Here is a 144,179-nt window from a genome sequence, read left to right as displayed (position 1 = left end):
ACTGCATGCACTCTGCATAGTATAGCACATTGATTAATGTTGCAAAAAGTGTTCTTTTGGGTAGGAATGGATTCTTATTATTAAAGAAAACTCCCAACTGTGGTGTTTCTTTTTCAACTCTGAGTTTGTGCTTTTCCACACCAAGCACTCCTAATCTACACAGCCTACCAGTATCGATGACATGTGACTCCTACACTTTTAGTCCTTTCGCTTATGTAACATTTCTTATATACTGATTTACACAAGTAGGATTGATTGTCCATTTCCAAGCTTTATTTCGATCATAAAAGACCATAAAAGTAGAGATAAAATACAAATATCACAACATTTTTGGCATTACAACATGTTACCATTAACCGTAGGTTATAGAAATTCATAATTTTTTAAAAAAAATAGTAGGGTTTTAAAAACATAGAATTCATTATTTAAAAAAATCAAAGCAGTGGAAAACGGACTGAACATTTAACATATTCATGGTGAGCTTCAAAACTTACGACGCCTAAGCCACATGGAGTTTAGAAAGCGGGACACAGCGAAAACAGTCGGGGGTGGGTTGCAGTTCGCATAACTCTAATGGCCACCCGTATCTCTCTGAACCCCAAGTTCCTGCATAGTGGTAAAAGCCAGGACCTCCTGGGTGCATTGTAGCCAGGACAGAAAAAAAAGACATGCATAAGGGTTTCTTCCTGACTCTCGCAAACAGGACAACCCATTGGGGTGGCTTTGGTCCATTTGTTTGCAAATGAATGCACTGGCAAACAGCCCCACCTAAACTGGACATAAAGTTTCCTTGCCATGTGCGGGAGACCTCATTGTCTGTGTAATGTGTGTGTGATTTAAAGTGCTCTGACATACTTTACTGGTATGAGTGGCGCTATATAACAAATTCAATGCATCTGAGAGAGAGTGCTTATGGAGACTTGGTCACTATAAAAGAGAATCCGTGGTGGAGGTGGTCATTGGGGGCACCAACGAACATTGTCGCACTGTGCGCCACCGGTGCTAAAGCCAGCCCTGGATCTAAGCACGTTTGGCGCCTCCGCGCGGTGGATAACACACAAAAATCACCAATCGTCAAAGCGCAGACCTGGTCCATATGTTTAGCCTATGCCCCTACCTGAAAGTATTGAGCTCCAAAATTGCAGTTTTTGTAGGGCACCTCCTTAAGGTGAACAAACCCCTGTCCTGCAGCTTATGTTGCTGGGTGTTGATGAATTAAATATAAGTGTGGGGGGTCAAGATGATTTTTATTGCGATGACAGTTTTCAGGCTTTGTGTAGCCTCTGTCTGTCTGTCCCTTATCCCCACATTTCAGCAATGGAAGGGGCACTTTTTATATGTTTTCAATTTGGGAAAAAGCGCTTTCTGAGTGGAAGGGGAAGAAGGCGAAAGTATAAGGGAGGAGGATTTGGGGGCCTTTCTCGACCAGGGTATCAACTTGTCAGTGGATATGATCTTCTTGACTGGGAATGCGCCTGGAAAGAAAGCAGGGTAGGATTACTAGATGATTCAAATGTCTAATTTCATGTAGAGTAATTTTTGGTCAAGCTGTTTGTAATTAATTTTTCTGGGTTGACTTTGTGATACATTTATATTATGATCCAACTGCCGGATGTATTACTATTATTGTATTTATGTACTCTTGCTGCTAAAGATTTGTTAAATATATTTGGGGGGGGGGTTTGGATATAAGCTTATAAATTATTTTTTTTTAAATCGTCATATCGGAATAATCCACTGCGGGGAATAATGTACTTGGGACAGAATATTAAAACGTGGGTCTCTGTTTCACTAACTGATGGGAAAAAGGGAGTCCCCTGAGTTACCTTTGTCCCCTTCCATTTTGCAATCAGCGTATTAAGGGGAAGTGTGCCAAATCTGAGGCAGAAATAAAAGGTCTCGGCTGAGCAGGGAAGGGATCCAATCCATCAGGGTCTCGGCTGAGTGGGGAGGGGTCCAAACCAACAGGGTCTCGGCTGAGTAGGGAGTGATCCTATCCATCAGGTTCGAGGCTGAGTGGGGAGGGACCCTATCCATCAGGGTCTCGGCTGAACTGGGAGGGATCCTATCCATTAGGGTATCGGCTGAGTGTGGTGGGTCTCGGCTGAGTGGGGAGGGATCATATTCATCAGGGTCTCGGCTGAGTAGGGAGAGATCCTATCCATCAGGGTCTCGGCTGGATGGGGAGGGATCCAATCCATCAGTGTCTCGGCTAAATGAGGAGGGATCCAATCCATCAGGGTCTCGGCTGAGTAGGGAGTGATCCTATCCATCAGGGTCTCGGCTGAGTGGGGAAGGATCCTATCCATCAGGGTCTCGGCTGAGCGGCGAGGGATTCTATCCATCAGGGTATCGGCTGAGTGGGGAGGGATCCTATCCATCAGGGTATCGGCTGAGTGGGGAGGGATCCTATCCATCAGGGTCTCGGCTGAGTGGGGAGGGATCCTATCCATCAGGGTATTGGCTGAGTGGGGAGGGATCCTATCCATCAGGGTATCCGGCTGAGTGGGAAGGGATCCTATCCATCAGGGTATCGGCTGAGTGGGGAGGGATCCTATCCATCAGGGTCTCGGCTGAGCGAGGAGGGGTCCTATCCATCAGGGTCTCGGCTGAGTGGGGAGGGATCCTATCCTTCAGGGTCTCGGCTGAGTGGGGAGGGATCCTATCCATCAGGGTCTTGGCTGAGTGGGTAGGGATCCTGTCCATCAGGATCGCATACTCTGGCATACCCTTGGGAGCTAAGAACCTGTCTATCTATCAGTCTCTGTGGCATGGTGCACACCAGGCTTCCCCAAGGAGTGATCCAACTGTATTCTCAATAGTACACTCCCCACTCTCTTCCAAAAACCATCACACTCACTCCAGGTCTGTCATCTCACTCTCTTCTGCTCTATCATGTCACTCGCTTCTGGTCTATCACGTCACTTTCTCCTGATCTGCTTTCACACTTTCCCCTGCTCTATCATCTCACTTTCTCCTGATCTGCCTTCATACTTTCTCCTGCTCTATCACGTCACTTTCTCCTGGTCTGCCTTCATACTTTCTCCTGCTCTATCGTCTCACTTTCTCCTGATCTGCCTTCATACTTTCTCCTGCTCTATCACGTCACTTTCTCCTGATCTGCCTTCATACTTTCTCCTGCTCTATCATCTCACTTTCTCCTGATCTGCCTTCACACTTTCTCCTGCTCTATCACGTCACTTTCTCCTGATCTGCCTTCATACTTTCTCCTGCTCTGTCATCTCACTTTCTCCTGAGCTACTTTCACACTTTCCCCTGCTCTATCATCTCACTTTCTCCTGATCTGCCTTCATACTTTCTCCTGCTCTATCACGTCACTTTCTCCTGATCTGCCTTCAAACTTTCTCCTGCTCTATCATCTCACTTTCTCCTGATCTGCTTTCACACTTTCTCCTGCTCTATCATCTCACTTTCTCCTGATCTGCCTTCACACTTTCTCCTGCTCTATCATCTCACTTTCTCCTGATCTGCTTTCACACTTTCTCCTGCTCTATCATCTCACTTTCTCCTGATCTGCCTTCACATTTTCTCCAGCTCTATCATCTCACTTTCTCCTGATCTGCCTTCAAACTTTCTCCTGCTCTATCATCTCACTTTCTCCTGATCTGCCTTCACACTTTCTCCTGCTCTATCATCTCACTTTCTCCTGATCTGCCTTCACACTTTCTCCTGCTCTATCATCTCACTTTCTCCTGATCTGCCTTCACACTTTCTCCTGCTCTATCATCTCACTTTCTCCTGATCTGCCATCAAACTTTCTCCTGCTCTATCATCTCACTTTCTCCTGATCTGCCTTCACACTTTCTCCTGCTCTATCATCTCACTTTCTCCTGATCTGCCTTCACACTTTCTCCTGCTCTATCATCTCACTTTCTCCTGATCTGCCTTCACACTTTCTCTTGCTCTATCATCTCACTTTCTCCTGATCTGCTTTCACACTTTCTCCTGCTCTGTCATCTCACTTTCTCCTGATCTGCCTTCAAACTTTCTCCTGCTCTATCATCTCACTTTCTCCTGATCTGCCTTCACACTTTCTCCTGCTCTGCCTTCACACTTTCTCCTGTTCTATCATCTCACTTTCTCCTGATCTGCTTTCACACTTTCTCCTGCTCTATCATCTCACTTTCTCCTGATCTGCCTTCACACTTTCTCCTGCTCTATCATCTCACTTTCTCCTGATCTGCCTTCAAACTTTCTCCTGCTCTATCCTCTCACTTTCTCCTGATCTGCCTTCACACTTTCTCCTGCTCTATCATCTCACTTTCTCCTGATCTGCCTTCACACTTTCCCCTGCTCTATCATCTCACTTTCTCCTGATCTGCCTTCATACTTTCTCCTGCTCTATCACGTCGCTTTCTCCTGATCTGCCTTCAAACTTTCTCCTGCTCTATCATCTCACTTTCTCCTGATCTGCCTACACACTTTCTCCTGCTCTATCATCTCACTTTCTCCTGATCTGCTTTCACACTTTCTCCTGCTCTATCATCTCACTTTCTCCTGATCTGCTTTCACACTTTCTCCTGCTCTATCACGTCACTTTCTCCTGATCTGCCTTCATACTTTCTCCTGCTCTATCATCTCACTTTCTCCTGATCTGCCTTCACACTTTCTCCTGCTCTATCATCTCACTTTCTCCTGATCTGCCTTCACACTTTCTCCTGCTCTATCATCTCACTTTCTCCTGATCTGCTTTCACACTTTCTCCTGCTCTATCATCTCACTTTCTCCTGATCTGCTTTCACACTTTCTCCTGCTCTATCACGTCACTTTCTCCTGATCTGCCTTCATACTTTCTCCTACTCTATCATCTCACTTTCTCCTGATCTGCCTTCACACTTTCTCCTGCTCTATCATCTCACTTTCTCCTGATCTGCCTTCACACTTTCTCCTGCTCTATCATCTCACTTTCTCCTGATCTGCTTTCACACTTTCTCCTGCTCTATCATCTCACTTTCTCCTGATCTGCCTTCTTACTTTCTCCTGCTCTATCATCTCACTTTCTCCTGATCTGCTTTCTTACTTTCTCCTGCTCTATCATCTCACTTTCTCCTTATTTGCCTTCACACTTTCTCCTGCTCTATCACGTCACTTTCTCCTGATCTGCCTTCAAACTTTCTCCTGCTCTATCATCTCACTTTCTCCTGATCTGCTTTCACACTTTCTCCTGCTCTATCATCTCACTTTCTCCTGATCTGCCTTCACACTTTCTCCTGCTCTATCATCTCACTTTCTCCTGATCTGCTTTCACACTTTCTCCTGCTCTATCATCTCACTTTCTCCTGATCTGCCTTCACATTTTCTCCAGCTCTATCATCTCACTTTCTCCTGATCTGCCTTCAAACTTTCTCCTGCTCTATCATCTCACTTTCTCCTGATCTGCCTTCACACTTTCTCCTGCTCTATCATCTCACTTTCTCCTGATCTGCCTTCACACTTTCTCCTGCTCTATCATCTCACTTTCTCCTGATCTGCCTTCACACTTTCTCCTGCTCTATCATCTCACTTTCTCCTGATCTGCCATCAAACTTTCTCCTGCTCTATCATCTCACTTTCTCCTGATCTGCCTTCACACTTTCTCCTGCTCTATCATCTCACTTTCTCCTGATCTGCCTTCACACTTTCTCCTGCTCTATCATCTCACTTTCTCCTGATCTGCCTTCACACTTTCTCTTGCTCTATCATCTCACTTTCTCCTGATCTGCTTTCACACTTTCTCCTGCTCTGTCATCTCACTTTCTCCTGATCTGCCTTCAAACTTTCTCCTGCTCTATCATCTCACTTTCTCCTGATCTGCCTTCACACTTTCTCCTGCTCTGCCTTCACACTTTCTCCTGCTCTATCATCTCACTTTCTCCTGATCTGCTTTCACACTTTCTCCTGCTCTATCATCTCACTTTCTCCTGATCTGCCTTCACACTTTCTCCTGCTCTATCATCTCACTTTCTCCTGATCTGCCTTCAAACTTTCTCCTGCTCTATCATCTCACTTTCTCCTGATCTGCCTTCACACTTTCTCCTGCTCTATCATCTCACTTTCTCCTGATCTGCCTTCACACTTTCCCCTGCTCTATCATCTCACTTTCTCCTGATCTGCCTTCATACTTTCTCCTGCTCTATCACGTCACTTTCTCCTGATCTGCCTTCAAACTTTCTCCTGCTCTATCATCTCACTTTCTCCTGATCTGCCTTTACACTTTCTCCTGCTCTATCATCTCACTTTCTCCTGATCTGCTTTCACACTTTCTCCTGCTCTATCATCTCACTTTCTCCTGATCTGCTTTCACACTTTCTCCTGCTCTATCATGTCACTTTCTCCTGATCTGCCTTCACACTTTCTCCTGCTCTATCATCTCACTTTCTCCTGATCTGCCTTCACACTTTCTCCTGCTCTATCATCTCACTTTCTCCTGATCTGCCATCAAACTTTCTCCTGCTCTATCATCTCACTTTCTCCTGATCTGCCTTCACACTTTCTCCTGCTCTATCATCTCACTTTCTCCTGATCTGCCTTCACACTTTCTCCTGCTCTATCATCTCACTTTCTCCTGATCTGCCTTCACACTTTCTCTTGCTCTATCATCTCACTTTCTCCTGATCTGCTTTCACACTTTCTCCTGCTCTGTCATCTCACTTTCTCCTGATCTGCCTTCAAACTTTCTCCTGCTCTATCATCTCACTTTCTCCTGATCTGCCTTCACACTTTCTCCTGCTCTGCCTTCACACTTACTCCTGCTCTATCATCTCACTTTCTCCTGATCTGCTTTCACACTTTCTCCTGCTCTATCATCTCACTTTCTCCTGATCTGCCTTCACACTTTCTCCTGCTCTATCATCTCACTTTCTCCTGATCTGCCTTCAAACTTTCTCCTGCTCTATCATCTCACTTTCTCCTGATCTGCCTTCACACTTTCTCCTGCTCTATCATCTCACTTTCTCCTGATCTGCCTTCACACTTTCCCCTGCTCTATCATCTCACTTTCTCCTGATCTGCCTTCATACTTTCTCCTGCTCTATCACGTCACTTTCTCCTGATCTGCCTTCAAACTTTCTCCTGCTCTATCATCTCACTTTCTCCTGATCTGCCTTTACACTTTCTCCTGCTCTATCATCTCACTTTCTCCTGATCTGCTTTCACACTTTCTCCTGCTCTATCATCTCACTTTCTCCTGATCTGCTTTCACACTTTCTCCTGCTCTATCATGTCACTTTCTCCTGATCTGCCTTCATACTTTCTCCTGCTCTATCATCTCACTTTCTCCTGATCTGCCTTCACACTTTCTCCTGCTCTATCATCTCACTTTCTCCTGATCTGCCTTCACACTTTCTCCTGCTCTGTCATCTCACTTTCTCCTGATCTGCTTTCACACTTTCTCCTGCTCTATCATCTCACTTTCTCCTGATCTGCTTTCACACTTTCTCCTGCTCTATCACGTCACTTTCTCCTGATCTGCCTTCATACTTTCTCCTGCTCTATCATCTCACTTTCTCCTGATCTGCCTTCACACTTTCTCCTGCTCTATCATCTCACTTTCTCCTGATCTGCCTTCACACTTTCTCCTGCTCTATCATCTCACTTTCTCCTGATCTGCCTTCTTACTTTCTCCTGCTCTATCATCTCACTTTCTCCTGATCTGCTTTCTTACTTTCTCCTGCTCTATCATCTCACTTTCTCCTTATTTGCCTTCACACTTTCTCCTGCTCTATCACGTCACTTTCTCCTGCTCTATTGGTTCAGTTCAAAATCTTTATTCAGCAAGTTAAAATCAAAAGAGCAACATTAAAACATACTCGGTGATCAGTCGGTGCAAGCAGAAATGTAAAAGCATGTATGTGAGGTCTAATATTCGGTGCAACAAACATTGGGTGAAGGTAATAGCGCCTGTACTGAGAATACATTTTGCAAAACAACATAACATGCAGCGTGCTTTGTGTGCTTGTACCATTGCATGGACATAGGGTCAAGGTGTACGGGCAGAACCTCATAGTAGGGAAGGCCACCAAGTGATGCACAATTCCAAGCCTGGACCAGGGCAAAACAAAACGATGTTAGGTATTAGTGACGTGAGTCGGGAAATTCTGACAGCCCCCCTCAAACCCAAGGGACAAGTAAAATGCAACTGTCGGCTTTGTCTTCTCAATGCCCTCCCACCATTCAGTTATGTGTAATAAACAGTAGTCTTTAATGCCTTTCTTGGTAAGGGGTGGCACTTGGAGGGGGTCAGTCCACACTGACAGTGTAAATAAAGTGCTAAAAGAGGAATGTATGTATACTAACAAGAGGATACGCGAGACGCTATCCATTGCTAAACAGTCGGAGATGATGGATTTGATGAAACTGGTTTCTTCTCTTGACCATATAGAGAGGCAAAGTAATAGGTGTCTTACCAGGATCAAGACCTCCACATACTCTAAGCCCACCTCACGATGAGGAGTCTTGGTTGAGGCGGGAGCTGGTAAGCAAATGATGTTCCTCTACCTGCAGTGGTTTACAGGAAGCATAACCCAAAAGGCCAGCCCTGTGGGTGGCAGCGGTCAACCCCTGTCTTTATATATCTCCACAATCTCTTTAACGGGTCAACACTCCAATTAGAGGAGAACCTAAAAACCCTATGAGAGTTTCTGTTCATCTTTTCTTTAGCCTCTCACTGCCACTAGCTCTATCACTTCACTGTCACCAGCTCTGTCATCTAACTCTCACGGGTTTTACAATTTCACTCTTTCCAACTCAATCACCTCACTTTCTTCAGCAGTCTCATCTAACTCTCACAGCCATCATACATTGCCTCCAGCTCTTATTCACAATCTCACTGGCCCCAATATCCGACTTTTTCCATCTCTCTTATCTCATTTTCTCTAGCTCTCTCATCGTTCTCTCTCCTGCTCTCGTCTCATTCTCTCATCGCACCCTCTCCAGCTCTTTCATCTCACTCTCTTCAGCTCTCTTATCCCATTCTCTCATCTGACTCTCTCCAGCTCTGTCATCTCACTCTCTCCAGCACTCTCATCTGACTCTTTCCAAATCTCTCATCTCACTATCTTCAGCTCTCTGATCTCTCACTCTCTCAATCTCTCTCATCGCATTGTCTCTAGCACTCTCATTTTACTCTATCCAGCACTCTCATCTCACTGTCTCCAGCACTCTCATCTCACTCTCTCCAGCTCTCTCATCGCACTCACCAGCACTCTCATCGCACACTCTCCAGCACTCTCATCTCACTCTCTTCAGCTCTCTTATCTCTCTCCAGCACTCTTATCACACTCTCTCCAGCACTCTCATCTCACTCTCTCCAGCTCTCTCATCGCACTCTCACCAGCACTCTCATCGCACTCTCTCCAGTTCTCTCATCGCACTATCTCCAGAACTCCCATCTCACTCTCTTCAGCTCTCTTATCTCTCTCCAGCACTCTCATCACACTTTCTCCAGCACTCTCATCTCACTCTCTCCAGTACTCCCATCTCACTCTCTCCAGCACTCTTATCTCACTCGCTTCAGCTCTCTTATCTCTCACTCTCTCAATCTCTCTCATAACACTCTCTCCAGCACTCTCTTCTCACTCTCTCCAGTACTCTCATCTCACTCTCTTCAGCTCTCTTATCTCTCACTCTCTCATCTCACGCTCTCCAGTTCTCCCATCTCACTCTCTCCAGCACTCTTATCTCACTCGCTTCAGCTCTCTTATCTCTCACTCTCTCAATCTCTCTCATAACACTCTCTCCAGCACTCTCACCTCACTCTCTCCAGTACTCTCATCTCACTCTCTTCAGCTCTCTTATCTCTCACTCTCTCATCTCACGCTCTCCAGTTCTCCCATCTCACTCTCTCCAGTTTTCTCATCTCACTCTCTCCAGTACTCCCATCTCACTCTCTCCAGCACTCTTATCTCACTCTCTCCAGCACTCTTATCTCACTCGCTTCAGCTCTCTTATCTCTCACTCTCTCAATCTCTCTCATAACACTCTCTCCAGCACTCTCTTCTCACTCTCTCCAGTACTCTCATCTCACTCTCTTCAGCTCTCTTATCTCTCACTCTCTCATCTCACGCTCTCCAGTTCTCCCATCTCACTCTCTCCAGCACTCTTATCTCACTCGCTTCAGCTCTCTTATCTCTCACTCTCTCAATCTCTCTCATAACACTCTCTCCAGCACTCTCATCTCACTCTCTCCAGCACTCTTATCTCACTCGCTTCAGCTCTCTTATCTCTCACTCTCTCAATCTCTCTCATAACACTCTCTCCAGCACTCTCATCTCACTCTCTCCAGTACTCTCATCTCACTCTCTTCAGCTCTCTTATCTCTCACTCTCTCATCTCACTCTCTCCAGTTTTCTCATCTCACTCTCTCCAGTACTCCCATCTCACTCTCTCCAGCACTCTTATCTCACTCGCTTCAGCTCTCTTATCTCTCACTCTCTCAATCTCTCTCATAACACTCTCTCCAGCACTCTCATCTCACTCTCTCCAGTACTCTCATCTCACTCTCTTCAGCTCTCTTATCTCTCACTCTCTCATCTCACGCTCTCCAGTTCTCCCATCTCACTCTCTCCAGTTTTCTCATCTCACTCTCTCCAGCTCTCTCATCTCACTCTCACAGCACTCTCATCTCACTCTCTTAAGCTCTCATATCTCTCTCCAGCACTATCATCGCACTCTCTGCAGCACTCTCATCTCACTTTCTCCAGCACTCTCATCTCACTCTCTACAGCACTCTCGTCTCACTCTCTCCAGCACTCTCATCTCACTCTCTCCAGCACTCTCATCTCACTCTCTTCAGCTCTCTTATCTCTCTCTCTCATTGCACTCTCTCCATCTCTCTCATCTCACCCTCTCCAGCTCTCTCATCTCTCACTCTCTCATCTCATTCTTTCCAGCTCTTTCATCTCCCTCTATACTACTCTCTCCAGCACTCTTATCTATCACTCTCTCAATCTCTCTCATCTCACCCTCTCCAGCGCTTTCATCTCACTCTCTCCAGCTCTTGCATCTCACTCTCTCCAGCTCTCTCATCTCACTCTCTCCAGCTCTCTCATCACACTCTCTCCAGCTCTCTCATCTCACTCTCTCCAACTCTCTCATCTCACTCTCTCCAGCACTCTCTCCAGTGAGATAAGCTCACTCTCTCCAGCTCTCTCATCTCACTCTCTCCAGCTCTCTCATCTCACTCTCTCCAGCATTGTCATCTCACTCTCTCCAGCTCTCTCATCTCACTCTCTTATCTCTCACTCTCTCATCTCACTCTCTCCAGCACTCTCATCTCCCTGTCTCCAGCTCCCTCATCTCACTCTCTCCAGCACTCTCACCTCACTCTCTCCAATGCTTTCATCTCACTTTCTTCAGCTCTCCATCTCACTTTCTCTAGCTTTCACATATATCACCATTTCCAGCTCTATCCTCTTTTGATCTCTGTATCTCCATCTTCTAATCTTTTGCAGCTCTGTCATTTCACTTTTATCAGCTCTGTCACGGAACTCTCTTCAGCTCCATCATATCACTCGATCTCTCTCTGCCATCTCACTCTTTCCAGCATTATATTCGGACTCTCCAGGTCTTGAATCTCAGAGAAATAAGCTTTCTTGGGTAGCTCACTCCGTCACCATCACTCGTACTTTCAGCTCTATCACCCTCTCTTTCTAGGTCAATCATCTCTCGCCCTCCATTGCTATAACATCTCTTTCCTTTCAGTGCTATCCTCTCTCTTCCGTGTTGTAATGACCCTCTTTTCCGCTAAGGGATTCCCGCCCTTACACTTCATTTAGAGCAGTGGTTTCTAACCTTTTGACTTCTGTGAGCCCCCACTGAATTAATATTGGAATCAGAGGACCCCCACTGAATCAATATTGGTATCCGGGGACCTCTACTGAATCAATATTGGAATCCAAGGACCCCCACTGAATCAATATTGGAATCTGAGAACCCCCACTAAATCAATATTGGAATCAAAGGACCCCCAATGAATCAATATTGGAATCCGAGGACCCCACCTGAACCAATATTCAAATCCAAGGACCCCACTGAATCAATATTGCAATCCGACGACCCCCACTGAATCAATATTGGAATCTGAAAACCCCCACTGAATCAATATTGGAATCCTGGGACCCCTACTGAATCAATACTGGAATCCGAGGACCCCCACTGAATCGATATTTCGAATCCGAGGACCACCACTGAATCGATATTGGAATCCGAGGACCCCCACTGAATCGATATTGGAGTCCGAGGACCCTCACTGAATCAATATTGCAATCCATGGACTCCCACTAAATCAATATTGGAATCCAAGGATGCCAACTGAATCAATATTGGAATCCATGGACTCCCACTAAATCAATATTGGAATCCAAGGATGCCAACTGAATCAATATTGGAATCCGGGAACCCCCACTGAATCAATATTGGAATCCGATGTCCCCCACTGAATCAATATTGGAATCCGAGGACTGTCACTGAATCAATATTGGGATCCGTGGACCCCCAATGAATCAATATTGCAATCCGAAGACCTCCACTGAATCAGTATTGGAATCCGAGGACCCCCACTGAATCAATATTGCAATCCATGGACTCCCACTAAATCAATATTGGAATCTGGGGACCCCTACTGAATCAATATTGGAATCCAAGGACCCCCACTGAATCAATATTGGAATCCGAGAATCCCCACTGAATCAATATTGGAATCTGAGGACCCCCATTGAATCAATATTGGAATACGAGTACCCCCACTAAATCAATATTGCAATCTGGGGATCCCCAATGAATCAATATTGGAATCCGAGGAACCCCACTGAATCAATATTGGAACCCGAGGACGCCCACTGAATCAATATTGGAATCCGAGGAACCCCACTGAATCAATATTGGAATCAGGGGACCCCCACTGGATCAATACTGGAATCCGGGGACCTCCACTGAATCAATTTTGGAATCCAAGGACCCCCACTGAATCAATATTGGAATCCGGGGACCCCCACTGAATCAATATTGGAATCTGAGGACCCCCACTGAATTAATATTGGAATGGGAGGACCCCCACTGAATCAATATTGCAATCCAAGGACCCCCAATGAATCAATATTGGAATCCGAGGACTCCCACTGAATCAATATTGCAATCCGAGGACCCCAATGATTCAATATTGGAATCCAAGGTCCCCCACTGAATCAATATTGGAATCCAAGGACTCCCACTGAATCAATATTGGAATCCAAGGATTCCCACTGAATCAATATTGGAATCCAAGGACCCCTCACTGAATCAATATTGGGATCCAGGGACCCCCAAGGAATCAATATTGCAATCCGAAGACCCTTACTGAATCAGTATTGGAATCCGAGGACCGCCACTGAATCAATATTGCAATCTGGGAACCCCAATGAATCAATATTGGAATTCGAGGACCCCTACTGAAGTATTACTGGAAGCTGGGGACAGCAATTTTGTGATTTCGAATCTCAAAATAATACAGAAAAATTCAGAAACAAGCATTCGTCAAACAAATACACAAATGATGAAATGTTTTACTTAATTCACACAAAACAATCAATTTTTATTTTAGTGTGAAACTTGGTGTTTCTCTAAATTCAACTGAGGCCATTCATCGTCAATACTAAATTCTGTTTGATGCACTTGTGCTGCTTCCACTAATCAATGATGGGTTATCAACTGAATTTCTAGCCTCCAATTTCAAAATCTTTCACATTTCAGACTTTTAAAATGTTCAGTTTTACATCTTGCTTCTTTATTTATATATAATTTATTAATCTGGTAATATTAAGTTTTCAATGGAGTCATGGACCCCCCTAAGTAGGTGTCGCAGAGTCCTGAGGGGCCGCGGATCACAGGTTAAGGACTGCTGCTCTAGAGTGCTTCCGTCTTACTCCAGTGTAGGCATCTCTCTGGACAGCGATATCATCTCTGTGTTCAGTTATATAATCACTCTCTCTCCACTGCTAACATCTCTCCCCAGTGCTATCAACTCTCTCTCTCCCCCACCCTCGCCTGTGTGCTCTCTCTCTCGTCAGTGCTACCATATATCTCCTGTGCTATTATAACTCTCTCTCAAGTGTCATCATGCTTCTCTCCCTCTCCAGTGCTATCAATTGTGTCTCTCTCCGGTGCAACCATCTCTTTATCTAGTTCTCTGGTGCCGTCGTCCCTCTCTCCAGTAGTGTATTATCACCTCTCCCTCTAGGCAATCATATCTGTCTCCAGTGCTATAATCTCTTTCCCTCTCTGCTAACATCTTTCTTAGTCCAGTGCTATCATCTCTCTCACCTCAGTGCTATTATCTCTCTCTCAAGTGTTATAATCTCTTTCACCCTCTCCAGTGTTCTCACTTCTCCCTCCCCAGTGCTGCCATCTCCCTCTCTAGTGCTCTCGCCTCCTTTTACTGTATTATCATCTCTCCATCCAGTGCAGTCACATATCTCTCCAGTTCTGTCATCTCTCTCTGTGCTCACCATTAAATCCATTAACCTCACTCCCACCTCTTCTACATCTATCATACACACTCACACGCTAAATCTACTCTTAAACCCACACCTACTTCCAGACATGCGCGTCTTTCAATGACCCGAAACATGTAGCACACGCATCAGCATTATTTGTTAATTGGAAATCTGTTCAATATATTGGATATTTGCTTTTGAGAGAAACAGATTATCACATGGGTCATAAACCTCCTTTACGTGCTACTCTACTTACCATGAATTTGGATGCCCCAATTCATTGATTCACCCTCTCTTGCTGTCTGAAATGGTCATTATTTTGGATAATTTGAATGGAGACATCTTGGCAATAATTACGTTGCAGACTACGTGATTAGAAGAAACATTGATTTGGACTAGCTGGAGCTAAGCAGCGCTTATGATTTGTTTGTAGTCTTTATCTTATTGCAGTATCTCCCCATCCTGTTGTCACTTCCTTTGGGCTTCTGCTGTCACTTTAATCTTCTCTCTCTCTTTCTTGCCTTCATAATTTTCCTTTCTTCTACCACCCGCACACTCTAGTTCTTTCAGCCTATTTCCTTTTTTCAGGGCTTTAAGTGGAATAAAAAAACGAGGGGGTCCCTGTAGGGAAGGATGATCAGGATTCAAGTAGTTTCAAGTATGTATTTATTTTAAGTAGATGGTACAAGGTGGTGTGTCCATAGGTGGTAATCAAAGATAATAAATAAGAAAAAACCCCACCAGGAGCAGGCTCCTTTCAGCTCAGCCCCAAGCTCCCAACTGAATTCCCCAGAGCTAGGAACCCAGCATTCTAATGTGTCATCATGAATATGAACATTCCACATGGTGACAGCAGGTGATGAGCAAGACAGGATGAGTAGTAATCACTACAGTCTCTCAAAGGGGAGTGGCTGAGGTAATTAAGGGATTCGCTTAAATATATGCAAGCTACAATTCTGTGCTTAGCATAGTGTGCCGCCCAACTGGTATTTTCCTGCTTCTGTCATTGCATAGATATATAATATTGATGCAACAAGTGGCATTACACCTACAAAGGCAATTGGGTTTGCCAATGGTTGTTTGTCTAAGATAAATCAGCCACAACTATGGCTTTATTGTGTAGAATATTGAAAATGCTTCAGTTCTGAAATGATGAGAATGTGAAAGTACTATAGCGAGTTTCTTTGAAGTTGCCTCACAGACAATGAAGGGAGGCACTTCCTATTGGCAAAAAATGGAGGGCCCGATAGAGACCCAGTTCGGCACCTGCTTTATAGAACTGCCGGTGCTGAGCCCCGGCAAGACCCGGCACACTTAAAGCCCCGCCTATTTTTTTTTTTTTTACTAATATGTTGCCTTTCGCTATATTTATCGTTCGCTTCCCATCTCCTTATGTCCCTTTCCTCCGTGCTATCCTTCCTCTTCCAATATCTCTTCCCCTATTCCCTCTACTCTGCCGTCCTCTCCCTCACACTCACTCTTTGCCCCTCGTCCCTTCTACCTCTTGTCCTTGCTTGCCTCTGTCCCCTCTCTCCGCCCCGTTTCCTTGTCCCTCTTCTCTGTCGCTTGCCTGCTTCTCTCTTTCTCACCCCTCTCCATTCCCCTGGCTGTGGCTCCTCCCTCCGTCAGTTCTTCCATGTACCATGTCCCAGCAGCCCACAGGACACTGTTACATCGTCATCGTATTGTCAGGATCACACCGTGCAGGCAGGGCAGGCTTTTCCCTTTTCAAGTCCTTTCTGTCAGAGGTAGTCCAATTGGCCACTTGAAGTGAGCGAAAACCAGGGCACAAGTCCTAAAAAAAGAAGTGGGGGGACACTGACGTCACTACAGGAAGTGCCGTCACGAAAGGTGGCTTGCACCATCAGACTCATTGCCTTCCCTCTCTCACCCCTTAGCTGCGATTGCATCAGAGAAGCCAGCGAGTGAGCAGCGTTCTGAATGAGCTCCGATCTCGCCCCAGAGAGGCCAAAGAGTGAATGTGTGGCTCCATTTGCTCCAGTTATCGAGCTCCCGATAAAATAAGGGGGGGGGATGCCGCCCACCCGCGTGGTACCCCGACTTGAGCCCTGGCGAAAACGAACATATCAAGAACATACTGATGCCCCTATGGCCTTGGCACCCGATGCCAGTGCAGGTCCTGCCTTTTCCATCAGGACACCTCTGCCCTCGTTTCTAGTCCAGGAGGGGCGCTCGCCCACCCCAAGCCTGTTTCTCTCTACACAGATTCTGCTCCACTGAAGCCCCAGAGCTCTCACAGGAAGTCCCCTCTCATGTGGCTGACCCCGTGACCTTTGCTCGTCTTAGCTACGTCTCATCTTTCCTTTCTTTGGACGCTGTATTTTTTGTTGCAGTTTTATATAGCATTAGAGCACTTGACATCCGCACCAGATCGCATTACATGTTTTCTAAGGAATGGCAGATTGAGTGATTTTCCCAGAACCACAGGAAGTTGAGCCGAGGCCAGGACTCGAACCGGATTTCCCAGTTTCAAGGTCGACCTCGTTGGCCATTGGGCTACATTTCCTTTTCTCTTTTTGCAGTTTTATATAGCGCAACGCTTTACATTAGCACCAAATGACATTACACAAGATCAGATTCATGTTTTTTGAGGGACGGGGAGATTCTGGGCATGATTTAGATTTTGGCGGACAGGTTACTCCGTCACAACAGTCCGCTGAATCAAAAAATCCCATAATATCCTACGGGATTTATATTTTGGTGGACGGGATAGCCTATCCGTCACCGTTGTGGCAGTGTAACCATCTGCCGAAATATAAATCTAATATTTAATAAATACAAGTGCCTCTCCCACCCTCGCACACTGCTCCCCTCGCTATCTCCCCCTCGCTTCCCTTGATGTGCCTCAGACCAGCCACCTCCAACTTTCGCCATTTCCCTCTCTCTTTGTCTTGCCTCTCTCACTCTTGTCCCTGCTCCCTCCTCCACCTCAGGAAGTGAAGGCAATTCCCAATCTGTGCAAGTCTTGATTTTTCTCCCTCATTCATTAAGTTTTCTTTTGATCTGGCTGTTAATGAGTTTTTTCCTTGCATTCAGCATAAAAAGCAGGAAAAAAGTCAATCCGCTGCGAGGGATTTAACGGGGATGCTGGAGGGGGGAGTTTTTGAGGGTATGGGGAGGTAGCAGGATGGGACACATCTTCAGATGGTGCCTGGAAAGACCCACTGTCCGGTAGTACATGGTGCTGCGGCATGTGGATTTATCATTCACAGACAGACGGACTAGCCTAGTGGGAGGAGGGAGATTACCTATAAGCAGAGTGGTAGGGACGAGAGTGAATTGTGGCTGACACGTCCCCAGCCCTACAGATGCAAGCACCTGTCTGAAAATCATCCTTTTGTAACACCCACTGAGTGGTACTCGTTGTATCAACCCCAGAAGGATACTTAGCTTAGGTTTTGCACTGGAAGGGTACCTTTCCAATACAAAGTGTGTGTCATGTCTGACACAGTTGTGCACTGGACAGGCCCCCTTCCTATATCAAATACATACTATGCCTAGACACACTCTAAAACGTTTCACAAGTTGGATGAATGCTGCATAGAAATAAAACAAATTCTGAAACATAATGCCTGCTTTGCGTAGGAGTGATTTTTGCTTTATGCCTTAAAGTTCATTAGTGGATAGGCTTTTATGTGAGAATGCTCATGTACCACCCTATTTGTTTGGGCGCGGGGAGAGGAGTTTTATTTAGTGTGATCTCGATCCGAAGGTATCAGAGTGCTTTACATGAGCATTAGTTGCGTTACAGACGGACCCTGTCGACGCAAAGCGCTATTTGCATTGCTTTACAAGCTACTTTCAAAGGATTGATAAAGCTACCCTTTTGTATCTGGTTTTACCTGACAAAACTTTTCTGCACAAACACCTGCAGGTGTGTAATTAGTCTCCAACTCGTTATTCCTATGTGGTCTCAAACGGAAGTGTAGTAGTCTTCCTATTCTCTCCTTGGATTACTTCTATCTTTCTATGATGTCACTGCCATGATGAAGTAATGTGTATGTTTGAATACTAGGGGGCAGTTATTGTCCCTGGAAGCTGTGGAGATGAACAGACAGTAAACCTAGTGTTTCCACACTTACCTGCCTCAGTGTGATCACTACAGGAAGCTTGCGTCTAAATCTGATTTTTGCATGGTCCTCAGAATGAGGCTCTTGTGACCAGCCCTGTTTGCTATTATTCTTTTAATAATTTTGTGCTTTGCAACCACATTTGAATAATGTTACTAATTTTGACTCTACCTGCTGGACTCGGATCATATGAGCATCTCCACTTAATCCAGATGCCAGGCTTGGCTCAGGTCATATCAACAGCTTCATTGAGGCCAGATGCTATGTGTGTCCAAGGCATGTGAGAAGCTCCACTGAGTCAAGATGGCGTTATATTTGCCAATGTGTCTGATACCAAGTGCCACTGGCATTGTTCTTACCAATGTGCCTGATGTCAAGTGCCGCTGGCATGGTACTTACCAATGTGTCTGATACCAAGTGCCGCCGGCATTGTTCTTACCAATGTGCCTGATGTCAAGTGCCGCCGGCATGGTACTTACCAATGTACCTGATGTCAAGAGCCGCCGGCATGGTACTTACCAATGTACCTGATGTCAAGAGCCGCCAGCATGGTACTTACCAATGTACCTGATGTCAAGAGCGCCGGCATGATACTTACCAATGTACCTGATGTCAAGAGCCACCGGCATGGTACTTACCAATGTGCCTGATGTCAAGTGCCGCCGGCATTGTACTTACCAATGTGCCTGATGCCAAGTGCCGCCGGCATGGTACTTACCAATGTGCCTGTTGTCAAGTGCCGCCGGCATGGTACTTACCAATGTGCCTGATGTCAAGTGCCGCCGGCATTGTACTTACCAATGTGCCTGTTGTCAAGTGCCGCTGGCATGGTACTTACCAATGTGCCTGATGTCAAGTGCCGCCAGCATGGTACTTACCAATGTACCTGATGTCAAGAGCCGCCGGCATGGTACTTACCAATGTACCTGATGTCAAGAGCCACCGGCATGGTACTTACCAATGTGCCTGATGTCAAGTGCCGCCGGCATTGTACTTACCAATGTGCCTGATGTCAAGTGCCGCCGGCATGGTACTTACCAATGTCCCTGTTGTCAAGTGCCGCCAGCATGGTACTTACCAATGTGCCTGATGTCAAGTGCCGCCGGCATTGTACTTACCAATGTGCCTGTTGTCAAGTGCCGCTGGCATTGTACTTACCAATGTGCCTGTTGTCAAGTGCCGCTGGCATGGTACTTACCAATGTGCCTGATGTCAAGTGCCGCCGGCATGGTACTTACCAATGTGCCTGATGTCAAGTGCCGCCGGCATGGTACTTACCAATGTGCCTGATGCCAAGAGCAGCTGGCGTGGTTCTTATCAATGTGTCTGATGCCAAGCGCGGCCAGCATGGTATTTACCAACGTGTCAGATGCCCCCAAAGACAAGGACTTGGGTATGATCACATGCCCTCATCCTCCTGAACCCTGTTTAAACCACGCATATATTAACAGTGTACATCACCATCCATTAGCATAAGCAATGCACAATGATGTCGTTTTATCAGAAGGAGTGGTGCACCCAAGGGGACCATCTTTCATCTCCTGCCTTACTCTATAATCAAAGTCGGATCCAAACTTTGCTACGTGGTACTACATATAAATGCAATATATATGCTTACAATGTTTGTATGAATGGCTTGTTTTGTCACTGCAAATCTTTCGAAGTTTGAAAAGATACCCGAGCCTACACTCAAGAAAGAGTTCATCCATTCCTGCCCTTCATTAAAATCAGAATACGGAATGGAAGTGCGTTTTAATGAGCCGCGCGCTCATCTGCTCGTCTCCACTGTATCTGAACCCATGATGATACCACTGGTGATGATGGAGGAAGCCAAGGCACTTATTGATGGATGTTAACAAGCCATCCTAGGGAAAAGTGCGCGTTTTCACCCAGTTATCTCTGGAGATAACAAGCTTGTAATTGTCATGTAAGGTCTCTTGTTAGCCAAGGCTCTTTGATTCTCATACAAATACTGATATTCTGAATACTTCCAGGGGCTTTCAGCTTGCTCTCTTCATCCAGTGGTCTGCTGTAGTGTCATTCACATTATGCCTTTGCCCACAGCATGGGGCATGGGGTACATGGTCAGCCCTCTTCAGCAGCGGTGGCCGCCATACACAAAGGGTGGTGTGGCGGGTGAAATTGTGCGGAGGCTTTACGTCGGGGGGGGGGGGGGGATTTAGTATAAAAAATAAATAAACGTACCATTTTCCGCCGGGCCCTCCAGCATTGCGTCTCCTCGCACCACCGCTCCTCTTCCTAGATCCCATCAGCCCCTGGGACAGACTCCCTGTCCAATCTGCGCACTGGAGAGCAGCGCAGAGATTGGTCTGTGCAGGCAGAAAAGATGCCTTGCTCAGACCAGGGAGTCAGTGTGGTTTCTCCAGCCCGGCAACTCAATGCAGCTGGGCTGGAGAAAAGCTAAGTGCGCATGTGTGTTTTGGTTGGCCAGAGACGGCCGGCAAAACACATGTGAGCACTTAGGGAGTGGAGTGCACCAGCACTCCTCTCCCCTCCCATACCTCGGCCCCACCCCTCCCAACAGCACGGGCTAAGAGCCGGCATATAGTAATTAAAACTATGCAAGAACATCGTTTTCATTTACATTTGCTGGATCTGAGTCAGGCAGTGGGGCAACGCTCCTCCGCCATTGCGGAGGGGCCGCCACTGCTCTTCAGGCGTTGGCTGATGTGAGCGTAAGGGGTGGCATCCTGTTCTTGCACAACGTGCACACCCGTAATAAGTAGTCCTCATCAGTACCAGGGACTACCAGTGCAATGTCTGCTTTTATATTAAACCATATATCTTTTGGCTTTTATATAATGCTTGTTTTACTCAGAAGAGAGACCGACTGCTTCACCGACCCCGCTACCAAGCTGCTTCAGTGCTTTAATACAAAAACTATTTACAAACAAAATAAGCACTGGCAAAGACGAAATGTCGACAAACAATGCCAGACCTATTAGCTTTGGCAGTGTTTGTTATCTATTGTTCTGAAGCAGCCTCCTGATACACTGAGCACTGAATAAAAATGACAAATTAAAACTTTTTCGCTCACAAAAAATGTGAAACGAACAATTAAAAATAAAATAAAAAGACCACTTTTGTAAATTCGATATACCATGTAGGCCGATTAAGAGATAGCTTATAAATGAAACAAATGGGAATCTTTTAAAACGAAGGGAAATAAGTTTGGATAATTCATTTAAAAATAAAGTTTACTGGTTTTATTAAGTAAATCAATGTTCTGGGTGTATTTTTAAAGGTGCAAGGGTTTGGGGTTAACCTTCGGATAAGAGTGAAATAACTCTCAGGTGCAGCAATGTAGATATCTCTAGCATCATTTATTAACCACCCCATGCATTTAAAGAAAGGAGGCTCCCTGTTGATAATCCTACAGGGTATTAATAACAGAATTAAGAAGGTGAAAGATTTGTTAGTAGCTCTGGTCTGCGATAAAAAAACCCAAACATACTTTTTTAGCTGGGGCTTGAGCTGTGGGGGCCAATACAACCAGGAAATATGTAACTAGGAGGAAGAGGAGAAGCAGGAAATCGGAGCGGGAGGGGTTGTGGTCAGGGCCGGATTGGCCGTAGCGGGCATCAGGCGTTTCCCCGGTGGGCCGCCAGGGCAGGGGCTGGTTTTGGACCCCTGGGGGCAGTGTTTGCATCTGCCCCCTGCAACAAAAGCACCTTTACCCCCGCGGCCAGTCCTAATCGATTGCCAGAGCTGGTTTGCGTTACCAGTCCGGCTCTGGTTGTGGCAGGAGAAAACCAGAGGGAATAGGGCAGGGAAAGAAGTTAAAGTCAGGGGGGACTGGTGATGTGAGAGGAATCAGGGCCTGAGTGCAAGTTTGAGATGATGATACTCTTCATACTCCAGAGAATATCAGAGGGGGTCCTGCTGAGATGTTTTCCAGGACTAGACACTGTGCCCCAACTAAGGTCTCCAGGCCTGATCATCGGGCGCCGGCTGACCTTGCTAGTACTGGACACTGTACCACGGCCCTCATTGCAAGTGGCCACTCAATTCCAACGCAGGCAGTCCCAGGTTACCAATCCCCACTGAGTAATGAGCTCTGCAGGGGGAGCAGGGGTCTGTTAACTGTGACCCAGAGATTTTAACTGCTGAAATATTTGGGTGAAAGGGCGGGGCAAAATGAGGAATTACTGAAGGAATCAGATCCGCAATTATGGATTACCTCTGGTTTTTCTTGATTTCTAAATGGATCAGGCAGTGTTCAGGTAGGTCTACTGACGATCTCGCGGTGAGAGCACGACACTTTAATTACCAGGTGTCTCTACCTGCCGGGAGTCGATGGTGTGAGTTACCAACCTACCTAGGGTTGGCTCAGTGTGAGTTACCAACCTAACTAGGGTTGGCTCACCAACTTACAGGTACCACATTTAGGGTGCTGCTTGTGGTCTATCACTGTTATTTAACTAGACAACCACAACTAGTGTAGATAGACTGGTTTTAGGTCCTGATGAATTGCTGTTAAATTGTATGACAATATGGCAAGAAACATGTCGACCACAATGTAGAGCACGGTATCCTGACGAGAAACATGTCGACCACAATGTAGAGCACGGTATCCTGACGAGAAACATGTCAACCACAATGTACAGCACGGTATCCTGACGCATCATATCAGGAGTGCGCCACATCTATTTTTAATCAGGTTGGAAGCCTTATTCATTTAAATTGTTTGGGTTGGACTTCCAATCCCTGTTTTAATCCATGCACGGTCAAGTGACCCACACTTCACACAGCTACACCTTTAGGTCCCTCACACCCATGGCACCAAACGACATGGAATAAAAGATCTCCGCCAAAGAGCCCCTCATAGGGTGCCCGTCAGGTATTTCAGTGCTGACCTGACGAGGATCATGCCCTATGATGAAGCATGACACCTAGCTGGCTGGTGTTCCGAAAGGAGGAATCCCCTTTATCCTCCCGCCACTAAGTGAGGACTTTCTCACACTGAGCCAACCGCTTTCCCCTTGCCTGTCAGGAACTGCATACCTATTCTGTTGGATTTTCTTTGGGCATGTATGCCGGACCTCTAAAAGTCCCTCTATTTCTGGTGTATTGTGATCACTGGAGGAATCAGACCCGCAATTATGGATTTCCTCTGGTTATTCTTTATTTCTAAGTGGACACATCAGTTCCAACTTGTAATGAGCGGGACTTTCTCCACCCTGGGAGTTCATCTGTACCCTTAGCATTGATAACTCCAGGGGTGATGAAATACCGACCCGTTTTCTGGGCCACTCTGTAATGAGGTATACAAAAAAGTGAAACAAAAAAGTGATGGATGAAACCCTCAAATTATTGTCAGCCACTGATAATTACTTGGGCCGCATCCCAATCCATTGTAATTTTGCACAACATGTCACCTCAGTTTGGAGCCACCTATATGCAAATCAGTCTTGACCCTGCTCGAATTGGAACAGTCCAGCCCGAACTGCCAGGCCAGGTCCTTCCAGAACCGGAACACAAGCAACCTAGAGCCGTTTTTGCCCTAGTTATGGGCTCATCAGCTGGGTACTAGCTTGGTTCCAGTGACACAGTGTGCATGGGACCCGCGATTGGGCATAACCGTCCCCCCGGCGACACACTAAAATATACAAACAAAATGGATGCAATGCTTGAATTAATCTCCGACTACGCTAAAAAATCTTCCAGTGGAGCTTATGGACCTGTTATCAAGAAAAATACCCCCCTCGTGCCCAGACATAAATGTGTGACGATCGACCAATAATAAGGCAGCAACTAGATACCACATAAAAGGGGCAAATAACTTGCAATAAAATATGTCAGAAATGCATTTCAAGATAAGAACTAATATGTGCATTTCAGAAAATAAAATATTTTCAAGCAATAAAACATCTATTCAAAGACCCCAACCTATGCTAAACGGATTAAAACTCTTTGCCTTTCTTCTTTCTAATTAAATACACAATGTAAGCGTAGGCCAAAGACAAGAAGAGGCGACATATCAGTTAAAAATAAACAAAGTGCTGGTTAGAAAGTGCAGAAACCCAGGGTAAGACACAAAGGTCTAATCCATTTACGCCTGGGTTTGACATAAGCTGTACAGAAAAGTAGGACAAGTTCAATGTTTTCAACAGCATTATTGATGCACAGCTCGCATAAAGTCACGTTATCAGAGCCATTATCCCACTTCGCTGTATGCGTATTGATTTTAAGGACTCCAAACCGCACCTTGAACAGGGACCTCGCCAACAGTGATTGAATACAGTCTGGAAATGCTTCATACCTAGAAAATGACTGATGAAGAATAAACCTATTAGTGGAGTTGCTGAGAGAAAATGCGTCTGTGCGGGACAAGATGGGTATATTGCCAAAATGCAGCTTTAACAACTGGCATTCTAGGTGATTGTACAGGGGTCGTCCCATGGATTGTCAAGGCCCAATTTCCAGAATCATTGGCAAATATGATGGAACCAAGGAAGGTTGCTGCTACCAGCCACTGACAGAATCTCCTTTAACACTATCGCTGCTTGAGTTATTCTTCTTCTGTGCTGGGCCATAATGGAAATGGGTGTGGTCATGACGAGCTCAGCTCGTCCTGAGCACAGGAGCACTATGCCTCATGAGCTCGTCATGCGCACGGAAGGGGTTAGGGCTTCCCTAGATAGGTGCAATTCCTCAGTAGCCCACAGCCTAGTCCAAAATAAAAGAGGTCGCATGGCTGTACATTTGAGGGGGATGTCCATAAACATGGGAATTGTGGGGGAAGGGGGGTTCTGTGAGAGAGATTACACAATGATCTTATAAAGTTGTTTTCTTCAACCGATAGATGGGTTACAGATGAGTACCCCTAGATTTCAGCCCCATACAGTGCTGCAGATTGGCCTGTGGCCTGATAGACCTCACCAGCTGGTAAAATGGACTAGTAGCTGCCCTGTGGGTGAGAGTGGTCTTACCCTTCTCTAGCTGTGGCTGCCGACAAAGTCTTATCACAAGTTTGATCCCCAGATACTCTGAACTAGCGACTCTATCTATCTAGCACTTTATTTCTCAGTTTAATGTTTCCCTTACAGCCTTTATGTCTGTTTACTTCCAGACCCTTAAGAGTACAATAGTATTGAAAGGAGGCTAGCAAATTGTCCATGCCCTTGGCGGTCTGGGAGATCGAGAATAATCCTCAGAGAATAATGACGGTGGAACGGTTGCCCCTTTTAACTTGGGAGAGTCATTGACATAGTCATTGAGGTGGTCAATTACATCTTTACTATATAATGAAAAAAGCGTAGGGGCCAGAACACACCCTTGTCTCACCCCCTCCTAGCCGGAATGCGTTCTGGCCGTTCACCATTACTTCCCCATCTGATTTGGGCGCAAGTCCCCCTCTTGGAGCCGCGCAATGATGTTGAGAAGGGAAGGTGGACCTCCCATGGATCGAAGTGTTCCCCATAGGAGAGATCTTGGAACAGATCAAATGCAGCTCTTAGGTCCACAATGGCTATATATAGATGAGCATTGATTACTTTGGTGTACTTCCGTAAGATTTGTGTTATGTAGAAGGCCTGATGGACTGTCCCTATTCTTGCACCGAAACATGCTTGGAAGGGTGACAAGATGTTGTTTTGCAGCATACAATCCTCCAGTTTATTAAAGACCTGGCGAGCGAAAACCTTTTGTAGATTATCCAAAAGGCCAATAGGCCTATAGTTGAAGGGATGTCCTTTGTCCTTCTCATAAACTGGTATTATTTCACTGCCTAGTCATGTGGATGGAACTTGGGCTCCTGCAACAATAGAGTTGGGCAGTGTGTTCATGTAAGGTGCTCAAATTGTTGGTTCCATTTGGAATAGATCACCCGGCATCAGGCCCAGGGGCCTTGACTGGTTTTAATCTCTCTGTGGCAGCTAAGGTTTCAGTCATGGAAATAAAATCAGTGTGCAAAAGATGTGAAGGGTTATCACCCGCTACTGCGCGGACAATGCCTTGGAGTGCAGTAACCAACGATGATTCTAACACAGAATATATTCGTGCAAAATGGTGCTCCCTCTTGGACGGTTCAATGTGGTGATTAGCAGTGGTAAAAACCCTTAGTGCTCCCATTGGCAATAATACGGCAAAATAAAATGGTATCCCTGCGCTAAGAGACCTCAAGTGAGTCTGGCCACTTCTCTCCTCTCAATTAGTATTAAAAGTATGCAGGGTCTACTGATAGTTGGCTCTTGCAAATTGAACTCCTGCAGGACTGCTTTGCTTAACAGCTAAAATGAATGTGGATTTGGTCAACAACACACCTGGCTGAACCAAGGAGAAGAGCCAATGTTTCTGGAGGTCTTGAGCAGACTAATTACCAGAAGTGGTCCTTTAATTCAGTAAAAAAAAAATCTTGCGAAGCTTAATTAAAGGAATCTGGTCGACTGTACAATTAATGTAAAGTTTTTAAAAATTGCAAAGTCCTGATACATTTAAGCTACTAAGTTATTTTTTTTACTAATATGGGCCACTTGATGAACTTGTGATTTTTTCCTACCAGTATTGCCGGTAACAAGCCTACATGGTTAATCATATCCCCCAAAACATGGAGGTCAACTATGGGCTTTGGAATGTTTGTTTGGGGCAGCTTTGAGCCTGAGTGACACATCTACAGCAACTCTGTTTTGAAGTGGTGGCAGGAGCTGGTGTGATGCCACCCTGCGCCGTCACTGACAGAGACCCCTTCAGACCATGCGCAATCACCCCAATGTATTGAAGTGGCCACAGTAGCAGATGCCGGCACACACCCATCGAAGCATGTTGAATCAATGACTTGCACCACATTGAAACCATGTGCCTTCATCTCTGTGTATCAGTAATAAATTTGTGCTGGTGGTTTCCGGTGCTCGGCACCAGCACTTAATTGTCAGCACTTGCTGTAGTGACAGTCTACCAAATGGTGACGCTGTTTTGAGATGAACACAACAGCCACAACAGCCATTAAGTCAATATACATTTAAAATGAATAATACCAGCTCATGCCCTTATTATAGCTTTGTGCGGCCTGAAATGGTGTGAATCGTCACACTTGTAAGAGTGCGATGGTTAGGGGTTATGTTGGTGGTGCCATTGGCAGCGCTGGCAGGGTATGGGTGGTGTAGGCTGGAATAGCCTTCTGGGAAAGGCCCTGGCACTTAATTGTTTACAAATTAAGCATTGATGTGTATTGTACTCTACTGTAGCATTTATATAGTGCATATTACTTCTTTCTGGGCTGCTGAAGGGTTTAAGTGAAGTGCATGGGAACAGAAACTGTTGTTCACCCCTTTAAAGTGCAGTCGATTGCTGGCAGCCCCTTTAAACCATGAGCCGCCCCTCTATGTATTGAACTGATCACACGAGTAGACGCTGACACACAGCTGTTTAAACTAAGCTCAGCCAATGGCTGCAGCCCTTCATGTCATGTGCTGTCAGTAGCTCCACCCCATTACATCATGTGTCTTCAGTTTCTGCACCCACTCACTTCTTTGGCGGTCAGTCACTGCACCCCTCACTTCATGCATAGTCAGTGTCCGACTCCATCACTTCCTGCACAGGTAATACCTGCACCCCCTCACTTCCGGCACACCCAATGGCTCCACCTCCTCGCCTCATGCTGAGTCTATGGCTGCACTCCTTCACCCCTTCAGTGTCTGCACTCCCGCACTTCATCATTTCATGGCGGTCAGTCACTGCACCGCCCACTTCATACCCAGGCGACAGCTGTACTACCTTACTTAACGCATAGTGGATGGCAGAACCCGCCTACTTCATGCGCAGGCAATGGTTGTACTACTCATACTTTGCACCTCCCACTTCACATGCAGTCATTGCCTGCACCCTTTGCATCATGCACAGTTAGTGGAGGCATCGCTCTCTTCATGCGCAGTCAGTGGCTGCACCCCCCACTTCATCTGTGTCCATCACTATGTATTAGTGTCTTCTGGGGCCACCCGTAAGGATGTTTGGGCTTCTGCAGTCCTCCAGGCTCATGACTCCCGGATTGGAGCTGCCATTTTGCTTCCATTATAATGTGCTTGGGGGTGGTGAAGTGTGGAGAACCACTGGCCCACGCCTGGACCCACCATGTTGTGGCATGTCGAGTCACCCCTTCTTGTTGCTGTGTTTAATGGGAACATAGTACATGGTGAAACCCAGCTCGTTTACAAGCAGTCTGCATCGCCTACATCAAAGGCTTCTCCTGGGTGGAGTCTCCAACTCAATCCTTGCACTGACCATTTGATGGTCAGATTATTCACTTTCTTTACACGAGGGGCCCATCTCCTTCTAAATATTCCATTGCTAAGCATTCGTTTTTTATAAGGATATTGGGCGCTAGCTGGATTAGGACATTTGATTCAGGCAAACAGTCATGATGTTCAGGAGCATATCAACAACCAGAAGCATTAGGAGGGCGTGACTGTAAAGTGCTGGTGTGAGCAAGGGCTAAAGTAGCCAGGCTATCCCTAACCAGGGGAGAAAGGAGTGGATGGGAAAGGCTCTTCATGCAGAGGAGGACTGACATGGATGGAAACATACATACATGTAGTATTCAAGTCCACACACGGTAGATGAAGTTAAAGATGTTTATTAGAAGATAAGTGGATAAGATGGATCAGCCCCACCAGGAGCAGCCAGCGTGATGCTCAGCCCAATGACAACTGAAGGCCTCAGCCCACAGATTAGTGGTGGCGAAAGCATGTATGTAATATAAACAAGGTGCAAGAATACTACAATATGCCACAGCATCACGTGAACACTGATAATGGCGTCAATTGTGTTTCTCATAATGTAATTGCCAGGGTGTTTCAACTTGCAATGCTTGCAATGCTTTCCTCAGAAACATAACTGAAGCTTTCTTCACAGAACCTATTTAGATTAAGAATGCGCCTCCCATAACCCCTTCCAATCTCTTCCTTGAATGACGCTACGTAAGAATCCTGCCTTCTACAGGACGTTGGGTACCTATGTAAGAAGGCACCGCACTCTAGTCAACCAGCTGTACACGTCCTTTAGTTGTCATTTATCAGGGTGATTTCCTGGATACCTACAGGTTACGTCTGAAACACTTCACTGGTGCTCTCTGTTGTCAGAACTTCGGCTGCAAGTGCTGCAACTTGTTGTAAATGTTACTGTTGAGGAGATGATAGGGAGTTTGCGTCACCGGTTAAAGACAGAGGTATGAAACCCATGCTCCACGAGAAACAGGACCTATAATTCAGAATGGTTTTAGGACCGTAGGTCTTCTTATATGTTTACAAATCCTGACATTTGTACAAAACCACATTTGAAGTAACAGTAAAGATAATCATATCAAAATGACTGAAACGGAATACATGGTCTTATTTCTTTGGTTTGTAACTCTAATCCTATATTTCGGAAATTTTCCGAAATATTCAGGAATGTATGTCATGGAAAATGATTCACAGTTATACTTTTTTTCTGTGAATTATGAACTTTCAAATTACTACCAAGCGTTCAATATGAAGGCTTACCCAGGCACATATAAATCTATCCTACTGGCAGTCACCCGTAGGTAGTTATAATTAGTTTCCATTGGAAAAGTGTTTTTTGACTTGCCTACATCTTTGGCGCCGTTTGATGAATCTTCAGAACTTTTCCATAAAAAGTGCCCTAGTGAATCTTGTTGCGGTTGGAAAGTTTTGGGGCGATCCGGCAAGCAGGGGCCAAGGAAAAAGGGAGGAGGGGTAAAAAAAAAAAGAAAAGTGTGTTTTCCTTGGTAATTCCCATAGACTCTTTAGACACGCCTGCAGCCCGTGTCACAGGACGGAATTACACCGAATTTGGAAGAAAGCTAGATTTTGGTCTGCAGATTGTGCTTTTTGTTATTTGATGTAAATCAGTTCAGTAGTTGTCGAGAAATTCAAAGCAATTCAAATTCGTTTATGTACGATTGCGAAGTCTTCGCGAATAATGACAAGCTTGTCCAGAGATCAACAGAGCTCTGATTGGCTGCCAACACTTCAACCAGGAAGTGTTGACCGCCATTTTAGGAATCGGCTTCAGTCAAGTTCCACAGAAAAACGGAAAAGAAAAGGGGCAAGGTAGGAATACCCTAAGGCTCCAAACTTGGTCATGGGCAAAAAATAACCACAAGCGTGGGTTCCCAAACTAGTCATGAAAAGGGCTCCTTGGTGGGCCAGGTCCCGGGGGCATTTTATTAAATAAGGAGGGGGTGCACGAGCCTCGGTCTATGGGCTCAAATGAGCCCCTGGGACCATTACCTCCAGGGGCTAAAACTAATAATGAAGGGGGAGCACAAACCGCCCTCCTGGGTTGTTTCAAGCCCTGGGGACCACCACCTCCATGAGGCTAATACAATAATAGTGCGAAGGGTCACACAGACCTCCCACTCCCGGGGACCACCACCTCCTTGTGGCAAAAAACATTAAATAATATAGGGGAGTGTGTGGACCCCCATGTCCTGGGGATCACCACTTCCCCATGGCTTATGTATGTATAGTGTGGGGGCCACACAGACCCACACCCCAGAGACCACCACCGCCCAGGGCTAAAAACTGATTTTGAAGTGGAAGGGGAACCCTGCACACCCCCTCCTGGGCCATATGTGGCCCCAGGGACCACCACCTCCCAGGGCCAGCACCTTAACAAAAGAGGGGGGCCACACAGCCTCCCTCTTGGAGACATATATGGCCCTGGGGACCGCCACCCCCAGTGCTGGCTCCTGCTATGTCCTGGGGTGCTCACCCCAGGGACATACCTGTTTGCTTTTTCTCCACCAAGCAAAAGCACACACTCCGGTTCCAGCAAGCAATAGCTGTCATAGTGCCCCCGCCCGCTGGAATTGGAGGTTATATCTCTTTCTATGTCCACCGACATGCGAACAGGGAAAGAGATGAAACTATTGCTCCTGCACACAGGGAGCTGCATTTCCAGCAGCTCCCTTCATGCAGCAGCAATGCTGGTTCCCGCAGGAGGTAGGGAGCCGGCTGAGACTGTGGGGACCCACAGTCCCTATGGTGCACACTGTAACATGAATTAAACCTACGACCAGGCCCTGTAGCCAAACCATCTCTGAAGGCCGTGGGAGGAGTTGGACAACTCCTCTCTACACAACGCTGTGCACTGCGTGGTGTTGGGTGCAGGGCCAAGTAATTTTTTTATATTTTTTTCCATTCCATCTTGACTTTAACGGCGGTTCCCACAAAAATACAGTGTCGACGGCAGGCCCCCCCAAAAATTGACCTCCCATAATGACAGTCTTTAGGGCACATGGACCAAGTCCAGTGTTGGGTTGGCAAACCGGACAGTTGTGCATTGGGCCATAGGCTGGTGTCTTTTTCATTCCTATTACCACAGAGGGCACTGGATGGGAAAACGAAAGCAGCCTCTCTGGGGGGCCAGATGATGTTTTGGCAGTTGAGCCATGAGCGGCTGTGGCCTTTTCGTAACCCCCTTCCCTGCGATGTGGTCACCATGAGGCAATGGTGGGCTGGGAAGGGGGTGAGTAAGAGAAGGGGCTTTGCTGGGGGTCAGGTGTTGCTATGGCTGTTGGGCCATTGGCACTTTTTCCCCAGTATCTTTCCCAGAACCATCGCCTCCCACATTTAAGCCTTGATGGAGGGTGGTGTGCATTGTGCACATAGAAAGTGGCAGGGTGGTCAGAGTTGCCGAGGATATGGGGAATAAGATTTGAGTCCAGTGTTGACTCGACATTCTGTGATTCTGGGCAAATCACTTCATCTCCCAGACACTAAAATAAAATTGAATCTGCTCTTGTTAAATTTAACTCATGCTCATGAATAGCACTCCAATGCCCTAGGGCCAAGAACACACTATATAAAATGGTTTACAAAAAAGTAACAATAAAAAATAACCATCTGCTCATATTTTATGATTCTGCAAATGCCGGAGCATGATACTTAAATGATTCTTTACATAAAAACGTCAATATTTTTAACCCAGCTTTTCTGCCTTTGTTTAATTTAACTATCAGCAGAAACACTGGAGTTATGGGGCAAAGGAGGCTCAAATTATGGGGTAGGCTAGAGTAAATTAGGCAAATTATGTGGCATAGCATGGTACATTTTGTGATAGTATTATTTCAATATGTTGTCATTTTTAGGTCTCGCCTAGCATGCATTGCCTCTCGAGTCATGCTATATCTACTGTATGGGCTATCAGCACACCCATCTGTTTCGATTCGTTCCTTCAGGTGCCTTTCTAAATTTCTTTGTTTTTGTTGGTAAATGGTTTGCATTTATTCCTCCTCTTGCTGTTCTGGTGACGCTCTGGAGACTGGCCCTGTTACACGGATCACTTCACTATCGGCTATATTAGTTAGTTTTTGGCGAACTACCTTTTTTTTGTCTGGGCTTGTTTTGGCTTTCCAAATGCACTCAGCTTAGGGCTGCAAATCATGTCTGTATCTTGTTTTACACTGTTGTTGGTTTCACAAGCACTTTTTTAGCCAGAGGTTATGACTTTTTTCATTCTATAACATTTTTTGGTTTCATTAGCTCAACTGTCCAAACATTAAATAATGTACTTAATTAATGGAAGTGTAGTTTAAGAAGATGGCCAAAAGTAGGCTAAAACTATTTACATTGTGCTTTGAAAACTGGATTATGTGGATACGATTAAGGAGGTAAACTTTCTGTTATTGCTCCATTTTATGAAAATGAAAGCAGCTTTGGGTTGCGTACTTTCACTTTATATGCTTTCTTTAATGTTTCAATCGTTAGTGAAGTAAAATCAATATCAAGGATGCTTCCTCGTGCTCTCAAAACGGGGCATGTAATGTGAGGATGTTTAACAATACATCCTGCAAGTAGATAGTGCAACACCACCTCAGAACCACCCCAGCACCACCTCAGCATCAGCACAGCACCACTTCAGCACCAGTCAGCATCACTCAGCACCACTTCAGCACCAGTCAGCATCACTCAGCACCACTTCAGCAGAACCACCGCAGCAGCACCTGAGCGCCACTGCAACATCAGCGCAGCACCAATGCAGCACTACTTCAGCATTACCACATTAACAATGCAGTATCACCTCAGCACCAACTCAGCACCACCTGAGCCCAGCAGAGCACCACTTGAACACCACCGAAACATCACTCAGCACCACCTGAGCACCACCTCCGCACAAGCCCACCACCTCAGTATCAGCACAGCACCTCAGCACAGCATCGCCTGAGCCCCACCCTAGCACCCTCTCAGCATCAGTACAGCCCCACTTCCTCCTCATTGCAGCACCAACTCAGCATCAGCACAGCACTACCTCAGCACCAGCACAGCACCACTTCTGCACAGCACCATCTCTGCATCAGCACAGCACCACCTCCGCATCAGTGTAGCACCACCAGCGCAGCCCCACCTCAGCACAGCGCAACTTCACCTCAGCTGCAACGCAGCACCACTTCAGCATCAGTGCATCATCACCTCAGCATCAGAGCATCGTCATCTAAGCACAGAACCACCTCATCACCAGTGCAGCACCACATCAACTTCAGTGTAGCCCCATCTCAGCATCAGCACAGCACCATCTCTGCATCACTTCACCACTACTAGTGCAGCCCCACCTCAGCATCATGCAGAACCACTTCAGCATCAGAACAGCATCTCTTGAGCACCACCTCTGCAGAAGCCAACCACCACCTCAGTATCACTCAGCATCACCTCAGCACCAGTTAAGCACCACCTGAGCCTCAGCACAGCCCCATCTCAGCATCAGCACAGCGTCACCTCAGCATCAACATAGCACCATCTCAGCAACAGCACCACCTCATCTGTGCAGCATCAACTCAGCATCAGCACAGCACCATCTCAGCACCAGCGCAGCACCATTTCAGCACCATTTCAGCACCACTTCAGCACCAGCACAGCATCACCACAACATCAGCACAGTACCGGCACAACACTACCTCCTCATCAATGCACCACCACCAGTGCAGCACCAACTCAGCACCACCTCAGCACCATTGCATCACCACCTCAACATCAGCACAGCACCATTTCAGCATCAGGACAGCACCACCAGTGCAGCACCAACTCAGCATCAGAGCAGCACCACATCAGCACATACGCAGCACCACCCGGACATCAACACAGCACTATCTCAGCATCAGTACAGCACCACCTCTGTATTGGTGACCCACCGCCCACGCAGCCCCCTTCAACAGCACCTCTTCAGCATCAGCACCAACTCCGCATCCCTCAGCCCCACCAGACCACCAGTGCAGCATCACCACCTCAGCGTGACTGAGCACCACAGCATGACTCAGCACCACCTCTGGCACCACCTCAGTCTGCCCTCGTAATCTGGCATCTGTTGATTCGCCCCTAGTGTCCATCTGCTGTTTGTGTTGTAATTCAGGTACTATTTCCCAAGCTCCAGCATCACGTTGTTTATGTCCGCCCCCCCCCCCCCCCCCCTCCCACCCCATAACAAAAAAAGCTTTAACAAATAAGCATTAGAACAGGCAGGAAGAAGTTACCAGCATTGCAAGGACAAAAAACTAGAAAACATTTTTTAGGTTAATTCTTTATTTAATAGGGTCATTCAGTTGTACAAAATGTCTTCTTGGTTATTTATAAGGTAACAAAAATGCTTATAACACTTTTTTATGATAACTTCTCAACATGCTGCACAGCAGACACACTGCTCTACAACATAGCTTAAAGACATTGACAAAGTCAGTAGCTCTGACTAAACACTTGTATGGTCCCTAAGGCGAGACCTACTGGTTATGCCAATGCTAGTTAAACTTGTTAACACTGTCTGGGCATAGGTTGTGCCTCATTAGTACCCATTTATCATGCAAATATAGCAATAAGAAACAGAAAGGTGATCAGTCAACCTTTTGCAAAGGGCCTTCCGCCGCGTGGCTACGTGTTGCTGCATTTTTAGTAACCTTTGAACCATTTGAGGTAGGAACAAACATTTTTTTTTTGTTAAAAGATGCAGATTTTGCAGCAGGATTATGTGGCAAATGTGGCAAATCTAGAACGATGTGAAAATCGCTGCAGCCCCAAAATTGAATATTTACAGCGGCCTTGACTGCCAGTCATGAATCATTAAGGCAGCTTCAGAACACATTTTAAAGTGCTTTCCATTATGTTCACTGTTCAAAGCACTTGCTGATAAGAGGAGAAAAAAAGATTGGATTTGGGTGATTTTGTTCATTTTCGTACCGGACAGGAGATGAAAATACTGGCAATGCCAATAACAAACCGTCCAGGTGAAAAACCTAGCCAGATCAGACATTGTTGCAATTTCAAAGAACTGGGTCAAGCGTGCACCATCCTAAGCAACAGTAGTGAGAAGAAGGGATCTAATAATCACAAAAAAACATCATGCTGTTTAGTCTGAATTTTGGGATTACAATGAATTGTACGAGACAGGAAAAATCAGTCCATGTCCTTAAGGTTTGAAAATCTTCATTCCATTTTAATCTTTAATTCATCACAATGAAAACAGCTGACACATGTTTCGTTAGTACTGTATAAGTACCATAACTTCCTCAAGGCTGACAAAAATTCTGAAGTGAAGGCAAGATGAAGAAATGAGGAATATATAGCGTCTTATTCCAATGTGGCTGTTACGTATAGTCGTTCAAAGTTCACAGAAAATCCTCCATAATTGCACCATATGTAGAGGCGTCGTAAAAAATGTGGTTACAGGGAACTATCCACAAGGTCCAAACGGTTTCTAATATAATGTAGAGACCATCCACTCGTGTCAGTATGCCCAGAATAGTAAAACGGTCAAGATGAGTAGCTGTAACTCCAAAAAAGTTCCATGTATATATGATCAATATCAGGGAACTGACGTCAAGGAGATCGGGTCCGGCAGAGAAAATGTGTAAAGTTTGTTGCAATTTCACCTCGCCCACCTGGCCAAAATGTAATTAATGTCCCATGTTTAGAGAGAGAAAAATTAAGTGTTCCAGTTAACTCTGATGCAAAAGTGCAAACGGTCCATTTAATTCCTCTTAGTGCCTCTTTGTCTGGGTTTTTATGTTGCAGAGGCTGCACTCGGACACTTAACTTATGCTGTGCCACTTGTTGGATGCACAATTCTGCTTCTATGTTCTTTTTGTTATTCATTGAGGACCTAGGCTTGTGCTAGGATAACAACATTTTATTGGGTACCTATTTTCCAGTGACTTCCTTCTCGGCCTGTAATGGGGACCTTGTTGGGTGATCTTTGTGGCTTTTCTTTCTGTCCCCAGCAGAAAGGAACATTCACATTTCCTGCCTCATCTCCATATGGCTACACCCCTCCCTCACTCTGTTGACTGTATGAGTGGGAAAACAGCAGCCCTGTGGGTTTCTGTCTCGCGCTCTGACCACACACCCTTTCTTAGTCAGGCAGTATAGCACACTTCCTAAACTGAGGTGGGGGGGAGAATTTATAGATTTCCATCCCGCCTTCTGATTACCATGCCCACATTAGCCAGGTGAAGGACATAAAAGCAGATGGCCGGCAGCTTGCATCAGAGAACTTTAAGTTGGACTCCACAGTGCCCACCACTAGGAGGATCCTATCCAGAAGTTGCATCGGGAGGTCAAAGAGAAGACCTGACCAGCCAGCCCTCAGGCGCACCGACGACCTGCTTGGACAAGCTGTTGGGCCTTAATCTTTTCCTACCTTGCCAAGGAGGAAGAAATCCCTGCTTAGGCCTTCAGTGGCCCGGTCCAACTCCTGAGGCTTAGACAGAAGTCAGGACAAACCCTCCCACACAGAACTACAGAGTGTTCTCCTAGCCTTTTCTGTTCAGCTACTTTTCTAAGACAGAACCACCACAGGGCGAACTTCCAACTCTGCATGGTAAAAAGTAAACTTACTCTCTTTATTCTTTGTTGTTGAACATTCTGTTCCCCAAAGCCCCTCCATTTTGTGACTTGGCTGAGAAGAACCGATGAGAGTTTAAGTCCTGATCTTCTTGGTCATTGTAGGTTCTGTTCCCAGATATCCTGACCTAACCCTTTCCCACTTGACTATGTGTGAGATTTCTGGTTTGTTTAATGATCAATGTCTAGCATAAATTTAGTTGAGAATGGGAATCTTTACACCTTGTGCAAAATGTTTAGTCTTCAAGTAAGTAAACAAAGGTATTCATTTTCCAGCTCCAGTCATAGAGGTGTGCCAGAGAATACTTTGGGACAAATCTACATAAATTCAGGTTAAAGCCATACTTTTGACAGCACTAGATTTGATAAATTTAGGGGAACTTTAGATGTTGTTTCCCATAGGTGACTTGTAGACATTTCTTCTCTCTGCTTGTTATTACAAGTTTGATTCTCACAGGCCCAACCAAGTGGATCATAGTGGAGCTAGCACAGTCCTGTCTTGGAGCAAAAAGTACTTACTTTCGGGGGAAAAAGTGCAAAATGTTTGAGGGAGCTAGTTTTATTCTTTCTTCTCTCCTCCATGTCAGACCGGACAGGAAGCACCCAGTCTCCCCTGAGCCAATCACAATGCTGCACTCCTCCCCCTGCTCCTCTGTCATCAGAGCAGCCCCGCCCCGCCCGCAAAGCTGCTGCAGCAAGAAAAAATAAAATCATAATAACCTTGAATTATCATTTAATTGTCCTTTATTTCATTGCTGCAAAGCACTGGGGCGACATGGAGGAGCTACCACTGGGCATGTTGGTGCTGTTGCAGGATAGTACACCAAGGCTTAGATGTATCTACCTCTCAAACAATGCAGCACAGAACCCACAGCCGCTTTACGGCACTACGTGATGGGAGAGAGCAGGAAAGCGCCATATGTACAGAGATATGAGCCTCGACTCTCAGTTATGCTGGGGCACAATCCAACGGTCGAGAGCCTTGCACATACCTTCGCAACTTGTTGCAATGAGGTTTGCGTGAGTCTAGCGCGGTTTTCTATCCGAAGGGTACCCTTCCAGTACAACACACTGTGCCTAGACAAGCTCTAAACATCCCCCCACCTTGTGTGTGTGCTGTATACAGTGCAGCACACATGCAAAGTCGGAAAAGAAAGGAGAAATAAAAGCATTTCTCCTTCCACTTCCTGCTCTCAAGTGTCATTATGTTTTGGGCCAAACCCTGTCTACTGTTGTTAGTAAATGGGGTTTTGCCTAAAAAACCATGGCTGGTTGTCCATTTACCACCCATGGGACGCCCCCTTGACGCAAAGTAACGGAAGCGCCCTGGCTTGCGTTACTTTTTTTTCCAAATACTAATTTGTGTTGTTTGTAATGCCAACATCGATTTTTCTTTGAGTCTGCATTAAAAAAGTAATGAAAACCCGATGAAAACCTTGGTACATCTAGGCCTAAGCAATGGCAGTGCCTGGAGCAGCTTAATGTATGCCTGATATAAGCATATCTCAGTGTCATCAATGCCCAGCGGGCAGAGTCCCTCTCTGGCGCCTTTCCTATGCATGGTTATTTTCTGTTACACCGCCTTGCTCTTGAAATTATAAATGCCAGTATGGGATTAATTAATTAATGATTTTATTTTATTTTGACTTATTTATGCAGATTTTGCAGGCACGCTGCTAATTAAACTGCCACCGGGCTGGGAGGCCTGTGCTGCTCTGGGTGACATGAAAGGAAGGGTCTTCGGGGCTTTCCTGGAGAACAGCAGGCTGGGGGGGGGGGGGGGGGGGGCTCCACTTTAAACTGGAAGTTGGTTATAAAGTTTGACTATTGGGATACAAAGTTCCAGTACCTGCAACTCGCTCTTCGGGTAGTGTCATGACATGGCAAACATGAGCCCACACCAACCAGATGGTGCTAGTGCCGTTTTGGGGGCGGGTTTGTGGTCTGGATACGACGGGGTGGCCCCCAAAGGGCACATACAGGTTAGTCAGAGAGCCTTTTCTTCAGGATGAACCTCGAGCTAGTGGGAGGGGAGTCCAACTGAGACGTGTGAGGGTGGCCCTTACATCGCCTATCGCGTGGTATCTGGATAGAATCCAGTGCCAGGAAGCTAGCAGAGAGGCCCTTGCACAATGAATGGGCATAGTCCAACTTTGAAGGTCCGTCTTTTAGCATGCAAGGATGCATCTGTACTTCGCGGGAAGAATAGGCCTTCTTTCGCACGTGCATCCCTACGCTGCCGGGGCGTGACTTCTATTGGTGCAGCAGGTACAGTGGCACCGGGACACCGAGGCCTGAGGAGCCAAAAGAACCCCGATTGTTGCTGGATTTTAAAATGCAAGCACCAACCACGGCAGCCATTCATTTCCTTCCTTGCACTGGGGCCCGTGACGCACTGGCTACGTCACTGCTAGGCTGATGCCCCGATGCCTGGAGACCGCTCAGGCCCGGCCTGATGTGGAGAGAGCCTACTGGTGTCTGATGTAGGACGCCTGCCCACTCTACTAATGTGGAATGGGGGGATTCCTCGTGGGGAAGCCCCCAGGGGCAGCACGTTGTGCGCAACAAAGCTAAGCACAACGGTGGTCGGATGGGGCCGAGTTAGGGTGACCAATTGTCATGGGTGCAAATTCAGGAGAGTGAGTGTAAAAATTCAGGACAAAGGGTCAAAATTCAGGACCAAAATTCAGGACAGGGGGTCAAAATTCAGGACAACATTTTGGGACAAAAGGTAGGTTTTACAGGCACATCAAAGGAGGTCGTGCATAGTATATAAGTAATCCCATTTATATCCTAACATATTCATACATTTGCAAACCTATCCATTGTGTATCCTTCCAGCCATCATTTCACTCATCCATCCCTCCATCCACACTTTAACTCATCCATTCACCCACCTTTTCACCCTATCCATCCGTACACTAATCCATCCACTCTTCCATCCAGCCATTTATCCTTTCACCCATCCAGCTATCCTTTCATTTACTCACCCAGTCACTCATCCTTCCACCCATTTACCTTTTCAGCCATCCACCCATCCTCCCTTTCTCTCTCCATTGACCCTTTCACTTAGCCATCCATCCTTCCATCCATCCACCCATCCCTCTACTCATCCACTCATGAATCCATCCATTGACCCTATCACTCATCCATCCTTTCACTCATCCATCCATCCATTCACTCACCGATCATCCACCCTTCCACTCATCTATCCATCCTTTTGCTAATTATCCATCTCTTCACCCTTTCTATCATCCATTCAGCAATCCATCCAGCCATCCATCCATCCCTTCACTTACTCACTCGCCCACGTTTTCATATTAATTATGAGCTGAGCCTTTGTCTGCAGAGTTCAAAGCAGAAGAGGCCCATCAAGAATGTCACCCTCCCTGTAGTTCCTAAAACAAGGGGTGGGGTGGGGAAGTGTTTACTATGCCCCTGCACATAGGCAATCTGAAAAAGTGGAAGTCATGAGTCATGCATGATGCACAGTGCTTTGAAGTGGGGCGACTGACATGGTGTTGTTTCCAGAGCTTTAAGTGGTATGAAAAAAGGGAGAGGGTCTCTCAAAAGGGGGTGTTCGATGTAATTAAGAGCGTGGCTTAAAACACCTAAGCTATAAATCTGTGTTTAGCATAGTGTGCCGCCAGACTGGTATTTTGCCTCTTCTGTCATTGTATCCAGATAAATAACAAGTAATGTTACACCTACAACAAGCCAGAACTATTGGTTTTGTCAATGGCTGTTAGATGCATAAAATAAAAATGCAACCATGGCTTTGTTGAAAATAATATTTAAACTATACTTTTCTAAAATGATGAGACTGAAAGCACTCTAGCATGAGCCTCTTCTTTTCAACTTGTTTCACCAGCTTCTTTGAATGAACTGGATTCTGTAGCAGCATTTATTTGCGTGTTTGCACATTCCTATCATCTAACAAAATACGCTGCCCTAGACCAAGGCAGGAGGAGGCCCACCGCATGCAGTAACACCTCAGACGGCCATTGTCATTCTGTATGTGGCCATCATCAGCCCATACAGAATGAGAATGGGGGGGTGGGGCTGCTCTTGTGCTCCGAGGTGGAGTGCGAGGCGCCCCATCAGGGAGCAGAGGCCTCTCACAGGGTACAGCTCTGTTCCCTGCAAGGCCAAAATTACGGACAAAAGGCGTCCGTAAAAAGGATCCTCACGGACAACGGACGTGAGGTCCAATTTACGGACGGTCCGTGAAATTTACGGACGGTTGGTCACCCTAGGCCGAGTGAGAATAATCAGCTGAGTCCACAGCTGCGCGCGAAAAGAGGCATAGCATCCCTGACAAGGATGAAGGGATGGATTGGGGCGCGCGGCCTGTTCGTGACTGGAAGCGCCCTGTTCATGTGCGCGAGAGGCAGGACAGTGCGTTGCGCCCCGAATTCAAACAAAAAGGACTTTTTTCAGCGAATGAGCTAATCCCACGAGGTAGCACAGAAACACGGAGTGGAGCGGCAGTCCTATGCTGGAGTGAGGGTGCCTCCTATAAGTTCTTGAGCAGTGCTGTGAAGCAAGGACGTCACCCAGGGCATTGCGCGCAGGAGGACCACAACCCTGCAATGTGTCATATATGAGAGAGTCGGGGCGCACTCATCGCATCCGGCATGTAAATGTAAATGTAAATGTAAATGTATTTGAGCTTATATAGCGCACAGCTACCCGCAGTGGGTTTCCCGGAGCTTGCTTAGAGAACCCGTCCTGGTATTCCCCTGTGAGATAACCCCGGCAGGGTATCCACAAGGTGAAAGCCAGGCATCCCGCCGCGAGGGGCCGTTGTGGAGATTAAGCAAGCTATTGCCCAGAGTCGCAGAGTGTGAACCCGTGAGTCGAGAAGGCTCCGGAGCGAGAATTATCGAGTCCGTGGAATTTTTTTTTTTTTTTAGCCCAAGACCCGCCGAGGCGGGGAATTGAACCCTGGTCCAGGGCCGATCTCAGCTTCCGGGTCTGCCGCCTCTAACCCCTGAGCCACACTTCTCCACATGGGGACTTGTTTTGTGTCACGCCACTGGCGTGAGGGTCCCCTCAGAGGGTCATTACAGCCATAAGCTCTCGTGAGGGTACCCTCAGAGAGTCATTACAGCCATAAGCTCTTTTGAGCCTTCAGGGTACTGTCCAGGCCAGGGGTGCTGAATGTTCGAAAACAGACCCTGACCGCGTCACCTGTCAGCGCGGTCAGGGTCTGCACTGGAGGCCTCTCAAGCCCGAATCCCCGCTCTTTTACTGCACGGGGGGCTGTAGAAGGGGTCCGGATGGATCCAGGGGCCTGTGATCTTCATTGAGTGTGCCTTGTCTCTATGGTGGTGTACAATTACAATATCTAAAAGGATCTTTGTACCAATGCGGATACTGCAAATGTTTTTGTGAACGGCCCAAAAGGTTCCTGCATTTGCATGGGCCATGCAGGGCTCTCAGTGGGCCGGGTCTCACCGGTGCTGAGCACCTGCAGTTTTTTATAGGGTGCCCCGAAATGGGTCTCTATCGGGCTCTGTTTTGTGCCCTGCAGGCACATCGATGTGCGCGTGCTCACACTGTTCACTTCTCACTAGTGAAGAAGTTACGGCATGTAGTCATGCCAGGTGAGGTTGTAGGTGGAAGGGAAATCCTTTAAAGAGTCATTTTCTCTCTGGATTTTCCTTCTCTTTTTCTCTTTTTGAATCTCAGGAGCAGCAACATTGTTGTGGTGTCACTAGGGCTTTAAGTGGAAGCTTTTTCAATATTATATACAACGAGCCACAGCTGCTGCTTATTTATCCTTTGCAACTAACAACCATTGACAAAGCCAATAGTCCTGACTTGTTGTAGGTATAATGTTACTTGTTGTATCATATATCTGGATGCAATGACAGAAATAGCAAAATACAAGTCGGAGGGCACACTGTGGCAAGCACAGATTCTTAGCTTACGTGTTTTTGAGCCACACCTTTAATTACATTGGCCACACCCCTCTGGGAGACCCCCCAGTATTTCATCCCACTTAAATCCCTGGCGACATGGCTTTTTACAAATCATTGCAAATGAGGGCACACCCACTTGGCAATGAGCAGATACTGACTGTGTACCCTTGCAGTGCCTGTCTTAGAAGTGGTCAATCAACTGCAGCAGCTCCTTCGGCTGAAGTGACTGAGAAATAGGAGCAAACTTTGGTTTCAATCCTGAGCAATTTGTCTAAAAATGGCTACGTTTCAGATTCCTACAGCATCTAGTGAGGAATCCAGGAAGCCTAACTGGTGGACTTTCAGGATGAGGGGCACTTTATGAACTCAGAGTTGGGAGCAGACCATCTAGTCAAGTGAGCAGGGGTGAAGCTATCATTAGCTTGGATAAACGCCGAGGATTTGAAGACTCTGGTTTACTTCCGAATATTGGGGTTGTTTAGATCTCCATGCGAATGCAGGTAATTGGATTACCTTGATGGAGATCCTCACGAGAGTTGGATAGACACAGGTTGCTCATTTAAAAGGATTTGTTCCTGGCCTTAACCTGTTAACTCCGGAATTACATCGACAGCCTCTGACCATCATAGCCGAAATCTATTTGAGAATTATCTTTTGGATTACTTGTATGATGTTTGTGTTGCCCTTTGTCCTCATGAGGCCTGCAACTGTTTGACAGGCCGAAACGCGTCGACAGTTAACACTAATTTTGACACCTTTCTTGACTTGGATATCGCTTGGATATAATCCTCAGGAGCATTATATTGATTTGAGGCCTTTAAAACATTTTTTTCGCTTCATATGCTCTTTGTTATTTTGATGCTCGAAAAGGAAATTAGGCCTAGAAAAGACATTGCCAGTATTTTCCTTGAAACAAACTATTGGGCTGCTTACATACCCTTGGATTAAGGGTCCACAATAACATGATATTTTACTTCGTGGATCTTGAAGTAAATAATTTGTCTTCTGAATTTTGATAAGTATTTTCACACAAGATTAAATATTGCGTTTCTTACTGATTTGTATTTATGATGTATAAAATGAAGAAGGATCTTTAAGAACAAATTACGAATCAATTTGCTTGTTGTTTCTGTATTTTTTTGTTAAGTTGTTGGTAATAACCAGTAGATGAACGTTACATTTGATGACAGATAGATATCATACAACTTATGTTGTGATAAGACAGATAATTAGTAGTGTTTGTCTTTATAAATAAGTTTTCTGAAGTAAATACCGTGGCATCCTCTTTTCTATAATTAGCTATATTCACCCAGATGCCGCTTGGTTTACCGGGTACCCCCTGTTGTTAATAATGCTATCAATAGTGCAGCAGGTGCAGTGGCACTGGACCCAGGATGCTAGGAGCACCCTTCACCCAAATTAGTTCCTGTTTTTTACTTTTTTCTTGAACATTGGTTACAAAATCGAGCCCCTCCAACAGTCTGGGACGTCCTCCTAGAGCCTGCACTCCGTGCACAGTAGTGAGAGATTTGAAGTCCAAAAATGTGTGTCCTCCCTAAAGAGAGAGCCAGGCAGGCTTTTGGGACCTGGGGCTCCCTTTATTCGAATCCTTTTTAAGGCAGTGCGTACTGCTGCTTTGCTTGGGACTGCAAGATCCACAGGATACCGCGGGAGCTCGAGGCTCATGGTTTCCGATTTGCTCTGCGGGGCATGTCATTTAGGCAGGTGAGTTTCTGGCCACTAGAGTATAGGGGCTTCATGTGCACGGCCAACGTCTCTGCTGGGGCAGAGTTCCCTCTATTTGATGCTCCATATATTAGGTTGTTTAGGTACTTCCAGAATTGTTGAGTCTTGTTAGGGGCCAACAGTTCAAAGATCTCAATCCATTTCTCCTCTGTGGCTTTGCATTTTAATTTCCACACAAGTTGCGGATGTGATTTTGCTGCTGATTTAATTCGAAACAAGGGGTCCCTTACGAGTCCAGTCCATCTGAGTTGTACCAACACGTGAGTGATTTTTACTATTAAAACTCTCATCCTTCAGGAAATCCAGAAGGTATGCTCATCATAGAGTTTTCACAACGGAGTCTAATATTTCCACCGCGGGCTTCAACCTGATCTTTTTCAGGGCGCACTTATAGATATTTCAAGGGAGCCCAGCAGTAAATGGTTAAAAGGCTGTCTGAGGCATACCTGCAGCAAACTTTATTAACAGAATATTGCCTTGGCAGCGAACCACCCGGCAAGGAGGGAGGATGCTTAATCAATTAAGTCCAACGTTTCTTTGAAGAAAGTGTGACTATAAGAACGTTGACTCTCACTTGTTGATAGAAAATGAGTGACGAGCTAAATATATCAATACAGCCTAAAGTCTATGCATGGTATGAATGGAAGTATGATGAGAGAGTAGGGGCAATTCCCCACTTGTTATACCCAGAAAGGATTAGGCAATCCACAGGGATCCTTGAAATATGGATCCTGAAGAAGGCCTCAGAATTTTCTAGGAAGGCTGAAACATGTAGGCTGCAAGATAGGATACTTGGGTAAATAGACCCCACAAAGTGTCCTCATTTGTTTTTAACACTGCCAAGCCAATATTCTGATAGTAAAGTTTGTCAAAGGTATGCCTCAGGCAGCCGTTTAACCATTTACTACTGGGATCCCTTGAAATATCTATAAGTGCGCCCTGAAAGAGATCCGGTTGGAGCCAGAAGTAGAAGTATTGGACTCCATTGTGACAACTCTATGATGAGCCTGCTTTCAGGATTTCCTGAAGGGTGAGAATTTTATAGTAAAAATCACTCATTTGCCAGTACAGCCTAGACTGACTGGACTTGTAGGGGAACCCTTGTTTTGATTTATATACAGCCATTTCAGGGAAGTTGGGGGATTCCAACTGATCATCTCTCGTCCTCTTCTCGATTATTTTTGATTATGCACATGTAGTGGTCCTTTCAATGGAAGATGTGCTGTCTGTAAGTGACCACACCATAGTTTAGTAATATAGTTGTAACCACGTGCTCCTAAATGCAACACCAGCTACATACTACACCCTCACCACATACTACACCCTCAACACTCTCCAGCTGAGTGGGTGTGGCTCAATTGCCACACTTGTTCTTTGTGTCAAGCTTGGGGTTTTCAGAATCCCTTTAGCTCAGCGATGTAACATTGATGGCAGCACCCCAAGTCTGAACACTCGATTGGTATCTATAGCCAGGTCTTCTGTCTTAGTGGATGGACTAATACGTCCATTCCAGGGATGAAAGTTTGAACCTATGGTCACGGTTAAACTCCCGGCAGGCCATTCTGACGTTCATCCTTCTGAGGTCAGCAAATGAGCATGTTTGTGTAATGCTGAACAAAACACGCCTTCTGTTATGTTACTCGATCTGGGGAAGGCGTTTGATTATAGGTCAGTTGCATTTGAGCAGTTCCAATTTCAATGCTTTGCCTGTGGCTAAAGATCAATAAATTGTTTAGGAATCATTTGGTCATTATAAGGGAATAGATGAGGGTGTTACATGTCACCCCGACTATCTGTGGTCTCACAAAGTAGCTGAGTGCATACGTTAAGGCAGAGGATCCTGTCAGGAGTCGTATTAAGGGCATTAATGGATTAAAGAAAAATGTATCAATGCTCTGCAGGTGAACATGAACAATGGGGTAGATAAAGTTACAAGTGTCTTAGCTGAGAATGTAAACAGCTGGACATGGCTCTGTGTACAATTCTAGGCCTGATGTGGCTCGTTAGAAGGAGAAATGAAAGCTGTTCGACTGCTAATGTACAACTGGTTGATGCTGGTTTGCAAGGGAACTACATGATTTATTTCAGCCTTGTCAAAATCACTGCACAGATACAAGTGCAATCGAAATCATAACATGTATTTGTGGGGAATTCGCTTTGTTTCGTTGTTACCGGTGTTTTATGCCATGAAAGCGAAGGTTTTGCTGCGTTACCTGGCTTTTCTTGGTTTGCTTCTTCCTCCACAAAAACAAACATTGTTCTGCACCTGGATTCTGTTGCAAGTGGCAGGAAAATAGTTTGCCATCCAATGAAAGCCAGCGGTTGAACCTTCCTAGACGTGTCTTGTTCCATTGCATTAATACAAGGAACCATTTTAGAAACGTTATACATTTCAACACATATGTCGGCTGCTGTGCGCGCTCTGTTGCTCTCCGTGTGTTAGGAGCATGCCAAGCTCCATCCCACCAGTCGGGTATTGTGTCTGGCATGGGAATAAATGTGCACATTGGCAAAGATCGATCACTCGAAGTCCACCGCGGCCAATAACCGCCAGATGAAGGGTTGGGTTGCATGGGGAGACACGTCATGCTTAAATCTGGCAGCCTCACTCTTTGTAGAGTTTTTTAAATCATTATTTTTGTATTGCTATTGTTTTTCCCTAAACACAGAGCACTCTACAGTACAGTGTGTGGGAAACATTACAATGTATGGCAGGCTGCCGGACAAAATAGTCCAATGTTGCATATGGACCCTGGGTCGGCCCCTGTAACATCCAGGCAGCCCCTGTCCCAATCGGCTCTGCCAAGGGCACGCAGGCCCTGGAACTAACATAAAAGTGGCGCCATTAACGAATCAGATATCTTGTTTTCTAGGGGCAGATTTACAATAAGTGGCGCATCCCTGCATATCAGCAGGGATGCGCCAGTTATTGTGCGTCACGGGACCATGGATGCGCTTCATTTACAATGTAAAAACCACAGGTGATGGACAGAATGCGGAACAATGTCATACATTCACCCCAGTACAGAGATCTGGGCCCAAATCCATCGTTTTTTTGCACTCCACACCACCCCAGTTCAGACATGGCCATATGCAAATCAGTCTGACCATGTGCCTCATGGGAACAGTCCAGCCCGAACTGCCAAGCCATGCCTTCCCTGGAAAGGAAACAAGCTTCCGAGGACCAGTTTCTGGCATTCCAGCGGTCTTTAGCCCGGCTTGCTTGAAGCCGGGCTAAAGTTCCCATGAGGCACAGGGTCAGACTGATTTGCATATGACCATGTCTGAACTGGGGTGGTGTGGAGTGCAAAAAAAACGATGGATTTGGGCCCAGATCTCTGTACTGGGGTGAATGTATGACATTGTTCTGCATTCTGCCCATCACCTCCCTTTCTCTCGCTGGGGCCGGCCCATTTACATGAGCGGAGGCAAAAGTGGCCTCACTTGTATTCATGTGTTTCACCAGTGCAAGCCAATCTGTGCATTTTTTTACCCCCCCCCCCCTTTTTTAATAAAACTTTGCAGAAGCAGTGTTTTGCAAAGGCAATATGCAAATGTGGGCCACTTTTTTCTATCGTGCATGGGCCGATTTTTAATCCCAATCCAACCCTGTCCACATATAGAGCCGCTGTTGATTTTTTAGTTTAGTGCAGTGCAGGGATTTCAGCATTGGATTTGCTTGTGAATTTACTCACTGATGAATTGAGAGAGAGCCAGCATTGGCGTGTGTTTCTTGTATTTCCCATTGTCGTTTTCCCTATGTCAGCCTATTTATGCACATATTTGGCCGCTTTTGTTTTTCACCCGTTACTAAATATCATGCCTGCTTTTGTGACACATTGTATTTTCACACAGAATCAGCACATGTTTCGCATTTTATTATTTTCCTGTGATTTAGTCTGAACAGCCTAGGCAAGGTCAAAGAACATTGTCCCTTGTTATTCTCCCTGGTCAGACACTAGCACATAGACATACGTCCTGAGACAAGAGTGCTGCATCAGTTTTTTTGTGTGAAGTTTTATATAGTGCGAACTAGACCCGAAGGTATCAGAATGCTTTACATGAGCACCAGTTATGTTACAGACAGAAACATTCATTTTTAGGCACGGGAGATTAAGTGATTTGTCCAGAATCACAGAATGTTGAGCGTCCCTGCTGAGGCTCGAACCCAGTTCCCCAGCTCCGAGGGGAACTGCCATAGCTGTTAGGACACATTCTCCCAATGTAGAAAATTCATCTCTGTATGCTAAGGTACGGGGTACGCCACTGAAGCCAGGGATCTATAATTTCTATCACTTAGATTTAGTAGTACAGGAGGATTTAGGCAGATCTGTCAGCTAACATGGCTGGGCTCTTTATAACATATGGTTTATCAACCATGTCAATGACATTATAGACATGTATTTGTTTTCTGATTGTGGCACAATTATTGTATTTTAGAGCACGATAGTTTAAATAAACATTGTAACCTTCCCTCGTGTCTCTTTTCTATTTTATTGTGGAGAAATACAAGTGAGATAACGAAAGGATGTGTCCAGATATTGCAATGCCTGAAAGGGTCGGTAGTGTTGTGTTCTGGGGTGCCTTATCACTTGTCTTTCTGGAAAGGTTAGGCGGGAAGTGAGGCACTATAGCTAGTTGGACCAAGGCTCATGGATACTGACGTGGTATGGTGACTCAGTCCCTACATGCTGATGTTCTACGGTCCCAAGCATAGTTCTGTTCCTGTGCAGAATCCCTGCAACGGCCAAATTATATTTTCTTTTCAGCTAAGCAAACACTGTTTTTTGTCTAAAGATATTTACTCCTTTCAAACATTTCTTATGCATGTGGGAATCCATGGTTCTGCCTATTTTACTGCTGTTTCATAATCATTAACTCATTATAAAGTTTTATTAATTGATCTACGAAGCTGGGCCCATTGGGCACCCTGTTTTTTTCCCCAGGTCTTCTTGCAAATATCTTTGTTCAGGTGAGTTAGTCGAATATTTTAAAGCCTCATTTTTCTTCTGTAGCACTCATCACTTTGGACTTGTCATACAAAAAAGTATGCCATTCAGTGAAAGGCCTTGGGCAAGAGTAGGACACAACATTCTCTGTAGGCCTGTGGTCCAGTGTAACTCTTGTTGATTTGAACCGTTCCACTTCCTAGCTCAGTGGTTCTGAACTTGTGACCCGAGGACCCCTGGAGGTCTGCTAGGCCTACTCAGGGGGTCTGTGACTGTTTTAAAAATTGTATAAGGTAAAAATTAATTCATATTGATAAAGAATATACAAAATTGAAAATGTGATTTTTTTCTTCATTATTTGGTTGTGAATTAAACAAACGATTTCAATATTTAAGCATTTGTATTGTGTATGCTTCTTTTTATGTTTAGGGTTTGTTTTGAGGTTCAAGTGACAGAATTAGCTTAGGCTGAGGGTCCCCGGCTTCCGATATTAACTCAGTGGGTATCTGCAGATTCCATTACCCCCAGGTCCCTACGTCCTCGACACCTTCCTTACAATATGAGATTATCCTATCTCTGACAGAAAAAAGAAAAAGAAGGAATGCTGGACCTACCCTCCCCCTCCCGCCGGGAGTACAAAAGGGTACATGTCCCAGCATTCCCTCTGTTTCTTTTTTCTGTCATTCTGACAGGGATTGCTGTGGCGCGTGGAGCATGGATTCGGCTCCTGCGCCGAACTTACCTTCCGCTGGGGCTTCGGTGTCCTCGGCGGCGTGGATGGCCTCTCCCTCCCTGCCGGGCTTGGGGGGAGTGGCGCGGGCTTCCTTTTGGCGCTCCTGGGGGTCGCGCTGTGCTGTGGGAACGCGTGGACCTCGCGTCTGCCCGATGGCCGCCCCTCCTTCCTGCCGGGCTTGTTAGGGGGCGCGGCCGACTTCGCGTCTGGGATTGGCTGGTTGGATGTTGCCTTCCTGTGACGTCGATGCCTGACTTCCGGTTTGGGACAGGGTCAGGCGCTTCTGCCCGGTCGTTTTTCCTGATTATTTAAACGGGGGCAGCTGGTGAGTACCGCGTAGCGGTGTTTCTTTCCTGTGCATTTTTTGCTGATTGCTACTGCCTCCTGGGTTGTTCCTTGCTTCAGGATGGGGAAGAGTTCGAGGAAGAGGCGTCATAGGGGGAGGTCCTCCTCTTCTTCTTCTTCTGCCAGTGGGTCACGTTCTCCTTCTCCTGCCCGGTCCAGACGCCGTGGTGGGGGTGGGGATGCGCGCTTGAAGCGCTTGATCAGGGAGACCCTTACTGAAATGGGTTCTGGTGGTGCCGGTCGCAAGGTGACTGCTGCGGCTTCCGGTGATTCTGCTTCTTCAGCTGACGAGTCGGCTGGGGCTGGTGACTCTGAGCTGAAGGGGAAGTATATTGAAAAGGACGCACTTCCAGGTATCCTGATGCACGTGAAGCGGAATATGGGCTTTGCTGATGACGCTGTTCCCAGTACTTCTGGGGGTTCTTTGCTCCGCCAATTCCAGAGTTCTGCAGCGGTGGATGTTCCTGTTCATCCCTTTATTAGGGATGTCCTGAAAAGGGAGTGGGCGGATCCGGATCGCATTATGGTTCCGCGTTTTATGGCCCGTCTTTACCCACTCCGGGATATGGCTACGGATCTTCCTGATTCCATCCCCATTGACTCGTTTGTTGCGAGTTTGGTGGGTCGCACTTCCTTATCTGAGGACGCTGTGCTGAAGGACCCTGTGGATAAGAAGGCTGACGGAGCACTGAGGAAGGTTTATTCTGGATCTCATCTGGCCTTGAGGGCCGGTGTTTATGGTACTTATTTGTCGCAGTCGCTGCTGTCTGACATTAAGTCTCTGTACCAGTCAATGGACGATGCCACGGACTGTTCTGGGCTTCTTGAACACATTGAGCGGCAGGTTGAACTTCTGTCCGATGTGTCTTTTGATGTAGTTCGAGCTGCTGCGCTTTCTGGTGGGGCCTGTGTGGCGGCTCGGCGCAGTCTTGTTCTTAAAGACTGGAAGACTGACTCTGCGCAGAAGGCTTGTGCCTTGCGTTTGCCTTTTCAGGGTTCTATGCTGTTTGGGGGGGAGTTGGAGACCAAACTGCACAAACTGTTTAAGGAAAAGAAACATTCGTCTTCTTTTAAAGGGTCTGCTTCTGCTCCTGCTTCTTCTGCCCCCTCTAAGTCTAGATCTTTCTTTCGGCCTTCCTTTCGTGGCAAGTTTGGGAAGGGCCGTGGAAGGTTCTCTGCTGGCGGGGGTCGGGACCGTAAGGCTAGGTCTCCCCCTCCCCCGAAGCCTCGCTCCTGACTCTTTGGCTGTGGTTCCCGGGTTGTTGGTAGGAGGGCGGCTGCGCTTCTTCCTAGATGCCTGGGTTCAGTCATGTTCAGACGCTTGGGTGTTGGATGTTCTGCGGGAGGGTTACGAGGTGGAGTTTTCTGTTCCCCCTCCCGATTCCGGCCTCCGCCCGACACCCTGGCCTGCTTGCCGGTCCAGGAGGGACCACCTGGTTCAGGGGGTGGAGGATCTTCTTCGGAAAGGGGCCATTCAGGCGGTTCCTCCTTCGGAGGTGGGGTCGGGCTTTTATTCCCTGATTTTTCTAGTGCCCAAGAATACCGGGGGGTTTCGCCTGGTCCTGGATTTGCGGCTCATGAACCGAGGGGTGTTGCGTATTCCCTTCCGCATGGAGACCTTGCAGCGGATCATTCCGTTGGTTCTGCCGGGCCACTTCATGTGTACCCTGGATCTGCAGGACGCCTATTATCATGTTCCGGTGCATCCAAGGTCCCGTCGGTTCCTGAGATTTTGTGTTCAGGGGTGCCACTTTCAGTTCCAGGTTCTGCCCTTCGGCCTTCGCTCTGCCCCGAGGGTGTTTACGAAGGTTGTCGCCCCCTTGGTTGCCTGGCTTCATCTCCGGGGGGTGATGGTGTATCCATATTTGGACGATTGGTTAATCCATGCTCCCTCTCGGGCCCTGCTGTTGGAGGCGAGAGAGTTGGTATGCTCGGAGTTGAGGCGGCACGGTTTTCTGATCAATCTGCCGAAGTGCCACCTGACCCCTTCGCAGGATCTGGTGTTCATTGGGGCTCGGTTTCGCACGGACCTCAACAGGGTGTTCCTACCAGAGCCTCGGGTGGTGACCCTGTTGTCCCTTGCTCGCAGATTCCAGGCGGGAGGTTCCTTTCGGGTGCGCCTCTGGTTGCGTCTTATGGGTCTGATGGCGGCGACGGTCTTTACGGTGGCTTGGGCTCGGTTTCACCTCCGCCCCCTGTGGTGTTACCTTCTGTCTCTCTGGGATCCATTGTCCCGCGATTGGGAGTGTCTGGTGCCGGTGTCTCCTGTGGTTCTGCCTGCACTGCTTTGGTGGTCGGATCCGGGCCATCTGTCTCAGGGGCTCCCCTTGCAGCCCTCTCCGTCGCTGGTGTTGACAACGGATGCCAGCGCTTTGGGGTGGGGGGCGACCTTGGGTTCTCAGTCCCTTCAGGGTCGCTGGTCCCTGCTGGAGAGTCGCAGGTCTTCCAACTGGCGGGAGTTGACTGCTGTGTCCCGTGCCGTGATGGGGTTTCGGGTGTGTTTGATGGGCAGGAACGTCCTGGTGCGGTCGGACAATATGGTGTCGGTGGCCTATCTCAACCATCAAGGGGGGATTCGTTCGGCTTCCTTGAACGCAGTGGTGATTCCGTTGTTTTGTTGGGCGGAGGGTCACCTGCTGTCTCTGACTGTGATTCATATCAAGGGGGTGGACAATTGTGCGGCGGATGTCCTGAGTCGCTGCTTTCCGGCTCCTCTGGAGTTGTCTCTCACCCGGGTTGCGTTTCGGCTTGTGTGCGGGAGGTTTGGGCGTCCCTTTCTGGACCTCTTTGCCTCCCGGCTGAATGCGCAGCTTCCTCGCTTCTGCTCCAGGTTTCGGCAGGAGGGTTGTTGGGGAGTGGATGCCCTGTCGGTTCCCTGGCCGTCCCGCCTCCTCTATGCCTTCCCCCCCCTGGCGCTGATCCCCAGGTTTCTGTCCCGACTGTGTCTGGAGGATCGGGAGGTGGTGGTGGTTCTGCCCTTTTGGCCTCGGAGGTCTTGGTTTCCGACAGTGCGTCTTCTGGCGGTTCGGGGCCCGTGGTTCCTCCCTCTGTCCCCGTCTCCCCTGCGGTCCTCACCGCCACTGTCTCTTCTCCGCTTGCGGCTGTCGGTGTGGAGGTTGAGAGGCAGGGGTGGCGGCGGCGCGGATTCCCGGAACATTTAGCTGCTGCCATCCAGAGTTCCCGTAGGCCTTCCACTCTCCTGTCCTATGATCGCCACTGGGGTAACTTCAGTCGTTGGTGTGCGGCCTTGGACCTTTCCCCTTTGCACTGTTCTTTGCAGGCGGTGCTTCAGTTTTTGTGGGAAGGTTTTGAGAAGGGTTTGGCTGTGTCCACCTTGCGTGCCCAGTGGGCGGCTGTCCGGGCTTTTTCGTTCCCCGTGGGGTAATCTGTCTGATGATGAGGATTTGGTCTCCAGACTGCTCCGTGGTTTTTCTCTGTCTCGTCCGGTTTCCCGGCCTTCCTTTCCCCTGTGGGATTTGCCCTTGGTCCTTCGGGCCTTGATTAGTCCTCCATTTGAACCTTTGTCGGAGGTGGATTTGAAATTTGTGACCTTGAAGGTTGTGTTCTTGGTGGCCATCATGTCTGCCCGACGCCTGGGCGAGTTGGGGGCCTTGATGTCACGGGAACCTTTCCTGTCCTTTTCGGAGGGCGGGGTGGTGCTCCGCCTTGATTCCTCCTTCGTGCCTAAGGTCGCTTCTCAATTTCACCGGTCCCAGGAGTTGGTCTTGCCTGAGTTGAGTTCTGTTCTGGATTCCCCGGGTGGTCCTTGTTGGTCCTTGTTGGATGTGTGCCGGGCTTTGCGTATTTATCTTGAGCGCACGGCGGCTGTCAGGTTGACTGACTCCCTGTTTGTATCTTTTGGGGCTGCTCGCCGTGGACGTAAGGCTTCGTCTGTGTCCATTGGTCGATGGCTGAAGCAGGTCATTTCCTTGGCCTATTCTCTTTCTGGGTCCCCTCCTCCTGTGGGTGTTCAGGGTCGATCTACAAGGGGGGTGGCGGCCTCCTGGGCTGAGGTCCGGGGTGTCCCTCTTTCGGAGATTTGTAGGGCGGCCACTTGGGCGTCTTCTAATACGTTCATCAGGCATTACCGTCTCCTCAATTTGCTGGGTGATGAGGGCGGTTTTGCTTTGGGGGTGTTGGGTTGTGTTCGCCCATGATTTATGTTCTGTGCTCAATAAATGCCTGGTTTTTGCTGTACTGGTTGTTTGTTGTGTTTTGTGGGATGAATGCCGGGGTTTTGCTTTGGTATGTCTCATATTGTAAGGAAGGTGTCGAGGACGTAGGGACCTGGGGGTAATGTCCTATTACTTACGGTAATCTTCATTACTCCGGGTCCCGTAGTCCTCGACACCTTCCTGGCTTCCCTCCCTCCCGCCCTGTTTGCCGGCCTTCATCCTTTGGCTTGGTATTTCAGAGGGAATGCTGGGACATGTACCCTTTTGTACTCCCGGCGGGAGGGGGAGGGTAGGTCCAGCATTCCTTCTTTTTCTTTTTTCTGTCAGAGATAGGATAATCTCATATTGTAAGGAAGGTGTCGAGGACTACGGGACCCGGAGTAATGAAGATTACCGTAAGTAATAGGACATTAATGAATCAATGGGGGTCCACACAAGTCGAAAGGTTAACAGCCGATGATCTATCTTTTGAAACTATGTCTTGCTATTCTCACCACCTTTAGGGGGACCACGTGGGCTTTGTATAACCTGTGTTTTGCTTCCTCTTAAAATTCTTCCAGTTCCTGTCTACTTCCTGGCCTGTTCCCGCTTCAAGACTTGATTTGCTTTGGTTAAAGGTGTAATAGAATGGCCATTGCATCTTGCAGACCTGCCTGCGTGACCGCTTCAAGTTTCAGGGTAGATGTATGTCTAACCAGGGTGTCCTAAAGTCAGATAATAACAGTGTGGCTACTGCAGTGAAATACTGAGTTGTGAATCCCACTGCATTCCCTAAAGGTCTTGTTTCTAGAGTACTTTTTATTTAGTTTATCTTGTTATGTCTGCATCCAGGGACTTGAACCCAGTGTTGTGAGTTACATGCTCAATTTAAAGCAACAGCACCTTCCTTGTGGCACATGGACTCCCTTCATATCTCTCCCAGTCAAGGCACTGAACTTGGTGTTCATCATCTTAAATGGGGACAGTCAGGTTACAATGTACAAATGAAACTTGAGGGTTGTGACCTCTGAGATTTACTTGCATTTTAAGACTGGCGTGTTGCATCTCAGGTGATGTCTTACGTGCAAAAGCAAATGAGAACGTCGAAGTGTCAGATTGGGTCTTTTGTTTGATGGCATCCAAGACTATGTGGTGAATCTACAAAGTATGTTTACGTACATCATGAGGGTGAAGTTTTTACATTTCATATGGGATGCCCAGTAGTGTCATGGGGATGGGGCGTAATATTCTGTGGTGGAGTCCTGCGTACGTCCTAAGAGTTACCTGCTGTAGTGTCAGACTGACTCCCATATACATCTTGTGTTGTTGGGTCTTTCTGCCTCAAATAGAGTGTATTAACATTACTATATTACTTTGTGGCTACATTCGCACTACAAATTTCCCAAGAAAAATCATATTGGGGACTTTTTTAATCTTCTGGTAGCTTCAGTGATATTCTGAGGGGCGGGTGTGCCAATCTCTGATGGAGTCTCATGTGGTGCCTACAAATTACATATTGTGATTTCTGACGGACTCTGTAATGAGTATTCGGTGCTGTGGTCCCAGTTTGCAAAAGACATACAATTGATGGACGGAATGCAGAACAAATCAGAGCATTCATCCCCAGTCAAGAGATCTGGGTTAAATCCATCATTCTTTTGCTCCCCATCCCACCCCAGTTTAGACCTGGCCATATACAATTCAGTCTTGATCCTGTGCCTCATGGGTGACCTGCCAAGCCAGGTCCTCTCTGGACCAGAAACAAGCACCCTAGGACCGGTTTCACACACAATTGATGGATGGAATGCAGAACAAATCGGAACATTCACCCCCAGTCAGGAGATCTGGGTTAAATCCGTCATTCTTTTGCTCCCCATCCCACCCCAGTTTAGACCTGGCCATATACAATTCAGTCTTGATCCTGTGCCTCATGTGTGAACTACCAAACCAGGTCCTCCCTGGACGGAAACAAGCACCCTAGGACCGGTTTCACACACAATTGATGGATGGAATGCAGAACAAATCGGAACATTCACCCCCAGTCAGGAGATCTCGGTTAAATCCATCATTCTTTTGCTCACCATGCCACCCCAGATTGGGCCTCATACTTTATGGGGGTGGGGTTTTATTACCTTGAATGGCGTTTGCAGGTACAGCTTGAAGTTGGGGATTTGCTGCCTCAAATGAGGTCACATGCACATCACTGGGGTGGGGCTGTGGTACCTCGGGTGCGGTTCCTGTGCCTCTTGAAGGCAGGGTTTTATTAACTCTGATGTGGTCAAGGGCGCATCAAAAAAGTAGAGGATCGTCACCTGAGGTCAAGTTTCATGTCCACTATTGCATGGCGTCATGCGCTTCATGAGGCGGGGTTTGTCTTCAGTAGTTTGTTAAATGGCAGCAGCCAATGAATGACTTGGTGCGCACAGTCTAGCTAAGAGGAGGCTCTCCATCTGCCGTCTCCAATGGAGCGGGTTCTCTTGTGTGTGTGGATTGGTAGCAGCACCTGTCAGTCCTTCACAAGCATGTAACTTCAGGTAAGAGGGAGATCAGTGCTTTAAATGGGCCGGTACTCACAGGAACTGAGTACCGGCACTTCTGATTTTTATCACTCTAAGTACCAGCACTTCTCTGCTGCCACTGGTACTCATGGAATGGTAGGCGCATTGGCTGGTAGTGCTGGTGACCTGTCATACAGACAAGGCACTACTGTAGCCGTGACTGGTGAGCTGAGCCCCCGCTGAACTATTCAACGTGGACTCATTTGCATAACGTCTGGTGTTCACCATCAGGCTGTGTTGCAAACACAGGAATCGAGGCAGCCCGGTGACAGCGCAATTAAGAAAGCCAAAGAAGGTAACGAGGTTAAAATAGCTTCAATCTTACCTGATTATTTTGCGTGAGTGTCTGCTTATGTTTGTCTGTTTGCCTGTGGGCGTTTTTGTGTGAGGAAAAAAGTGAGAGAAGGGGGGGAGAATCGAGAAACTCTTGTGAGGTATATTAAAGGAAATGTCTGGAATGCTTTATGTGTGCAGGTCTGCTTGTTTCTTTATGTGTGTGTGCACACTCGAAAATATATAGTATGTGCCAAGCAACAGCAAATAAAAGGATGGAAACTTCAAATATTATAAAACTAGGAAATGTTAAAACATCACCGCGTTTGGCTTTCGTTTTATGTTAGGAGTTAACCTGTTTTGTTTATAGAAACGCATTTCTCGTGTGTTTTGGTACGTGCTGCAATCAGTACTGACGTCAATAAGTATCAGATTCAGCATGTCTTGCTTTTGGCCCCGCCCAATCGCCCCATTACCTGCTCTATTTGTTCCCATATAAAGCACCGAGGGAGGTAACGGCAAAGGCGCTACTAGGCACACAGAAGAGCGATAGGAATGACTGGTGTTTAAAACAGCTCCTCTCCTGTAGCTCCTGGGCACACCTCTTATGGGAGCGGGCGAGCGACAAGGCCACGCCACGCAAAACACGCTTACGGTGGGTTCAGATACACGGAGCAGGAACACTTCAATGGTCCAAACGTAATCGAGGTTAAAACGCACGAAGTAACTTGAAAACAAATAGCATCGTTTTAATTTTGTAATCATAACGCAGTAGAAAAAGATTACACTTCAGGTCAAAACCGGTGATTTCTACGATTTACTGTTCACGAGGCGGGATGCTGAATCGTTTAAGGTTGAAAGCGAGAAACTCCGGAGTTAATATCAAACGGAGAGCTGTATTATCGTAGGGAGTTCTTTCGAAGTCTATTTGTGTCGGAAACAGAGCCTCGCCTCTTGTCCAGGGTGTTGATCATGTGCGTTTAGCCAGTGGGGCTATCCGAGGTGGCCGCGCCCTGCAGCTGCTGTCCATGGTGCTGCCTGCAGCTGCCGTCCATGGTGCTGCCTGCAGCTGCCGGTGCTGCCTGCAGCTGCTGTCCATGGTGCTGCCTGCAGCTGCTGTCCATGGTGCTGCCTGCAGCTGCTGTCCATGGTGCTGCCTGCAGCTGCTGTCCATTGTGCTGCCTGCAGCTGCTGTCCATGGTGCTGCCTGCAGCTGCTGTCCATGGTGCTGCCTGCAGCTGCTGGTGCTGCCTGCAGCTGCTGTCCATGGTGCTGCCTGCAGCTGCTGTCAATGGTGCCGCCTGCAGCTGCTGTCCATGGTGCCGGTGCTGCCTGCAGCTGCTGTCCATGGTGCTGCCTGCAGCTGCTGTCCATGGTGCTGCCTGCAGCTGCTGTCCATGGTGCTGCCTGCAGCTGCTGTCCATGGTGCTGCCTGCAGCTGCTGTCCATGGTGCTGCCTGCAGCTGCTGTCCATGGTGCTGCCTGCAGCTGCTGGTGCTGCCTGCAGCTGCTGTCCATGGTGCTGCCTGCAGCTGCTGTCCATGGTGCCGCCTGCAGCTGCTGTCCATGGTGCCGGTGCTGCCTGCAGCTGCTGTCCATGGTGCTGCCTGCAGCCTCGCTAAGTTTTCTGAGCCCTGAGTTATCAGGGGTGTGGTGTTGTTTATGTACCGTGGCCCACTCTTCAGAGATGCTCGGGGCGCTGCCTCTCGACCACACAGTGTACGACAGTTCGAGCCATCACCACCCATCCATCCACCTGCATTCACGAGACCGGCAGTCATCGCATTCCGTTCAGACTTCAGTTGTGAGAGACTGAGAGGCAATGTGTTCTCGGTACTCGTGTCGCCTTCCATATATGGCGTGTGTGTCCTGTCAGCGCGCAGGATTATGAGAGACTCGTGTGTTATGAGTTGCACATTAATGATCACGTGTCTGATGGTTGAGGTGGTGGCAGGTCAGTCTGCTGCCCAAGTGGTAGTTTGCTGTTTTATTGCATCGAGATATATAATATAGCAAGTACAATTACACCTGCAACAAGCCGGGACTATTGGCTTGGTCAATGGTTGTTAGTTGCATGAGAAAAGTAAGAAACAATGATGGCTTGTATATAATATTGGCAATGCTTCAGTTCTGAAATGATGAGACTGTGAAAGAACTAGGACGAGTACGAGAGGGAACTAGGACGAGTACGAGAGGGACCCGTCTCAGCGCCTGCTTTTTAGAACTGACGGTGCTGAGCACCAGCAGGACCCGGCTCACTTAAAGCCCTGATTGCATATTAAATCGGCAGGGGCGTAGCTTCAGGGGCGCTGCATGGGGTGACTCACATACCCCCCCCCCCCCCCACACACACACACCTCGGATATCCTCATAGTCGGATCTGACGCCTGCTGTAGTAGGTAGAAGCAGGACTGCTGGCTGCTTGAAGGTGTTGTGTCCCTACCTCTGGGGTCGCGCAGGGGTCCAATTAGAATTCGGTGATGACCCGGCCTTCCTCCAGTTATACAACTACCACCCTGATCCTGTGACCTCATTGTTGGTTATAGAAGCATCACGCGAGCAAGGGATCCCTTTATCGAACCCGTCCTCAGTATCCAGTGCCAGGTTGTTCAGGCACGACCCTGATTAGGGGAGACCTTATGATAGGAACCTCACCTGACGCAGTGCTAAGCAACAAGGAGATACCACCAGGTTTAGTCAAGTGAGACCAGACGCCATGTTAGATAGTCTATGGTTTAACCCAAGAAGTATTTGATGAGGTAGATGCAGTATTTGGCTGATGTGTCATTTAGTAGTGTCTGTTGGAGTAATGTGTGAGGTTGAGTGAAGAGAAAGCGAGGTAGTAAGAGGAGAATGGGCGGGAGTAAGACCAACAGGGTAGTTGAGGCTATAGCTTAATGGCCAGCATGTAAATTGCTTTCCCAAGAGTTGGCAGTGGCAAGCAGATTTCTAACTTTGCTTGCCAGGGTCCTCCCAAGAGCTGCGCTGGTCACAGGGTGCTTGTTGGGAATCCTCAGACTCACACACCCCCTAAACAGCTGTGACCTGTCGGTATGGGCTGAGAGCCCCCCTTTTTCCAGGCAAGAAGAGTGTCTGTCAGGCTGAACAAAGGTCAGCCTGACAGACACTCTTCTTGTTCAGGTCAGGCAAACAGGAGCAAGACATGTCCTGAATGTGCAGGCTCCTGGCTGCCTGAGCTGAACTTTGCCCGACTGAGAATTTCACATCCCTGTGGGTGTGACCTCCACAGCCTGCCAAAAATGCCTTAAGGCCCTCCCCCTAGGCACAAGGGGGAGGGCACTGCTTGCCTCGGACCTGGGCGCTTAAGTTTTAAGCCCTGAAGTGCACAGGGCTGAGTGTCAACCAGTGAGTGACACCTTGTCACAGAGTGGGGTGAGGTCAGCAGTCTCACTGACGCCATCACACTCTGTGACGAGTGAGGGACTCTAACCTTCCCTCGAGGGAAGGCAGCAGTTCCACCCTCCTGGGACTCCCAACGATTCCTCTCTACAGTGAAGGTAAGTTGTATGTGTTTTTTGTTTGCTGCGTGTGTGGATGCATGAATGTATGCGTATTTGTGAGTGTGTATGAATGGGTGTCTGTGTGTGTGTGTGCGGGCGTGTGAATACATGAGTGTGAGTAGGTGTGTATGTGTGCCCCCCCCCCCCCCCCCCCCGGTAAAATTACCGGCCACCACTGACCCTAATATTATTGCCTAAGCTACGCTCCTGAAACTCGACCCACAGCAATCCTTTAATCTCCATTTTTTCCGATAGACTATTTTGGTATCTCCTTCCATCTTCATTGGAAAGCATCAGCAAATATTTTACATCTCAAATTAGTGACAAGCCCTGAAGCACTGGAGAGATAGTGTTAACAGTGATCTGAAAATGGGTGCTTAGAAACTAAAGAAACTCTTTTTAGGTCTGGCTTGAGAGCGCAGCTGTCCTCCAGTCATATTGTTACAATTTCTTTAAATAAACCTAGAGTGGGCTTTGGCTCCACTCAGAGGAGTGTTATTCTTTCAGCTCATGCTATTGGCTGATCAGTGTTTTATTCAACGTCAAGGGCACACATGACAACTTTTTAGACTAGGAAAGTGGGACATTTTGGATTTTAAAAAAAACGGGGGCATGCATTCTCCCCGTAGACTACTATTGAAGGCAGAGGCAATGCCACTGGGAGATGACTAAAACAAAGGCATTTTTGGCTTGCCAAATCTGGATTCTCCCGACTGAATCGGGTATGTTGGCATATGTGCAATGGAGTGAGTGCTTTGCAATGCATGCAGGACTATTTTATGTCTGAAAGTAGACTCCATCGTTGAACATTCAGTTCGTTTTCTCTTAAATACATTTAATACAGAAAGCACACCGTTTAAAATATTTTTACTGCAAAAGGGCATTTTTTAAAAAAAAAAAGTATTCTTTTTAGGGCTCGCATGGGAGCCATTATCACAGCCATCTTTAAGATCTCCACCTTTGAACCACCACAAATGCATTTGTACATGCCAGTGTTTGCATGCCTTACATAAAAGCCAGATCTGTGGCGTTGTCAATGTTTGTTTTTTGTGGTGTCAATATTTCAGATGCTTTTGTCCCGGATTTAGATTTGCTATTTATAGGGTGTGTTCACGCCTGCTCCCCATTCGATACGAACGTCAAACCTCTTGCCTTTGCCAGTGTTTGTTGTGCTGGTATCACTATGCATATTACTGTCTTCATCAGGAACACGTACCGCTGTGCGTCTCTTTTAGTATTTTGTATTTTCCGCCCCAGTATGTTTCACGAGCCGGTTTTGGAGCAGTTGCGCCAGAGCGCGGAGGCTCGAGGGGGGCATCCACCCTGCTTGTTGCTGGATTTCACTTTCAAACAGCTGCCCCGGGCGCACCTCCGTCCTTGCACCAGGGCCCACGGAGCACTGACCACGTCACTGCTGGATTCCATTGCGTCATTGACTCTAAACAAGCCTTCCTTGTATATGGGGAGATGTGCTCTGCAGACTACTGGCTTCGCTTTTTCCGCGCATGGTGTGATCCCCGGCACATTGCTTCATCTGGCCTCAGTTCACTTTTTTTTCTTTATGAACTCGATAACGAGCTCCACCATTTTTTTTTTTTTTAGCATTTTATAGTTCACAAAGCGTGCCAATTCTGCTGTTTCCACTCATTTGTATGCCTTTTGGCAGGCCTCGCTTGTTCCCTAGAACAGCATCCACCCAGAGATAGACCGACTTCCCACCAAAGCCCGACTTCTCTTCAGAGCGAGCTGGAGAAGGCCCGCCAATCCCTTTCACGAGCCGCACAGCAGGGAAGAGAGAGCTCCGCGGACATCATGGCGGAGCGCCACCTGTCTCTGAGAGCGCCTTGTGGCGCTAGGCCGCCGCCAAAGACTCATGCGTTTGATCTGAGCTGGGCTGGACACAGCTTCAAACCCGAGGTGGCCAGGAGCCGGCGGGCTGGTGCCCAGGGTGGAGTGGGCGACCCCGGAGCTTTGATCAGCTGTGCGCAGGTGTTTGAATTACGATTCAGCTGGCCGCAGGGGTAGAGGGTGGAGCCTAACACAATGGCAAATTAAGAATATTTTATGCTATTCAAGGATTAGGGGCCAGATGTATGGACCTTTTTTAAGCTCGCAAACGAATCGGGCCGTTTGTGACCTGAAAAAAGTATTTTTAAATCAATAAAGCACTATTTGTGATTCAGAAAGCTATTACTGAATCGCAAATTGGGTTTGCGAGTCGCTATTAGTAAGGGGCATGCCAAGGACGTCCTGCAGTGGTATGTAGGAATATTTTGTGACTGTGAATGCGGTGGTCATAAAACATTTGCAGTTACCACCAACTTCAAGTTGGTTGAAACCCATTCACAAACGGGAAGGGGTTCCCAAGAAACCCCTTCCCCTTTGTGAATGTGGGTACCGACATTTTTTAAGAGCAGGCAGTAGCGCCACAAACCCCTGACTACTCTTAAAAAATGAAAAGAAAACTTTTTCTTCTTTAAATGCGTCCTGTTTTCCTTAAAGCAAAACGGGCGGCATTTCAAAATAAAAAATTGCTCTATTTAAAAAGAAGTCATAGACATGGTGGTATGATGACCCCAGCAGGCCACCATCCCTGTGAGTGCGAGCCATTCCCAATGGGGTCGCAAATTGCGACCTGCCTCATGAATATTAACGAGGCAAGTCCCTTGCGACCCATTGGGAATCGCAAACAGTGTAAAACACACTGTTGTAAATAGCTGTTTGCAATTTCCTGATAGCAAATTGCAAAAATTTCCTAGGAGGAAATCGCAAACGGAAGATATGTACCCCATGCCCTATGAGACTCGGAAAGTAGGCGTATTTGTGCGAGGGAAATGGAACGTAAGAAGATTTCTTTTATGGCTTAGTCTAGGTATACTGGGGTGGTACAGAGAACATGGGTAAAGGTGCCCGCAAGTGGGTGGGCTCAGTGGCAGCAGCGTAGCAAGGATGCCATGGGCCATGGTTCAAGCACTGACACAGGCCCCTTTGACTGCTGTTGGGGTAGCCAAATACATCAATTATCAGGGTTCCATTGGCCCCTCAGGGCTCTGGAACTCGGTGCCACTGCACGTGCTGCACCAACAATAGCTGAGGCCCAGCTCAGTGGTATGAGCAAAGGCGAAAGACCATTTCAATATTGCGTAAGGGAGGCAAAGCAAGAAAAAGTCTTCATTTAAGTTGTGCAATATAATGACAACCTCAATCCAAGCAATAAAGGAAACCTCCTCCAGTCCTGACCTGTTCCCCTACAAAGCATTGTTTTGGGGCGCGTTAATTGGTACAGTGGAAGCAAAGCAAGACTACAATATCCAGAATTCATTAGGTGATCATATGACAGATTAGGACTGGAAACAGTATCCGTAATGACCTGGAAGGAGATGATCAGCAGATATGAAGAGGAGGTGTGACACGTCAAATGAGCATACACGCAGAGGTGCAGAATCCCTACTTATGACATGCAATTAGTTGTAGAGGGCATTTTTAGAATCAAGAGCACCTGATATGGCTGGCAGAGATTCGTGGTGCCATGAAGCAACAATGTTTCATGTAGCACCTGCGAGGTTAACCTACCCAGCAATAAAGCTACCACATCCATGCATTAGCCTTAGAGACAGACATCCAGCATTGTTGGATATTATGTGGGTCCAACCGGATCATGGATCCAACCGCTATTAGGGGATTATCTGGTATTTGGTCTGGCCTCCGTGAAACTGTTGAATGTGTCTGTGTCCGAGTGCAATTTGCAGACACTTGGACCTGCACCATACTTTGCTTGCTTTGTGTCCAGAGCAGCAACCTGAAGGGGAAGAAGGAGGTCTCTTCTTTTGAGTTTCCCTGGGCCCAACACAAATGCCTCACTTAAAAGGCCATCAGCACTCCTTTTGTTCCAGTCTCATCCGTACCGGGGCTAACTGGAGCATAATACATTGATGGGAATGCCATCAAAACAACATAGACATTCAGCTTTTCACTTCATAAGGGCTTGCGTTATTTATTTTATTTAGAGAGTTTCATAAAGTGCAAACATGACCCAAGGATATAAGAGCACTTTACGCGGAGAACCCACATCCCTTTACATAACATATATCACCACAGAAGGTATAATCAACGGAAACATATGAGTACTCTAGCCAAGACCACCCTAAGTGAGGAATTGGCAACTATTGTTAATTATAGAAGCATCACGGCGAGCAAGGGATCCCTGTATCGAACCCGTCCTCAGTATCCAGTGCAGGTTGTTCAGGCACGACCCTGATTAGGAGACCTTATGATAGAAACCTCACCTGACGAAGTGCTAAGCAACAAGGAGATACTACTAGGTTTAGTGATGTGAGACGCAAACACCATGTTAGATAGTCTATGGTTTAACCCAAGAAGTATTTGATTAGGTAGATGCAGTATTTGACTGATGTGTCTTCCAGTAGTGTCTGTAGGAGTAATGTGTGAGGTTGAGTGAAGAGAAAATGAGGTAGTAATAGGGGAATGGGCGGGAGTAGGAACAACAGGGTAGTTGAGGCTATAGCTTAATGCCCAGCATGTAAATTGCTTTCCCAAGAGTTGGCAGTGGCAAGCAGATTGCAAACTTTGCTTGCCAGGGTCCTCCCAGGAGCTGCACTGGTCACATGGAGCCAGAACAATTGTCGAATACAGTCTCCAGAGAGACGCATGCGTAGCAGGTAGTGTGCATTTGTTTGTAGGCACACAGAAAAATGAAAATTGTGTCTGCCACAGAGTGACAGAGGAACTATTGGCCAAGAAACAGATGTGTGGCAGGTATGTTTATTGTTCAGAAGGTTGTAATCTACCAGGCTGTTGATGGCAGCAAATGAGGATAGTGCCTTATAGCTCTTGAAGATAGGGGATCTTCTGCACTCTTGATTGGAGTGATAGGAAGTGATATTGCAGGACGGGGGTTCTGGCCCGAAGCCCTTCTATGCCATATTAGGCGAAAACAGGGGAGTCGCTTCAGGTGAGGCGACAGCAGTCACACCACCACTGTGGAAGATGCTACACTCTGAGCATGCCCTCATACCAGCTGAGTCTAGTAGTTCACAAGCAGAGCAACAAAACTGAATTTGAGCTTCCTCCGGTGGCCATGGGTTGTGGCCACTGGGTATAAAGATCACTGTGCAGGCCACTGAACCAAGAGAGACTCACTCCAGCGTCACTGTAGTGAATAAAGTATATTTCGGTCCAGTCTATATCACTACATGGAGAGAAGAGCGATCCCTCGTGTCTTCCCTTTCTACCATGAGTGGAATAAAGAACATTACCTCCTCGTCCGTCTTCCTCTCACAGTCCTTACGTAATGCGTTTACCTCCTTCACGCAGCAAACAAGACTGAAACCAGTGGGACACAGGGAGAGGCGGGTCGGAACTCAGTACTGTGACAAGGAAGATCTGGACTTGGAGTAATGAATATTACCGGTGAGTAACCGGGCATTCCAAGACACTCGCATCCTTCTCCCTCACTGCATCGCAGCTTGTGCTAAGGAGCAGCGACAGGCAATATAGCCCTGATTCTCTGCGTATCACTGCAAGGAATACGGACCTCCCCTTGTATCTTGCTCTTCGTCTCTTGGACCGAGAGTTATCCCTCCTTCTGCTATACTTAACCTAATCCATATGTTTCCAACCTGTCTGCCAGAGGTCTGTGACGTTAACACTTCAGCGGAGGGAGATGTTTAATGTTCTCTGCCCATTAAAATCTGCCGCCTCGCTGAGCTGCACATAGCAGCTTTACGGCCTCCAGCATGGGCAGCAGTATGTCACCAGGCAGCTGTGGGCTGTAGGTTGTGGTGCTTTTTATTGGGCCAACAAAAGAGCACACCGTGGAGCTCTGCATTAGCTTTCAAGACAACGCGTGTCGTTGTAGCATCTCCAGATGGTGTCGCGAGGTAATGTGCTGTGGTTGCATGATTTTTAGATCTGGCTTCATCGCCGAGCTGTATGTGTGATCAATGGTTACCGTTCTTTAAAATATGGAGAGAAGGTTTTGACCCCGCCCACAGGAGTTTTAGTCTCTCACCACATGCAATTGGTTGTATTTTGTGTCACTCCACCTGGTATGGGAGCTTGCATTTGCCATGCATGAGGGACTATTTTACATCTCAAAAGTACACTGAATGATCTCACAGTACATGCTTTCGCCCATGGGTACACTGTTTACAAAAAGCCACTATTTGTTTTTATTTTTCACTGATGCAGGATTTTTTAGATGTTTAGTGATGATTCACAATGCCAGACTCTAGCTTTGCCAATTATTATTTGGACTGAGCGGCTCAGAGAAACATATCACTGGACCTGGAATAGGAGAGGAGGGGGGTCTTGGAGCCTATGCTGATAAAGGGATAGGCACCACCATTTTGGCACCCTGCGCCAGGGGAAACTGGGGTGCCATGCCAAGAAACCGTGGCGCATCTGGGCACCTACCCTGGCCAAAAATTGAAGCTGCTTGATATGCAAAGCATCCTCCATGAAATATTTATGTTTGGTGCTGAGACTCAGACAAATAAAGAAATATTTTCAACTAAATAAATACACTCTAAGAACTCGAGGGGGGGTCGGTGGGGCTGTAGGACAAGCGAGAGGAGACACACAATATTCGGATGGAGGAAACATACCATGAGATTGCTGAGCTGAGAGGGGGAACCTTCAGCATTATGTGAAGTGTAAGAAGGAAGAGCTCTTTAGGGTGAGAGACTGGTGGTGTGACGGGAAACACAACCGTAACACAACAAAAGATCCTTCCACGACTCTGTCAGGAACGAGGAGACACACTGAGAGCCCGGCGAGGGGAGAAGAGACATGCCAGAGTGCAAGAGCAGGGCCACAGTTTGCATATACTAGGCCGCTCTGTGTTCGGTGAGTGGGAAGTGGGAAGTAGAATAGGGGGTCACATACAACCAATTGTAGCCTCTCACTATGTTAAAAGCACAGAATCATCCTGGGGGTGCATTGGAGGTAGAGGCAGCATATGACCTGCTTGGGTGGGACAAATGAAATGACAAGGACAGTAAAAGTCAAGCTACGCATGAATAATGCGGAGGGGTTTGCAAATAAAGCCTGACTAAAGTCCACAATAGGATTAAGAGTGGGCATCCAATATGGAGTCTGTGCCTCCAGCAGAGCCACCATGATGGAGACCCTGTTGAAGACACAGATCTCCTGCGTCAGCGTTGAGCCAGACGAGTACATCCCTCCGCTGCTCTGCTGGACGTACAGGCCAGCCGCCATACTCTACACGTCGGCCAAAGGGTTCAAATGGAGATAGGACCACAGATAGATTAAAGATGGAACTGGGGACAGAGTAGAGATCACAGTTACATCAAAAACTGAATGAAGATTGCAGGTCTGTAGGTAAAGAAGTGCAACATAGGAGATACCGTTGAGTTTTTAGTTAAACCAAGGATTACGTGTGAGTAAATTGGGGGCAATGATAGAGATTCAGTAGGGTGTACAGTAAGATTTTGGGCAAAACTGAAATTGAGTGGGACCTACGGGGAGTATAATGATAACGTTGAAGACTGAGAAGGGTCTATACTTAGATCAAGGATTAGCGTGTAACTGGAGGTTCAGTGCGGGCTGCGGATGGTATAGAAATGGAGAAACAATATGACCTTCAGCTATTCTTTTTCACCTTCACTTCGTATGTGTATGTTATAGTTGTCATGTCTTCAACTCCGCCTTTAGTGTACGCGATTTCATTAAAGTATTATTTTACCACCTTCATTCAGATATGATCCCTTTTTTTCTATGCATGCCCGTACAATATGTCTCTGTTAATGTTGATGTTAAGGGAGATGTCAATGTTATGCCTTATTAGTTGAGTGCAACATACAGGCCCAGGCGGGGCTCCTGGCTCCCCATACATGAGACTTCTTTCTGTTGGATGTTGAAGTCCAGGACAGTGAAGGACTCTGACTGGCTCTAATCATATAAGTGTGCGAAGCTGCTAAGGGGGGTGACCCGCAGCTTCACGTACATTTAGTGTGTGGGATTTCCTTGTCTGGTAGTAGGTGTCTTTGCAAACATATTTGTCCCTATTCAAAGAGAGTGAAGTTTCTCGAGGTTGCCCAAGTTTGACCCGCACTTCATGGTCTCCTCCAATCTTTGATTGCGCTTCTCTAACATTGGTTGGTATGATGTACCTCTCAGGCATCCTGAGAAGTCTTTCGGGTAGAAAGATACATACAGTGTTCTGACAGAGAATGAGTAAGGTTTTTTTGTACATAGGCCGCATAAGCGGTTACCTATGGTGCCTGCAGATGGTGTCTTCACTCTTGTTTGAAGGGGAGTGTAGCTAGATGCATTCCAAACAGGAGAGGGCACAAACAACTTACCCACCTAGGGTACCACATTTCCTTGAGTGGGTTTATATAGCACTGCACTGAAAGCTGAATTACCTCTAGCTGGTTCCTTGTTCGAGACTTGCTCGGACAACCTTTGAGAACACCATTATGTATACGCGCCTCTCCATGAACGGAGCAGCATGTTGAAGGAAGGGGCTTATGAATGCTGTGGAAGCAGAAACTCTCAGTGGTGGTTCATTGGAGTGCTGTACACAGCAATAAACAGAGCAATAGATAATATGTGGGTAGAAGTAGTTATTCGAGTAGTTAGAAACGGACATTGCACATGATACAAAGATGGTGGCAATACCCGGTTGTGTTTGGCTTACAAATTCTCCTTTATGTACATGGTTACACTTCCTGAGGTGGTGCAGGAGGAGGGGTTGGTTTTTCACTGCTCTCTCTTCCCAGTTTAGCGAATGGAAGGCTGTGAATTGGTGAAGGATATTTCCTGGTGATTGCGCTAAAGATGTCAGGAAGGAATTACTTTGATTTGGAAGCAGCATCCCGGGTCTGGAGTTGTCGGTTTCAGGAAGTTACAAAGCCATCTACTTTTATGTGATTCTATGCAGCATTCTAGGGTCTGGCATTCCCTATGTTTGTATGAGGGCATAAGGAAGTTCTCTAGAGCGGATACCTAACCATATTTAGGCACCTAATGCCACATCACAGCAAGTGCCCTGCAGGCTCAAAGGTCATTTGCACCCACTGCTCGGGTCCCCATTGCACTTTACTATTGCTAGGGGCAGCAGATGCTTCTGTGGCCCCTTCTATAATATGGATCACAGGTCATATATGGATATGGATCATGGGACTCCGTATTGGATATGCATGGGTGCATTCCCTAATTTGCTTTGGGGCATGGTGCCATGCAAATGTGGAAACATTTTGCCTCTGAGCCAGAACAGTATTACTGACGTGAGTGCAGAGGCAAAGTTCCTGTTGGCAGGTGCACTGACTGACCAAGGGCACTCCTTGCGTGGGTAATAGGGGTCGCAGACATCCTCCACATACCACAGTTAGTGGGGGGACCACTCATCATATATAATGTTGTCACGAGAAGTGATGTCACAAGAAGTGACACCACACCTCTCTATTATCCCTCATTACTTGCTGTTTCTTCTTTTCTACATTTGCACCTCTCTATGCCAAGATAGAGTTAATAGGGTTCCTTAGGAGATTTAAAGATATTCTGGGGACTCTTCCCACCCACATCCACCTCGACAGTGGTGTCCTGCACATAGAGCTCTCTGCAAGAAGCACTGAATCCACTGAGCTAGTTAGCAGTCTGCAGACTGTCTATCTTGCATGTGTGTTTGCCTCCTGGGGCGAAGAGGGAAACAATGTCCTTGCGGCTTGGAGGAGAGGGACAAATAAGTCTTATGTGACAAGCAGGGAGTGATTTTAAAATCTCCTCTTCTAGATCTCCCTGAAGACAGGGCACGCACTGTTTCTTGCAGGAAAACATTGTTAGTTCACAGTGGGCTTAGAGCCCGCCCATTGCTTACCATTGGTTGGCTTCCTTTTCACTCTCATTTCCTTGTTTTTAATTACTTGTTTGCTTGTGTGGGCTTTTCTTCTGCCTGTTGTCTTTGTCCCTCTCCTGGAGCATGGAGGTATTCCTTGGATCCTTCCACTGCTTCCTTTTCAGGCACTACTTTTTTTTATCTTTGGTTAAGCACTCAACAAGAGTGCATGTGTTTTCCAGCAGTCCACCTCGTGTCACTGATGTTGCTCTCAGGTGTCTGCCCCACCTACCTCTATCTGCCCCATGTTGCTTTTTTGCCTGTGTTGTTCTCCCCCCAGCTTGACGTTGCGCACGCTCTCTCATCCCTTTTTATTTCCCATACCGATGCCTACCCCATACGCCAATGTTTAATAGGTTTCGCCAGCACAGCTTGTGGAATCTACTGTTTTTAATATAACCTTAAATGGGACTTGTATCCCGCCTCCTCTCTTTCCTGGCTTCTCATTGGTTACTGTGTGTGTCACTTACCTTTCCTCCATTTCTACTGCTGTTGTAGCATATTTTGCTGCCTTTACCAATGCTTGCTCCTCGTCTGCTTCTCTTATCAGTTTCCTGCCCCGAAATACTAATAACATCTGCTTTGGTGGAACTATATTTCCATAAAGTTTTGCCTTTTACTCTTGCTGAATATTTATATAACAATGTATCACCTGGAGATATTACGTGATTTGCATAGAATCACAGGGTGTTGCAAGGCGGCGCCTCCAAGACTCGAAACAGTATCCCCAGCTCTTGAACCCGCCGCTCTGGCCGCTTCCTCTCCACTCCCCTTGCTCTCCGCCAGGGAGCTCTTTCCTCCTCCCAGATTATAAATAATGAAAACAGCTCTTTATTCATTACATAGGCGAAACCGTTGCATTACCACTGCTTGTTTCTTTTTGGTTTTCCGCTCCAGCTCGGCCTGAGTTTTCTCCCCTCCGTTTTGCACACCAGCCGCTGTGGCCAGGGGGGCAGGCGAGGGCACAGCGGAGAGGGCACCTCGCCCAGGCACAGCTGGGAGGGAGCCTGGCGGGCCCTGCTGCCAGGCCGAGGTTTTAGTTGATTATAAAGTGAGGGATATTGGGAGGGGGGGCTTACGCATCTCTGCGCCCGAACCATATGGCAGGGGCTCGGGAGCAGCAGTAATCAAAGCTTTTAGTCTTACAGATTAAAAACCCGGGGTTTTCGTTATTTTTTTATTTTTAGAAACGTTCTCGGTCCTAATGCAGAAAAAAATGAGGTGAAATTAAGGCGATGTATGGCATCCATGGTCATTTCATACGAAGAATAAAAAGCGGGGGATTACCAGTCCGGGAGGCCCCGCTCTTTCCACTATTTCAGTGTCCACATGACCTCGCCTGCCACGGCTATGTTTGACCCCTGCGCGTCAACAGAGGTCACTGGTGGACTAGGCCAAGACACCCGTCTCATCGTGACAGTTTCATCGGATGTTATTTCATCTGAAAGGGCGCTACGTTTTACCGAGCCAAATCCATAGCTCCGTTCAGCTCAATCAACGTCATCAAGAGCGCTACATATAACCCAAATTCATTTATTAATTAATTTACCACTCAACATTTGCAAAAACAGTTTGGCCTTCATTTAAATAATCGAACTGAGTGTATATACTCCTATGGGATGTCGTCATTACCTAATTAAGTTGGGATTTGGACATATTAAGCCTCACCCGACAGTACACGGTGCTCCAAACCCTTCACAAAGTCATGAAGCGCCTCGAGTTGCTTTTGGTTTTTGGGCACCCTATCAGAGTAGTGAGTGCAAGATGGCTGTCAGTAGTAACTGGTTCTGCGCGGGAGGCTCCGGGTGAGAATGTATGAAGTCTGGTGATGTGCTCCGAAGATGGCGCTGCCACGTCACTGGGAACACTCATGACGTTTTGTGGGGAGTTTGAGGACAGACCGAATCATGTATGTGGGTGCCTACCTCCTAGAGGAGAGGCCTGCAGCGTAATGAACCCACCAAAAATGTGGATCCCTGGCTCTCCAGTGAAATACGGTATGGGTTTATATTAGAGATAGGGGGCCCTGCCCTGTTGTGCGCCACGGTGCCCCTTTAAGTGCATGCATGGGTCAGTGCCCCGTCACACTGAATGCACTGCCCCCTGCACCTCCACACCTTGAGTCTGTCCTCAGGGAAAGGTAGGACTGGATGTTAGAAGCAACCATTCCACCTGTCAGCGAGGGCGGATGACCTTGCATCTCATTTGAAGGGCGAGTGATTGCATCCACCTGCAAGAGAATGGCTGGATGGATCCAAGAGGGCGCCCTCGGATGATGGGTGCGCTGACTGTTTCCTTGCCTCTGTGCCAGCGTCTGTAATGCAGTGTGGGAGCAGAATGTATGCGTTTCCTAATTTGCATGGGGCCACACCCCCATGCAAATGAAGGCACACCCCGTGAGAGCGTGCTGGCGCTACATGTGCACCGGTATGATCTGTTTCGCAGAAGGAGCAGTGCAAGCATCCGCTGCCCCCTCTGTAATACAAAAGTGCCCCGGGGGCACAGAAAGAGGGCACAAATGCCTGTTGCTCAACAGGGCAACTTTGAGCAACTGAACCCCTTCGGGTAGGTTTAAATAAGTAAGGTATACTATGGAGTCCAAGCGCGAACTACAGATGCTAGGGATGCCCACTTTTTTCGCTGGTCTCCATAGAAACACACTGGTCAGGCTGGTAAAAAGAGGCCAAGCTGGCAACCCTACAGAAGCCTATCTCTGAAAACACCATGACCCAGCCAGCAATGTACCCTGTAAGGAGTCACACAGCGGCCACAGAGGCCCAACACCTGCAGGCACTAGTATTAAATACCCAGGGTACACCGCCACTGTAAATATCACAAGTATACCTCTTCAAAATATAGCCATCAATATATAGAGAGAACACCCATCCCCCAAACACCAGTGTCCACAGTTTTCTACATACCTTGTATCCTATACTGCTCTAATTTTATCATCAAAATCTTAAATGTTTTGAAATGTTAGTCTCTCAAATTGTTGCGCTGCCAAAATATACTTACTGATATGTAGGATTTCCGCCGCCCCCTCACCTACCGCAGGCATACGTTTCTGCACAGTTTACTCAACGTCTTTTTTGTTTGTGGTATACACTGTACTTTTTGTAAACTATATTTTTAAGCATATAGCTGATTTTGTTCACAGATGAATTTGCAGGAATGAAATTGCATTTACACGTTTTTTTCTGCAGTTAATTTGTTTTGAATAACGGGGTTAATCACTAATATTCCAAGCAGCATCTAATCAGTGGCATTGGCATGTCAGGAAACCCACCAATTTCGCTGCTATCAAATCCGCCTTGGCTACGATGCTTTCTCCTCACAGTTCAGAGGCTTCCTTGGCCTGGGGGTCTGGTGATGGAAAGGACAGGGTGGATATAGGAATGGTTCGAGGCCAGCCACTTCCAAACTTCTCCTCTGCCATGCTAGGCAGACTGATGCCAGCCTCAGAGGCCTTTGACATTTTGAAAGTTTGTGCACATCTATGTTTTAATGACACACATTAACTTAAGTGATTGTCAGCTGTAAATAAGTCCTCCAACACTTGCTCACCAATAAGCTAAATGCTGAAAACAGAGACTCAATTTTAAAAAAAGGAGGTTGCTTGAGGAGCCCGGCCCCCACCCTGCTCCAGCCTTGATTAACAGGGAGGGCGGGTGGGAGCAGATAAGGGAAAGGAGGGGGATTTGAAAGGCAATTTAGGACAATCATAGCTGCTAACTCATAAGCAATTCTTTCTGATTGCTTGTATGAGAGAGTGTGTTGTGTCTTCAGCTCCTGTGCTTAAATCTTCTTACTGATGTTCCAGCTTGCCAATCTTGTTTTTTCCCCCACCCATGGAGCATTGCCTCTTTACCATCGCTTTGATTGGCAGCTATTGTTAATCCCAGTGCTTGCTTTTCAAGTACTAGTTTTTTCTTTTTTGTGAAGCACTCCATGAGAGTGCATCTGTTTTCAAACTTGTTGCCTTAATGCTATTCCCTGTTGCCCTCTTGCATGCCCCATGTTTATTTCATGTTCCTTCCTACTTCCCCCACGTTGCTTAGGCTTTCCAGTCCCTTCCCCCTGTTGCTTAGGCTTCCCATCCCTCCCTCCACATGTTGCTTAGACTTTCCCAACTCCCTCCCGCCCTAAGTATGTTACTATGGCTTCTCCTGTTGTTTCTGTTCCTGTACATCCATCGTGAATGCTGTGCAGCATATCTAAAAACACTGGTTTTGCCAATGCTTATTTAGTGAAGTCTTTAATGTCCCTAAATGTTGTAAACGGGGTTGAGAAATTCAGCATAATACTCTGATAGCCTAAACAAGACTATTGTTCTAAATTCACTGGTCAATGGGGCATTTATTGCCTCAACCAATTAATTTACTATAATCCTCAAGCTCTTTACATCTTGATTTACAAACGTAACCTTTGATAGTACGAACATGCCTTTATACCCTGTGGTAGTCAACAGTGGCATCCCAAGTTTTTCTAGAACTTTCCATAATCTACAACCATGTTACTCCTAGGTCTGCTCATCACAAACAATATTATGTTGGGAGCAGTGACTTTCGGCCAACTTCATTGAAGCCATTACTGACTTTCTTCTGACAACCTGTTGCTGCATTGGGTCAAGATAGCTGTTTTGCAGCATTCCATCTGGTCTTTAGTTTTAGAAAGTAGAAAGACTATAATGAGATTCTGGCCCTGAAAACATGGCCCTGTGATAGCTAAATGAAATATTATATATAAATGAGTGCTTCATTTGTAATCACAAAATCAAGAAACCCAGTAGGGGGGAGAGAGCGTCAAAGCATGTACTCCATTGTAATTTAACGGTTTAGAAAAACATAGTTTTTCTTAGAGAACCCTCACCCACCAGGGTTGCCCCTCGGTGGCATGCTCCATCGTCGGGATTCATCCTGATCTGCTGCGGATTGAGGCGTATTGCGACCAGACAAATACGGGGGAGCAATTAAAAAATATTTCTATAATAAAGACAGTGTAGGTCGCCATCAGGACCTATAGGAAACCAGTTCCTATTGGTGCCACTCCTTACTGTTCCTATTGGTGCCACTCCTTACTGTACCCTAATAGAAACACAATAAATGGAATGCCATGCGTGATTCCCATAACATACATACGATTCATGATAAAGTAACCTGTAACGTCAATCCGTATATTAATGACGCTGTGCTATTGCGTCATGGTCTTGCCGGGGAGGAGGGGGCCTGTAGTCACACCTTCGTAAAGGCTGTCCTCGGCTTTTGTGCCTGATTAGATACCAGGAGCCCGCATCTTCAAGATGGTTTCCTATAGGTCCTGATGAAGAGCCAGTAGGGGAAAGGCTTGAAACATGTTTGTAGGAGAGTAGGGTCTGCTTCCTATGGTTACACCCACTTTTTGCTGTGATTCTCTAGTTTTTCGACCTTAGTCTGGCTGTGGCCTGCTAATCAGGCCCACAGCGTAGCTGTTCTCTCTCTAAATGAATACCATGTACTTTAGGTACATACCAGATTGGTTACTTGGTCACCCTTGTGAGCCCCTGTATAGTGTACCCTTGGTACCCAGGGCATAGGTGCATCCTAGGCCTACCAGGGGCTGCAGCATGTATTGTGCCACCCCTGGTTTGCCTTCCAAACTGACACCACTGGTCTGTTCACACAGCCTGGGTAAGGTGGTGTAATCACCCCTTACTTAGATATAGTATACCTATATCTATATACCTATATATACACATATACACCTATAAGCCACTCCTAAGGCAGACCGCGACAATCCTGGAGGTAGAGTGCTTGGTTTTATGTGAGAGGGTGCCCTAGCATGAGCAGAGCCCCTCTGCAGCTTTCGGAACCATCTCCTTATAGCTGTTCTATGATATAGCCATGCCATAAACTCTTAAGTGCATTATAATCCTCGCGGTTAATGCTAACTTTGGTTTGGCTTTATCAAAACATGTTGAGTAAGGTGTCAAACACTTTGGAATACTACTCCCCCCCCCCTCCCCCTGCCAGTCCTGGCGGCAGGGGTAGCATTCCACCCTTCTAGAGGGAGAAGACATGTAGTTACTGGTAAACCCGGTTAAAGTTAAACAGAGCCTTAGCGTCACAAAATGGATGCTGCTGCCACAGACACAAGTCTGCCATCCTGCTGCTGGACGAAACTCCGGCAGGGGAGGCCTGGACAATAGGTTTCCTGTCCAGGGAGGTGCTAGCACCTCCCCAGACAGGCTTTAGTGTATTGGGGCAGGGAGGGCTGCATTCAGTGTATGCTTTCCAGACACTGCCTGGGGCACACTAGATGCTCCATGCATTTCCCAGTTCAAACCGGTTGCTAGAGGGCACTCTGACCCAGCTCTGGAGCAAAACTGGACAAAGGGAAAGGGGTGTAACCACCCCCTTCCCGGGACCTTAAAGGTAGTCCAGCCCCTAAACTTTGTATAAGTATAGGAACCCAGTCCCTTGAACTTTAGATTACCCTGAACGAAACTCTGAAACATATATCCTGGACCTTCGACATTCCATTTCGACTGGAAGACGGAAGACATCTCCCTTGTGGTCAAGGAGTGACCACCCTGTTCAAACAGGCACCAACAGCAACTTTGCCGGTCTACATTTCTGAGGTTCCCGCCGGATCCCGAAGAATCTGCGACACAGGACACAGACTTCCAGACATCTCTGACCCGACCTTCGCTCACAGCAAAGCTGAGACCCATGGCAGACACGAGAGACGTGGGACTGGAACTCCTGGACATCCTGCATTTTGCAAGCTGCACCTACTTCACAAGGTATCTCGAAGTTGTGCATTGGGGTGCTTGAAGCCCCAGCCCTGAGCACCATTTGCACTGAAGCTCAGAGGCCCCCACTCCACGAGTGTCCCGTGGGCCTCGTTTCTGCATTTCAGCTTGACGCGTCTTCGCGGTTCCTAGTCCGTTGGCTAGTGAGCCCCCCGAAAACTTTCCTTTGAATCTAACTTGTTTTCCTGGTTGCTCCAGGCTTGATCCAACTTCTCACCAAAAGAGAAGTTCCTCAGACCTTGCTGGTCTGCACCGAAGCCGATCTCGACATCTTGCGTGGATTGCGTTTGCCAAGGCTTGTTTGGTCCAATCCAGATACCGACACCGCAGTCAACTAGATCCTTTGTGGGACAGCTTGAATCCAGCTCCTGGTCATCTTCAACGCCTCCTGGACCTCATGGCTGAAAAGACAAACTTTACCTTTTTACCTGAAATCCCCAACATTGGCTGGCAGCTTTCTATCGCCATCCTGGTCACTGGCAAGTGACCCAGACTCTGTCCCTTCTGCTTTCAGGTTCTTCACATCTTCGATCCACCCGGACACTTTTCCTCTGGTCGCCTGCAGCGCATCTTTGCAGATCTCCATTGAAATCGATGACAAAACCAGACACCAAAAGACACCTATGCACCCGGCTTCCGTGGGTGAGGTAACACGAGTACTCTGGTAGTGTTGAGGGTATTGGCCCTCCTAGTGTCTAAGTCTAAAAGGGTTCCATCGTAGTCCATTCGGAAGTATCCTTAAATTGTAAAATTGTAACTTTTTTGTTTCCCATAGAAAGTCAATGGTAACCCGCGGCTGTGTTTAGACACTGCACGCGTCTCCCGTGGGCCTCCTACTTCCTAACCTTTGGTTGTTTTGAGTAACCCCAGCAATTCCACAGGCCCCAGGTCTGCTTTCTAATTCTCACGTGGTTCTTATACCACTATTTTAGTATATGGTTTGTGAGGCCCCTAGGGCAAAACATATACTGTGCAACATATCGTATGCTAATTGAGATTCTTGTATTGTACTTTTACCTCTGAACTCATAAAGAGTGCCGAGGGGTTGTGTTTAGAATAAATACATATAAATTTGATATATACCTTGTGTGGTGTGCTTTCATTTGGTACTCAAGGGATTATAACTGGTAAAACAACTTGCTTAATGCGCTCTTTGAAGTCTTAGCCTGATGACTGCTGGTCCATGCTACCAGTAGGATAGCTTTCTATAAGGTTGACTTTACAACCACCATCAATAAGGGTCGATTAGACTGGTGCAAGGTGCACACTAAAACAAGTGGACCTCATATGCCAGGCTAATTTCTCACAATGTTGACCAGTTTGAAGAAGTAGATTCCTTATAGGCCTTTTCTTCAACACCACCCCCTGGTTTTAAATATAACAACTAGAGGAAGGAATACATAGAAAAGTCCTTCTAGTTAGGTAATTTTAATCCTGATAGCACTCACTACTCACGCCCCTCACCTACACCGCCTTTGTTATTGACATGTTGTCTAAGTGCTCCTGCGTAGCCGTCTGGTCGCAGCACACCTCGAACCTCAGCGGATCGAGATGAACCCTAACGATGAAGCATGCCATCAAGGGGCAATACGCCTCAATCCGCAGCAGATCGGAATGAATCCCGACCATGAAGCATGCCACCGAGGGGCAACCCTGGTGGGTGAGGGTTCTCCAAGAAAAACTATGTTTTTCTAAACCGTTAAATTACAGTAGAGTACATGCTTTGACACTCTTTCTCCCCACCGCAGGGTTTCTTGATTTTGTTGAGTACAAATTAATGAGAAGGATGAACCCAGATTTTTCTTTTCTCTTTCTCCTCCTTCTTTTGATAAATGCCTCATTTGTAAAACAATGAGTGCCAGTGCCAGCATCTGGCACTATTAACTGTCAGCGCTCCTAATACCAAGGCTGCACAGTCTTGAATCCACCTCAGACCTCTTTATTCTACTGCCTGCCCCCTTATCTCACTCTTGCAGGATCCTGCTTCCTCCCTTTGTGACAGGTTTTTCGTCTTTCTCTCCCTTCTTCTTTCCCGTTCGTATTTTCCCTCTTGCTCTCGGGAAAAGTCCCCAAAAACGAGTGCTGGTTGCCCCCACTGGCAACCACCGGCTTAAATCAAGCACTGCTATAATTGTGTTAAATCACTTGTGATAATATAAAAACAGAATTAGAAGCTTATGTTGTGCATGTGGTGCAGCGTGTGGGGAGCAGATTCAACTGGATCCGTTTATAGAGAAATCACCGGGCAAGTGTGTATCTGCAATGTGCTATGGAAGTATTAGCTATAGAACGTACAAATGGCGTAGCTGGCGGGAAAATGTAAGTTAAGTACTTAGGGGCAGATTTATGTTAACTGGCGCATCCCGAGAGATGCGCCAGTTAACGTGCGCCACAGCTACGACACCCATGGTGCGCCGCATTTGTAATGCGGCGCACCATGGTGCAAAAACGGCACAGATGCGTGACGCATCTGTGCCGGAAATGTGGCGCATTGCTGAAGTTGCATCGCAAGCGCGACGCAGCTCCAGCAAGGCTCGGGGTGCCCCATCTACACAATGCTGCATCAAGACCTACGCCTGCTTCAAGCAGGCGCAGGGTTTTGATGCAGCATTGGCCAGAAAGTGACTGAGTGAAATCTCATAGATTTCACTCAGCCACTTTCAGGAGGCGTTCCTGCGCAGGAACGCCCCCCCCTGCGCAGGAACGCCTCCATATGGCGCAGGGCTTTACAACGTGACGCGTCACGTTGTAAATAGGGCGCATTGTTTGCGCCGCAGTTGCGTCACATAAAGTGACGCAATTGCGGCGCAAGGGCATCATAAATCTGCCCTTTAATACGTCCGGACTGGCTGTTTGCCTGGGAGGCTGCAAGGGTAAGGGCTGGTTCATGAGCGTTGGGGGCTGTTTTGTTACTAGGGGCCGATTTTGCAGCAATGCTGCAGTATCGGCTACCAGTACCAACAGCAGCAGTGCTGGGGGCCGGTTTTGTTAAGCAGCAATGCTTTGTGCTTGCCCCTGCCTCCCCCGGTCTGACAAAATTGCCAGCGCTGCTTTAGAATCCCAGTCTGGCCCAGGCGCTAGGTCTGGGCTATCACTGCTGGGACACCAGTCGAATAAATGGTGCGAGCACAGCAGCTGTCAAGGAAAGCCTCCTGGCATCGAAATTGACTGCTGCTAATACCAACACGACCCCGCTAACTGCTATTTTGAGCGTTGCACCCATAGTCATACCACATATCTAGATCTGCTACAGCTGGAACAGCAATGACCTTTATGCATAAAGGTCAAGTGAGGAGCACTTCCACCTAGAGTGTACCATTCCAAATGGGTGGCACGCTTGTCGTAAGATTGCACGTGCACTTTAGGGGGGCAAGGATACAATATTACATTTTTTGCTTTTCTGCACAAAAACTACCGGCCCAAGGCAGAATTGACTAGCCATAAGTTTGGAATAAGGTCTTATCATGATGCCTTATTGTTGTGTTATAGGACAGATTACACTGATATAGTTTGCACTGTTGCCTCCTGTATATGGCCTGCCTGACTCATCCTGAGAAAAGAACAAATTGAGGATTGATACCAAGTACTTATTTGGTAGGCTGATTTTTTTCTTATTTGTAGAACTGATTCATGAAGTATTTTTTGCCCCTAGAAAATAATGAATAACTTGGGTGGTTTGTTTTTATTGGGATTTTAACATAGATGCATTTTTTTTTGCTAGATCCCATTTTTTCTCCTGCATGCTGTCAATGGTTGTACTTTTTATGTCTGATTGTAATTCTGAGTATATTAAGGCTATAAACTGAAACATTTAAAATTAAACTAAAGTAAGGTTCAAGGGACAGATTGAAGCCTCCACATAATCATCCTCGCTCGGCTTCCTCTCTTCCTTTACAGAGAGAGAACAGCGCAGCTTATTGCGCAAAGGACGAGAGGTCATTGGGTAGGATAAGGGCACATACAGCAGAAGATTATTAGATGCACATTAAAAAAATCTTAGGGCCTGAGTTAGTGCTCAGCGGACTGGTACTCTATCACAAACGTGATGGATTACAAAAGCATTAGGATATAATGTACTTGTAATAAGGCAGACAGGATATCCATCAGTACCCGCCCACCAGACTCAAAAATCAAGTCCTTGGTCTCGTTAACTGATTCAAATACAGTGATAGCGAGGGATGTGGTCTGTTCGCCATCTTTCTCTCTCTGTTTCGTCCGAAGCTGAAAAAAGGCAACAGTTGTTTTTTGATGGGTTGCCCCTAGCTATTTCACTGTTGGCTTGTCCTTGAAAAGACCCTCTCTTTTATCTCTGAACTTCAGATAGCTGTAGCTGTCCCATCTGCTGTATGTTTTCTAATAAAAATACAATAAAAATAGACACACACACACACACACGCTTTCAGTCATATCTTCACAACCAATGGTCTGTTCTAGGGTCATTCACACATTTCATCGATCCACCACATCCTACAGAATGGGACAATCGGTGAGCCCACTTCAGCCTTTGGTTTTATGAACCGTGGTTGATGGCATTTTGCTATTGCACATGTACCCCACTCCCAAGAAAGTAGGCCACTTCATTATTAGGGCAGGTAGGCCAAGCTTTGCTTTGATTTTTGTTTTCATTTCATGTTTTATTACTTTTTTTGCAATGTATCATTTTTAATCCTACTTTTTTGGAGGAAAATATTTGTATGCCACATTTAGACGGCAGCTTGTTTATTTATTGACAATGTTACAGTCTGAGGACCCGAATACAAGACAGACAGAATAAAAGTGGCACATGCTTTTTTGCATTCGTTTTGCTCCACCTGATTTACTACTGCTTAAGGTTTTTTTCACTTAGCTTCACTAGTTATGGGAGAAACTTGATCCGATTTTTCTGACTGGTAAAACCGGATGCGGCAGTAGTAAAATTCTCATCTCGTTTACTTTTTCTTGCAGAGGAGAAATTGCAATGCTTCTCCTGCAAAAAAAAAAAAAAACATTTCCCGACTCCCCCCCCCCCGTTACTACACAATCCCCTTACTAACCCTACCCCATGCACTGGACGATGCATACATTTAGCACCAGCTCAAAGCAGATGGTAAATGTATTCTGGAAAACCCAATAGAATGCCTGGTTACTTACTTACCTGTAATTTTCATTAATCCTAGTCCATGTCTTTCTCGTCACAGTCCTTATGTATGTGTTTATCTCTCAACCATGCAGATAATGATTATTAAACTTGAATCTACTTCCCCAATCGAATGTGGCCCCCATCAAAGGGAGTGTATATATTTTTCATATCCTGCCCAGGACTTCCTGTGATAAATAAGCCCATAAAGAAACCAGTTGCAAATCCAGGAAAGGTGGGGGTAAACTCAGGACTGTGGCGGGAAAGCCATGGCCTTGGAGAAATTAAAATTACCGCTAAGTAACTTGGCATTACCTCCTCGTCCATCTTCCTCTCACAGTCCTTACGTATGTGTATGTACCCAAGCAAAATAAATGATTGTAACAAAAACAAACACATCATCAGGACAATCCATAAGTGTATTTAACACCTTTGCTGCGGCGGCTATTTCGCCGCAGCGCTAAGGGGGCGGGGGGGGGGGCGCCCGGCGCGCACATGCTGGTGACAGAACCGCTCCGTCACCAGCCGCGGTTGAGCTGTGCTCATGACGGAGCGGTTCCGTCATGGCCCCGCCCGCTCAATGGAACGTCCAGGGCAGGTGCTGAATCCCCGCCGCGCAGGCGCGGTGAGCGGGCCATGACGGAACCGCTCCGTCATCAGCACAGCGCCACCGCGGCTGATTACGGAGCGGTTCCGTCATCAGCACGGAAAGAGTTAATACAATGACCCAAATAAATCATACTGAAGGAGGAAAAACAGAACGCAAAACAGCAGAGCCAAAACCAGGGGATACATCTCTACTAACCAGTTGGAAATAAGAATGGGTCATTAAAGTGTGAGGGAGAGGCCAAAAGGAAGCTAAGCAAATGTCATGCACCAATGCACCATTAAATGCTGCCCACGAAGCAGATACACCTGTAGGGACCCTCCTGGGATGAACGCTGGGACAGAATGGCCAGTTAAAGGATAGGAATGAAAACATGGCCAACTTAATTTAACATGATATGATGGAAAGAGAAGGTTTAAGACCTCTGTTGGATAAACTATGGGTAACAATAAAGCATCAAACGTGCGAAACAAAGCAGTACTCTGCAAATAAATTAAGGCCAAGAGAGTTAAGAAATCCACACCCTCCTGTACTTTCTCTGCCAAAGAATGGAAGACCTTTAGGGGGGACTGCATGGCATAGGTGGAGTAGGCATTAGCTCGCAGCACAAAGTTGGAAGCCACATAGGCCTGTTTCACCGCCCCTTCAACCTCTTTGTCCACCGCAGCAGATGGCATGGCATCCTCTGATGCCACATTACTCTGGGTGGACAAACCAGCCATGATGTATGGATTTTTACGGAGACTGGAAACTCCTCCTCAAACTTGTCCAGACGATAGCATTTCAAAAGGAAGCGAGGAAAAGACTGCTTCTCGACATCCTTGCATTCATTAGGTAACAACCAACAAATTGAAGCGTGCAAGGGCAAAGACAATGTTCTGCACGCTGCTATTGTGAAAAAATCACCAGCAGGAGCCTGAGCAGAGGAAGCAAATTCCAGATTATCAGGCACATGAAGTATGATTTGAGCTATATCTGAGAGCTGCAAAAAACCTCCTTTTGTGTCATCATCATCACCCTCAACAGAAGAATCCATCCTGGGGACTTTAGAAGGAGCAGCCCCTTCCCAGGCCGGGAATGCAGCCGTCACAGGTGCCGTCTTTCTAGCAGCCTCCCATCCTTTCTTCTGTCACTGTCTTCACATTGCTGGCCTCCTACCCCGTGTTCTGTCACACTCTTTGGACCATTCCCCCCATCTTTTCTTCTGTTACTGTCTTCACATGGCTGACCTCTGGTCACTTTCTTTAGGCACTCTGTTCACATCAAATGCCTTATTGTTATCACCACAAAGAGAGTGAAAGGGGAAAACACCTGTCACGCAGCCTGCCTATTAAAGTTATAAATCACATCAAATGTGACAAAGTCAACAAGCATTGGAAATGCAATAGGTCTCGCATTAGGAAAGTTTGAGCTATTGGTATTGTAAATGACACTTTTTTTTAATTATGTGTAGGTTTTGAAAGTAGCAAAATTAATAGCTTTGTCAGTTACAATGTCAATAGTTTTAACTTTTGCAAATGTGACACCTATAGCATTTGTAATGCAATGTGTGTTGTATTTACGTGACTTAGATGTATTGATATTACAAATAACAATGGCTTTTAATTTTGTAAATAATTAATACTTAAATAAAAGTTATTGTAATTTATAATGGCAATAGCTTAAACGTTTGTAAATAACTTTTGTGAAGATTATGTTCAGTGTATTTTATTGTGACGACAATCCAAGAACATTGCATTTGCACCTACACACACAGAGCCACACACATGTAGATGTGGTGGTGGTGGATCTGGGGGATATGGTGGTGGTGGATGTGGTGGTGGATGTGGTGGTGGTGGTGGATGTGGTGGTGGATGTGGTGGTGGTGGTGGATGTGGTGGTGATGGCAGTGGATGTGGGGGTGGATGTGGTGGTGGATGTGGGGGTGGTGGTGGATGTGGTGGTGGTGGTGGTGATGGTGGAGGTGGTGGTGGTGGAGGTGGTGATGGTGGAGGTGGTGGTGGTGGAGGTGGTGGTGGTGGTGGTGGTGGTGGAGGTGGTGGTGGAGGTGGTCGATGTGGTGTTGATGTGGTGAATGTGGTGGTGGTGGATGTGGTGGTTGTGGATGTGGTGAAAGTGGTGGTGGAAGTGGTGGTGGAAGTGATAGTGGTGGGTGTGGTGGATGCGGTGATGGATGCGGTGGTGGATGTGGTGGTGGTGGATGCGGTGGTGGTGGATGTGGTGGTGGTGGATGTGGTGGTGGTGGATGCGGTGGTGGTGGATGAGGTGGTGGTGGATGCGGTGATGGATGTGGTGGTGGTGGTGGATGTGGTGGTGGTGGTGGATGTGGTGGTGGTGGATGTGGTGGTGGTGGATGTGGTGGTGGTGGTGGTGGTGGATGCGGTGGAAGTGTTGGATGTGGTGGTGGATGTCATGGTGGATGTGAAGGTGATGGATGTGATGGTGGATGTGGTGGTGGATGTGATGGTGGATGTGGTGGGTATGGTGGATGTGGTGGTGTTGTGGTGGATGTGGTGTTGGTGGATGTGGTGGTTGTGGATGTGGTGGTTGTGGTGGATGCGTTGGTGGATGAGGTGGTGGATGAGGTGGTGGATGAGGTGGTGGATGTGGTGGTGGTGGATGCAGTGGTGGTGGATGTGGTGGTGGTGGATGTGGTGGTGGTGGATGTGGTGGTGGATGCGGTGGTGGTGGTGGATGTGGTGGTGGTGGATGCGATGGTGAAGTGGTGGTGGATGTGGTGGTGGTGGTGGATGTGGTGGTGGTGGATGTGGTGGTGGATGTGGTGGTGGATGTGGCGGTGGATGTCATGGTGGATGTGATGGTGGTGGTGGTGGATGTGGTGGTGGATGTGGTGGTGGTGGATGTGGTGGATGCGGCAGTGGTGGTGGATGCGGTGGTGTTGGTAGTGGTGGATGGGGTGGTGGTTGTAGTGGATGTGGTGGTGGGTGTGTTGGTGGTGGGTGTGGTGGTGGTGGTGATGGTGGATGCGAAAACAGCGAAAAGTTACTAACACCCTTCTTCAATGACTGAGTCAACCTTCCACTTTTGATGTATTAGCTTGTAGGTGATTTAAAGGTAAAACAAACCCTCGAAACATAGCTAGGAAGGAGTAGATGCTCCCACAGTATCTGCAATGCAATGGTTTTGGATAATGTACACAGATGAAGAGATCGTGAAGGGTTGGGGGTGGGGGAGAAGTTTTTGGGCTTAGCCCTACTGACCGGAGGAACTGAATATCCGGAGGATGCAACTGACTGTTTAACTATAAGCGTTTTATACTAATGCTGTCCATGGTTTGTGATAAACCAAATAAATCTTGTAATAATAAAAATAAAAATAAAAATAATACTATAAATACAAATAAAACAGTAGCTATAAGAAAAACGTGCACGTTCTAGTGAGTTGCTGTCCTGTTTCCTGTGCTGCAGATCACCATCGTACACCCTGAACTCGAACGCAGAGCATCTAACAAAGGGTAACGCAGGTCGGCGAAGTTCCTCGTTCAGCAAAGTGCGCGAAAATTGCCGTACAATTCCATTTGCAAACATGTTTACCACCGCATTATATGTATTATATATTTCACGAATGCGTGCAAATAGGTTCTCCCTTTGGTACAACAAGCACCAGGTGTATGCATACGTTTATAAACAGTAGACGCATCACTACATCAACAGCTCCCTGAGTTACAGATTAATATTTTGAAATGTAAGCCAGGCGTACATAGCCGTAGGGGGCGAGACCTGTTGATATATAAAACTATTGGTACAATCATCACAACAACGGCACCCTGACGGGTAGAAAGGGTGTAGCTGGGTAGAACGAGATGCCCATCTAAGCGCTAGGCCCCGCACCCCCTCGCTCCCCGTCTACCAGCGGGTCCACGTGCCCCACATTTCAAAGGTGAAAGCCGGGCCCGGAAAAAAAACACGTTGTGTGCTAGATAGCGCCGAGACAGTAACAAGTGGGAGGGAATAGCTCTCGGCATTGCTGGGTGGGCGGGGGAGCAGGAGTCTGTGGTGTGAGAGACAAATGTTGGTGTGTGAGGCTGCCTTTCAAGTCGGGTGGGGGAGCAGGTAGTCTAAATGCGACAAATGGTAGTCTGGTGCGAGGCGGGGGAGGGGGAGCAGGGTAGCAAGCGGGAGTGGGAGAAATAAGTAGGATCGGGGAGTTTGTTTGCATATTCGCAAAGGAAACTGCAATAATATATTTTCAGTAGTTTAATGTGTCACTTTGAAAACTGAAATTTAAAATATGCTGTACGACACAGATACATTCCTTATTGATTGTATGAAACTCCAACTGTGCAATAAATAAACCCTTTCCTAAAAATGTCTCCGTGTTGCTACCTTGCGTGTCAAAGCCATTTAAAGATCAACTAATTATTATCGTGAGGTGCGGAGGATGTGTCGTTCTTTCACCACACCCGTTTCATTTTAAATAAAAGTAGTTTAAAACAAAACACAGAGGAGCTCGACCAGAGAGAGAGAGATGCCGAGACATTTCGAATGCATACAATCGAAAGGTGTCAGTTAATGGATGGAACATACTGAGCAAACATAAGATCTTGAAGAATGAATATACAGACGACCTCTGCCTCCTGCACCCAGCACCGTAGCTAGGAAAGCTCCTGTATCCCCGACTGCACAGCTATTAAGATAGGTGGCTGCGTGTATGTGTTAAAGCTCCTCCTCCCAGAAGCACACTTTCGGGCTTGGGACAAATTGCTTGCAATTTGCATTGTATCTGTTGAAACAGCAGGGTCAAATAGCCGCAATTGAAAACATAAGGGCAAATACAAATATTGGTTCCTAAACAGAACCACAAAGCGCGTTTACACGGTCTTTTGAGTTCATGCGAGTGATTTGGGCAAGAGCGAGGAAAAACAAGCATTGGCCGCGGGGCCGGGAGCGATGACGAATTTTGGATGGGGGGAGGGGGGAGTATTGCCAAGCACTTGAGAGCTAATAGAGATTTTATTACAAAGCCAAACAAAACTGTACCGCAAGTCACAAAAAGAACAAGCTTTCACTTTGTAAATAATACACCCCACCCAAATGGAGATCAGGACTTCAAGGGAACATACAATACCAGGGCTTTGGGGAGAGGAACATTTTCTTGCGTAGTGCTGTGCATTTTTGCCGCTTGGGCTCTCCGTGTCCTATATAAAGTACAGGATCGCTCGAAAATAATTAAAGCACGCTGTCAAGGTTGAACAGCAATTGTTGAAACATCTGAATGCGCTTCCTAGGTGGGTATACACACATACACAACTTGCAACCAGTCAATTCAGCATCTAAACAGAGAAAGCACCAAGTATAGATTGCGGGTGCTCATTGTCTGTTACCAGAATGCAGCCGAACGTTACTAAGAAACCGCAAAACCCTGCGATGAGGACGAGTACTCGTTACGACTAAGGAAGTCGGCAAAGCAATTCACCGGCCACGGTGAGTGACACACGCCTTCCTCTTGACATACACTGAGAGTGCAAGCGCTCGTGTATAGAGTAGCGGATGGTGTATTATGAATGCGATAAAAGCGGATATGGAAGAACGCTACATTAAACAAGACGGAGGGAGAGAAGGGGAGGGGGGAGGAGAAATGCGACACGGCGGGCAGGGGAGGGGGCGGAGCGGGGCGAGGGTGTGAAAGCAGCAGGGGCCTGGAGTGCGGCTGAGGGAACTGATGTGCACGCGCTTTTAAGCTCAATGCGCATGCGCATTGAGCTTGAATTTCACGGGCACTGCAAGGAATCGCCACGATTCCTTGCAAGTTAGTTAAAGACTGTTTAAGCCCCCATAGTCTCGCAAGCTCGATGCGCATCGAATAGCGAGACCTAAAAATGAGTACTTTAGTTATCAATAAGTTTAAAAGTTTATGGAAAAGCATGCCTCACCCATATTGTTTGTGGCATGCACTCGAACCAACTCATACAAAGACTCCAGACTACCCAGAGTGCTGCAGCCAGATTCATACTTAACATCCCCAGCAGCGCACACACCACTCTCCACCTCAGAGAGCTACGCTGGCTACCCATCCAGAAGCGCTGCCAATTCAAACTGCTCATCCATGCCTACAAAGCCCTCTACAATGCTGGACCTGCCTACCTCAACCACGGCCTCCACTTCCACTATCCAACTAGGCAACTGAGCTCAGTCACACCCTGCCTTGCACAGATATGCGGAAGCAAAACTGGAGGACGCTCTTTTTTGACATCGCCGCCAAAATCTGGAATAACCTCCCCCATCACATCAGGGCCTCCCCATCTCTACTCGAGTGCCACAAGAAACTGAAGACATGGCTGGTCCACTAGGATATCCGATTGGCCTACACATCTACTCTAACGTCTGGATACCTCCTCAGGGAATAAGTGCACTATACAAATTCACATAACACAACAATCCATAAAATAAGTCCTCCTGTCCTTGCAGCTGAAAATCAGCAGGATACACTCATTCTTGCTTTTAGGGAGTTTTTAGTACAAATTAGCTACGTAGATTCTAAGACCCAGGTTACTAAATTAGCCTAAAGTAAACATAAAGATGTCTCTTTAATAGGTGGGTACCCTGGGCAAAGTTAAAAAAGGTAATAATACAGGATGTCTTTGAGGTCAATGGCTCATACATTAGTCCTCAAGTGCCAACATGTTTCGGCGTGCTAAGTGCCTTTTGGGTCAATGGCCTTCGTTAGAGTTGGATCTCTCCCTCCTTTTCATAATCCAGTTTGGCACAACATTCTCATACCTCCATTGGTAGAAAGTAGTAACAGACGCTACCCTAACTTGGGTTTAGATATGCTTCAGTGCTGTGAAATGGAAGCATTCTCTGTAGTCACATTTCTACCAGGAGAATGTGCCGCATATTCACCTATTGCTGTAATTATTGCAATACTATTTTTTGTCAGTATCTTAACATCACTCGCTTCCCGTCCTCCATCTAATGCGGCGGTCTTCCTATTTATGGCCTCCCATTCCGTCTTCTGTCACTGTGTTTCCATTGCTGGCCTTCCATCCTGCCTTCTGTCACTATCTTCCCATCGCTGGCCTCCCATCCCATCTTCTATCCCTGTCCTCATATCATGTGCCTCTTATCAGTGATCTCACATTAGCAGCCAAGCATTCCTGACTTTACATCACACCACACATAACAGCTTCCTAATATCGGCCACCCATTACAGGCCTCCAATCCCCGCCCTCACATCACTGTTCTTCTATCAGTGAAGCGCTCGACTCCTGTCACTAGCCGGGCATCCGTAAACTCAGACCATGGGTTTCACATTCTTTGACTTCTCTCTCTGGCTTTACATTCCAGGGTCCTATCACTGGACTCCCATCATTAGCCTTCTGTCAATGACCTTCCATCAGCAGGCAGACATTCCTGGTTCCACATCCCTGGTCATGCTTGACCTTATTCCCTAGCCTCACATCATGGCTTTCTCATTGGCCAACTATCACTGTCATCTCATCCATGACCTTGCTTCACTGGCCTCCTATTAGTGAGCTCACACTATCGGCTACTTCTCTCTGACATTCAATCCCTGGTCTCCATACATTGACCTCCTATCAGTAGTTCACACCATGGCTTCCTATCGCTGACCCCCTGTCACCCTAGTATCAGTGAACTCACATCCCTGGCTTCTTATTGGCTAACAACGACGGCCTGCCATTCCTGGGTCCTACCACTCACCTCCCATCACTGGCCTAGCCGCCCATTCCTATGCTATCATCAGGCGCACACAACGCCATTGTCATATGAATAGCCTCAACGCCATAATCACTTATGAGGCTGGCTCTGTTTCCTAATGCAATAAGCAGGCTTGGAACAAACCGATACCAATCTTCGGGTCCTCTGAATCCCCTTCTAGACAGAGGCACGTTCTCCTCAGACCACATCACAACCCTTAGTCCCTGCACGGGGATCACTTGTCGTTCTCTTTCTAATCTACCAGGCATTTTTGGGGGTTTAAAGTTACCAAGACTTGGAAACTAATTATTAGATGCTAATGACAGACCTGCCAAATCACACGGAGCCACCGTGTGTCACACGATTGCGGGGCCTTCACACGGTCACCCGGTGAGGAGCCGAAATCACATGGTGGCCGGGAAAACGAGCTGAAAACCAGTGTAATCCGGATTTTCAGATCGTTTTTGGAGGCTGTAAGCAGCCGATGTCCAAACACACCCCAGGACACCAGCCACGAATGACACTTGTTTGAGTTGTTTTGGAGGGGATAGGGGGTCTTGGTGAGGGGCAGAGGGCCTCTTAATTAATTAACTCTCGGCACCAGACAGGTATAACATAGCACGTGTATTTGTAAGCGCACATTCACCACTACGGGTATCTTGGCGCTGAATAACAGATGTTGGTGTTACCCAACTGTACTCATTTTATCAAACTCAGATGTATGAAAGGCTGAGTGAACCCCTGGGATTTGAACCTGTGACCATGAGGTCGAACACAGTCCCCTGCAGTAGACACATTGGTCCACTGAGCCCGGTATGTATGCGTCTTAAAATAATGAACATCTTGTTTTCCTGTTAAAACGTCAACAACACAGTAAAGTCGTCCTGGCCGAGTTAGGCCTGTAATTGTTCTTTGTTAATGGCCCGTTGACGCTCTCGGCGTGAGTTTTACAATGGCGTCCCCGCCCAGGCCACGGTCGGTTGGCCTTTATCACCGAGAGCCAATTATTCAATAAACAGCAAACAAGCCGTTATTGCTGCACGGCCACCTGCCCCGCTCTGTGCCCGCGGGTGAAGACTTCTTCCAGGTAGGAGCCCCCTCGGGAGGAACTGTTCTGTCCAAGATCCTTCCCCGCCGTTCACACCTGTTTGTCGGGAAGTCCCGCCCCCCGGAAACCAGTTGTTGTCCTGGCGTCGGCCTATCAGTTGCGTTTCTGACGGTTCCAAGGACGTGTAGTGACCTTTGGTAGCCTCGGAGCTGGAAGCTCCCCAGAGCCGGGCACTCCAGGGACTTCTTTCCAGTAAAACGCACATTATGGTGGCTCAGGTGTTCACAAGAGCGCAAATATTGTTCTGAGGTCACGTGACCAATTGAGCATAATCCCTTTTCAGACTAATGATTCGCAATTCATTGTTTACACGTCTGATGTTTATTTGGCACACTATGTTTAATGCCTGAAGGTTCACAGACATGTCGTCAACGAAGACACAGGCATACCTTACCTCAACAGAGAGCTGTTGTACTGACTTGCACTTTAATAATAATGCATATTGATTTCTAATCGACAATTGCTGCTGTGGAGGGCGTTACTAAACATAATATTTCCTAGTTTTGGGAAGTGTAGGGCCCTGGTACAGTGGAGTGTTCTCAAATTAGGCAGGTCATTAACTCTCAGGTAATACCTTCTGTGACTATCGTTGTGTTAGTACAAACCAACTGTAGAAAGTTTGTGAGTATTGTGTGTGGCGTGTGATCTATTCGGTAATGCCAACAGAACCATGCAGTGGTCCTGTCGCACCGACCATGGTCTGACTGCAGATCCTGAGGTTTTAGGTACCACCGAGCATTCTCCAAGTTGAGACAACATGTCTTCCTTCCAGACGAGAAAGATACATACTTGGTCTGTGATGGAAAGCCGGCCTCAGAAGCCTCATGAACCTTTATTTTTTTTATCATTCCTTGAGCTGTCAAATCAAGGCTCTTGGGAGATCGCGTGGTGGTTGAGGCACATCAAATACAATCACTATAAATATGAGTATTCAATCAGGTTTAATAGAAAGAAATAGAACTTTGCTAACAGCTAGATTTTTATTTAGGGACGGTAACTTTTAGAAACAAAATGATAGTCTCTTCCCTCGAATCCTAACTATTTAAAATATATTACAGGCCTTAGTTTTAGGGTTATCACCTGTACAGAGGTTTTCAGGCTCTTCCATAATTGAATCTGAGCCGCACATTCAGGAGAAAGAATTGGCCCAGCTGTGCTCTGAAAGTAACACCAAGAGTAGATCTGGGGTTCCAGGGTGCGGAAAGATTAATGAAATATCTTAGTTTTCCTCCCTCATCTAAGTATTTTCCTTGTTCCCTATCACTTCATGACAAAGATAATTTAGCAACTCCCCACGCACTTTATCCACTTTAATGAACCTTTTAGGCTAGTAATCCTACCACACTAGTGGCTCAGACCAAACCATTGCCTCCACCAGGCACACAGCCGTCCCCCCCCACCCCACCCCCCATGCTTAAATGTTAGATTTCCCTGTATTTATAGCTACTACGATATGGAAGCCAGCATAGTGGTCAGTCCAGCATTTCTTCACATTTTGAGATGGAAAGCGAACCTTATAAAGTCTACCATGTTTATCTCATTACCATGATTGCAGCATTCTTTGATAGGCAGTCTTCCATCCATCTTCATTGGAAGGTAAAGAGTGGAGCGAAGATCGCCTTTCTACCGACTGAAGATGCTCTCTTCACGAGTAAAACTGTGAATGGTTTTGTCTTCTGCTCCACAGACTAGAATTAATCAGACTACTCTTTAATGTTCTGAGAATATTCCATTCTGGCATTAAAAAAAAGAGAAAGTCCCCTTTCCACATTTAGCAGTCTGAGAGTGTCCCCACCCTGGCGCTGCACAGGCAGACTAAGAATGTTTGTATGCTAAAACCCTGTGTATGGAACTTAAAATGCTCCAAGTCCTAGTATCTTGTGTAACTCCCTGAGAAGGGTCCCTCCTACTCTGGTATTCACTTACTGTGGCATTTTCTCTGTGGCACAGATAGATAACACCCTCATACTGAAAATGCCCTTTTCCTCTGTCGTACACCGATAATGCACCTTCCTCTGTGCAAAATTATAGCTTACAGGAATTTGTTGAGCATATGTATACTTGAATTTCAATAAGTAGCATTCTGAAAAAAATGAAGTGATATAAAAATGTTAAATTGTGGATTGTGGACCAGTAACATATGCACCTTCATTCTCGCCTCACGGATGAGCACACTCCTAAAAGTGCTTTTTGGAAAGTATGTGTCGTATTTATGTACAAAAATATTGGTTAATTTTCACAATCAAATTAAACCTGTTCAAATATCTTGTCAAAGGAGTCTAAGATTGCAGCAGAGCTTGAAAAATGAAATTATTTCCATAAGAAATTCATTTACATATGGCCGAGATATTTGAGGACAGCATTACTCCAGCTTAATTCATCAATCAGTTATTTTTATGGCTAAACCTAAACGCTTGTCAGGTGTTTCTCACTTGCATTGACCGTAAAAATGAAGGACTAAGGTAACAACCATGTTATTGTGGTTGAGTGCCCATACCGTCTTCGAAATGCCATTCTGTGGAATTGAGCCTGGGCAACCATCACTAGATGCCCGGTCCCTCACTCAATCCTCCCTTTTCGCCTCATGGGTCTCCTGGGTTCAGGTAGTCAGAAGAATGCCTCCCTTGTCCTGCTAACTCTCTTATTGGCCGGTGATAAGGGAAAAGATCCTCACAAGCATTTAAAAACATCTCACCACCCTCGTACGACCAAAGAGGAAATTAGCACTAAGAGACAAAACATGCATTGTTAACTACATCACTAACAAAACACTTTGAAAACTTCTGACCCTCTAAACCAGTTCTAATGAGCAGGGTGGGTGGCTCAGTCATGGGGGCCGTCAAGTTCTGGAGCTGTGAGAGGGGCAGGTAAAGAAGGAAAGCCCCCAAATCCTCCAGGACTTTATAGACCTTTGCACGCCTCTCGGATCACCACTGAGGCACCCCTGGTTACCCACTTTCAGCGTACCCTGTTCCAGTCAGATACCCAAGACAAAACCCCTCACAGGGCAAGAGCAGAGGGAGCCGGATGCTCTACGCACAACATTCTCACTGTTTGCACTTCAGGGGCAAGCCCTCTCTCCCAGCCCAGTTAAATTCACCATTACCTGTTTTGTTGTAGGTTTTTAAGGGAGCTATGCTACCGCAGGCGCTATGGAACGCAATGATTAGCTTCCACAATCACAGGGTACCTGTTAAAATATTATCCTGACAAGGGAGTCTAAGCTTGCCATAGAAATTGTAAAAATTACTTTCACACATTTTATAAGGGATGTATTTGATATCTGGCAGGAACATTTGAAGACTGCATTACCCCGCCCAGAACTCTTATCACATTTATTTTTATGGCCAAGCGTAAATGCTTGGCATGTCCAACCCACGTTCATGACCCTTAAAAATGATAGACTAAGATGATAACTTTGGTATCGTGCTTGAGTGGCAATGCAGACTTTCAAAACGCTCTTACTCCGGGGTCGATCCTGAGCAGCCCTCACTAGACTCTCCGGCTGGTGAGCACCTCATCCACTTGCACAATTGCCAAACTAATGGCTAAGTAGACAAACCATCAGCATCTTGAGAAAGTACTAGGCAGAGTACACGACAACCAACCACAAGGAAATGAGAGCAAATCAAGACTGATGTACCTTGTGTAACAATCCGCCTAACCTCTGCCTATTCTAACTTCACCTCTGGTTCAAAACATTTGTGGACCACAGAGAGCAGGCTGTTTGGATGAATCCTTTTTCCTCAGATGTTACAGCACTTATATTGGGTGTTCCCCAAGGATCATCATTAAGCCCGACACTGTTCAACATTTATATATCTCCACTTGCTGAGCTGGTGGAATCTTTTGTCAATAAAGATATATCATATGCAGATGATACGCAGCTGTTACTGTCTTATGAGGGTGGAGCAGATACAACTAAGCAGGCTTTTCCTGCCGGCATGGAAGCGGTGATGGGTTGGAAGTGAATCAATAACCTTCAGTGTAATTCTGACAAAACTGAAGTGCAGTTATTTAGTGAAGATCCGCTCCCTGGCAGGACCTAGAGATCCCTGCCCCTCCATCTCCAGCTGTAGGTGCCAAAAACCTGGGCATTCAATTTGATCATAATCTTTCTTTCAAATATCGGGTAGGCATGGTGGTGAAATCTTGTTTTTGGATCACAAAAAAGCGAAAGAAGTTCCTAACTACACTCCCTTGGGAAGCTCAGAGAGCGGTTGTGCAGGCACTAGTCATCTTGGGTTTTGATTAGGTCAGCGTTCTTTATCTGAGCTTACCAGATTATCTTTTTAAGCGTAGGCAACTGGTGCAGAATGCGGTGGCTCGCTTGTTAAGTGTTCCCATGGCTCGACCATTTGCACTTACTGGAATTAGACTGGTTACTAGTAAAAAATATAATTTTGTTCAAGACGGTAGTCTTAGCCCATCGAGCTTATTACGGCATGCAGTAAACTGCTTGTGTGCTCATGACGAGCTGAGCTCGTCATGAACAATGGAAATCATGGATCTGCAGCACAGAGGAGGAATTGCTGTAGCATGGATGTGGTTAAGCAATTAGGATAGGAGAGTCATCTTTCATGTTACGAGCCGTGAAGGCTTGGAATGGTTTATCATTTCAACGTAGGGCTCTGCAGGACAAAACAGGCTATTTGAAAAAGGGCTTAAAATGCATCTGTTTAGGACATAATGTATTCTCTTCTCCTGAGGTTTCCTGTTAGAACAGTGCGGGGACACTGAGTAGCTGTGCGCTACATAAACCTTTCATTCATTCATTCTCATGGCTCCAATCCCACCCATGCAGCTGTACTTGGAGCTCCTATCTAAAAGAATGGGGAGTAAATTAAGATTTATCTCTGCCTTCTCCAGTGCCAAAAAGCAAACCATTCAAAACTGAAAGTGGGACAGAGGGCTGATGTCTTCTTGAATAAACAGAGGGAGAATTTCCCCTGTAAGGCGTGTCTCCAAGTAACCGTTCAGGACTTCAACAGAGCAAGAAAGGTGACAAGTGACCACTGTTAGCATGACCCACAGTGCCTACCTTTCTGATCAGGGTTTGATTGACTAAGCCAGACCTTCACCCCAATCCGTCCCAAAAAGACATCCTCCCTTTGTAAACCTTGCACGTCACACTTGGCTTTTGCCGCCATTACCCCATGGTGAAATCCCCCATATAGGGACAGAGTAAAGGCTGACTTGAAGAGTGACACCTCAAAGCCATATAGACATTTTAGAGGCAACTTGGCAATTGCCTTCTCTTTTCTTTTGCAGCTCCATCCATGGGATCCGTCAAACCAGAGCTTTCTTTGCTATAAAATGACTGGGGTGACTAAGCGTGCACTGCAGCTGGACGGAGACTGCAATTGCTGCAAACTGCCTTTGCGCATAACCAGCTGAGCGCCCCGCTTCTGCCATGATCCACATGTACACCACCCATGGCTGTCAAGATACACATCCTCAGGGCCTTTCCTACCAACAAATACAGTGTAGGAGCCCAAAGCACCAGCATAAGCTAGCCTGGCCTTGAGGTCTACCCATACTGCAATGCGAGCTGCAAGCTAGGGCATCAAGATTACAACCTTCCACTGGGAAAGGCGCGGAGCAGAGGCAAAGAAGCTCTCAGGGAGCGCATTCAAAATGTCCACCTTCTAGGTGATGCACTGTGAGTGCACCCCCTGAGAGAGGCCCTCCGAAGGGGGGAAATGGGTCATATATGCTCCCCCCAGACATAAAAACACAAGCGTGTTTCCATAATAATGCGCTGCCCCGGGGGCAGTGGGAGTTTGCAGCTGCCCTGGGGCAGCGCATTCAACATAATAGGGTGCATTTTCATTGTTTGCACACGTAAGCCTTTTAAAAGGTGCGCTGGGCGCAAACTATGAAATTGTGTAATCTCATTGGTCTCTAAGCAGGCATCAGTTGCAGGCCCGAGAAGCCTCAACCTTGTCTATGGGAAGCCAACATTTCCCCAGTACCAAATCAAACCCAGTCCCAGAAATCTAAAGCTAGACCTGCCCTTTTCTGTTAGGCAAGGGGGACTCCCAGCATGCACTTATTTTATTCCCATCTACTTGGTGCGGCCAATGAACAGAAAGCCGTCAAGGTCAGGGTCTGGGGGAGTCCGAAGGGCGGGCAAAGAGAATGAACCGCAACATCTCCCAGGCTTTGTAGCCCCGCACACATTAAGAGTGACACTAAACTGTTGATGCGCCCTCTGGTCCCCCTTTCCAGTCAGACGCCTGAAGGAACACCCCTCCCAGCTCGAGGACTGGGGGAGGCGAACGCTCGGCACACAATGCTTGCACTCCCGGCCGTGTATGTTTGCCGCCTGTGCTGACAGCTGACCTTCATTCCTTCTAGGCAGAGGGAGATTGTGAACCCGTTTTACTCCAGAAGCTATATTATAATATAATCACAGAGGCCCAGAGTGTGATGCCGATCAGAGGGCAGAGACTGTCCCCAGCATCTCTAGGAGCCTGACGATGTCCTCTATGTGTGTCAGTCACACGGTGAGAATGCCCATGTCTGTGTGTGACAGCCTGGGAGTGTGCCATATGCCCCCCCCCCCCCCCCCCCCCCCGTGTACAGTGTACTGAGCATCCTTCTTTCCAAAAGGAATAGATCCATAATACCTCATCCTGGAGTCTTGTGTGACAGACTGAGAATGTCCAAGTCCTGGAATCATGAAGGACATTCTCAGTCTGTCACTCATGACTCTAGGATGTGGACATTCTCAGTCTGTCACTCATGAACCCAGGATGTGGACATTCTCAGTCTGTCCTCTACGACCCCAGGATGTGGACATTCTCAGTCTGTCCTCTACGACCCCAGGATGTGGACATTCTCAGTCTGTCCTCTACGACCCCAGGATGTGGACATTCTCAGTCTGTCCTCTACGACCCCAGGATGTGGACATTCTCAGTCTGTCACTCATGACTCCAGGATGAGGACATTCTCAGTCTGTCACTCATGAACCCAGGATGTGGACATTCTCAGTCTGTCCTCTACGACCCCAGGATGTGGACATTCTCAGTCTGTCACTCATGACTCCAGGATGTGGACATTCTCAGTCTGTCCTCTACGACCCCAGGATGTGGACATTCTCAGTCTGTCCTCTACGACCCCAGGATGTGGACATTCTCAGTCTGTCCTCTACGACTCCAGGATGTGGACATTCTCAGTCTGTCACTCATGACTCCAGGATGAGGACATTCTCAGTCTGTCCTCTACGACCCCAGGATGTGGACATTCTCAGTCTGTCCTCTACGACCCCAGGATGTGGACATTCTCAGTCTGTCCTCTACGACTCCAGGATGTGGACATTCTCAGTCTGTCACTCATGACTCCAGGATGTGGACATTCTCAGTCTGTCACTCATGACCCCAGGATGTGGACATTCTCAGTCTGTCACTCATGACTCCAGGATGTGGACATTCTCAGTCTGTCCTCTACGACCCCAGGATGTGGACATTCTCAGTCTGTCCTCTACGACCCCAGGATGTGGACATTCTCAGTCTGTCCTCTACGACTCCAGGATGTGGACATTCTCAGTCTGTCACTCATGACTCCAGGATGTGGACATTCTCAGTCTGTCCTCTACGACCCCAGGATGTGGACATTCTCAGTCTGTCACTCATGACTCCAGGATGTGGACATTCTCAGTCTGTCCTCTACGACCCCAGGATGTGGACATTCTCAGTCTGTCCTCTACGACCCCAGGATGTGGACATTCTCAGTCTGTCCTCTACGACTCCAGGATGTGGACATTCTCAGTCTGTCCTCTACGACCCCAGGATGTGGACATTCTCAGTCTGTCACTCATGACTCCAGGATGTGGACATTCTCAGTCTGTCCTCTACGACCCCAGGATGTGGACATTCTCAGTCTGTCCTCTACGACCCCAGGATGTGGACATTCTCAGTCTGTCACTCATGACTCAAAGATGAGGACATTCTCAGTCTGTCAACCAGGAATGTCCACTTGGTGGTATCCTGTTTGACAGACTGAGAATGCTTTACTTCTTTGTGTTAGAAATCTAAAGCGCCCCGTACTCTGGGCAGCAGAAAATGACCTCAAACTTTTCAAAGGGAGACTTCCACGTTCCTCTGTGTAATAGTGGAAAGGTGCTATTTACAGCCGACCGCGCATGCCCGCCGTCCTTCTGTAACAGCACTCCCTACTCTCTGCTCCCAAAGCTTAGCCCTCGTGTTCCACCACCTCCCTTCTACGCAGACTGAAATCCCCTGACACCCTTTCATCTGATGAGCTCCCAAGCGGATTGGCAGCCATGCCCTACACAAGGTCACGGAGAACTCTAATTCCTCGGTTTCATTCCACACGCCAGGGCAGGGCAGCGTGTCAGTCAGTATAGAAAATGGAGGCTGCAAGGGGCATCCAGTGGTCACATGGACTTCCTTAATGAGAGCTCTATGAGGAGTCCTCTTCGAAATCTATCTATCTATCTATCTATCTATCTATCTATCTATCTATCTATCTATCTATCTATCTATCTATCTATCTATCTATCTATCTATCTATCTATCTATCTATCTATCTGCCTCTATCTATCTATCTATCTATCTATCTATCTATCTATCTATCTATCTATCTATCTATCTATCTATCTATCTATCTATCTATCTATCTATCTATCTATCTATCTATCTGCCTCTATCTATCTATCTATCTATCTATCTATCTATCTATCTATCTATCTATCTATCTATCTATCTATCTATCTATCTATCTATCTATCTTGACGTTTCCAGTGATTGCATTGGCTGCCTTCATTAAAGTTGTATAAGAAGTTCCCTTAGAACACAATATCTATCTATCTATTCTATCTATCTATCTATCTATCTGTCTATCTATCTATCTATCTATCTATCTATCTATCTATCTATCTATCTATCTATCTATCTATCTATCTATCTATCTGCCTCTATCTATCTATCTATCTGCCTCTATCTATCTATCTATCTGCCTCTATCTATCTATCTATCTATCTTGACGTTTCCAGTGATTGCATTGGCTGCCTTCATTAAAGTTGTATAAGAAGTTCCCTTAGAACACAATATCTATCTATCTATTCTATCTATCTATCTATCTATCTATCTATCTATCTATCTATCTATCTATCTATCTATCTATCTATCTATCTATCTATCTATCTATCTATCCTTAGTGCAATGTAGCGTTGTGATTGGCTCCCCGGCGCTCAGATGACGACAGGGAGGCTTTACATGTTCCTCACCAGGCTGCGTATTGCAGCCTGGGTGAGAACATGCAAAGTGCACAGGTAATGCTTGGCCGGCCCGAGAGAGCCAGTCAAAGCGTCATGCGCACTTAGGGAGTGCAAACCACTCTTCCCCCTGCACTGTCCAGCACCACCCCACGAGCCACTGACTTCCATACTAAAAATACAAAGCTAATAACGATACGTAATCATTGTCTTTTTCCTTTTGAACAGTGGGGCGACGCCCCTCCGCGTTAGAGGAGGAGCCTCCACCGTCCATTTCATCTTAAACACCATATCACACACATGAGTATATTCTGGGATTTTATGTACTGGTTGACCTCAATGGAACCACATTAACATGAGTGGAGTGGACCATGATTTGTAGAAGGAAGTCACTGAGCTGGCATGGAGTAATCGGCTAACCTTTGTAGTGGTTTCGGCCTGCACAATAGTTAATAGACCTATTCATGTGCTTGGACAAATACACTATTTTGTAACCTTTGAAAAGCGTCATCTGCAGTTAAAAATTCTTTTACAACGTTTTAGTTAAAGAATTTTGCATCACACACACAAGGATGTACGTTGTTACAATGCATGCTTTTACCACGCATGCCTTTACAACGCAGGTTTTTCAACTCAAGTCATTACAACGACTTGCGTTGGGGGGTGCTGGATAGTGAATAGTTTAATTTACTATTCCAACTCCAGTCCCCGTGGATAGTAGGGAAGGTGTTGGATAGTAAATTAAACTATTACCTATCCTAGAGCGCCCCCCAGTGCAAGTCGTTGTAATGACTTGCGTTGAAAAACCTGCGTTGTAAAGGTACTGCGTGGTAAAAGTTGCGTCGTAAAGGATGTTTCCCCACACACAAAAGGTGATGGCATCGGTGCTTGCAATAACTCTAACCACTGGCAATAGTTTGGGTAGCACTCCAACTCATCGTTCTTTTGTTTACCATGCCACCTCAGTTTGGACCCAGCAATATGCAAATCAGTCTTGACCCTGCTACAATCAAAACAGTCCAGCACGTAATGCCAGGCCCTCCCTGAACCGAAACACAAGCAACCCAAGACCAGTCTCGCCTCAAGAATTTTGCAAACAAAACATTTTTCTGACACCCTCACTAAAAGTTCGTTTTTGCAGGTTTTTCTTCCCTAAAACTCATTTTTTTGCCTATTTAAATTTTACATGCTGTGCAACATTTAGACACTTTTGAAAAAAACTTTTACGGTTTGCAGAGATAAGAATTAGGAACATGAAACACTCGTCCCTAATTGTGAGGTGGAACAGCCCTTGATTAATACATAGTTCTTAAGTGACCATCGTTCAGACCTCATCTGTATGCAAACAAGCTTTGGAAAATTCAGTAGGTCTCAGCTGTAAAAGGCCAAGCTAATGGTAATTATTTTTTCAATGCTGTTTGCAATTAAATCCATTCATCATGGTGCATATGCATGCATTGCTGGCGATCTTGCAATGAGTTGTCTATTGAAGAAAACCCATTCCAAGATGGTTGCGATGCGTACACATTCTTCGTGACGCATACATGTGTGTATCGTAATGCATGGATGCCTTTGAGTCCAGATACATGCACGAGGATACATCTTGGTATACAGCAGCCATTTTGCTATTTTTATTTACCATTCAAACAAGACGGGTGGCATTGGCAGAATTGCAAAACTGAAAGTTAGAGAATTGAAAAACAGAGTGCTTACCAGTGCAAAAATTGGAAATAAACTGCCCAGTATCAATTTCCAGCTTATGGGCCCTTGTGAAAAATAAAATTCAATTTTTAGACTTAGATGGGGATCATTGGGAGTTTTAACAAATAAGGACACATGTGAGCAGGGCCAGGAACAACTATGGGAGAATGTAAGGAAACCTTTGTACTCATCCGTAGTGCTAATGGCAAAATAAAAGGAGAGTGCTGAGACCGAAATGCTCCTAGTTGGTGCAACCAACCACAAGATTAGGGAGGAAAGCCTTGGAATCAAGAGCAGAGCCCTCAGACAGACAGCTACGCCATCCAATCAGGGATAAGGGACTGGACCATAGTCCATTTTACGTATATGTTAAGGATTGAAAATAACATGAAGCTGTCTGTTGCGGAGACCTACAAGGGTAGGTTGACCAGAATTTTAAAGCCAGAAACCGGGACATTACCAAAAAATAGAAGAAGGACTACAATTTTCCTTCAACCCAGCGCACAGAATGACAGTACTCCTTAGCAGAAAATTTTAGAAGAGGCAGTTAAAGCATACATAAAAATAAAAATTTTAGAGCCAGTAGCATGCTTGTTAATTAAATTGCTTTCTTATAACAGGAGCTAACCAGTCCTGCTCTGCAAAACATGAAAAGATACCTCCCACCGTTTTCAGCCGACCCTCTAAAAACCGGGACATGAGCTTAGTTTCCTGAAATCTCCCCGGGCAGCCGACGGAAAACCGGGACTGTCCGGTCAGATCCGGGACGCCTGGTTACCCTATACAAGGGGCCACCGTACTCACTTAACACCCCCCCCCCCCCCCAAATATAGTCGTCTAATGCAGCGCCCCTTACATGGGAACGTCTTGTGATGGCTCAAGTCATAGGAATGAGAGAACGGGGTGGCCTTCCCCTTTTGATTTGTATAGAGCAGCTCGAATGCATGAGGGGCGGACACTGGTGTATTTGGGGTTTAGCATCCCCTGAACCAGGCCAGGGACAGAGGGACATCAGTGCGAATGAACCATGCTTGGCTGTGACCTTTGACCCCATGCACAGGAAGAGCAATCGCGGTGAACCGTGTGACGAATGCTCTTTGCCATATGAAAGTGAACGCGGCCCCCTGGGGGCTGTGCAGGCGTCGCTACTTGACCGGGGTCCGTGGCAATCAGCTGAAGCGGTGACAGGGGGCGCTGGGGTCCGTAGGACCTCACAACCCTCCGGACATAACAGACAGGATCGTACCTTGTTCTCTCCGCGTGACAGCCACGCATACATCACGTCTCTATCAAGCCCCACTAGTGTCTCCTCTCCATCAGCGGGGGTATTGCGGGCACTAATGCCAGGAAAATGCCGCTCCCCCGTGCCCTGACTGGGTGGTATCAGGGAGTCATCATTGGGGTGCAATGATTGGCTGCTGCCCCTGGAGCGCTAATGACGATCAGTCAGTCCCCTGGTCTTTGGTCCCCAGAGGCCACAGGATGCACTTAGCACGGTTGCTCCTGTTTTACCTGTGTGACCTTGTTTCGTGTCATACTGGGCGACGGCTCATTTGCCTTATATTTGCTTCTTGCGTAATAAGGCTTTCATTAAGGCGCGGAGCAAACCGGATTTGCTCCAGTCTGAACTGCAAAAACACCAGGCTTTGCGGTGGTGCAACGATGGAGAGATAAGATTTGGAAACCCCTGCAAAAGTATCTAGTTGGATATTTTTGGAAACTTTTTGTAAAAAAATACATCTTCAACAAGACCAGTTAGTTGATCAATCCCACTGAATGTGGTCCACAACTCAATGCATGGAAAACTAGTGTCTAAAGGCAAATCAGTGGATGAATGCCGTGAGGTTTCCAAATAGTCTCTTTGTCACCATAGGAAGAAATATCCTGGGTAGACAGCGTTCTGAGGAATCAGTTTATTGCTTCATAACAAGGTACATATCTAAAGCTTATGCTGTCCACATCTGCAGAAAGCATCCTTACCGACTTTTGCTTTTCTAGGACAGGGAAGCACTTTAGCCACCAGTAAGACAGCACTTGGCTACTGTGCATGCCTCCTGAAAGCAGTACCCAACGGAAGCCCCCTGCAGGCTGATACTTTGCTTCAATCAGTAGTGCTCAGAAACCATCTTGCTCGAATGCAAGCACTGGTGCCATCTTCAAGATAATGTCCCTCTTTGAGATCCTGACTTTAGAAGGAATGGGGGTGGCGGGGCAAAAAAGCAGGAAAGGGACACGAGCACCATTGCAATTTCCTACCCTCGCGGAGTCGCGCCACAATCTTTCACAGCAATTCGAATGGCACTAGCAGTCTCTGCTCTTGAGGAACTGATAGTCAAGCAAGTGGGGGTGTTCGCTTGGAACTCACTCTTAAATCCTGAAAAGCCTTCAACCCCACAGTGACACCCCTCAGCTAGCACTTGACCCAAACGTAAGTTCCTTCGTTTCTTTGCTAAATAAAACCACTTTAGGGTCTACAGCTGGCACGTTAAAATACTTTAGCAGACATTGTTCATATTTCTGCTTCCTGGCTGGATTTGTATTATGTAGACAGCCGACTTGACTTTTCCAGCTCTTCCTTCATGAAGCTGCTTGCTTGTATCAGTCTCTTCTGTAGTGTAGTTTCTATATTCCCAATAGGCTCTGCACATTAGAATAATATATCCTATAGATTTGACGTAGGACTTAGATCAAGTAGGTCTCTATCGAATATACTAGACTTAATTGTGAGTGCCAGCAAGCTCAGAGGTCACTAGAAACTTTCTCGAATAAACAAGAAGGGATTAGTTTCTGACAACCGCATAAACATGACAACTTTGTTTCCCAAGAATAAGAAGTATCTCTAGAGTCGCGGAAACAATAGATAGATATTTCACTCTGTCAATCGTGCATGCTTCGTTTCAACAGAGTTGCTGAGAAATAGAGAAACAGGTGTTTTCAATAAAAGGATTTATTGAACAGTCTTCTTTCTCATGCAAGTAAAGTGAACTGCTACAATCGTTATGCAGGTTGTAAAATATAATGCGTACAGCAAGAAGAATATTATAAAATAATACTGTAAAAGCATTGTATGGTTTCTAAGCCATAGATAAATACATTCATAAATTACAAAGACTAAAAGTACTCAACTGGTGCTTCTAAAATACGCCTACCCCAATGTACCTAACCTAAGTCTAGTACGAGGGAAGAAGTAAGTATGGTGTAGCATAGGTTTAGTTTGTTTAAGCCAAGGATCTATCCATGATTTCTCTTAGGGTCTAATCACCTCCATACCTTGGTTTTAAAATGAAGGAGGTCTGGTATCTCTCTGTCTCTCTGACTCGATTTCTCAACACTACGCAAGGGGAGCTTGGAAACACTGGAGCGGGTTTCTCAGTGAGAGAAAGGCAGCCTGTCTGTCAGAGCGTCAGCTGGAGGGTCGGCTTCTTTCGGCACTTGCTTTAGCGAGCTGTGTTGGGCAAGTAGATAGTCGAGCTGCTCCTGAACCAGCGGGTGTTTGCTAGGGCAAGTGTAGGCATATTTATACCTTGAAGGTGCCTGGTTTGACGTAAAGTTGGACATAATAACGTCAGCAAATAACCCCAAGGGAATGGTAGTTCTTTGAAAACGCCATGAAGTCTAGGACAAATCAATATTCAAGCAAGGGGAAGTCCCTAACTGCTGAAGCCGAGTTTTCCAAGATATCGTTGTAGCTTTTTGGAACTAGTGAAAGTAGCCATGCCTGTATTTGGACTGGATGGGCTATGTCTAAATATGGGTATGATTTTTATGCCTATATAAGGGCAAAGTGAATTGTACCTATATAAGGGCATGAATCAGGAAAATTACACTAGGGTCCTAAAACGCTATACAACACTTCCTCCATGTGGGTATTAGCTTGGGAGGAATGTAATTGGTGGCGACACCCCATATCAAATGCCTTTTACTCCTACATATTACTGTGTTGGGTGTTTCTACGCCCGATGTGCTCCATCTGTGCTTTTTGCCATTCCGTGTCCATGACCCGGGCATCTCAAGTGAGCTCACCTATAGACATGAACCTTCTAAGGGTGCTTTAAATCTTGAGTGTTCTCATTGGCTATTTCCAGAACGCGGTAAGGACAATATCCAGTGTCTCAAGTGAACCCTTCCTATGGAAGGTGCCTGCATTAGATGCTTTCATTCTTTATTCCATCATCTATTAAGAGAGATCCCAATGTTCCCAGGACGATGCATGAGTAGTCTATCTCTTCCAGATTTTTATTTTTTTAATTCTATGATTTGTAGTCTGGATTTGATAGTTAGCTCAAGAGGACTATAATCCCAGCATGCTGTGAAAAAACGTGGACTGCATGAGCTGCTCATGCTTGCAATGGGAACCTTGAGAGTGATGTGTGAGACTTGATGAATGCTGGGTAAAATGTGTTTGGTAGCTCACCCTAGAAGCTCGTCTTTTGGGCTCACACCCTGTGTGGATTCATACCAGGGAGAGGTAACATCTCTTTAAACAGCAGGCCTCTATTGTTCCCTTTAGTTGGATTCATTCGCACTTCTTCCCAGCACGGCACAAGGCTGTCTTGTGGCCAGCATCTGTGAATGACCACTGGAAAACTTAGGCAACAGAGTGGCAACTTTCTAAAAGTTACTTCTACTTAAAATGTACATTAAATTCGACTTGGGCGTCAAGTTGGGATTATGTGACTATTCTTTTGATACCTTGAAGTACCAAATTTGGTAGTCCCATTCAGGAGTTAGCATAGGTGAGTTGTCAGTGTGTAACCTGCATGCGCCACTGAGGCTATAGTCTTTCTACAGCAACAACGACAATTTGAGGGTTTGACTGTTGAAACGTATAAAAATAACTTTTCTACTTTTTAATATAGAGCCCCCTGCCTTAGGACTCGATAGGCATACCTGGGGTTTATTTATAAAAAAAGAGCGGTCTGGAGTTTGTCATTGGTTCAAATGGAAAAGTTGAGTTAACAGTCTAAAACTGCTCGAACAGTCAGGAGTGACAGGCTGGGAGACATGTTTTACTTTGCCACACTCAGAGTGGTACAATAAGTGCTGCAGCCCATGTGGGACCTTTCAACGTATAGGCCCTGGGTACTCCTGCTAGGGACTTGTATGCTAGGAATTATAAGTTTCTCTCTCTCTCTCTCTCTCTCTATATATATATATATATATATATATATATATATATATATATATATATATATATATATATATATATATATATATATATATATATATGACTTATAACTACCATATGCTATGGACTTATGAGCCAATCAAACATACACTTTCGAGCGTCAGAGCACTGGCACTGAGGTCTGGTTGGAAGGCCTCAGTGCTCTCTCAGAGTCGTTAGACCAAAAGCATCAGTCCAAACCTTTGGGAGTGATCATGCAGAAAGAGGCATTTCCTTCCAGTTTCCTCGTTTACTGTGGACTATGCAAGGGTGTCAGACTGCAGGTGTTTAGGGCTGCAGGCCGGTACGATTACCACCTCGCTGCATGTTGTCAGGGGATTAAGTTTCCAGTCTAGGCCATTCATTTCAATACCTATTGAACTCTGGGAGTTGTAGTCATGTGTTACCGCCATTGAATCAAGTGGGCTCCCTCACCTGGTAACAACGATGTGTACCTCCAAAGCTCAGGACTGGGAACATGGCGTCAACACACCATTGAACAATGCTTGCAATTAGAGTCAGTCCTGGCATGGACTTGTAGCTGAGAGATTGTGTTGCTGTTTTCTTAAAAAAAGGCAGCTGGGATCAGAGGCGCATACTTGTTACGCAGTGGTTGAAATTGAAAATCTGTTGAGAAGTGCCTGCTCGCTCTCGCTCTCTCTCTCTCTTTTTCTCTCTCTCTCTTTTTTCCCTCTCTCTCTTTTTTCCCTCTATCTCCCTCTCTTTTTTTCTCTTTCTCTCCCCTCAGTACCTGACAGTACCGGCCAATCTAAAGCACTGTTACTTACAGCACTGTAAAGATCCGCAACCGTGGGGGTTCTCTGGCCTGAGGATGCATTTCTTGCTGGTGCTATTGTGCTCCCCACAAGGGTTATTTACTCGAAGGTGAGGTGTCCTCAAAGTCACTGGGATAGCTGAAACCTTCAAAAGCGCATGCCTCTGCAGAACGTTGCTAATTTCATTCACCCTATGCATAATTAATTAATTTAATTAAATCACTTTAATTAATAAAGACAATGGATTGCATTCAGTCGTTTTAATAAAAAAATTCTATTAGGCTAATGAAGAGTATTTCCCGGGGTGCGCTTCTTAGCGAATGTCAAGCAGTTGTTGGCAATTCGCGCAGCGTGCACCGGTGATGCTGCCCCTGGCCTGACAAGGAGAAGGCCTTGATTTTACAAACAGATCAGAGGGTCCCTCTGGGTGTAATACATGCATCCTGTGTTTAAAAATACCTCATGCTTATGGTTTTTGACCTACAGAAAGGAGTGTTCCATTGCTTACAAGCGACGTAGCTGCAAAGCTAGTTTGACACCTCTTATGTGGGAGGGGGGAGCAAGCACTGGTGTCCTCCATTTTTGTTGTGAATGTGGGGGCTGAATGTACATGTAAAATGGCACCCACGTACCTGCCAACTTGAACAAAATTTCCACTGTGTGAGGAGGCAGCGGGCCTTGTAGGGGGCGGGGCATCATGCCGACATTGCCGAGAAGTGCCTGAGAGGCACTTTTGAACACCAACCTACCCCCAAGTTCCCTCCTCCTCCCAACAAAAAAAGCCTGCTGAGGCTGGTGCCAATGTCCTGAGGTGTTTTCACACCCCTTAACCCCTTCGATGCTCATGACGAGCTCAGCTCGTCATGACCACACCCATTTACATTAGGGCCCAGCACAGGAGGAGGATACCATCAGCAGCGATGGTGTTAATGGAGGTCTGCAGTTCAAAGCCTCAGAAAACGGGCCGGATAACCCCCATTTACAGTTGTTTTCAGCTTGTTTTCCCTGCCACTGTGTGATATCGGCTTCACATCGTGCGACTGTGATAGGAGCCGATATTGTGTGTCACACAGTGGCGCCGTGTGAGTTAGCAGGTATGCGCCCACAACGTTTTCAAGGTTTGTGCGACAGAGAATCCGAATATGCTGTACTAACTAACAGAGGAGGTGAGGGTTAGGGGGCGTCAGTGGTAATAGTCAAGTGATCAGATGGATAATGAGAACATCACTTTAGCAGTTCTTTGCTTTCGTTTAACAATTCATTGCTTCATTGTCTTCTGGGAGTTGGAGTTCTGGTCCTCTTACGTTTAACCACTGACGCTCTCTCACACGATAACAGTCACATGTGAAAGGAAGGGAGGACCCCACCCACTGACATACCTGAATGTTCCTGTGCAAGAGGCCCATTTGCCTGTTTTGATACCTACCTCGGGCACCCCCTACACCCGAATTCCACCTCTCCAAGGGCCAGTGCTAGATGCACCCACAGCACAGGCACGGGTGGTTGCCAGACAAGGACTGTGCTGTGTGTCAGACACCACCTCTAACCCCCGTGCCCCTGCAATCTCCTTTGACTCACTGCCAACACCCCTTGGAGGGTTCTGTGATGCTGCTATTAAATTGGTCTAAAAGGACGCTTTACGTAGACCCAAACTGTTCTACCAATCATGACCTCACCTGCCACAGGCCAGCGCAGTTCACCTACTATCTGCCCTCCCCCTCCACTGTGGCGCAATCGATGGATCAGCCAGGCCAGCAAATCTTTAAGAAACATTTCTTTGCCCATCTTAGACAAATGGAACCCATCCTGCAAGAAAAAGTGCCCACCCTTGATGCACCCATGTGCTATAGATGACAAGCTAGCTGACCTGATCAACTTACCAATCTTATTCACCCGTTTCACAGAGTCACTGAGTGCTTTTACTGACTTACCACCTCTCCAATTTGACCTGGGATCAATGTTGCACCAAGCTAGTACAGAATCTAGGAACCTCCTTGTGAGTCAGCCCATATCTGAGATGACTAGCTGAAACAGGTCTCTCCATCCAATCTCCGCTAAGTCATTGCAGACAAGGCGCACTATAATAATCCATGGGTACATAAATTTCCGGAGCAACAGATTGTCCAAAGCAGTTCACATATTAGCCAAGCGCAAACCTCCTTGACCACAGAACGTCAACCGATATCCAGCTACCTTGGCCCTGGTCACGTAGCTATCTGCAGAATAAAAATCCTTTGCATGTCTCACACTAGTGGCACAGCACCAGCAGTTCTATAACTTCCAACGCTCACAAGTGGACAGAAGGTGCTGAGGTATTCAGCTGCTGTTAGAAATCTACACGCCGTCTGCCTGTGTCAACAGGAGAAATAGAAAAAGAGGGGGGTGGGAGAAAGGCATTAAGGACAGGTGGCTACAACAAATTCAGTATCACATAGCGATTGTAACAGTCTGATCTCCACCTACCTATCCTTTGGAGTTGCTGCTCTGCTAGTCCCATCCCAGCTGCATTCGAAATGAATGCGAGCCATACTCCATGGGGTCCAAACCTGCCACCTTCAAGGCACTGCCCAACACCCTACCGAACTGAAAACTAGTACGTGGTATGCCATCTGCATGTACCAATTGGGTAGCTACGGACCCCTGAGTACGGTGGGCCATAAAGTCTCTAAATTCCCCAAGGGGCAGCACTAATTTACCAGGGGCCTTATGCAGCAGAATGTGTTCCCCCCCTTTTTCTTAGAATGGGAAATTGTTATTGTAAAGGGCCCATTTGACAATGAATATGTGCAAACAGTAGACCCCCAGTCAGGCTCCTCTTGTTTTTTGGCCACCAATTCAACTATTCTGAAAGCTCCTTAAAATACTAGGGCAAATGTCGCTGTTGAGAAACAGACCTCGTCCTGTGACCAGCACATTTTCCCCAGGGTAGACATGATGGTCTCCAGCTGAATCATGTCGATGCAGCACCTCGAGTCCACCTTAGACACTCCCAGCTGCTGCCAACCCTTTATTGCCCTCTGTACCAGGAAAGCTTTTGTCCAATCGGCGTGCCCTAGCATCTTTGCGAAGAATGATACCACAGCAATATGGCACCTGGCATATGAAACTGCCTGCCCCTTCTGTCTCAGGGACCCCAGAAATGTTAGAACTGACTCAGGAGCAAGCCACTACCCCTCCCACGCATGCCCTAGAAATGTTATGTAAGTGTTGAATGCCCCTTCATAAGCATGCCTCGTCCTGGGTGCTAGGCTGGCTGTCATGAGGTCTGGTAAGCTGGGGCACCGCTCGAGAAATGGTGTAGGAAACTCCGCTGCTCCTGGATGGTGGTCGCTGAAACCCTGCATCTTGAAATTAGATAAAGCAACTGCTGCATTGTTCAGTACACCAGGTAGATGCTAAGACTTAAAAGTGACATTCAATCTCAATCACAACAACACAATCTCTTTCATAAGTCTCAGGGTCATTTTGCACCTGGCTGCCTGCTGATTGATGCACTCGACCACAGCTATGTTATCTGACCAGAATACCACAGCCTCATTGGAAAACTGATCAGGTCAGACCGTGTGGGCCACTAGAATGGAGAAGAGTTCAAGAAAGCCAATATTTGTCACTAGACCCAACCCACCCACTCCTTTGGCCACTGCTGCACAGACTACTCGGGACCCAGAATGGCACTGAAACCTTCACTGCACGCAGCATCAGTAAACAGACCTAAACCCCTCATTAGTCCTAGCTGAGCTGGGTCACGCTACAATCCAATTGAAATCCCTCAGAAAGGCCTCCCAGCTCCTGGCAAACAATCTAGTATGGTGTTGCTTAGTTTTCAAGCCCGACATGGCTTGTGAAATTGACGGGAAAAATGGGTGGCCCATAGGAATGATGCAAAGATCAAAATTCAAATGTCCGACTACAACTTGCAACTGATGCAAAGTCACCTTCCTTGCCCCCAGGAAGTCCTTAAGGTGTGCAAAAAGGCATTAGCCTTCTCTAAGGGGAGCTGAGATTCACCAACCACTGAGTCCAACTCGATCCTAAGAATTCGATAGTTGTGGTTGAGGCACATGTCTTACCCTACACCTTGGGCACCCCAAAGATCCCACTAGCTCCTGAACAGACTTCAAAGGCCTCGCACACTCTATCATTCCGGGAGAGCCCAAAAACAAGAAGTCATCCAAGTAGTGAAACATCCACTGGCTTCCCGACCTCCATCTAAAAACCCTTTCCAGAAATGTGCTGAACTTCTCAAAATATGCTCAGGAAACTGAACAGTCCACGGACCTGCTTTTATCTAAATAAAATGAGCCCTTAAACTGGAAACCCAGTAGGTGGAAATCAGCTGGCTAAAGTAAACAGGGACCAACCAGAAACCGGACTCTATGTCAGACTTTGCTTGGAGTGTCCCATGCCTCAGTACCTGCAGCATTGCGATTGCGTGATCAATGGAGGCATACTTGACTACGCCTAGGGCCCCATTAATAGCTTCATTTACTGACTGTCCCCTGGGTGCAGAAAGGTTGTGTATCAACTGGTTCTTTCTTGGGGACTACTCCCATAGGGGGGCATAAAAAATCATCAAATGGGACAGTGGCAAAGGGACCTGCCACCCTCCCCAGGTTCCTTTCTTTGTTAATCTTAGCCCTGGAAGCGCTTTGATTGGACCTGAGGGACTGTTGATTCTTGCAATTAGGGACCCCCTACACACCCAGCTGCAGGGATTCTAAACCCATTCCTAAAACCTTCATACAGAGCCTGCGCAGCTAAGGGGTTATTATAGAAATTAAGCATGCCACCATTGCCTGTCAATTAACCGGAGAGAGAGCCTTGATCAGAAGGGAGTGGTCTGTCCTGCTTTTTTGCATTTCTGCCTCTAGACTTTTTGAAACATTTTGCCTCAAGATGGTATGGCAAGTCATAGAAGGAACAGCAGTGCTTACGTTTACATGTCCCGGGGGTCTTTCCCCCGCCCCGGCTGCCACTCGCCCCTGCACCCGCAGAAAGAGCTAACAAGGGGTGGCGTCAATGTTTTTTTTAATTAAAGGGGAGGAGGGTGCTTGGCCCCTTCCTCGAGCCTTATTAGGACCTGGGGGCTAATTCCCCCTGGGCCACTACTTAAAGTGAAGGAGAGGAGGGCCCCCTCACTTAGCATTATGTAAAGGTGGGTAACCTGGCGTCCACCCAGGTCACTCACTATATGCTTGTTGGGGGCCGCAAGGGAGTCCCAGGATCCAGTTGGCCCCAGCTGGCTACCCGAATGCTGTGGGAGCGAGCATTGTACCCTCTCGGAGGGAGCAATATTTTGATCAGAGCAGGTCAAAAGTCTGCACCCAGTTGGCAGTAGCATTTTCAAAACTCCTGCCAGCTGAGAGCAAACTTTGTGTTTGTGCCCATGTGGCGGAGTTTTAAAAATGCTCCCGCCAGACCAGAGCACACAGATATTCCCCTGCCCACGCCAGTATGGGCATGGAAACTGCTGTGTCCTGGGGTGGCCTTCTCGGGACATAGCTAGTAGGTCGGGGTCCCCAGGACCATTTTTGGCTCAGGGAGGGGGACGGTACACCTCCCTTCCCTCAAAAAGCACTTAGGGCCCCGGGTAATGGAGCCCCGTGGCCGAAAGCGGCTCAGGGGAAGAGACTGCTCACCCCCTTCCCCATAAAACATAATTCAGGCCCTGGGGGTAGGGGTCCCCAGGCTGATAACCTAGGGAGGGGGGCCACGCATGCAGCTCTCCCCAAATAAATAAATAGCCTCACTCCCTGGGCCCTGGCCCACCCGGGGGGGGCTTAAAGAAGAAGTGCAGGAGACTACGCTTCTTTAAAAAAAAACACTTTTGCTACAAATTTGCAGGAAACAAAAATTGTTTTAGGCCTCAAGCGGTGTCCTTCTGGAACCCCACCACCAGTACTATGGGGCCAGGGTATCCCTACCCTAACCGCTTATGTCTTTTTTTGTGCGTTTTTTTTAGGACTCAGGGCCAAGTCCTGAGTCCTAACATGACTGCCACTACTCCCTGGTTAAGGTGGTATCAGCCAAACAGATCTCACTTTGAGATCTGTCAGCTCCACGGATCCTCCATGGTGTGACATATACAAATTATTGTGACCTTAATTTCTCCATAACTACCGAAAAAGATTTACACCGAAACACAAATAACACTCTTTCTGGACCAAGATCTAGCTTTCTGTCAAATTTGTTGTCAATCCATGTGACTTGGGCCGTAGCAGTGTCTGAATTTCCAATGGAAAAATGAATGGGGAAACATATTTTGTGAGCCCCCTTTTTCTCAGCCCCTGCTTGACGGATCACCCCGAAACATTCCATGTGCAAACGAATCAAAAAGTCAAAAAGTAACACTTTTTGGAAAGTGTTGTGGAGATTTGTCAAAAGGGGCTAAAGTTATAAGCAACACAAAACATGTATTTTCTATGGAAACACAATCCTATCTGTAACACTATATATATATATATATATATATATATATATATATATATATATATATATATATGTATGTATGTATATGTGTGTGAACAAGGAATTTTGAACCCGAAACGCGGCACTGCTGGAACTTGGCTGAATAAAAGAAACATCTTGCCTAATTGAAGTGGTCCATCTCCTTCTTCGCCGGTTTGCGAAAACCTGGAGGTGGATTGGAGTATATATATATTCACACACACACACTGGGATATACACTCACAGAATTTAGATGTGGAATTATGAATAGTAATTTTATTCTTATTTCTTTGCACTTACGTTCTCAATATTTTGGTCCTCGATAGTTTTGCATCGATCTTTTCGACACATGATGTTTTTCTCCTCAATATTGTGTCATGCAGCCTATCTGGCACCCCATGAACAATGAACGGCTGCTTGTAGTACAGCACAGAAGAATGCCATTCTCCTGCTGTGAACCACCCTGGACTGTTGCCATCAAGAGGACACACTAGCCAAGTTCCACATATTAACCCCCCTTCCAAACCTTATTTCCTATTTTTTTCCACATCAGGCGAGAGTAGCTTATTCATCCATGTTGATTTCTTTTGCATCCTGGTATTTGTAAACCTGTTTCTAGAACGGAAAAACACTACAAGTACTAGAATGCAAAGGGTGAATTGAGGACTGCATAAGGTACTTGTGCCCGGCATTGGCCAACTGGAGAGTACTGCTTTACCTCCCTCAACGCATCCCCAGCAGCATTGCCCATGCATAGCACCCATGCACAGCTCACCAGGCTCTCTTGGGACCACGGCGGGGCAGCAGGCAGAGGTCAGTCGGGCCCGTGGACACGAACAGGCTAGAGACCCTTTTGTCCGCTTGCACTGCAGACTGCTGCCTCTGGGCTGAGTTCTCCAGCACTTCCACGATGAATGAGAGCTGCTCATCCAGCATTCCAGCTGGTATTTTTAATGCTGAATTTATGATGGAAAATTTGGAACAAGGTCCAAAGTGACAAAAGGCTAGGTTTGCAGTCTGCTCAGGCTCAGGCATGAGTTGCTCATGGAAGCCCATTGACAGGTCTTGTGACTCTTCTCACAGATGATTCTGCCTTTTAAGTGGGTTTGATGTCCAGATAGGATTCCTAGTATTGGTCCTGATATTTCAACGCTCTTCCTCTGACATCGCCCTGCATATCTGACTACTAGCCATTACCGAGATCTATTTCCTTAGCATCATTTGGTTCCCCTTGATGTCTCCACTCTTGAGTCCCAGTGCCAAGATGTCCTGGGTGTGCACTGTTCTGTACAAATATATAAATAAATACTCAATTGTGATTGGACGCTTGATCCCAACGGATGTCAGCCTCCTGCAGCTGATGACATGGGGTATCATAGGCTCCTACATCCACAGCCGGCAGGGATCTACATACATATTCTCACCCAAGACATATAAATATCATTTAGGCGGCCTCCCTAGGTGAATTTGGGGGTCCCTTCACCAGTTTTACAGCGCTACACTTAATTTTATTTTACACCTGTGTTCCACACATGTAGGCCTTGGACCACTGTCAGTCGATTTTTCAAGCATTCACCGTAAACAGTGGAAAATGTGCAGACAATCTTCTGTAAACATCAGCCTATTGATTATCCTTGCTTCCTTATGGCAAAAATCAATGCAAAACATTATTATGGCATGTCCTGGCTCAGGAAAGAGGTTTATTTTTGGCTAGCAGCAATACAAAGACAGATGTCTTACTCTCCGCTGGTGAGCAGATGTAGGTTGCGGTATATGATATGCTTCGGGTACCTTCTCATTGGTCTCTAGTCCCACCCTCATAAGAGTGGCAGGGCATCCCACCAGCAGCAGAGTGTGACAGCAATCAGGAGTAGGCTGAGCCTGGAAGCACTTCTCTGTGAGGGTGGGGGCAGGATAGCTGAAGAAGGCATGGGGTCAAAACGACGGGTATTCAAAGTTTAGCAAGGCCTAGTGAGAAAAAATGCGCCCACTCCCCAAAAATTGATCTGATGCGAAAAACTGTAGCTCACAATAATTGCAGCTATTATTCACTTAGACTGTCTGCTCAAATAATTATTCTGACAATGGCAGGAAGGCCATGGACCACTGGCGGTAGGGTTTTCAAGGATTTACAGAGAACAGTAGAAAATGTGCAGACAACAGTCTGTAAACATCAGCCTATTGATTATCCTTGCTTCTTTATGGCAAAAATCAATGCAAAACATTATTATGGCATGTCCTGGCTGGGGAAAGAGGTTTATTTCTTCCTAACAGGAATACAAAAGCAGACGTCTTACTCTCTGCTGGTGAGCAGATGTGTGTTGTGATGAATGATACGCTTCAATGCGGTCACTACCCACAGCTGTGCATGCACTGAGCTTATGCAGATCTCCTGAACTCTTTTCTTTCTGAGTCACTTCCAGCTATTGGACCTGATTTAGAGTTCGGTGGCAATGTAAAATCCTCTGATTTCTGCTACATGCGAATCCACTCCTGGAATATACTTCAAAATACCATCTCTAATTTGGAGTAAATCCCACCAGTGGCGTTTTTCATTAGCACTAATCATGCCCATTGTCTATTTGTCTCTTGTAATTCCTAGCTCATTGAAGTTTCTCTAGTCTAAGCCTTTAGCTCTGAATAAGACCTCTAACGCACCTTTTTCCAGGTAAAAATTGTTCAAAATGTGCGATTACTGTTACCGCATTGTTTTGCACATTTTTATCCCCACACTTACTGATATCCTTTCGATGGTGGTTATGGGCAGTCGATAGGTTATCTTTTACCACTTGAGTGAAGTGTTAAAAAGGTGCCATACAAGTAAATGTATTGCTGAAGTTATAATGTAGGCAAAAGGAAAACTGCAAAAATCTGATTTTTGCAAATTTCTACAAATTGCATTCTTTTGTAAATGGGCCAATTTTGTGTTTTAGTATGACTGGCTGACAGTAAGACCTCCTATAAGTAGCTAGGGCTTTCCGCTTCTGCACAGCCCAATGGTGGAGGGTTCTAAGAAAGATTGTCTGGATCAGGGAAGGTCAAGTTCCTCAGTCCTGGCAAGCAGGCAAAGTGGAATCCTCTCCCTGGGAAGAGTCGTCTTTAGGTCCCTCTTGATATTTGCCATCTTCTGTCAGGGAAGGCAGAGAGAGGCAAAACCTCTATCACGAAACCAGGAATGTCATAGTCTTGGCTGGCACCAACTCTAAGTACTTCTCATCGAGCACAAACTTGAACTCTTCAAGGTGGGCGATCAAGTTCGCTAATTGTGTTCTCAGACGGTATGGAGTTTTGTCCATATGGAGGAGATCATCGAGATAGACTACCAGACTCAGACCTCTGAGATACTGTGACAGGGGTTTGAGGATTTTGGTAAAGCACCACAGAACCGACAAGAGAGCGAAAAGAAGAAACTTGAACTCAGAAAACTGGGGGAGGCATAAGAATTTGGAGGAGACAAAGGTTAGGGCCAAAAATGGGCCTAGTGTAGTAGGTGTCCTTCAGATCTAGTCTGGCCAACAGTCACCCAGGGGAACTTCTCTCACAAGTTGGATTCCCCTCCGTCTTGAATTGGCGGTATCACAACCACTCGTTGAAGTCTCTGAGGTTGATCACCGGAAGGAATTAATTTCTCTTTCATTTGCACCACAAACAGATTGTCTCTGGAATGGGGGTGGATACAAACAATAGCTTTTTTGATTGCCCGTTCCATGATCTCTTGACCTATGGGCATGTACTCCTCTCATAAAAAATTCAAATGCTGCGGCCACCGTGTTTCCTTGGAAATCTGTAGAGTTCTATATAGACTTCTTTTGCCATTTGAAGCATCAAAGTGTCCTTTGTTAGCTTGTGCCATGACACAGCCCACCCACCTTTTCCAAGTTTTAGATGAGAAAAAAGGATTATCCTTAACTTTCAATGAGATCCCTCTGGGCGCTGCAGTTGTACCTATCAACATCTTCTTTTTTGCCTGTTCTGCAACTTCTTGGTAGGGACGAAACCCCGAATCACTGCTGATCTTGATAGTGTCCCATCTGCTAGAAGGCCTTGTTCAAGTGGGATCACTGGAAATTAATTGGTCGATGCAGATGAAGAAAAATTGAGAGCATGTACTAAGCTCACCTCACATCAGGGAGGAGGAAGAGCCAAGCAAGAAGAATCCGGAAGAAATCTGGAAGAATATCCAGCTGAAGAGAATGAAAATTCAGGGATAACAATAGTCAAAAACCAAAATAGACACAACAGTATTAAAATACTATTAACACTGCCTCTGCAAAAACCTTCTATTCATTTTGCAAAATTTATTCCTGAACAAATAAGTATCATGTCTTTAGAGAAAATGTTAGTTTTCCTGGTGCCACTCTTAATCTACCCTATATTTCTGTTCAGTGTCTCTTCTTGTCTATTGTATGTCCACAGGGTTGTTATTGCAGTCGTTTCTTCTTGGCAAGCCCTAACTCTGCCTATTGTTTGTGGTCATGATTGTATTCTTCATTTTATAGTCTTTTGTTTACGTTCATACATCATCGTGGGGATGTCAATATCAGCCTCCTGCTGTAGGCCTAAATGGTGTCTCAGAGGACCATATATAGCACCTCGATACATATAATTAAACAGGAACTGACATCACAGAAAACAACTGTTTTTCCAGCTTGTATTTAGAATCTCGGATGCTTTTCCATGTATACATCATCATCTTGGAAAGGGGTGATAAGAAGACTTACCCACACTTCCTTCCTTCCTTAACCCCTTCCATGCTGATGACAGAACGGTTCCGTCATCAGCTACGGGTGAGCTGTGCTGATGACGGAACCGTTCCGTCATGAGCCCGTTAGAACCTTAGAACCCTCAGCACAGCGCGAAAATTCGCGCCGCGCTGAAGGGGTTAAACTCATGGTGTTAGGCACACAAAGAAAAAAGTCAAGTTTGGCGCCCTTTGTTTTGCATCGTACTCCATTCCTCTGCTGCACACTTCCTGCCTGTCATTCCATACAACTCGCAGGACACCCCTCTGGGTGACCGCCAGTATGGAAACCACTGCGTGATCTGTGTTGCGAGAGCCCTAAAGTACATGCTGAGCATGGTGTTGAGCCACACGCCGCCCAGATGTACACGGTGCACACTGCGTGCACGCCTGTGATTTCAGTCAGGCTCCTAACACTGGCTGCATTCGTGGAGCGGATGGAACTCTCATCCAGCCAAGGCAAACATCTTGTAGCCAAAGACCTTTTGGCTAGAGAGTTGGGAACCCTTGCAATGATACGTTTTCAAATTATCATATATAAATTGCCATTTAGTGGGGGCAAACAATACCATATTACTGTTCATTATTCTAAGAGATATACATTTCAGTCAAACATAAAACAGTTTCAAAGTTTCATGAAAACTATGCACAATTCTACAAAACTAAATTTTGCTGCATCTTGTGTGAAAATTGAAAGCAAGGGGCCACCTTAGGCTTAAATATAACATGTGACACAGACACGGCTCTCATTTCCTCGCTGGTACTACAAAAATTCCAAAACCTTCAGAGATGTTTTCTTGGACAGGAGACCATGGGTTCCAATTTTGAAAAAGTCTATCACAACCTCTAGTGAGATAAACAGCCAAATATCCTGAAGGCAAAGATTGTGGCTGGACCAGTCTGAGAGGAATAAGGCAAAGACAAATACTTCCCAAAGTGGCTCCCAGAGCAGAATATATCAACTCTATCTCCAATCTTATTTTATGTATGGGGCAGACCGTGCCAGCCGGCTTCACACAAATTCTCTACATCACAATCAGGGGTCCCTCACCAGTCGAGTCCAAGGAACTCATTTATGTGCTATGGTTGGGGGCATTGAATGCCAACTCTCCCTCACAAGGAAAAGAAACATGAAAATCTTGCTGTCGGCTATCTTCTTGCCTGCTTGAGGAAAGGAGCTGCCCAACTACTGAGGAAGTGTCCGGGAGGTATTTTTGCATGAGAAAGATGCTGCCTCGAAAAGTACAGGACGTCAAAGAACTGATGCACGAAGAAGAAAAGAGTTGTCCAATGTAGCCCAGGGTAAAGACCTGCACCTCCAGGCCCTGTGATGATTCCTTGCAGCCACGGTACCCCTTCTGCATGCCAAAGAGGTAGAGCACGTAAGGTGGCTAGATGCTCTCAAAAACCATAATCACATCTGCTGGCAAAAGGGATGTAAAAAGGGCAGATGTTGGACGGAATGCTGAAACAATCAAACATTCCCCCAGTCATTGATCTGGGTTAAATCCCACTTATTTTACTTGCTGTGCCATTCCAGTTTGGACCCAGCCATGTGGAAATCAGTCATGACCCAGCTCCTCATGGGTACAGTCCAGCCTGAACTGCCAAGCCAGGATATCCCTGGACCGGAAATAGCATTCTGGAACTGGTTTCGGGATATCAGCCCTCTTCAGCCAGGCTAACTTGAATCCAGTGGCACAGCGAGTAAGGAACCCACATCAGGCCATACCCTTCCCACTTAGGAGGACAAATGCAAAAAGAACAGATGACAGACAGAATGCTGAACAAATCAAACATTCACCCTCAGTCACAGATTTGATTTAAATCCATCGGTTTTTTTTGCTCGCCACGCCATACTAGTTTGGACCCAGGCATTTGCAAATCAGTGCTGACCCTGCTGGGTCCAAACTGGAATGGCATTCCGTCTATCATCTGTTCTTTTTGCATTATACAAATATACATGTTATGTTATTGCTCTCAAGTTCCCTGGAAAGGAAATATTGTTGAGGTAAACTTCTCCCGAGGTTAAGAAAAGAGAAACATGACAATGGCAGGGCTGTGGGGTGAGGCTGCTACTCCGTAATGGCACTTTCGAATCCTGTGCAATGGTTTCCAATGCCACTCTTTGTAGCGGGGGCAAAGTTATGGTTTTTACTCAGTAGTTTACATCTTGATAATCCATCCAGAACCTGCGATAGTCTGTGGGTTCATTCAGCCGCCCCCGCCTACGAACATCAGCATGTTAAACAAACAGCCTTAAAATGGAAAACCTTTTTATCCTCAGGTGGGCACGTGGCCTGAGCGCCTCCCCCGCGGCCCTCCATTACTCAGACAAGCCTGGGGTAGGAGATGGCTTTGGGAGGGGGGCTTTCATCTCTGTGCTGAGAGCTGCAGCGGGCGGGGGGTGAGATGGAATCAATGAGGCTCGTGCGGGCCCGTGTAAAGAGACGGGGCCTGGAGGTGGGGGCGCGCGCGGAACACGCGTGGCTCGTGCGGGCCAGTGTGAAGAGTCGGAGCCTGGAGGCGGGAGCGCGCGCGCTGCACGCGAGGCTCGTGCGGGCCCTGTGAAGAGACGGAGCCTGGAGGTGGGGGCGCGCGCGGTGCACGCGAGGCGCCCTTTCATCACCGGCCACCCTCGGGCAAACCCCAGCTCATGGTGGCCGAGTCTGGTCATTTTGAACACCATATTTTGAACATAGAACGCCGTTTTCACAGGATGGAACGGCATTTTTTGTAAATTTACAACAAAACAAAACGTGCTTGAAGGATACATAAACTGAGGGGGCCACAGCGCCAACATGCTACAGTGGCTGGCCATGCCATCCCTGCTGGTGGTCGGAAAGAGCTGAATAACTTGTACACTGGTAGGAACTCACCCTGAGGGCAGCCGGTGTGCGTGTACTATGGGCAGGACCACTGGAACTATGCAGCAGGGCTGTGTAAATTGTGTGCCATGAAAAGGCAAATTATGCGGCATATTTTGTAATAGTATTACTTCATAATGTCATTATTTAGGTCTCGGCCTAGGCAGCGCATGCGCTGTCTGGTTCGAGAGATTCTGTATACAATATAGTGGGAGAAGCCCGCCAACTTTCCGGCTACCTTTTTAATTGGCTTGTGGATTTGTTGTTTTCTAAATGCTGCCTTCTGATTGGTTTAGAGGCTGCTAGTCCCGCCTTATGACTGCCATGTCTCCTTCCACGGCTATCGGCCCCTTTACTGCGTGTTTTCTGAGCACTACTTTGTGCCCGTGCCACCCCTTCAGCTGTCCGATCCTTATCTCCCGCCGCCCCCCCCCCACAGACATATCTCATCATGAGATCACCGCCACGGGCCCCGGGGATCGCCTCTGCATGTCATTAGGACGTGTGCTATTATATGGTTACTTCGCTGTACTCACGCAGTTTTAGTTTATTCTAAATCAATGAAATAAAAATCGACTTCTACGAACTAGTAGACAGGAGCACTAAATGGGTATAAGTAGAGGTCACAATGAGGAAACGCTGCGTGCTTTACGGACAACTGGCGGCAGTTAACAGTGACATTTCAGACACCTTTGCTGCGATGTTTCCTGCCCACGTGCACATTCTTCTAATATAACTGCCTGCTGCCATCGCTCTTGTGCCTGTAAGGGGGAGCTGGTCTCGAAGTCAGACACCAAAGAAGGGCGTGAGTAAATTTGTCACTGAAGGGAGAGGTCAGGCTGTTCCATCCGGGCACTGAGCCGCCTACAGACTTTAAAGCCACGCCATTTGCCTGTTTAATCTGAGGTGGGCAGGGCCGTTTGGAGGCAGGGCATAGCTATGGGCATGTTCTCTCTGTAGAAGCGCTCTAGTTTTCAGGGCGGACTGGCGAGGCGAGTGAGGCAGGTCAACCGAGGAGGCACTTGGTGCTCTTCGGCTGCAGGTAGGCATAACTGAAGAGGGGAAACAAACAAGCATGGCAGCCAAATGCACTTTTATATTAAATATTGGCAGCAGATCCTAAGCAGTATAGCTCACTCACATCTATTGTATTCACTTCCAACTGTAAACCGTAAACTGGGTGTAACGAGCCGTTTATGCACGAGTCCACCAGTGCAGTTAGTGAGTGCACTCTGGACGACTCTTCCATTCAGCAGCGGCTTGCATTAGGGGCCGGAGATTGGATTACAATGGAGGAACTGTAAAGGAGGGAGGCACGCTAAAATACTTCAGCTGTACCCAGGAGTCCCGGGTCTGCCTGTGATTGTAAAATAAAACACATGCTTCCCCCAGCCCACTCCTCCCTTCCCCTCCCCACACACACCCTGGAGGGGCAGGCAATGGTGACCTCCAAATACCTGCGTTTCTCATTTCAAGGGATAACTCGGAAGAGTGCGTGTATTGACTGGCAAGATAGATGGTTGAGCAACTGCCAAGGTGAGCTTACACACCATAGTTAGTCTCCCGTCACCATAAATAAAATAACTACTACAAAACGCTCACAGCTGACATCAGCAGAGATCTGAACATCGCGTATTTGGATTTCTGGCAGTCAGAACAGCCCCCTTCTGTGTTCGACAGAGACACGGGTGCAGTTGCTAATAGCAATATTTATTATGGTCAGCGCTTAGAAACGGCAGGCGTTTGGTGTGAACCGCTATACAATACAAGTTATCGTGGAAGGGAAAGCTGCACCAGGAGCACCCCCTCCTCTGTGTGCCGCCTCCCTAGACCAACGGTTGGACCCACCGTACTTTCAGTCCGCTTTGGTTGTGGGAAAGAGGAGCGGTTCAGTGACTGAGACGCAGGACTGTGGCTCCAGGAGACTGGGATTCCACTCCCTGTTTGGCTACGTGACTAACTGGTGTGACCCTGGGCATGTAACTTTATCCCCGAGCGCCTCTATTCCCTTCTATTCCCAAAACCGCAAGTGCGCAGAGGTGATTGAGTGGGTACAATTCGCAGGGAGCTATATTTTATTGTGGCGACTCGTGCCATTAGGATGGTAAAAGTTTGTGCCTTTGTAGCCACACACCCTTTGTCAACAGCAGCACGCTGAGTAAACTCTCACAGCTACCCATCTACTTTGAAATACAAGCCTTTCTCTCTCTCCTGCCCTCCCTCCTTTCTCCCTGCGCTCTGTCTGGCTCCCCAGCCTGGGTGTGACTTTGACTCAGCCTCTCTAACTTATGTCACTGCCTCAAGTTCCTTTGAATAGAGCCCTTGCCTGCCGTGTGTGCTCGCAGACGCAGCTCCAGCCCACGGATTCCTTTCCTGGGTTCAGGATTGCGCCTTGGGGTGAAAAGGGGGGACACAGTCCACAAACACAATGGCCCGCCTCGTGCTGACCCCCACTTTCGGATTGTACCTGCTGGCATTGTGGGAGGCTCACAAAATTAAGTTGTGGGACTTTTGGCAGGATCCCTGCGCGCAGGGTTTGCGGACACCATGGGATGTGCGATTCAACCACGCTTCGTGGCGTGGTTTGCAAGCATGTGTGTCTGTGCTTTCATCACAAATGTGGAATTTGCTGTTAGAAATGGCATAGAATACGCAGGCTGCGTGTTTTTATGTTAAGCGCATTTTGTGCTTCCGAATCACTGTTCAAATACTTCAAGCTTGTTTATCTCTCCTAACATGCCTGGTCTTTTTTAGCCAATTTCTCCAACTCTCTACATCTCTGACACATACCTGGTTTGTCCAGCCTCCCATCGCAGTCACGGTCCTTGTTTCTCGTCCTTTGTCCTTCCTCTCTCTGCTGCAGTGTTTTACTCATTCTCTACATCTTTTCTTCCACCCCCCCACTCTCTTTCTCTTACCCCGTGTATCCCCTCCCTCACGTCTCCGGTTGTCTTTATCCCTTGTCACTTTCACCCCACAACCCTATCTCTCGCCTTAGCCTGTCTTTTCTCCGCTCTTGCTCCATATTTCATTCTCCTGTCTCCACCTTCCTCTTTTTCCTTTGTCAACCTCTCTTCATCTTTTTTTCCTCGCTTCTTTTTCTTCTTGTCTATTACAAATTTTCTCTCCCTTTATTCTATGTTTACTCCCCCATCCTTTTTACTAACATTCTTTCCTTTCATGTCTCTTATTCTATGTTTACTCCCCCATCCTTTTTACTAACATTCTTTCCTTTCATGTCTCTCATCAACCCTCCCCATGCCATCTCAGTTGCCCTATTTTCACTCGTCCTCTCCTCAGTCCCCTCTTTATTCTGTTGCTCTCTCCTTTTGCTCTCACTGCATAGTTTCCCCCTTTTCTTCTTCCTCTTCATGGACCATGTTTTACTCTGTTGGTCGTCCCTTCTCCCCCTCTCCCTTTCTCCAGTCCCTGTTCTACTTAACTTGGGCAGCCACCAGATACAGCCAGGTAGTCAAGGCTTCACCTCTGACTCCATTGGGCAACCATCACAGGTAAAGGTAGCTTGGAATGAATTTTCCAGTTTATCATACGGCTGTCAGGTCGCTGCCATTTAGAAACTGCAGTACATTTGATGGGAGTTCTCTCTCTGCCTCCAGTCACCACTCTGTCTCCTGCGTCTCGGGCATGGATTCAAAAATACTGTCAGCAAATGCTATCTGTACAAGTGAAGATGAGCAAATGAGTTCCATGCTGGGATATGCTCAGGATTTTGCCATGGGCCTTTTGGAACCCTGTATTTTCCAGCGCTCATATGTAACTTAACAGTGACTTCAGAGCGATGAGGTCAGTGGTCTGGGAGCTGGTTCTGAGCTGTGCTAATCCTGTTTGGTTTCAGGTCTTCAGCTGGGATGTAGAAAACTCACTACATATGGGTTTGGCGAGGTAGACCACTTGCATGGGAAAACAAGCAATGGCATAGCCAATAGGTCTCTCCTTTGGGACCTTATACATATTTAAGTATGCAGCACAATATCCTTGGTGCAACATCAACTGGTGTATGGCTAAGCACGTAATAATGTCCTAAAGGCGAGACCTATTGGTAATGCCAATGCTTGTTTTACATTTGGTGACCCTGTCTGAGCATTGGTTGCACCCCATTGCTAGCAGTTAAGCACCCAAATACAGCAAAAAGCAACAGAAATCTGACCAGTCAAGGTTTGAAAAGGCCCTTCCCCGTGCTGGAACATGTGTTGCTGCATTTTTTTGTAATTTTGTAACCGTTTGAGATAGATTTTGTTTGGTTAAAATCTGCTGATAATGCAGTAGATGGTGGAGTATGTGGCAAATGCAGCAATTTTATAATTATGCGAAAATCGCCTCAGCAGCACAGTTACATTCTGTGGGTGATATGGTCCTCTGCCCCTGATGAATTTGGCTGGAAATTAAATGGCAATGAAACATGTTGGCCTGTGGTAGCTTACAGGCTAGAGCATTTGCTTGTTTATTTTAACTGTGTTCCTAGCTATTATAGAAACAATGTTGTGAAAGCCCCTAAGGTGCCTTGGTCATTACTGTAGGTGATGAGACAACGGAGTGTACAATTTCACTCTGAACAGGGGACCAGATACAATACACAACCTTGGAACACACTAGGGTTGTCTTAAGTCTAGTTGGCTGCCATGGCACCCGTAGCATGCACTCCCTCCCATCCCTGTGTACCCCTGATTGCACTAATGATGAGAAGCCCGTGATACTAGCATCAACATCCAGCAGCAGCTCAAACGTTACTGCTTACGTCAGGTGTCTCCTACTTTTTTATAGTAATGGCCGGTTTTTTTGGTTTGAGATCACTGGCAACATCTATGAAGCAGACATAGGCTGATCTCAAACACCCTCCCCACACTGCCAGGGGATAGAGGGGGTTGTATAAAGTGTAGAACGCTGGGCGGGAAGGGGGTTACGAGAGGAGGGCACCCCTTGTCCCTGGTTCCCTCTCAGCTCATTCTTGATATAATGGCACTTTAAAATAATGCATTATCACAATCTCAACCAGGGCACGAGTCAGGAGTAGAAGCCACCTACCCACTATTTTCAGAGGGTAGACTCTGTCTACCCTGCCAAGAGGTTGGGCCTCACAGAAATATGCGGAACACATCCCTGTTTCATTTTCTGATACTGAGACACTCTCAGCAGCACCTAAACCTGTGTCTGCTATTGTTCCGAGCATTGGCTTACTTACGCTCTGTAAGCCGCTTAAGGGTGGGCGTAAAATCCGTTTCGCGGGCGAATTTGCGGATTTTCCGCGATTTCGCGATCCGCGAATCTCGCGAAATCGCGGTAAAATCCGCGAATCAGCGGGGACGAATTTTCTGCCAAGCAAGGGTTACAGCAGCAGGTGCAAAAGTTGAACCTAATTTCTTTGTAACCTTTTACAAAAGGGTTACAAACAAATTAACTTCAACTTGGACACCTGCTGCTAATTGCTTCCTGGCGCCTCGTTGCCTACTTGCAACTATTCTCTGACCCTGCTCTGACCCTTGAAGCAGGGTCAGAGAATAGTTAAAAGTAGGCAACGAGGCACCTGTCCAAGGAATTAAACCTCATCAGGAAGCACTTACAGATATAAAAAACAGGAAGAAGGGAGAGGATGGCAAATACACCCATTTTGAGTTGTCAGGAGGGGTTAAACTAAAAGAGACCTTTACAGCACAATTTTCACATGCATTTTGCTAAAAATAAAAAGCTGTATGTTCTGTAGGGGCAACTCAGGAATCTGGCCCTTCAGAGATCCGGCCTCTCTTTCTTTATCTCGTTATCTCACTCCCTCTCTCTTTCCCTCTCTTTCCCTCTCTTTCTCTCTCTTCTATCTATCTATCTATCTATCTATCTATCTATCTATCTATCTATCTATCTATCTATCTATCTCTCTCTCCCTCTCCCATAAACGACTGCATGGGTAACTTCGCTATGCAAGCGGCTCGCGAAGATGCAAAAATGCCCGCGAACACGCAAAAAACCCCGCAAACAAGCAAAAAACCCCGCAAACAGGCAAAAAAAACAAAAATCCGCAAATTCGCACAAATTCGCGAATTTTGCGGATCGTGAATTTACAAATCCGCAAATTCGCAGATCGCAAATTCGCAAAATTCGCCCATGCTTAAAGCCGCTCTTGCATGAGTTAGCCGCCATCGCTAGCACCCCCGCTCTTCAGTGCAGGCCTAGCTACGCAACTGGTTTTGAGCAGCAAGGTGCAGGCAGAGAAGGGGCTTATCAGATGCAAGCTTCGTGGACCCACAAAAAAGGCCAAAGTTAAGGGGCCATTAGGCCTCCTTTTGTTAGAGGATCATGGCTGGCAGCTTCGGGAGGCTCACACCTAGATGCAATGGAGGGGAAACAAAGTCTCCCATCTTATCACTTCACAGGAACTTAAGAGAGAAATGCTTTTGAATTTGTTCAGCCCCTGTATATCCACTTCGCAGCGGCGGACATTCCGCTGCGGTGCAGAAAAAATGACGCATGCGCAGTTAGGCCGGCCATCCTCCAAACACACGCCCACAGTGGACGCATGGAAAAGGTTATAAGAGATGCATGTATGCACTGTAAGAATGTCAGATTTGTGTGTCGTTCCAGTATTTACACAAATAAAAATTTCAATACCACAATTTTGTTTTATTTCTTCTATAGTGCTTTAGCACTACAGTAGTGCAAAGGGCTATAAAATAAATAAAACAAAATTGTGGTATTTAAATTGTTATTTGTGTACGTGTAATGTAAAGTGCTCTGACAAATTGCATTGGAATGAGCAGAGCCACTACTCATTCCAATGCAGGGTATCAGAGCACCTTACATCACATGTACAGATTATACATTGACAATAAATCCTATGTGTGTACATCAATATAAAGGATGTGTTACATAAGACAGTGAGGGTTATGTAGTAGGAGCCACATGGGCTTCATAGCACACTGTTCTATGTTAGAAGGATTACAATTTATGAACTTCAAGTAACAAAAGGATCTTTGTCTTAAAAGCAATAACCCACTTAGCCATTTACATAAACTAAAAATCTCTCATCTGTGTGTTACATAAAGTGCTTGGCAGGAAACATATTAACCAGCTATGCTACTTTTATTCCAAACTAGGACTAGGCAAAATGCAGCTCTCTACAGCAAATACATTATCGTCCAGCATTATCTTACCTTTATTATTGTTCTCTAAGATTTATCTGGCACACAAAGTTCACTGGAGCAGGTGTCTTAACCCCAAAAGATATTTTAAAATACAGTTGCAACCAATTAAGCAGAACAGATTTACTGCCACGTTTCTCCTTGTAGCCAATTTCTTTGTAGCAGGGTTCACAAAAATAAATGTATAAGTTGAGGCCCATATTTTGCATCTGGGTTTCGTCACCCTATTGGCAGAACCCTACTGCAAAATCTAATTTGTTAAATATTGTAATGCGCTCAAATGTAACCTTCTAAATATATGCGAGGTCTTAAGATTTGATGTCATTTCCTGTGAGGTCATGGGTTGTGAAGCCACTTACAGTGATACCACATGCGATGGCACACATCGAGATGTCACTTCCTGTGATGTCACACACAGTGATGTCACACCCATTCTGCCTAACTTGGTGAGCCCGACACTTCTTTTTTTCAGAACTTGGGCCCTGATCTCAAACAAAGCATTACACCAATGGAGTGCAATTTTGAAACAATATTTGCACTGAATGTCAAGTGTAAGAATAACATTCATTTTGATCGTCTAGTCCAGAAGTTTATTTTTTTTTCTCCCCTGCTGCAAATGTCATTTTAGCACGGTTTTTTATGTTGAAGTATTTTTTTTGCCGTCGTTATTGAAAATGTCACTGCAGCCGTGCACATTTTATGTAAGCTGTACATTATGGTTATGAATGTAGTTGTTTTTTTGTTTCAGTTTTTTCCCTAAATTTGCTGTGAATGTGTGGCAACGCTGAAACCTAGGGAGCTGCATTATTGCGGCGTGTGCCTGATCTCATCAGTAATTATTACACCAAGGAATCCATTAAAAAAAATCACAGACTTTTATTTAAATACGTTTTCATTGACATTTCTTCAAACACAAAGCAGGTCCTGGCAGGTTGGTCCTATCACAGGTAGGCATAAATTGCCAGTTTCAAGGTAGTCATGTGGTCCTACCCGCTCCCATCAAGAATCACAAATGGCTGAGTAGCGGGGGTGGTTACCCAGTGCATCACAAACAATCAGCATTACTATAACCCCACCCAAGGTGGAGGAATGCGAGTGCCCGACCCTACAGAGAAGAAAACACACATCTGGTCAACAAAGAAAAGCAAAGAAACTGAAGAACACAAAACCATGACTCTACACTTGACATGCATAATCATCAGCCCTCATCCATTCATGTACTATGTTGAGTAGAGAGTATGGACAAAGAAAAGAAGACGTCTTAGGGAATCCAGGGGGGGGGGGGGGGAATGGTGGGCAATCTGGTCAATGCCATCTAATGGTGACGCATACAGTGTGGTCGTCTGAACAGTGCAGGTAAAGATGGCGAGTCCCCACTTCAAGACCTGTCCTGCCTAGGACTTCACATGCCATCATGATCAAGAGCTAGGATCTCCTTCTTATTAGCTAGAATGGCCCCTAGCACATCCACACAGAGCCCCGCAAGAGGCTGTATCCGCACCTGTCTCTCCTCACTCCACAGACCAGTGCCTCTGCCCTGGCTCATCGCTCCAGAGATGAGCACAGGGCTCGAGTCGGGGTACCACGCGGGTGGAAGGCGTCCCCCCACTTATTTTACCAGGGGGACGCCATCCCCCCTGCCAAACAGCTGAACTTCACTCTTTGGCCTCTCTGGTACGTGTAGCTCGGCACCTTTCGTGACGTCACTTCCGGTGACAGCGTCCCCCCACTTTTTTTTTTACGACTTGTGTCCTGGATGAGGACATGTGCGGGGGGCCCTCCTGTTACCTCCAATGTAAGGCAACTTCCCGTCAAGGAACCTGCCCCCACCTGGTTTAGCCTTTTTTGCGAAAAAAGGACATGGCGCCAACATCCCTCCGCCTCAGCGCGTGCTCCACCTCAGTGATCGCTGCGCTCCACAGTCTCCTGATCTCAGGGCGCTCCCAAACCATGCGTAGAAACCCGGCATCTCTCAGAGTACATCTAGGGCACTGCAGGTTTTCTGTCTGCTTCATACCGTTTATTCTGTGGGGAGTCAAATAGGCGGTGTGTATGGAATTCAATTGCGTGCATTTTAAGCAGGTGCTATGCAAAACCTTGCTGGCATGCTCCATAGCCAGCTTCCACTCCCCGTCCTGGAGCCTCCTGCCCAACGCTGTCTCCCACCACTCGCTCCTGTGAGGGAGGTCATCCGCGAACATTTCCGGCGATAATTTACAGCGACACAAGACCAGTTTGTGCCCATGGCCAAAGGTCAGAAGGACCTACAGAAACTCGTGAGTCCAGGGTGCCACCTAACCCTCAGTCCCTGAGTCCTGATGGGTGCACCCACCACATCATGTTTGAGGAAAAGAGCACCAGAGATGCCATCCACCCTCATTTAGGAGTCCACCGTGTGCCTGGCGCCCACCTACAGTTTCTATGCCCACCCGAAGCCAATGTTCCACCCTCTGCTCCATAAAGTACTCCATCCTACAGGTAATAAGTCCCATCAACAGGATTGCCAGGGCATAAACACCAAATGATGTAATCTTGTCCCTAAGACCCTCCAACACCTCATTGCAAAGGCCAAATGTCACGGTGGCGGCATTCTGCTTGTAGTTCGTCCCAATAGCCAAGCTACAAGGGCACCCCTGTGCTGGGGTTCAGCAGATCCCCCAAGATCCCGAGCATCTCTACCCTCTGGCCACCTGGCCAACCACTGCAGCTGCACCAACAGGAAATATAATTCCATATCAAGAACACCCAGGCCCCCACTTCCAGTAGGCCACTGCAAGGTGGCAAGGGACACACGATTCCGACCCCTGTCCCAGACTAGTTCTCAAAGCACAGCATCAAGGCCCTTTAATTAACCCATGGGGATCCAGATTGGGAGATTAGTCAAGTAATATAAGACTCGTGGAAAAATCACTATCTTGGTGAGGGCAGCTCTTGTGACAATGGGGAGTTTAAGAGACCACCAGAATTTTCCTTTGCCTCCGAGTCCCCGCAGCACGGCCCCCAGATTAGCTTCCCTCATGTCCTCCTCACTATGAAACACATGCACCCCCAAGTCCTTATCTGGGTCAGTGCCCATTGGATGTGTCGGTCCGCTACAGAACAGGGTGCAACAGTCCAGCCCGGAAACAAATGGAAGGCATATGTTTTCTCCCAGATGGTTGTAAGACCGGCTGCTTCATCCTGGTCCTCCAACTTGGACATGCTTTACCGTATACCCAAGTCATGGTGTGCTGATAGATCAGCATGTTGTCGGCATACAAGGACACTAGGTGCACTTCATTGTGCAAAGGAAAATGTTTCAATGCAAAAAAGTATTGGGGAAAGTGGGCATCCCTCTTGCATTCCCTGGAACACCCCACAGGGCTCAGAGATGTCACCTCCCAACCCTCACATGAGTCCATGCCTCTGCATACAAAAGGGCAACCCACCAGCACCATCGTGGACCCAGGTTCATTTTCCTCATCACCTCCTGTAAAAAAGACCAGCCCAGCGTGTACTTCTCAATGTGGCTCAATACCAATTGAAAAAATTCTGTAATCTGTGATATCACTTTGTCACAATACTTGAGCCCCCACTGTACATTATTTGCACCTTGTTCTCTGTGCGCCGTCCATGCTGTTCACTCCTTCACTTGCTTCGCCGCGTTCACCACAGACACGATTTTGAGCACCAAGTGCATTATGGTTGTCACAAATGTGTTTTATGCAGTGAAGCCTTAAAATGTATATACCCGACCATGAACTTGTGTTTTACAATATAAGATGATTGACAATCTCAAATCAATGCAACAAGTGTTCTCCTTATTTCCGTGCCAGTAATGCTGTATGCATGCATAATTAACTGACTAAATACTATTACCTGTTGGGACATTGTTCTTTTGTTGCACCTTCCTTACCCAGTCCCGATTTGGTATATGGGTCACACTCCTGTAATTTTTACTCAGAACTTTGCCCAGTACCCTCCCAGCGCCTACCCCAGTGCCTTAGAACTGCCACTCAACAAATAACCAGTCCAGTGCTTCGAATGTTATCCTCTGCCACCTGAGTCAAACTTTTGAAAACTCCCACTTACCAGGACAGTGCAGCAAAAGCCACTCATTCAATAAATAACTAACTAACCAAAAGCAATTGTCAACTACGTAAGCATGCACATTGAACTCCACTATCTGTTAGGAGTTGGTGAGGGTGACGTATCTCTGCTCCGCCATCCGTCCCCCGCCCGCCAACCTGCCCGGTTACCATAAAAATGATCAGAATTACTTGCGAAGTCATCAACAGGTTGCAGCCGCATATAAACCATAAGTACTCCGGAGTGCCAAACCCTCTCCTTCAGTTTAGTCCCTGTGTGCAAACCGAGGGCATCTCTCTTCAAGTCAATACATCAGATATATGCACCCTCGTGCCCACACAAGAGTACAGCAGCCTAAAGATCATCTGCCGAGTGTGATCACCACAGAGGTTAGACCAACATCTCACACACCCTCTGAGTCCGTACCAATCAGGCTCAACCCAGATGAGCCTCAGCAGGCGTCTGATTGTCTCAATGCTGCAAAGGTGTTGGCAGTCTCACGTGCCTCGTGGCGGCTCCACTTTGCCTGAGCCTCCGAGGGTCAGACTACCCGCAGGCAACAACCATGTCTAGTCCTCTTTCTGTGGGGGCCTATGCAAGGGAGCGCCCTCCATGCCTTCCCTGTGTGTTCCAAGCCACTCTCGAGCTGCTGCAGGTGTGTCAAAGAAGAATATATTGTCATCCACCATTAGTTTGAGCCAGGCTGGAAACAGGAGCATATAACGAACATTCGCCTCCTTGAGTGTTCTTTTCACTTCAGTTAAGGAGGCCCTGCGCCACTGCACCTCCACGGTGTAATCCAGGAACATAGCTACCAATAGATTGTCCACTTGAAACCTGCCCACCTCTCTGAATAATTGCATTATGTTATTCCAAATTTGATAGTGTAGCTGACATGCAACCACTGGGTGCAGAGGGCCCCATGGGCGCAGCGGCTGAGGCAGGTCCTGGTGCACCCTTTCTAGGATGAAGAATTTGGACAACCCTGCAGAGGCATCATCAACACAAGTCAGTCCTCCAAATAGAGAATCATGTCCTGGCCCTCCGGCCTTTCTGGGAGCCTAACTATTGTCATGTTATTCTGACGACTGCGGTCTTCAGCATCCTCCAATTGTTTCTCAAGAGTATCCTCCCTCTTAGTAAGGCCTCGCACTTGTGTCTCCAGGGCATTCAGGTGTGGTGGGATCACTACTGTGACTTCCTCAGTATCCGCCACCCAATCGCAGTGGGTATTGTCATGAGGATCTTCTGGTCCACCACAAGTGAGTCAATCCTTTGTTCCAGGATGCCTCTGGATTTGTTGATGACCTCCAGAATATGCACCAAAGTGATGTCCTCTGGCGCCCCAGTAGCAGGCCCCCCAGCACTCTCTTCCACCCCTTCTGGTGGGTCCTGCCGGAGTGGGGTGGACTCTGGGTCAGATCTAAAGACCACTGTGGACTCTCTCAGGGTTCTAGTGAACCTCATTTTGAAGGAGACCACACTCGGGGGAAGGCAACCCTCTGGGGGGAAATGGATGGTTTCACTCCGGCAGGGATCACTCCAAAAAGGTGCCCCACAAATTGAGGGGGCACAGGGGGTGCCTTCCTCTAATCAAGGTGGAACCAATAGCAGGGTGCGAGAACCCACAGTCATTCACCCGCATCCACAATCCAGGCAGGAGTGCAACACAAGTCAAGTACAGGGACAGACACCCCTGCAACGGCAGAAGCCACCCACTGGTACATCACCATTCAACGTCTCACAGGCAATATTGGGGATCAGCAGCCAGACTAGGAAAATCAACGGACGTATACCAATGGTCCAGCACATCCCCTGGTGGCTCACCCTACTCAGATTCTGCAGCCCAAGCCCTCCGCTCAGCAGTGCTGTCAGGTCATTTTCTGCCATTCCCTAGGAGGTAAGTCTGCTCGCCTCTTAGGCTGCTGTCCTGGCCTCACACTCGGAGTGGGCAAAGCCCTTCTTCTGTCGCCTCCCTCTCAGAGTGGCGCACCGCACATGGTGGCACCTGGCATTCAGGGCCATCCCTTGCATACTGCAGGTGACCCGCCATGGTCCCCTTCCATTGCCAGCTTGTGGACAAACGCTGTGACGGCCGAGCTGCACTACTCTGGGGCCACTGCCTCCATTTTATGCCATGGGGCTGCTGCGATCAAAGTCCTCAAAGTCATTGGTGGGAGTCCCCAGCACCTCTGAGGGGGGCTTCTGCTGGCAGGAAGGTCTAGGCCCGCGCAACCCTCTGTGTACCCCCATTTGCCCCTCTGATGCTTACTGTGTGGGTAATGTTGGTGCAGCTGGTGGAAAGCTCCTCTAGGGTGCAGCCATCTTGTGCGGCCATCAGCCCCCCCCAACACCATCATTGCCTTAGATTGAACCTGTGATGGCAGGTGGAGCCCAGTAACACTCTATTATGGTAACAGAAACTAGAGAAAGGCAGCAAAGAGAGAAAGACAGTGGAAAAAGTCACTGGCAAAGGGAGAAAGCAGGGATTAACCACATCGATGCTAGGCATTTTCCCCTGCTGTGCTGGGGATGATCCAAAGTAATGGTTTCATGACGAGCTCAGCTCGTCATCAGTGTACCAGCAGTACACTGCATGACGAGCTGAGCTCGTCATGAGTGTCGAAGGTGTTAAAAAAACGAGAAGAGTGAAATAAAGGAGGAAAGAGAAAATGGAGAAGAGTGATGGATTAAGATGCATGAGAGGTAAACAAGACCAGACAACCTTGATATTCAGCAACTCTGACATTGAGCTGGTGCACTGGTAAGCTACTGAGCGAGTCTTTGGGATCCTGTACCTATTCTCTTACAAGTTATGTACTGGACGGCACACACCAGGCTGGTTGGTGATAATAAGTCAGACTTTTAATACAGGCTGTGTCACTGCGAGAACCTCTGGGAGTTCTTGCTGTTTATCGCTCGTCGCTTTGCATCCCGAAAATTCTGGTTCTTAAAATGTTACTTTTTCCATCTTAGTCATCTCAAGTACTTGGGTCAGAGAGTTCATTTTGAAATGTAAAAGTCAATAGTATGCTTGCTTTCGAGGCATCTTCTGATTTAGCCTACCCGTCACTCACGGTAGTTATATTTCCTCTGAAAATCGGGTGATGTGGTGAAAGTTATCATTGATAACAGGAAACATTTAATCTAATTTCAATGGAAAGTAAGATGCAGCTCTTGGAAATATTGAAACCTAAATCTTGATTTCTCAGTTCTTCAAGGATGCATGAATGGGGCCTTGGCTTCATGACACTGTATAATCGACCTTGACTTTTGTTCCCAGCCACTGCTCACTACATTCAGTCTTGGCTATCCACACTGCTTAATTTCCTAAAGAGTAAGTGCAGGGTCCCACTTTTCCCCCAGAAGTCAACATTTGTTACTACCTAATTTGAGGGTTACAGAATACCAAGGCTGTCTAGTCTTGATTCCACCTCAGGTCTCTTTCATCCACCACCACACACTCCCTGTCCCTTTATCCCTCTCTTGCAGGTTCTTTTTCATCCCTGCTTTCTCCCTGTATCACTGTTTTCCTTTATTCCCTTCCTACATTTTTCCCCTTTTCTTTCTCCTGTTCTGGATCATAGCCAGAGGAGCACAAATAAACCCTGGTCCCCAAAGGAAAGTGCTTGTGGGTCCCACCTAAAAACATTGGTTCAAATCAAGCACTGACTATCTGTGTTAGGAGATCAGCAGTCTTCAGGTAGACGTCCGAAAGGTACACTTCCTACAGGCATGAGAGACAGCAGCGTTGGAGGCAAAGGTGCAGTCAACAAGTGATTGGAATGGTAGCTGGGTTCTGAGAGTGGAAGGGAAGTGAACTCTTTCTGTCTTCTTTTGTAGGGTTCTTTAAATAGGTCCGTCTTCAACTACTTCCAAAATTGAAGCAGTATCGGGGCATTCCTAATGGATCGGGAATGGTGTGCCTGATCCTAGTGCATAGATGGAGATTGCCCATTTCCATGGTTGGTGTCTGGGAGTTGGGTGTTCCTGAAAGATCAGCTCCATTTAGCAGATATGACAACCTGTTTGTGTATTTTGGAGTGAGATGAATTGGTCAAAGACTGGTGGTTCCTACCACAAGTCGGTGGCTCTGCCGCTTGATTGCTGAAGCTTATGAGACATCTAGTGCGCTTCTCTTCTTCTTTATTCAATGTCGCCCCACCGTTGGGGATTCAGCCTCTTGGGTGGAATCAGGTACTTCCAGCGCACCCACTTGTTTTTCCTTTTGACATTTACATCTCACTCTTAGCTTTGGGTGGGAGAGGCAGATGGGAATGCCTGGTTGTCTTTATAATGCAACATTAAAAGTGCACTGGTGTAGCACTTGAAGGCTGCTGTAGAGCATCTCTGTTTTCTTTGCCATGTTTGTGTGATTGTAGCTGGAGTATGTCCTCAAGCGAGAGGGATAAGGTATGGCATCTATAGTGGTAGCAATATCAGCACTCTTTGGGTTTTTTATTGGCAAATCAGCTCTGTCCAAGGCGGCGATGGTCAGATTGTGCCTTTGCTGTCTCTGCAGTTGATGAGATTCTGAATCAGCTCACTAAACACTGGGGCTGATTAGTAACCTGGTGGTCCACTACCATCAGGAGGAAACAAGAGGATAAAGTCTGGTAAAAATAGAAATGATTAACGAAACACAAGCTAACAAAGTGGCAGATGATTCTGATTGATGTTAGGCAGCTGAATGGACAACTGTGCTCTATTAAGAACGTGTCCTGATTGGCATGTGTGCCAGAAATATGGACGACGAAGGGCCTTGTTTAAAGTTTGGCAGATAGGAGATTCCGTCAGAACATTGACTGATGTCCCGTCTGCCATATTACAAGTGCATTATGTCAGTGGAACTCTAACGGGTCATTTGCCAATCTTTGAACTCTAAATGAAACCCTACGAGCGGTTGGTATACCTCCTATCCAATCTATCTTTGAAGAGGTGGGTCTTTAGTCCTTTGCAACACGTGGGGGCATATTCTTTTTTACTCCGATGTATGCGAAGGATGTTCCATTGTAAGGCTCCCTGTACATGAAAGGATGTGCCTCTAAATACTTCAAATCTGTCCTGATGGATGATAACTTTGTTTTGAGTGTCGGGCTCAATTTTTGGGTGGTTAATATTGATGAAAGGTATTCTGGATCTGGAGTGTGGCAATTTGGTACCTAGTGGGCAAGACACAGGGCTTTGAGCTATGCTCTTTCTGTAAATAGAAGCCACTGGATGGCTTTCGAAGCTGCTGTGATATGGCCTCATCTCCACGGCCATAGAGGAGCTGAATAGCAGGGATCTGGACTATTTGGAGCACTGCCCCCCCCCCTTTCTTGGAGACCCTTGTAAGCAATGTTGTATGAATCAGGTCTAGAAACTGGAACCGCAAATTTTTCAAATATCAGTGGTCAGAGCGCTTCCATCACTGTATTGCAAAGCAGGCATCAGGAGTGTGTCAGGCTAAAAGAGAGGCGAGGCAGCTCCTCCATTGTAGCTGTCTATAAACATTATCCCTGACCTCGGCTTTTCCTGCATTGTGTGCTGTAATGTCCTTCTGCCATGCCTTGTGTTAGAAAAGGAAGGATATTCAGAAGGGCATTGCTTGATTTGATGTGTACGCAATCCTAAGGAATGAATGCAAGTAGGTGCTGCCAGGCAACACTAGGGTGTGAGACTGCTGGGTGAAAGTGCCTGAATGCTTCCTTCCCATCCACATTTCAACAAACCCCCTCTGTAAAAGAAGGAAGGCACCGGAGAACGAAGAATGATGAAGGTCATTTTATTATCCTTGAAGAGTTGCCCACAACCTGGATCGACCTGTCAGCTTGGGAACTCGACTGCAACTGGCAGAAGTCCTTGTTGAGACCCCAACGGGAAACAACCTTTACAACGCAACTTTTACAACGCACTACCATTACAACGAAACTTTTACAACGCAACATCCATTACAACGCATGCATTTACAACGCATCCATTACAGCGCATGACACTACAACGCACACCACTACAACGCATGTCATTACAACGCAGTCATTACAACGCATACCATTACAACACATAGCATTACAACACATAGTACACCTACACTATCCAACACTTACCCTACTGTTGCACCCCCTGGAGTTAGAATAGTACTTTTAACCCCTACACTATCCAACACTTACCCTACTGTTGCACCCCCGGGAGTTAGAATAGTAATTTTAACCCCTACACTATCCAACACTTACCCTACTGTTGCACCCCCTGGAGTTAGAGTAGTAATTTTTACCCCTACACTATCCAATACTTACCTTACATGCAATGTAATGTTATGCGTTGTAATGGTATGCATTGTAAATGTAGTATGCGTTGTAGTGGAATGCGTTGTAAAAGTAGTTTCAAAGAATTTGTTGTAATGGCAGGCGTTGTAATGGTATGCGTTGTAATGGATGTTGCGGTATAAAAAATGCGTTGTAAAGGTAGGCGTTGTAAAAGTATGCGTTGTAACGTCATACATCCGACCCCAACCACTGATCCATTCCAGAACAGGAGCGTCAAGCATAAATAGACATAAGCATGCGATTGGCCATGTGCAATAATCAATACTATTAACTCCCACCTCCATGACATTTTTTTTTATATAAATATAACATGGTAAAAATAGTAAATGGAAATAAATGTTCAATACAATACAATAATACCACCCCTTTATTTACTCTCAGCACTTGAACTGGCAAATAAAATCTTGATTCACCTTTCTTCACCATAACTGTTTTTTTTTTATCAAAGCGCAATCACCTCTTTTTAGATTGTGCTTTTGGTCAAAATATTTCTTCATTGCTGTTTCCTAGCTACATTGGAAATCAACTCATCATGAATACAAACATTCTTGTGCATGCCCTTGTGACACTTACTTTCCAGCCAACAACAAAATAAATTAGTAGGAGAAATTCTACCGCTGTAAATCCTTAATTTGGTCTGCAAAAATCTAGCCACATCAGCTCCTGAAGTGACTGCAGTCTGTATACCTTCCTCTAATTCTTTGCCTTTTCGACCAAACCCATAGATGACAGTGAATGCAAGGCAACTCTCGAGTGTTTGACAACATTATTTTGTTTGACAACATTATTTTTCAGAAATGTACACATGCGTTCATAAAAGAATTGTATGCCGTTATCTTTCATAATCTCTTTCGGGGACACTTCCTGACTACCTGACTAAACATAATTTCTAAAAATGTACAGCAGCTTCAGTGCTAATGGAATCAAGAAAAGCATAATATATCCATTTTGAAAAGTAATTAACCAGTACTATCAAATAACTCATATTTCTAGGTTAAATAACAATGGCCCTGAAAAAGCCACTGCTACTTTCTCCCAAGCAGTTTCGGGAAAAGCTACAGGATGTAAAGATGCTTCTCCAGTTTTCCAATGCTTTTCAGAGATAAGGCATTGAGCACACGTGTCTACAAAATGTTTTACTTGACTTTCAATAGAAGGCCACAAATAAAATTGCTTCAGATTTCTGCACGTTTTATTAATGCCCGAATGCCCTTGATGAGCCAATGCAATAAGATAATTTCTTAAACCTTCAGGAGGTATAAAAAGCTATCCTTCATCACCATGTCATTAACAACAGATAGCAGATCTGATACCTGACAACAATTTTCAGGTCGCTGCTAAGACACCTAGGGCCTCATTTATGAGAATGACGCATCGCTGCGTGAAAGCAGCGATGCGTCACTTCTCAGTGCGCACTCCTTGCGACATTCCTGATGCGTCATATTTAATGTATGACGCATCTTGTCGCAAGAAGTTACAGATACGTCAGTATTTCTGACGTATCTGTAAGCGCAAAAGTGACGCATTGTTGGAGTGTGTCACAAAAGTGACGCCACTCCAGCAATGTGTCCTTTCACATGGGGCAAGCCCCATGTGAAAGGGCCTGCGTCAGTCTTACGCCTGCTGTGAGGCAGGCGCAAGATTTTGACGCAACGCCGTCCTAAAAGTGATGCAGTGAAATCTCATAGATTTCACTGCGTCACTTCTACGACCCTTCCTTGCGTCAATACGCCCCCCCTTGCATACATTATACCTGGCGCAGGTATAATGTGGCGCAGGGTTTTACAAAGTGACGCATCTACCTAGATGCGTCACTTTGTAAATATGGCGCAACAAGGCGCATTTTTTACGCCACTGGTGCATCACAAAAAGTGACGCAACGGCGGCGTAAAAGTGACGCACAGCCTCATAAATGAGGCCCCTAATCTCAGGCTCTTTTGCTTAGGCTTTTGCAAAGTTTCATCTTTTATGTAGGCCATCCGCCACGCCGCTTCAGAGGTGACTTGTTTGCATTCAGCCACTGCATCCACAGCAGCTAACACGAATTCCAGTTCATCAGTTAACTCCTCGTCATCAGTAATGCTAAGAGGCATGCGAGAAAGACATTTCACATGTAAATTCTTGCCTCCAGACAGGTGTTTTATTGTAAAATTCTATTCCTGGAGCTTGGATAATAAGCTGATCTGACGTGATGTCCCCATATATACATCCACAATATGTGAATGGCACATAGGCCAGCACCTCTCGTTCAACAGTGCTATAGCTATTTTCACGATCCCTGAGCTCTCTGGAAGCAAAACCTACAGTTTGTTCCTTATTCCCAACCCACCGACTGAGTACAGCTCCTTAACACACAAACTTGTATCAAAGTAATGATGCATTTGCTGCCTTCTCTATAAACCTGCAAAGCAGGAGCTTCCTCGATCATTCTTTTTGCCTTCACAAACGCAGAATTGACCTCATCTGACCAAATAAAGTCGGCACCTTTTCTCAACAATGCCCTCATACGTTCCACAAGCTGTGCATACCTCTGAACAAACCAGGCATACTATTCGGATAGTCCTAAAAAGGAATGCAAGGCCAGGGGTGGCTCTAGGCTCATGGCGGCCCTGGGCAGAGAGTGTACTTAGGGGGCCCCAGAAGAGGGGGTTCGGGTGGGGCGGAGCCCCTCCCCCCCCTCCCTCCCGGACCTCAGGAAGGTGTTTGGAAGTGGAACAGAGCTGGGGCCCGCCAAATCCCTGCCAGGGGCCACCATGCAAATATGTATCCATCCTCAGAGGATTATCATATTATGGATATATATTGGCGTGGTGGCCCCTGGGGTTTGGTGGCCCTGTGCAGGTGCACAGCTTGCACATGCCTAAGGCCGCCCCTGGCAAGGCATCCCTATCCAGAGGTGGCACTGCTTCTCTGATGGCTCTAATA

The sequence above is a fragment of the Lissotriton vulgaris genome, chromosome 12, assembly GCF_964263255.1.
Source record: "Lissotriton vulgaris chromosome 12, aLisVul1.2, whole genome shotgun sequence".
NCBI lineage: Eukaryota > Metazoa > Chordata > Amphibia > Caudata > Salamandridae > Lissotriton > Lissotriton vulgaris.
Note: the sequence above shows the minus strand (reverse complement) of the source record.